The 113,069-nt window shown below is 40.1% G+C and overlaps 1 protein-coding gene across 3 annotated transcripts; it reads left to right on the forward strand.

The window, feature by feature from the left end:
• Positions 1-49,573: 49,573 nt before the first annotated feature.
• On the forward strand, positions 49,574-105,219 carry PALS2 (protein associated with LIN7 2, MAGUK p55 family member). 3 transcript variants are annotated; one of them, XM_074574866.1, is made up of 13 exons: positions 49,628-49,678; positions 49,737-49,815; positions 82,609-82,727; positions 87,174-87,326; positions 93,000-93,152; positions 93,676-93,903; positions 95,097-95,228; positions 96,562-96,661; positions 97,215-97,283; positions 98,325-98,486; positions 101,091-101,293; positions 101,699-101,827; positions 104,153-105,219. In XM_074574866.1, the coding sequence occupies exons 3-13, from the start codon at positions 82,611-82,613 to the stop codon at positions 104,327-104,329; spliced, it is 1,623 nt and encodes a 540-aa protein (XP_074430967.1). In that variant the 5' UTR covers positions 49,628-49,678; positions 49,737-49,815; positions 82,609-82,610; the 3' UTR covers positions 104,330-105,219. The 3 variants fall into 3 exon arrangements, with proteins under 3 accessions (XP_074430965.1, XP_074430966.1, XP_074430967.1); XM_074574864.1 differs by having other exon boundaries at positions 49,574-49,815; XM_074574865.1 differs by having other exon boundaries at positions 49,587-49,815; positions 82,606-82,727.
• Positions 105,220-113,069: the final 7,850 nt, after the last annotated feature.

Below are 113,069 nucleotides of genomic sequence, written 5' to 3' on the forward strand. Positions count from 1 at the left end.
TTGGAAGGGACCTTAAAGATCATCTAATTCCAACCCCCCTGTCACGGGCAGGGACACCTCCCACTAGACCAGACTGCTCAAGTCCTTCTTATGTTGGGGGCTCCAGAGCGGTACTCCAGGTGGGGTCTCACCAGAGCGGAGTAGAGGGGCAGAATCAACTCCCTCGACCTGCTGGCCACGCTTCTTTTGATGCAGCCCAGAATATGGTTGGCTTTCTGGGCTGCTAGCGCCCATTGCTGGCTCATATTTAGCTTCTCATCAACCAACACTCCAAGTCCTTCTCCTCAAGGCTGCTCTCAAGCCATTCTCTGCCCAGCCTGTATTTGTGCTTGGGATTGCCCCAACCCACATGCAGAACATTGCCCTTGGCCTTGTTGAACTTCATGAGGTTCACATGGGCCCACCTCTCCAGCCTGTCCAGGTCCTTCTGGATGGCATCCCTTCCCTCCAGCATGTCAATTGCGCCACACAGCTTGGTGTCATTGGCCAACTTGCTGAGGGTGCGCTTAGTCCCACTGTCCATGTCTCCAACAAGGATGTTACTAGATACAAAAGCCATGCCAATAAAAAGCTGTCTATCATGCTTTAGTCCACACACAAACACACAGATCCAGGCTAAGAGAGCTCAATGAATAAAAAAAAAATGAAATAAACCTTCTTTCCCCCTCCCCATTGCTCCTTCAGACCAGTCAGTAATTCCCTCCTTGCTAATGGGTTGTCCCTCATGCTCCAGGACTTCCTGAGAGACAAAACTCTCCACTCCTGGGAAGGAGCCTATTTTTGCTTGAGATTTAAGGAGCTGGGTCTCATTCCCACAAATGTTTTCTAGCACCTGGGCAATGATTTGTTACTGAGAAGACAAGGCTGCCCCTTGGGACCCTGAAGAATCCATACAATGCAGTGCAGCTGCATTTGGAGGTTTCTTTTCTTTGCACGCACAAATCTTACCGTGAGCTTTGTATGTGTAAGAAAAGCAAGATCCAAGCTATGCAGGGAGCATCTATTGTTAAGCATCAGGACCTTCCTGTCTCTTTCACTGAGATATGCAATATTTCTCTTCCTTTCAACTGCTACCCATTGAAAATATGTTTTTTCTCCCTCCTGTGTATAGATTCAGAAAGAACAAAAAAAAAATAGTAATCATAAACAGGTGATCAAACACAGTATTCAGCATCTACCTGAACACCCGAGTGTATCAAATCTACCACCTCACTTCTGTCAAAATTTCATGTAGAATAAAAACTGAACAGACTGCTCTCGAAAGATCATACTCTAAGGCATGACATCTCTTTGCTTCCCTTGTGCCTGCATCCCCTTCTGCAACATGACAGGAGGTTTGACATAAATGAGGGGGTGGCTTGGCATCTAATTCCTTGACATTCTTATTTCACCTGGGCAGCAAGAGCCTTTCTGTAACACCTTTAGAGATATGACTATCTTCTGTCCCATGAGGCTGGTTCTCTCTCCCTGGGAGAGAAGACTGTGCAGGGTAATGGACTATTTTGTTAGAATTTTGTTTTGTGACTATTTGACCATTTTTAGGGACACAAAATATATATCCTTTTGGAGCAGCCAATCCTGTCCCAGGATGCTTTGTTATACTCCCAAGGAAACCACTGAGACCCAGGACCATGAAAGAAATGAGGCAGTTACCTCCTCACTGGATTCAGCTTTCTCCGTGACTAAACACCCAAACCTTGAAACACCTTAGCTTCTCCTCTGTCAAATAGGGGAAATATCTCTACATGTTGTGAGCATAGATTTATTAAAAGATTGTGAAACACTTGGGTCAAATGGTGTAGGATGGGTCACAGAAACAAAACACAAATCTTATTAAAAAGAGGGGCAGTGGAGGGAGGGAGGGAAAAAAAAATGAGCAGAGGAAGGGGAATGGAAGGCCACGTCTAGTTTTAGAAAGAGAAAAAAGACGGAGCAAATAAAAGCCTGGGAAGAGCAAAAGCCTCAGGGACAAAGTAATATGTTTTTATGTAAAACTGCATGTGCAGAACATCATAATGAAAAATACAGCAGCACTGTCAGGGGACCTGGCTGCTTGGGAAGCAGAGGCTGAGCAGCCTGGCAGGGAGGAAATAGCCCCAGTGTCCTGCTTTCATTAGTCAAAGGCATGTTTCGGTTTTACCTGGGTTTAGTACCACATAAGCAGACTTTCACATGGCTTGATGCATTTAAATGTGTGATTAATAATACGTACAAGTTTGCTGCTCTGTGGCTGTGGTCCAGCTTTGCTGTACCCATGATGACACGTTCATAGCTCCTGGCCCGGAATCCCATATAAGAACACTGCACCTTCTGGCTTCCCCTTGCTGCAGCAGCTCCTCCCAAGGAAGGAATGACACAGCTCACCTCCCCCTTGCCTACATTCCACTGAAATTTTCCCCTTAGTTGTGTTTAGCTATATGCAAATTCACCTGACTATAGATATTGATGTATCTATCTATCTATAACAATCTCTCATGGTTCCTGGTTACATTTATTTCTTCTAGATTATATTCTCTGTTTTATTCTGCTGTTGAAATTGGTCTTTTGATTGGCTGTGTATTGTATTACATGTGTGCACTGACTTTTGGAAAAAAAAATCAATAACAATTAACTCAAATGGGGAGATGTCAGCATGCTCCAGTCTGTACCAGCTAGCCCAAACAAAGCTGCCAGCCCTGCCCTCAGCCTGCAGTGTTAGAACTTGAGTAAACGAGATATTTAACTTTTACATTTTCCCTGAGATATTTGATAGGGAAAGGATATCAAATATCCAAAGGTATTCAACAGGGGCCCATTCCAGCCAGTTGTGGTTCTTCTGCATATTACGGAAAATGCAAACATTGGGTGCTTTTTGGATTTGCAGCGGAATTTAGTGTTCATGCAAGGGCTGAACAGGTGGAGCAGCATCAAGCCATTCCCTGTGAGGAATGCGTAACGCTTGCTCCTTTCCTGGGCACTGCTTCTTGGCTGAGTCGCAACGTGCGCGCTCTCCTTGTTGGCACCCCTTCGGCAGAGACTACATATAAATTTTGAGTGCTTGGGGCACTTAGCATTTAGATTGAAATAGGAGAAAGCAACTTACCTTTGCCTACTATTGTCACATGGTAAAATTACACTGACCTTGACTGCATCTTTTGTTTGCCTGGAGCGCTTTGAATTCAGGGGGACTTTGGCTGCCTGATGAACACAGGATAATCATCATCATGGTCAAAATTAAACACCTGAATGAAGGCAGGGGGAACATCTCACCTGTAACTGGATTCCGCAAATCAGGCTCTCAAACCAATCTCACTATCTTTTCTCCCCGCCTTTCAGATAAGATGATCTCAGATAAAAAAATCCTCTTCCCGGTCATGGGCTGCTTTTCACACAGCACCCAGAAGGACTTTTTCGCTGCAGGTGCAAAACTTAATGCAGATCTTTTCCTGATATAAAAGCAAAATAAGCCAACATATCCAATGATGTATGGAAATCTGTTTCGTAGAAACCAATTTACAGATAAGAATTTCATTTCCTGTAGTCAGGAACTGCTCAATAGGAAGTGGGGGTGAAAGAAATTGAAAGAATTAAAATAATTGCATTTAGCTATTTTCTTCCTCTCCAGATACCCCATTATCTAATCTCTTGCATTTCTAATAAGCAGTGATCAAGCACCCAGTTTGCCCATGGCTGATATTCTATGGAAGAATTTCAACCAACAGACAATATAACAAATCTTCTATAATAAAGTCTTTTAAAATGTGAATCGATATGCGTGGCCATAAAACACATTCTGTTTTTGCAGAAGGAAGTGATGGAAAATGTGTGTTTCACATCGGAATTAACCCCCTGACAGATGGGCTTTTGCAGGCAAAACCCAACCCACCCAAGTTTTCAGCCAAAGGCTTTTGCCTGAAAGCTGACATTTCTGAGTTGCCCTTCTGGTAGGAGGAACATAAAAGCCTGAAGTACCCAGGAGCTTCTTCAAGGAAGAAAAGCAAGAGCAAAACCTGGCAGACATCGCAGCAAATAGAACCGTGAATGGCAGGATCCCTCCTGGTGCCTGTCTCGGTTTGGCAGAAGGGGTGTAAAAGCCTGAAATAGGTGGGAGCTTCACCGAGGGAAAAAGCAAGAGCAACACTTGGAAGGTACCGCCGTGTAATTGATTTTTCAGGGAAAGAGAAAAATGCGCACACTTTTCCCTCTGAAGGAGCAATTTTCTTCTTAGCATTTTCGAACTATGAATGCACTTTTAGGGAAGGGGAATGAAAGGAATATTAAACCTAAAGACTGATTTAAGAAAGACACAACTTCCAGAAGGAAGATTTTGGCATGACAATATTTATAACATGCTTTTAAACGTGAAGATGATTAATGAGAAGTTCTTACTTCTCACTTTATGAAGAGAAGTAAATGAGGCATATTGTGAAAAAAACCTCAGGAACTTATGCTTGTAGTCAGGGCAACCTACAACCCATTAAACATGCATGAGCTAAAAATCATAGCTTTCCCCCATCATTTGAAGGAAAGGAGCAATTTGTTTCTGAAAAACTGACCAGAGAATACACCTGATATATGACTTAATTTTATTTTAACTTATAATCTTAACTTTTCAACCAAATAAGAAGATAAAGAGAAAAGAATATTTTGTGGGCTTGGTATGCTCAGAGTTTAATGAAATATTTAACATTTCCATTAAGGGCATATCTTTTTTCACAAAAAGAATATATTTATTTCAGTTTAAAAAAAATAATTCATTGCTATTAAAATACAGTCCCTTTAACATCACCACCACTGCCAGCAGCATCCATAGTCTTGGCAAAGGTGAGAGCAAAAGAAATCTCTATCCAGAGGACTATCTTCAACCCTAAGAGCAAGAAGAACCCTTCTCCTCCCTCTGCCAGGTTTCTAGGAGGAGGTAAGGCAAAAAGCCACCTCTGATGCCTTGGGCACGGAGGGACAGGAAGCTGCTATGGCCTCACAGAAGTTAATTCTGTTGTCACAAAGCCTCTTACTCAGCCCACTTGATTACTAATGTGAGAAGAGAAGGCTGCAACAGAAGAGAGCTCAAGGATACTTAGCTCAGGAGTTGGCTGCCACAGTGGTTATTATTTAGCCTTTTGCAGGATGATTGCAGTTGATCACCTGCCCACAAATGTGAGGGAACGTAAATCTGGAATTTGTGAATTCATCTGTTGTGTTTTGACAGGAGAGAGGCTTTTGGCAGCCAGGTAGTGGAAATAAGCTCTCTCTCTCCAGGGCTCAGAGCCATGTTGCAACTGCTGGAGTGTATTTATGCCCTCTCATCCACTCTCTTCGGAGAGGCTGTAGTTCAACCAGCTGCAGGGCTCTAAATCGGAAGTATTGTTTTAGCAAGAGGGAAAAGTCCTTCAGCCTGAGAGATGGAGCTGCCAAATAACCGTTTCCGAAAAGTTTGCTATCTGGTTTTGGACATAGGCTCTTTTCAGGTACTTTAGGAGGATGTAGATACAAAACCTCAATAACTGATGTTAGATCAGGTCTAATCCTTAATGTCATCGGTTTTGTTTCATGTGTGAGAAGATTTCATCCTTTTGGAGAAAAAAAACAACCATAAAAAACAAAGTACTTTTCAGTTTAATGAAATCTATGATTACTGAGCTACAATCTTAGTACTGCAGAGTGGTATCACTGATGAGGGAACACCAAAAGCTCACCAAGCTTTGGTCAATTATATAAGTACCCCGAGCATGGCTGCTAATCTGAACCACTTCATAACTAGTTTTAACCACTTGAGACTGAAAATGAAGCTCAGGATTTCATATGAACAGGCGTTCCCGTGTGAGTTCCAATACTTTTTGCTTCCAGGAAGAATGGAAATCCCAGAGGAACTAGTCTTGTGCATTTCAGTATCTCTTTCTATTGAAAAACGAATAATATATTTTTCTTTTTTTTTTTAAATGAAACAGTTTGGCTCGATTTAAGTTTAAGTTTTAAATAAATCTTTGCAGGGTGTGGAGCTCTGATGTCCTCAGGACTTGTTACGATAAGATATAAGATAGTGCTAATAAAGAACTTCAAGTACTCAAGCTGCACTCTATAAGACCAAAGAGAAACAAAGTAGAAAGGTGGAGTAGATTCAAAAGGCTGAGCCTGGGACTGGTCTGAGCTGGCCTTAAAAAAGCAATGATGCATTGATCTAGAGATAATTTCTAACTGTAGACTTGGAGTAGTCGGTCTGGGCCCCACAAAGGGGCTTACGCCTGTACACAAACATTTTCTATTGCTGTTTTAAACCTTCTGATGGGATGAGCACCCCATGGACTGGGCTGTGACTAGCGGGCTGGCTTTCAAGGCTTAATGCTTGCCAGCAGCCTCTGGGTGAGGCCGGTACAGCTTGCTGCACAGTAAGGAAAGCTTTTTATACTTGACAACAGTATGTTATTTCTGGGTTTTATTACATGTTTATCCTCCACGCTCAGCAACCTTTGGGTGGACTCGTCATGTCCCCGGGTAAGAAGGACCACCCTGCACTCCTAGGCAGGCTGTTAGCTGCTGGAAGAAGAGAGGGACCCCCAAGCCACCATCTACCTGGGGGAGGAGGCCAGCACATTGCAGCATGGGGCAGGGGACTGTGGAAGGGAAAGACGGAGGAGGTACATAGTCAGGGATGGACATGCGGTTGTGTGAGCTTGTGTGTGTGGTGCAGGGTATTCTCCTCCTGGTGTGGGATACCTCACAGTAAAGCCCAGCCTAGGATGGGGCTAAACACTCTGTGTGTGTGCGTAGCTGATAGCATAAAAGCACACAAATGACCGCACCCAGCCAAACCAAAGGCTGAGCTCGCCCGGCACCCCCTCTCCAACAGCGGCTGTAAGGGGATGCCTAGTGAAGAATAAGGGTAGGATGAGCATATATGGCATTTCCCCCAGATGTACCCAAAATGGTACTTGCCCAGTCCCAAGCTGTTCTCTATCAGGAACTTCTGAGATAGATGTGGTTTCTCTGTATTCACTAACTTCCAAAGGTTTTCCCATCTGTGAGCTTCTCCCATGTCCCCTGAATTCACTGTGGCTCCTTGTAACTTTGTATTAACCCTTCCTCCCCCTTCCCAAGCCTTTGTGTTAGAGAAGACAGCAAGTGGCTGATTTTTGAGCATCCTCACCATCTCACCATCTTCATGCTGTAGACTTCTTTCATTAAGTTGTTTCTCTTCCAGGCTGGAGGGCCCTGTCCTGGTAAAGTCATTGGCTGTACTGAAGCTTTCTGTTGCTGATCAGATATCGAAGCTGATCATACTTGTTGCTTTCCTCTGGATTTTCTCTGATTTTACTGCACCCTTTCTGACATGAGAAGTCCTGAAACCGCACAGACTTTTCACAATATGGGTCAGTCATGAGTTGACACACTGGCATAATGTTCTTCCCTCTTCCATTCTTTTTTCCTATCCAACTAAGCCCTAATATTTTATTTGGGTTTTTTGACCACTACTGAGTGCTGAGTCGGCATATTCATGGGAGCTATCAAATAGGCCCCAAGATCTTGCTCCTGAGTGCTAACGGTCAGCTCACATCATGTCATTTCAGTTATGAAAGGATAATTGTTTTCCTCCGCTACGTATCACTTTATATTTATCTGCACTGCATCTCCTTTACCATTTTATTGTCTAGTCATTAAGTCTCATAAAGTACTGCTAAAGTACTACTCATAAAGCCAGTCCTTGTCCTTAACAGCATAAATATTTTGCTGTTGCCAACAAACTTTCTCTCCTCTCTGTTCACCCTCTTTTCCAGGTTGCTTATGAATACCCTGACAGCAAGTGTTGCTCTATGCAGCCCTGCAGAATTTCTCTGGTCCCCTCCTCTGTTTCCTGTCTTTTAAAAATCTTTTTATCATGCAATGGCTTTCCTTCTCATGAAGTAACTCCTTCATTCCCTTAAAAGCCTGTAGTGGGGACTCAAGGGGCAAATTTGCTGAAAGCCTTTGGAGATCCAAGTAGACTATATCAGCTCAATTGCTCTTATCTATATGTTCGTTGATCTCATCAAACAACTCCAGTACGTAAAATTGGCAAAGGTCAGGGTGACTCTTCCCAAGTAAATCAAATTTATTGAAGTGTCAATGAATTTTGTTCTTCGTTACATTTTCTACTAATTTGCCTAGTGCAGATTTCAGACTTTCAGGTCTGCTCTTTCTCACATCTCCCCTGGAACCTTTCTAAAAAAGTTGGCCTGGTGTTTGATATTTGATAAGCACTCTGGATATCAAGGGAGTTTTAAGCACAGAGTTATAATCTGCTATTAGTCATTTAGTGATTTCGTCCTTCAGGTTTATTGAAACTCCTGGGTGATATCATCTGGTTTTTGGCAACCAGCTGCTGTTCATTTTGTTACAGTGTTCCCAGACCCAATTCCTGGGCATGGCTATTTCAGACAGACTTGCTGATGAGGGCCACCTCATCCCAGAAAGGTTTCTGACATGGGAATCTACTCACCTACAGTGAACAAAATGGTGTAAAGGATTCATTTAGTTTCTCTAATAGCTTTATTTTCTCTGAGTGCTTCCTTAGAACTCTGGTAATCAAGGGATTCGGCAGATTATTCTGGCAGGCTTCCTGCTCCTGATGTGCAGGAAAAAAGATTTATAGCTAGTTTTGATTCCTTTTGCTAGAAACTCATCAAACTCCTTTTTGGCTGTCTAATTGTTTTTGTTCATGTGATCTTCCAGAGTGTCTGTTACTTTCTAACTTATTCACTTGGGTCCAACTTTAGCTGTTTGAAGGATTTGCAGTTACTTGTCTAATAACCTCCCTTATCTTGCTGTCTTGCAAAGCTACCATGTACTGCCCATTTTCAAGCGTACTCGATGAATAATGTGCACTGGCCTTGTGCTTTCAGCACAGTGTCCTTTAGCAGACTCCTTGCCTGCAGGAAAGAATTAATTTTCTTTGTTGTCCCATTTTGCTTCTTTTAAACAAAATTCCTCATTTATATGTTTCTCCTCCAAGCCAATTCCAGAATTGCCTGTTTTCCAATCAATATCCCTAACCAGTTCCTCCATGAAATAATTATCGACTGTTTCACATTACATCCTTGTGCAATATCTGGCCAGTTTGCATGGAAATAATTGAAGCCTGACATTTGATATTGCCTTTCCTGCCTCTCTGGCGTCTTGGAATTCCCCCATATAGTCCAGCCGGTGTCGACATCCTGGCCGCAGAGTCAGTATCACACACAACGTTCTCCTCGTGCTATAGCGATGACACTACAGTCTTCCTATCTAGGCCTGGAATTTCAGTCCAGACAGATTTTATGTTTCATACTGATGTGGTTAATTTGTTAATTTTATTGATTCTAGCACGGCCTACTATAAGCTTGCTGAATATTTGGTATTACAGTGTCTCACTTGCTGTCCTCTTTCCAGTGTGTTTCTGATGTCTGTTATGCTGATGCCTTCCCTTGGACTACGCGTGCCTGTTCCTTTATCTTAAATCTTAGCCAGGCATTAAATGTTCTGCCTTTCTGCCTCTCTTTCCCTGGTAGCGCGTGGGTACCAGGAGCATTTCAGAAGCAGCTACTGTAGGAATCCTGGTTGTCAGCACCTCAGAGCCTCAGCTTTGCCTCTACCACCTTGCATCACCTCTCTCCCACTCTCCCCTCTCCTTGCCTTGCCTTGCCTACAGTATTGCTATCCACATGGACCACAACCATCTGGTCTTCTGCAGCACTCCCTAGGAGCTGATCAAGGCACCTCATAAAGTCCTCTCCCTTTCTGATGGTTGCTCTCTCCACATGGAGACTGTGGCTGCCTAAATAGGCTTTCTTGTCCGAATGATCCCACTGACCTTAGTTTCCTTCCCTGGCTTTGTCCAAGCATCAAGTGTACCTCCCATGACTGCAGGTGCTACAAGAGGGCACCCATTCACACCAGCATCACAAAAGCTGCAGAAATACCAGTGGAGCCAAGTGCATCCCAATTTGGGAACTTAGATGCACCTGGGGCGTTTTCAGGAGCCTGCAGGTACTTCAGTGTGAATCTCTGTCAGTGGAGCACCCCTCCGTAATGACACAGCTGGGTAGCTCTGGCCCCTGAGGGGCTATTCAGGTGGATAAAATTAAATGTGTGCACAGGAATTTACAAGATTTGGATCTGGGCGTGTAAATTTAAGGCAGGGCCTCGCCTCCCTCTCTTCTGTTAATTAAGCAGAATGATTCCAGCAGCTCAAATAAACATGTGGGATTTTAATAAAATGCACAGTTACAGAGCTGATTATTGGGATGCTAGCAAATGCCATGTAAAGCTTTGAAAACATTTCTCTGATTCAGTATTTTTCCCTCATTCAATTTTCCCTGGCAGAGGGACAGGATGTCTGAGCAGGCTGATCATTACGGAAACATTAGCAAGGCCGACTGAATGCTTTATGTAAATTTTCATACGCAAACTCTGTGTAGACTGGTGGAGGAGAGATGTAAGGAAATAGTAGGCAGTTCTGTAAACAACTTGTGCTTTATCTTATGTGGAGCTGCTCATTCTGGTAACATCTAAAATCAGTTTTAAACACGCGCTACAAGGAGAATTGTTGATCCTGAAAGCTGCCGTAATTTGTGTTCATTTAATTAGCTCAGTGTTGATGTTGCTGTCCTGTGTACGCTGCTGACCAAGCCGCATAATCTCCTCCGCAGTTGTGCCGGAGCACTACTAAGTCCTGTGATGAGATTCTGCAGAAAGCATTAACCTTCTTTGTCTGACCCTGACCCTTTTATTTGCGCTCCCCCCGGGCTTTCATTCATCTCCTCTGCCAGTTCAATTAAGAAAGAAGAAAAAAAGTGTACTTTCACTGGCCAGTCTGCTAGCATGTATGTGTCTGACGTGAGATATCTTATAAAGAAATGCTTGTAAATGCAGTGAGAGCTCAAATACTATGGGGTACATTTTAAAGACAGCATTCAGAGGTTTAGCAGCCTGATTCCCACTGACATTAATGGCAGGCGTGAGGCTAAATCATAGTGCATTGCTTTCAAAACTGACCCCAGAAGACATTTCCTGATGGGAAGGGGCACAGCCTAAGAAATAAAAGTTTACGAAACTGGAGAGCTGAAATAATTGGATAAAAACTAGGAGGCATAGGTGCAAAACTGAACAAGTTATGATTCAGATAAGCTTGCGTCTAAGCAATAAATCCCTAAGACAAGCGGAGAAAAGTGAGAGTTTAATCACAGTGGCAACATTTATGTATTTTCACTCAGCGGAAAACGTTATAGGCTTGACCTCATTTTTATTTACCAGATCTAAAGATGTTGATGTCCTGTGACAGCGAACACTGATTGACAGGCTGCAAAGACGAGAAGCTGCAAGGCACCCAACTTCCCAGCAGGTGGCTTGGACAAAGCAAACCAGGCTTGGGCTTTTGGGAAAAAGGACTTAAAATAGCTACAAAAAAGTATCAGAGAGTTCATTCATGGCTTATTGATGCAACAGATCTCAGTTAGATTTCAGGGACTGAGGCGTAAAGCAAAAGATCCTTCCCAACCCTGAGCACCGCATCAATATTGCATGACCGTTCAGTCCAAAGCATTGCGCTTTTTTCTGTCTTTTCTGATTTTGAGTCAGCAGTGTGATGCCAGATTACAGAGCTGAGCATGTAGTCTGCAGAACTGGGAAGACGAATTTGGCCTCCGCTTGGGGATTGGTGAGAGGGAATGGATCCTGCAGCGAGAGCAGGCAGAGGAGGGGGGATTTTGTGGCATGCAGCTCAGCGAAACGAAAGGCATTAGCACGTACCCGCTGCGGGGGATCGCATGAGCTGACACCGGGACAGCAGCTAAAGTCGCGGGTTCTTTGAGGCCGACAGTAATGTTTTCAAACATTGTTGTAAATTAGCAGCTCAAGTTTCTCAAGCTCCTTAAGTTTTGCTCCCGAGTCGCTTGGAAGGTTTTTAAAATAGTCCACCTCGGGTTTAGGGTGGCAGAGCCTGATGGAAGAGAGAGACAGTAGAAGCAGGCAGGAGACTGGGGTTTTAAAACAAAGAAACACAAAGTCTTTCCTTCCCTCTATTCATCCCACACAGTTTTCTGAAATATTAGGTTGTTTTGATAATTTGCAATTTGCAGCAAGCCACAAGAAGGGTTTGCCAGCATAAAGTAAGCAAAATCCTAGGACTCGAAGTATGAGCAAGTCACCATAAAAGTGATAAAGAGCCAAGGAGAGAAAATCAGTTTTTGGAAAAGGGACAAAAGAATAATGAAGACCAGACTTAGACTGCTAACATTAGTGACACTGGCTTACACAGAAAATGTATCATCAACTGTATAAAATAGGAAGCCAACGAGAAGTATGCAGTGAAGGATGCACAGAGGATTACTCGAAACAGTAGAGTTTTTCTCTTCCAGTCAGAATAACAAATGCGACACTTCAGCAATCCTGCGCAAGAGCAACGCCTCCTATCAGCTCTGCACCGAAAGCAAGGCTGCGCGTCCCCCTGCAAAGTGGGGGAAATGCCTGCTGACCATAAAACAAAGAGGTGTTGCAGCCTTGAGTGGTATGAGCAGGGAAATGAAGTTGTTTGATGTGCTTCCTTTTCAGCAAGAGCCCATGCTGCTTTTTCCTTCTCCAGTTATGTTCTTAGGTGGGAACGGGCGCAGGATTTATCCGTCGTTTCACCTGATGCAATAACTGAGCTTTAGGGACAACGTTGCTCACACTTAAAGAAGAACATTTCTCATCAACAGTGGGAATGTTTAGTAGAATATAAAAATATCCTTTTAAGCTGTGGCCATAGAGGCATGATCATTATAATTATGGGTAATGCAACGACTGTGGATCCTGCTCTATGTTTAGCAGTCAGAACCGGGGCATTAATGTTTTAGACAAAGATAGGATCTGACTTCTCTTCCCACAGTGGCTCCTCATTCCTCTCAACTGAGCAACCACGACATCCATATTCATATACTATTTTTTTCTCCAAAACATTGCCCTTGGTCGTGCTTATTTCCGTGTGAGAATTGCTTCCAGTCTCCTAACAGCCCCACAAAATTTCCTACCCTAATTACAAGCGTGCTGTGGAAAGCAGCTCTGCCACAGCCAGTATAAACAGGGTCAAGGCAGAGCTGAGGAGCAAAAGAGACATACCTAGGCAAAAGGGAGACCTTTCTGGTCATAAACTGTTTTTGGAGGCTCTGCTGAATCCAAGAGCAGTGTCTGATTTGACCTCTTATGTTAATAGCCCTAGCATTTCCAGCCTTTTTCTGACACTGCTCTCTGGTACATCTGCTGTAAGTGGTTATCTATTTAAATGAGCATTTTTTACTTGGAGTGGATTTGGTTTAGTTCTTGTTAAAAAAAAAAAGGAGCTCTTTCAAAACAACAAGAAAAAACTCAGGAAAAAAACCTCTGTGTGGCAGAAGTCCCAAAATTCATCTCTGAAAACACACAGAGCTGCACTCTTTTGAAAGTGCCAGTTCTGTGAAATCCTTGGCAGTCCCTGCAGGGCACTGAGTGCCCTCAGTTCTCAGGATAGTGCTTGCAATTTAAAGCTGCTCAGGAGGCTGCGGGATCAAGCTACTAGCTGCTAAAAAATATCCCCCACTTCTTGCCCATGCACATACCCGACATGCCGATGCTGCAGTCGCTAAAGAATTACAGGCTCTCTCAGAAGGCATGATCTTCTATCTTCGGGATTAAATCTAGTGCTCAGCCTTATTTTCCAAACAGACAGCTAAAACACCTCCATAATAAAACAGATTAGCAGAGAAAATATGGAGTTGCTAAAATAAGTGACAATGTAAGGCAAAAATAAAGCAACGCAGAGCTCACTGGTGATTTTTCTGCTTCTAGCTTCTACAGTGACACCAACTGAGAAATTGCATCTGGTGATGACATCTGTGTATGTTCAGTGGTTATTTATTCCGCTAAAGAAAAATTAGCCATATACTCATTCTGAAAACACTTCCTCATGGAGCATGAAGAAGTTGCTTTGCTTTCTAGGGATGAAGAACTCAATTTTTCAGGGGTTGAGCAACCTCCTTCCTCGATGAGCGTACCTGATGCCAGCTGAGGATGCTTAGCACATCACAGAAATACATTTCACTTCCGAGGAGTGAAATCCTTGCTCTTTTGAAGTTAATGTCAGTTTTGCCATCAATCTGGGTAGGATTTCATCTTAGGTCTGTAAAACAGATCTGTCTGCTGTCTACATACAAATTCTTTGACACTCTGCTGGCCTTGGCCACTGTTGTGGTGCACATAAAACCATAGGTCACCTTTTGGAGCTTACCATATTTTATAATGACAACAAGGAACCTTTTTTGTTTTCCCTAGGAGCTTCTAGAAAATATAAACCTCTAAAAAGCCTAAGCCCATCTTCCATTCACAACCTGCTTTGAAGTGTGGAAAAACGAGGAGGGGAATATTTGCCGTGATTTAGACATCTGCCAGCCTGCTCTGATGTGCCTTTCAGAGGGATTGACCTAGTAGTAGATGGGAACATATTAATCTGAATATGTATAAACATAAACAATGCTCAGAAGCCACTGCCCAGTTTCATATCCTGCCCTCCCTCCTCCACATATTGAATTAGTGCATTCTTAATGGCATCTCTGTTTATTTAATAAATCTAAATTTCAATTAGAGACCACTAACAATTAGTCATACAGACTAGATATGACAGATGGGCCTCATCCATGCTTGATTACACTAAAAAATGTTATGTGAGTCTATTTTTAAAATACTATCATTCTAATACCCTTGCTGCATGCAAATAGCTGAGAAGTCCATAATGTATTAGTGAGAAATTCGGCTTTCTGATAATATTGCAACAGAATATGGGGTTTATATTTTGAAAGAGCTCATTATTGTTTCCTATTATCTTGGGCTCATCACTAAGAATTATGGCAGTGTTTTTATAAAGAAATGTAACACAGAGTGATAATTTGGTTATTCTTACATGGTCTTGATTTAAAACATTGAACCAGCAAAATTATCCAAGATGGACAAAAACTTGCATGGATCAAGGCAAGGACATACCTGAATCATGTAAGGGGTTTTATATTTGTCCTTGACTCCCTTGGATTTCTAGTATTTTAAAATTCATCCATGGACAGACAGCCAGTTTTAAAATATTTCTGGTGAGGAAAACGAAGGATTCCCCCTCCCTCCCAGCATGAAACTAGTATGTTGTATGTGTTCTTCCTTTCTTTATGTTCATGTAAACTCATGTAAACTAAATAAATGGAGGATCTTGTGTTCCATCAAAAAGACTTTAACTAAGTTTTATATATTAAGTACATAAATATTAATATATTTTATATATATTTTATAGTCTATTTTATAGACTCCCATCTAGTCCAGCAGAGTAGTGGAAAATGACCACAAAAAGGCTACAGAGAGTAGTGTGTTTGAATGGCATCAGCCTTCTAGTTTCTCTTCTCCTGTCCTTCCAACTCTATTCACGAATGTTCCTTCTTCTAGCTGGCTAGCAAAACTGAATTATAATGCCATGCTACATGGAGTGATTCTGACAGAAAGCAATCTTTCTCTAAAAAAAGCAGCACTTTTTATAAGAGATTTATCTCCTTTTCTTGACGCAATTTCAGGGGAAAAAATCCTGTATTAAAGAAGACAAAAAGGTTAGGAGAATATCCTTTTGAGGAACACCATTGAGAAAATCAGGAAAGGGTGTATCAGACAACACAAAACTACCCCAGAGAAGCACTGACCTTGAAAGATTTAAGCTAAAATCAGAAAAATTAAGAAGAAAGGGCCATTTTAATCTAAGATGTAAAAATAACCTAATTCAATTGCACTCTGTGTTTCATATTTATAGCACAAACCTTTGTCCTTTTCATTTGTTTGTATCAGTGGCACTAAACCTTTAGTATCTGGAGAGCCAGTTTGTCATCTGACAGAGTCTCTGATGGCTATGAAAGATAAAATATATACAGAATACAAATATCAGACCAGAACGTTAGTCTCACAATATATATAGCACTTCTGCAATTCCAGCGTAACAGAAAGGGCCATAAAGCACCTTAACTGGTCTCCTGAGGTGCCTTTCCATCCCAGCAGGACCCCGAGTGACAGCTCTCGCCGCTGAGCAGCCGGGCGAGGAGGAGGCAGCACTATGTAAATGCTACTACAGGCCAGTGACCCCTTGCTGTAGCAGCAGCCCCTTAGGTTTGGCCATAACTGAGGTTGTTCCTGAGGCTAATATCTTTATGGTATCCCTGGAGAACACCAGAAGAAAGGAATAAAGAGGCGGCGGAAAGTCCCTCTCTCTTTTCTCTCTCTTGTGTCTGGTACTGTGCCGAGCGCAGCTTAGCTACAGCGGCAGTAACAGGCTACTATCTGTAACCCTGTTCAGAAAAAATCATGGTTGGTAATTCTGTTAAATCACTTTGTCCCTGAGTAAAGCAAACATGAGAGCAGATTTTTGTATTCTTATTTTTACAGTTTGCTTACTTGGCTGACAAAATAAATAAAGTTTATATGCCTGTCTGTCCATCTGAGTCAATGTGGGTTTTCATGTTTAAGCTGGCTGCGTTCCCTGGAGTAAATGCCATGTTGCCATTAATCACTATGTGATGATGTGCACTAAAAACAGTGTCTGTGTATGTGGCAAGAGAAGAGCTGCATACTGCTCTGGAATCACATGCCGAATTCATGAGTCTGCATGGCTTGCAGAAACCTCTTTTTCAGGAGGGAAAAAAAATGCAGCACATGAAGGGAGCTCCAGGGGTGTTTCCAGGGCAATGTCTAACCCATGATTTGCTCAACATCCCTTGGAAGTTCTTCATTCTGCGTCAGCGGAAGAATTTGTGCTGTTACGTTACTGATTGCAAATTTTAACTAGTTCAAACTAGAGCTCCATGGGCGAAGGTTAACCCCTTGTAACTGCTGAGGCAGCTCCGGGATGATCTGGGGTTAACACACTCCGATTAACTGGAGGTCCAGCACTGTACTGAGCTACTGGTAAATAGCTGTCGGCTTGTTCACAGGGCAGAAAACATCCATCTCTCTGCAAAGGGGAGAAAACATTCAGCTAAGGGGTCGGCTGCCTGTGGTTCCTCGACACCTCTTGGCTTGCTGGGGTTCTGGGAAGGGCTCCTTTTTCTGTTCTGAAATGCTATATTCCCCATCCAACCTCGAGAAATGCCTGTCCACCTGCAATCTCGTTGATGACAGACACCGTAGGACCGGCTGCTCTTGCCTGGGAGGAGGCCCTTGAGCCTGGGAAGCCTGTGAGGTTGGGTTGCCAGGAGGGACCTAGGGTTAGGGAGTGCTGCAGAGGTGATCCGAGGAAATCCCAGGGGCTCCACACCATGGGGGTGTCTCTCACGTCTTGGTGCAGAGTTTGGAGCAATTTTGCATTATTCTAGATGTAAAAGTTCCTGTTACCAGTCTCCACTGGAGAGATATGTGCATGTTAAATTATCAAATCTAAGAAAAAATGAATTGCACCTAAAAAGTAAGATGATAAAATGATTGAGGAGGAAATCATTGTTATGCTATTGAGTGGTGCTAAATTGGTTATAACAGATAAAACACCTTCTTCTGCTTGCAATTATAAGGGAGAGAAAGCAGTGCTATATATATGTTTGAAGTCTGAAAAGGTGATGAAACTCAAAGTTTATTTTTTATCCTATCCAAACACACCAGCATAAAAGACGAAGCAGAATTCCTGCTGCATTTTGCTGCAGACCATTGTTATTCCTGTGGGCAAAATATGGGAGATACATGATATTTGTACTAGTTTAAACTATGGACTTTCTCTCAGACTGTACCCTATGGGGCTGCAAGATGGATCTTTTAAGGGATTCCCCTTTCACACTTCTCTTCCGTCTTTCTAGTCTTCCTCACAGCATGACCCCGTGGGGAGCACACAGTCCAACTCAGATACTTTTTTCCATGGCAGCTCTGCAGAAGCAAAGAGGAGGCCCTGGGAGAGTTAATTCTGTGTCAAGCAGCTTTAGCTGTAGCTCTGATTTTCAGTCGGAAATCCCTGGGGTCGGCTGAGGACAGCGCTATAGACAGGAGTTGGTCTCCTGATCTGTCCCTCCTGCCTCACTGATTACCCCAGGCCCACTGAAATACCTCGGGGCATCTTATTTCGTATCCAGCTGATGGAGGGACAGTGCTATGGAAGAATTATGGTCCCTGCTGTTGCCCCAGATTATGTCAGGTTTTCATCCCTCCCACTGAAAGTCAGAGGGAACAGTTCGATACTGAGGCTTGTAGTACTGTACTTCAGCAAAAGAAGTCCAAGTATTTTTTTCCTCCACTTATTTTTTCTAGTATTTCTTTGGTTTTTTCACCTTTATTAATACATTGACAAGTGAGCCAACCGGAACAAAAGCTTTCTCTGTATGAAGCTTTATATCTGATACTATTTGAACAATGATGTCCCCCCTTCCTCATGAAGCTGCATGGCTGCATTAAAGTTTCTGCTAAGAAGGCAGCAGCTTGGATTTCCCACCGCGACTCTCTCTTCTGTTAACATAAGCACTTCTAAAGAACGATGCCAGCCAAAAAAACCAACCCCAGAACAACCTTTGCCGCAGAAGCAGCCAGGAATATAGACATTTCTCTTCAGTCCACTCTAGGGAAGCAGCAGGGCTTTCTGAGCCCTTCCTCTGACCCAGCCTCCAAGAGTTTTGCCACTTCAAGAGCCTGTAGCTCTTGAAGCTCTCGCTAGCTGATGACAAAAGACATTTCATGGTCACCTGATAACCTTGTTTATATATGTACATTACTTTTAGAAGTGATTGACAGTTCAAGCTCAACTCAGCGTTTCTAACAGCAGCCTCCTATGATTACTCTAACGACCTTGATAAACCTCAGGCTTTTCTTACATCCTGGGAACTGACAACAATCTAAATACACGAATATTAACCTCAGGTCACTGAGGCTTAAGTTTTTGCAATGCGCAAGTCTTGCATTAATACAACACCAATTTTATTGGTAAATAACAGCAAAACATAATCTGATTCTGTTTGATTGTAGTTACTGTCCTTCTGGTTGAATATGGAACTGAAATGACAAAAAGTGAACTTCCACAGTACCAAAAAATACAGTCCCTAACACAAATTTTACTCATGTAAAATGAGGTGCCCCTGTCTCCTAAAAACATGGTGTCTTGTGTGTGGTAGGAATTTTTCTACAGGAATAGATTATTTTTGTGAGGAAAAATGGCCATGTTCTCTGCTGGCTTAACTCCAGTGGAGTCACATCGTCAGGGAACTGCTAACATTTTTCCTCTGTAAGTCTTTTATCTCCCCATCCCACAGAAGTGCAATTTCAATCAGTTGTTCCTTCTGTTGTGCCAAGGATGGGCAATGGTTTCAGACCTGTGGTGGCGATGAGGTAGAATTCATGAGGTCTTTGAAACAGGATTTACATGCTATCTAGTTTTCCTCCTACCTGTTTACCCAGAAACATTTTCTATCTCTCAGGACAGGAATACAAAAGGAATTGAAATAATCATTGCAGTTCTGCTTTAAAAATCAAATGAATTGGGGAATTGCTACTTTTCATTTCCTCTAGGGTATCTTGTGTAGGACTGGAAGCTTTTAACGTGATATTTCAGAGAGATCTTATTTCTTTCTATACTAAAGTCTGTTTCTGAATAATCTCAGCAATGTCCAATTCTATGGAAAAGATTTGTGATCTGCATTGGCGACACGAACAGAGCTTTGTAGTGTTCATTTCTTGTTTTCTGCTGGAAACGGACAATTAAGTTGCCCTGACAATACACAAGTGCTTCTTTTCAGAAGCAGAAAATCGTAATCTTCCCAGGAATTACTCAGTTTACCTTTCATCAGATGAGAAGGATTTTCACTTTCATTCTCTATTTTAAAATTCACATAGGATTCATCCTGCAAATGTCAGGTGCCTGATAACAAAAGCACATATTTACTCTGAAGCCAGAAGCAGCTGATATTTTACATGAGACTTGGAATCACGAGAAAACTGTGATTCCTCTTTGACTGAGCTGTAAGTCAACTGGTTAGTAGTGTTTACATTTGTAAATGATTTGATATTTTGATCCTGGCTGTGTGTACATGAGAAGTACCACTGGCGATGTTCAGAGATAGTGTGCCATGTTTTTCAGATTTCTTTCTTCTGGGTGATGAGAAAAGCGTGGCTGAATGTGCCCTTTTGAATAGCACTTTTAGCTGGGTGCCTTACCCCATTGACATCATATCCTACTAGCAGATGATCGGGGCACTAGCTAATGTACTCATTTAATTTGGCAAATGAAAAAAATCCTGAACAAATAGTTAAAGCAAACATTGTCAAAAGCAGGCTCTGACCTTAGGGTATGGTACAGATGAGTGCAAGTTTGGTAATGTGGGTGTCTGCCTGGAGACACTGCTTTTGAGCCACTAGAGCACAGGCAGCTGCCTTCTCCCCACCAACTTCCTACCGTCTCCATAGGCGCAGCTTGAATTGGACGATCCCTTTTGTGTGACTCTTGGAAAGTAAATACTAGCGAGAGCTGAATCAAGACCACAAACTCATCCGGACTTGTTCAGCTGTGGTTGCAGGTCCCAGACTCTCAGTCTCATGCTGAAAATACACATATGCACACACACGCATGCACTCTCTCTCTCACACACACACTTTCTTATTAATGGAAACTAGGAGAAAATATTCTATATGATTTTATATTCAATTGCACGTAAGCTGCCATTCAGCAACTGGCTGGCTCATTGCCTTTGTTTCAAAGTCCTTGCTTGCGCTCTGCTGCTGCTGCTATTAGAGTATTGTCAACAAACTCAATTAAAACTTCAGATATGACGTACTTACACTTTCATTTCCTCATTAAAATACTTTCCTCGATAGGAATCTGAAGTTAAAGGAAATTTCAAAGAGATTTATGGACTTCTTAAGGTTTTTTTTTAACAACTCAAACTAATAACTTGTGTATGAATTTCCATTTCTCTTTAGGTAATTGCAATTGCTTGAATAAAAAATAATAAATAGAGCATAAATCCACGGCCACTAGAATGAATTTCATTAGCATACCTAATCTTTACTGGAAATTTTTTTTCTTTAACATTAAATGATCAAAATTCTCTTGCTTGCTAGAGTTAGGTCCATGTTCTTTGAGGTGCTGATCACCTTTTTTTGAAGTGCTGAGGGCTCTGACGTTCAGAAATTATTCAGCAGTAGAAGCACACCGCCCACAATACAGTTAAGTCTCTTAGTTAAAAAAAAATGCTTTTAAATTAAATGAAGAGCCACCCTCAACTTTCTATTTAGAATTTGACTTGGAACTTTTAATGGTTTTGCACATTGCTGTGAATGTAGCCAAATGAGTCTATTAATAAATTTAATTCTATTTATGATTCTTGTACTTCTAAACTGTAAATTAATTTTTTTATATCTTTGTATGTTTTCCAGTATAGGATTATTTCTTTAAACCCTCTGAACTATCACACCAGGGAACTGGACCAGTTCTACCAGCTACACGGCATGTAATATCAGCCTGATTCAACTGAGAAGCAGTCCAGATCAGAGAACGATGTTTAGCAGCAAGCTGCATGGTTCCTTTCTCCAGCATGCAGTGAATCGACATGTTTCTAGGCGTGCATAGAGAGAGGCATCTTTTAAACATTGTAATCTGGTCTCAAGAGTATTAAGGAGTGTGATTCTATTTCAATATTTCTGTGATTAAGGAAAAATATGCATCTGAAATTTTGATAGAGAGCTCCTGGGTGCCTTTTGCTCTGCAAACTTAAATCATTGCATAAGAGCCCAGATCCGTGAGCAGTTCTGTTTCACTCAAGTCCTGCACAGTGATTTTAATGGCCTTCATACAGATCATCAAATCTCTTCACAAAGACTCATCTGCTCAGGAACCAAATGGTGGTACAGATATTTGCGTGTTATGCCCTCACTAACAGAATCATTTTAAATTTAGTCTTTGTAATGGTTAAATGGTTAAACTTAGTGTTTGCGTTGGGATTATCTGGCAAAAGCCAATGATGTCCACAGATGGCAAATAAGTGTAAATATCCATGCTCAGTGTGTATGAAAAACGTGGGAATGCTGCAGCAGTCAAATCAGAAGTAGATAAACCCCAGCTATATCGCTGGTGAATCATGACTCCACTGAAGTCAGCAGCAAAACTCCCATTGATCTCAGCAGAGATAGCACTTCACCGACCCTGCTGTAATGGCAAATTCATGTAGCACAGGGATCAAGCATTTGAAAATAACACAGAGCGTCGGGGCCATCTCCTGAAACAGGCTGATTAAAATCAGGGAGATCAGAATATTCTCTGCCTCTTAAATCAGTCTGATTTTAATCAGCTGCTTTTGGGAGTTGCTCCGAGGATTATTTTTTTTTGTACGTGCGTAAGTGCTTTGCAGACTTAGGTCCCCTGTACCAAAGACTGTAAAACACATTGAGTTTTATGAAGAGATGGAAGAAACAAACACATAATACTCCTCCTCCGTTGACTTTGGGAGAAGGAGAAATCACAATTTATTGAAAAAAGCCAAAGCACGCTTAATATCCCCTTAGCAGTTCAGATGAAAAATGTGACCCTGGCAGCACTGGATGTTTTTCAGCTTTATTTTACTGCTTATTCCAGTGTAAGAATTAAAGCTAATGTAAGTCCCTAAACTCAAGCAGCATAAACATGTAATTTAAATAGAACAGTCTATATTAATAAGACTCCTTTGAACCAACAAAATAGGTAGGCCAGGTAGCTCATTTTTAGAAGTTAAGCCAGCCACATCCCCCTTACTATAGAGTAGGCATGAATCTCTCAAAGGGCAGTGGTACAGCAAAAATAAACAAACAAACAAATAAATAAATACTTGGAAAGGAAAGAGCCTGAGCATCCAAAATAAAAAAGACTGCTGGTGTTCTCTATAGGAGCGTTTTCACTCTTATCCTTGCTACATAACCAACCTGAAAGTCTTCAGCTAGCAAACAGTCAGAGCTTTAGAGGGACTTTGATGGCTTAGAGGATTGCTTTTGGGATACAGAAGCTTTCATCTCTACGTCATTGCTTCTGGCTCTCGTCCAAAGTGGGTAGTGATCAAAAGCTGCTGTATGATGAGCGCTTCAATACTCCGCATGAAAGAGGCGGGGGGTCTTCCGCCTTCCTACCTGCGCCTCCAGCCGTCGTCTGAAATCCCTGTCAGCCTCCGCTCGTGAAACAGTCTCAGGGTCCCCAGTGCCTGTCCCCAACACCCCTCCACTAAGGATTTGTGCATCCCCGCAGAAGAGAGATGCACCCACGGGGTTTGCCGCAATGGGGGTGCCAGAAGAAAGTGTGTACCACTGCACTGCATTGCTCCCAACCACAAATATGATACTCTTAACTTTTTTTTTTTTCCCTTGTGTCATAAAAGCAATTCGAAAGAGCAGACCTACCTGCCAGGTTCTTCAAGCTACATGGAAACAAGGCTTACCTTGGGAAAGAGAATGCAAACGTGGGAAAGACCGGGCTGGGCTGGAGGAGGAAATTGAGTTCCTCTGACCAAAAGAGGTGTAAAACTCTCAGTGTGGTCATCCAGAAAACTTATTGCTGGAAACCATGAAATTGCTGCTATATCAACAGACATCAGAGACACAAATACATGGTTTCAAATGGAGCTACTATTTTAAGTACGAGAAAGTCTTGGAGGAAAAATAAAGCCATGATGTGGGTTGCCTCTGCTTTATAGACCAGATTTTGAGAAAACTTCATTTTACAACAAACAGAGCCTTATGCATAAGAAAGAGGAGGTGGTTACAGTCACATATCTGCAAAACTGTAAATCATCATTGTTTACATGGGTTAAAAAATGGTTCTCAGAATTATGATCTTATGAAATGATAGAAATGTTTGGTATTAATTACCTCATGAAAGAGCTGGAATTTGTGCTAATAAATACTATCTGCCAGGTATGAATGCATTTGTTACAGGCTGTCACCCACTAATGTGGACGAACAAGAAGTGGAGGAGAGAAATCACCGGAATTACTGCCACTAAACAGGTACAAGAATCCCATGCAGGCCAATGATTTTTAAGTTTCATACGGAATTCATATGACTAATGAAACTGATGTATAGGGAGAAGACAGTTCCTTCTCGACCAGAAAAGTATGTCAGGACACACCGCCTCTGAGGATTAAGAGTCACAGGAAAACAGAGCAGGAGTTAACTGTAAGTTGGTGGAAGGGAGGGAAGTTTAGCTAGCAGGCAGTCATGTGCAAAATAGCAACTTTAAGGTGGCAGCTGCTTTTCTCTCCCAGTTGTAAAACGCAGTGTTGTGGGATGGGTTTGCATCAACATGGAGCCAAAATCAGAACATCCTCGGGGGCTGGGCAGCTGCACAAACCCAGCTCCTTCATTTATATCCCTGCTCCTGGTGGATGTGGCTCAGAGCCTCAGCGATGAGCTTGCAGTGTGCACCTACCTTGCAAGACTGTATCATCCACTACATTTTATCTGTCAAATAGGGCATTTTTCTTCTCTTCCCATGACATTTTAGCTCTGCTGGAAAGGGCAGAGTGGTGGCAAGAACTTGGCTCTTCACCTTTGCAAGCTGGTGTGCGCACATAATCACTTGACTCGAGGAGCTGAGACTTTGGGAAAAGCACCAAATGTTTATATGCCCTGAGATAAAATTGTGAGATTTGGCAGCGCTGCTGCTTGGAGTGCCAGGAGTTGGTGGGGAGGGCACACCTAGGTTTCTATTGACGCAGATTAGTGTATTTAAGATGACAAGTCTGATACAACCCCAAATTTGAACTTCTTACCCGAAACACCCTCAAATCCCTTGTCACGCTATGCCGAGGAAAGGGTGGCATGGAGCTGCTGTGCCGGCTCCCAGCGGAGTTCCCCTGGGAGACAGTTTTGTGGCAGAGCCAACATACACAGGGCAAGGTACAGGGGTGAAATTGGCCTTGTGGACTTTTTTATTCGATCTGATATCCTCCTCATGGGATGAAAAAATGAATTGCTTTTCAGGCACCAGTGTCTTTTGGTGCTAAAGTTAATAATTCTCTTATGAAAAGAGCAGATGGAAGCAGCTGACTGTCAGCAAATGGCACAGTCACGGGTGGGAACTTGTCGCAGGGCTGCAGAGTGGCTTTGGGAAGTGGATCTGCTCAGGATAAGGCTTTCGGCTGCAGGCCCTGGCCAGGGGGGCTTGGGACAGGGAACAGCTTAGCATCAAAGAGCTCCGGTCTGAGTGGAGCTGGATAACTCTTGAATTATAAATGCATTAAAAATACCAAGCATTTTTTGGAGTCGTATTTCAGAATTTTTTAATCTATCAACAGAGTAAAAGAGGCGAAGAAAGATTTTGCAAGGTGCAGGGTAAAACAGAGCAGAGAGTAATAAAATACTACTTGTAAACGAGCCTAGTTGGAATGAGAGGCTCTTTATGACAGCTTGCCAAGGCTGTAGTGTTTTGCAAAACTGTGTGATAAACTCCAAATAGCTTCTCTGCAAATCTCTGGAGGCAGAACTGAGCTAAGGCTGGCTGCTGTTGCTGCCACGGCTTTCAATGAATGAGCTCAAAATGGACCCTCTAGTGACAGCTCTGTCAAAGAATAACAATCAGATGCTCTCAAAGACAACAACTTCGACATATATATTTTTTAAGTATAAACGAACCTTAATGTGCTGGCTTCAAACGAATCCAAAAGCTCAAAGTTTTTAAGATGCATGGTTGGACTATGAACAAAATAAAAGCAAACACAGATAGTACTGCATTTTTTCCCCTATTTAGTTTGCAATGCACGATTCTCGCTAGAATTGAGATGAGAACAGAATACAAAAATAGGTGGTGTTGGTGGGGGGAACGACTGGTTAAAGGTAGCTCTGCCATCACTTTCAGAAGGGAAATGTCAGGGGAGTCACCATCACCCAACGGTTCAGGTGAACTGACTGCAAGAGGGAGGGCCCAAACGATTTTGCAAACTCACAGCTTCGAAAAGCAGCACAAAAGCCACTTTTTGGGGGAGACACTTCAGACTGCAAAAATCAATCACGTAGAAATGGGCTTAATCAGAACCAAATTATTACCTCATGATATTATTGGTTTCTCCACAAACACCTGATTTCATACCACCAATAAATTTTGCATTTGGAGATTGCGTTGCGTCTTCTCTCCTGAGCAGAATAAACTAGGAATGTCTGCCTCTGAAAAGCACTAGAAGCTTTTCAGCAGTGGTGTGTGGTGCAGCTTAGGTGAGTCTTCTCACTTACAATTATGTTGACTGAAATAATGGTTGTATCGTGAGTAACAGTCAGTTTTAGCTGTGTGACTGTCAGGAGGACTCCCCTAGCACTGAAGCACCTGGAGCTCTTTCACAGCTACTGTGGAAGAGTTAACATTTCTGTAGTGGAAGCAAGGTGTCCTTTTTGGATTCTGCTCAGGTGTAGCTGCTTGTGCAGTCTGATGGAGCTACTGCTATTGCCAGAGGAAAATTAAAACAAATCTGGCTTGGCTAATAAAAGGCTATGAGTATTAATGGCTTTTTCTCCAATTGCCAGGAAGTTTCAGTCTCTGATGTGATGAAGACAGAGTATGTACAGACTGGTGTTGTCATGCTATTTTTAAATGTTGGTATGCTAGAGATTGTAGTCCTTTGCCCTGGTCTTTTGGCAAGCAAATCTGCAGGGCGTGTAAGAGTCACAATAAGAATGTGATTGTTATTTTCAAGAGAGGAAAGGACAATTCTTAGGCATTAAGGCTATTAGTTTGCACAGTTATAAAAACACCACTTTATGGACCCGGGTCTCAGAAGTGCTGAACATTCACAGCTCAGTAAAATCAATAGCCCCTACTCAAGATTATTTAAATCTAAAACATACCAACATTCAGTGCAATTTAATACCAGTTACCTATTAGTTTTTAACGATTGTATATATTTTGACAAAACTGCTAAGATATGTTGTTACAAATGGGAAATTCTTAACTATGCCACACAGTGGAAAATAATCCACCCATACAAGGAAAATTATATTAACACATGGCACTAAGAGCAAACATATTTACAAACTAAAGCTGAGCAACAAACACATATACCAGATGTTACTGAGATATAGATAGGCTGCACTGCTCAGCTGAAGTAGCTGAAGTTCCACAGAGGGATTTTTTTAGAGCATCTGTTTCATGATGGATATCCTTGTTCTTGAGCAAGTTGTTATGGAGGTCAGAACACGGCTGTTTCGAAGTTGTCTTTGAGATTCAGTGGTAAGCAAAATTTAACAACATCAGATAATTTTTCCCCTTTTTCTTCCACGTTTGTTGGTAAGAAAGGATCTTCAGCCGTACTGATAATAACTTCTTATGAATGGAAATTTTGGAAGGGACTTCACACTGTCAAATAACCCTATTCATCATGAGGTGGGATTATCTGTGAAGTGACAGAAGAAGGTCCTCCTTCCCCATTGTTCAGTTCAGGGCTAACTAGCTGTTTCCCTTGCCTAATCCTCCTTATCTTTTCAGCAAGACCCATGTTTCACAGCGGTTGAGGTAACCAGAAGCTGCACCCACACCATCATGTTCATTTGGTGCTATGGCTGCACGTCCCCAACCACATTCCCTGCTTGTCTATAGCTGTCCGCAATTTTGTTTCATCCTCTGCCTCTGGCTTGGATCCTGGTTTCCTGGTAGAAAAATCCAAGCACAGACACAAGCCCAGGGTTTGCCCTCACAGTCCATATGGATCCATCAAGCTCAAGCCACTTGGCTCTGGAGCAGTACAGCCAATTGCAGGGGTATTTGCGTTGTCTGTATCAGATAACTTCTACCACAAATCCTCCTTGCCCAGCGTTCCTTCTTGTGAGCTGTTTCTGAGACGACCTCAATATTTCTTGTTGATGTTTGCTTCAATTCCTTGATAGCCAAAATGAAAAATACCAGTTTTTATAAAAAAAAGCCCAGTCCAACCTCAGAAAGCGAGTCCCCAGACAATTCCTGCGGCATGTAAGGTGGTTTTCCTGAGACATGAAGTGTTACTTCAGGCCAGCATAAATGTCTAGCATGTCCTCAGCAGCTGGGAGCTGCGCTGACCTGTCCCTTGACATTGTACACCGCACCTCAGTGGATGTGTAAGACTCCAGTTTTTGTACTTAAGCAGGAAACAGCTAAAATTGTAAATTTCTATGATTGTCTTCTGCATGAGCTGGCAATGAGTCAGCAGCAGTTTGTCTAGATCAGCAATACATCCAGAGCCATTTTTTTTGTGCTCTTGCATCACGTTTTTGCCTTGCATCAAATGTTGCCTGGTTGTGTTCAAAGGTCCCATCAAAAGGGGTAGTGGTATTGCTCACAGAAAAGACCTGGTATCTTACTTATGAGGGAAAAGTTTCTTGTTAGGATGAGGGAAGCCACAACTTTTTCCACTGCTTCCTTTGCATATCAATGAAATTCAGTAATTTTGCAGAATTCTCCTGGCATGAATCAAGCTCCACACCAGTAAGATAGGCATCTTGGCATTCCCGTACTTAAAATGGCAGTCCTGGGGATACCCCTTCCTTGCTGAGCAGAGATTGCCAGGAAAAAGCCACTGCCCTCTGATCGCCGGGAGGCAGAGCATGGAGACGAGGAAGGCAGAAGGTGCAGAAAGTGCTGTGGAGCTGATATCCATTAACTAGTGGAGTTACGACAACCCCCGAGTGTGGCTACAAAAAATTGGATTAAAAAGAGGATCACTTGTAAAAACTGGTACAAGGCTGATGTTGGGGGACACTGGGACACGGTAACTGAGAACAAGGCTGTCAAGGAAGTCAGTTGGCAGCTTTCACTTCTGACCCTCCTGCACAAATCCAGAGGTGTATAGGGATGGCTTGCCAGCCAGGTGAAAAAAGCTGTCAGTACTAAAAGTACACTATTATTTCTGCTGTAGCTTATCATACAATGTGTCTCCAGGGATTCAGCAGATACCAAAACAGAAATGCACCAGAAGAGCAGAGGTTTATCTCTGAGGTGGATCTCAGCGTTGGTAATTTGCCATCCTTGAGCCGCAGAGGTTTTAGGATGAAGAAATGAGGCCACTGATATGGTTAGGAAGCCCTGACAAAGATGGGTTGTTTCTTACCCAATGCCTAGGGTCAGTGTCCCCCAGCCTTAGTGGGGAGAGCCGCTCGGTGGGGAGTGACAGCCATGGTGCTTGGAGCAGTGAGCATTAGGGCTGAAATTCTCCATGCCAATTGGCTTCGCACAGTTGTGTCCGTACTGCTGTGCCTCACGTGCAGAGCTTGCTTCAGGCCCACATCAAACATGTCCACCCAGCAGCTCAAGCTCTGCAGCTTCCCGTGCCCCTTTGGACTACCACAAGGGTGTGTGAGGGCATTTGTCACTTGATTTATCTGCGCCATACACTTCTTGTCAGCCTCCGATACACTCAAATGAGGAGTCTTCCACATTGTATTTACTCTGCAAACATGTTGCATGCTACTGGTTGCCACTGCTGCTGACATGATGTGTGATACCAGGTCTTCTCCCTGCCTAATGGTGCCACCAGCAACTTTTAGAGTCCTACAAGGAAAGGGGAGACTGTGGTATGGTGTAGCTGTATACGTCAGTGTTAAAGGGCACTGCACGAATACGTTGTAGTCTCTATGCTCTCAAGCATTGCTTTTTTCCAGACGTCTCAACCTTGCTCCTGCTGCTCCTACTTCCTCTTTCAGAGTCAACCATTCCCCTGCCACTGTATCCCATGAGTTCTCCTTAAGCAGCTGTCCTCCCTTCCACGCTCCCCTGCCCAGTACAATATATACTGGCCTTTAAAATCCTTCTTGTGTCCTGTCCTAAACCTTAAAATAACATTTCCCTGCCATGAAGAGCTACAGCAGTCTGGCAGTTTCCTCCTCCCTATGTCTCCACCCCCAGCCAGGCTTGTCTTCCCACTCTGAGATAGCCCCATAATGCATGTGCAACCTCCCTGGTGTAGACCCTGCGTCCAGACATCCTCAGGATGCCTAGCAGAAGTACAATGGAGGCAGATCACAGATACCCCAGCTGGTGGCTGGGACAGATAATAAAAGAACTTTCCAGAAACTAGAGAGCATTCAGCTTCAACAGGCTGAATATATTTATTCCCTCAGGAACATTGTAAAATATGACTAGTCTTGGCTTGCACTAAGAACACAAATAATTAGGAAATCTAGACCCCCTAGGTACTTTACATGCCAGCACAGAAAGTGGCAGCAGCAAGTTGTGACCAATGCAGGCTAACTAACCTCTCTCAGGAGTCCAGAGAACACAATGCATCACTGTGTACTTGGAAACAATATAGATCAGCCCTTTTAACCCAGGCATCCAGGAAACACATTTAACTTTTTGGCCTAGTTTAGGACAATGTATATTCTGTTTTATAGCAGAACAACTCAATTAATAGAATGTAAGTAAGATCTCTTCCTTTCCTTCCCCAACACATCCATATTTTCCTTGAGGTTTCTTATCTTCAAGCAGATGTCATTCTGGAGTGAACTTCAGGTGTCCTTGTCCTTCTGAGCAAAGCAAGAAATGTCTGGCTGTCGCATTTATATCTCCAGAAGTTCACTTTACAATTCAAACATCAAAACAAAAACCCTCACTATACTACGGCAATACTGTCAGTAAGACTAGGAGGACCTATAGCCCTTTCAAGCTGTACCCACCCCAGAAGTGCTTCCCATATCCCCATCCATGCTTCTCGACACACTGCCTGACTGAAGGAAAGCTGGGCAAAAGCAGATGGGGGTTGCTTTTGTGCCTCTGCACTTGCTGCTTTAACTCCTCTGGGAGGCAGCTGAGACAGGAGAGCATCCAGCAGGTAAGTGCACGAGAGAGACATGGGAATACGGTTGTCAGACTGTGGCTACAGGTGCTCCTGGGAGGCTTCCCACCCAGGTGCTAATCCGCTGTCTCCGTTCCTCTGAGGTATGATGAGCTCAAAACTCACAGCTGTATTCTTAACGCTGGTTTCTGCCTGAGAAAGTAAGTTGTAATTCTGTGGAAGTATCGGTGGTAAATCTGCCCCATTACTTCCATTTACTCTTTTGCCCTGGTGCTTCTCAGTCGGTACGGCTCAGAAACGCTGCCTCCCCAGAGCACTGCCAGCAGAAGTGGAGAGACGGACTGTGAGCACGAGCACCAAGTCTGGCAAAGAGCACACTGTGTAACAGATGACTCTGGGTTCTTTTACTTTGATGATCATAATAATACGTTTTATTTATATAGCACCTATTTGCATGGCAATAAGAGCAATATGTGTGCTTCAGTGAAATGAGAGATGACAGCAAACAGATTAAAAACTACGATTCATCTTGAAATGAGGGAAAACAATCAAATGAATCACAGAGCCAAGCAATAGCAAATCATTATTCTTAAAACAGCATAATAGCAAAACAAATGAAAAATACACTGTGTAACACTTTTTCCTTGTCTGACGGTAAATACTGAGTGACACTGCCAAGCTTATGCAGAAAGAGAGCCCAGTTCACCATTTAAGTTTCATGGAAACCCTCAAAAAAGAAATTATTTAAGTGGGACTTCAATTGTGCATTAGCTACGTGCTAAGCCCCAGTATACACATGGGTTTGGACCCTTGCAAAAAGTACTATCTCCTAATCCTTGCATTATTCATCATGTCACAAGGCTGACAAAATGTGTTTTCCCAAACTTTAAGCTCCTTCAAATTTAGTGGATTTACAATTGGACAATAATGGAGCAGAGCCTATTAATATTCAAACTCCATTTTCTCATATGGAATTCATTGGCTTCCTCAGCCCTAATTAGTTTTCCTGAGGCTGTCAGTCGCAGGCAATGTCAATACTCTAGTCATCTCTTCTGCCTTCTCCTCCCATCTCCTCACCCATATTCATTATTTTTATTATTCCTATCCTCCCCATTCCAGAGTGTCAAGCCTTCTCCACGTTCAAGTTTCTTCTAATGACCCATCTTCCTGTAAGGCACCAAAAACAGTGATACAACAGTCTATATACAAATGAAAGAATCTTAACTTCAGGACATGAAAGAATCTGTTTTTTTTTCCAGTGGGAAAGTTATGCACCTGGTGCCCCATTAGATGCTGGCTGGCTTGCAGGACCAGAGTAGTCTCTAGTTTAGTGAGAGAAACTCTTCCTTCATTCAAATTCCTAATAATTTGACTTCAGTTGCCCTGTGAAACTCTCTTCATAGGAAAGCTAGGCTTTTCCCTTGTGTTCTGGTTTCAGCTGAGCTAGAGTTAATTTTCTTTCTAGTGGTTGTTGTGTTTTCAGATTTGGTGTGAAAGGAATGTCAATAATGCATATTGCTTTAGTTGTTGCTAAGTGATGTTTATACTAGGAAAGGACTTTTTTCAGCTTTCCATAGAAGAGGAGAAGGAGCATAGACAGAACAATAGAATGGCTAATGGAATAATCCATACCATAGATGTCATGCTTGGTACATAAATGGGGGGTTGGCCAGGGCGGGGGGGCGAATCCATGATCTCTGCTCGGGTTAGGCTGGGCAACTAATTCACCAGCTGGTGAGAGCAACTTGTGTCTTGTATATATTATTATTATTATTTTATATTATTATCCTTTTCCATTATTGTTCTATTAAACTGTCTTTATCTCAGCCCACAAGTTGTTTTTCCCTTTTCTCTCCTTTTCTCCCTCTTCTCCCTACCCTTTCTTGGAGGGGAACCGGCAGTGAGCAAAAGGCTGCATGGTCCTATTTGCTGGCTGGGGTTAAACCATGACACCTAGAATGTGCATCTTCAGACTTGAATGTTTCTGTTTATTATGGTTTTGTATTGACAAAGCTCTTCCCTACTTATGCTACATAAATATTTCAAATAAACAGTGGAATATATGGAATAGGTGTCCTCCTGGCAGGTGACAGGATCTGCCCCATATTAAAGAGTAGCAGCAAGAGTGGCACTTCTGTCAACTTAGAAAAGACACACTGTAATTCAGATTAGCAAGGCTGCCCTTTCCTGGGCTTGGAAATGTACACATCTGGATGTCATGAAAATGTATTAACACACAGCCATGTTTTTACCTTGTTAGCAGCTGGCCAGCTATACTTTAATCATGCTGCACTGAAGCTGATGGCAAAACTCTCTTTGACTTCATGTGTCAAAATGTTTAGTTCTGATTTTAATGTCCATTTTCCCATTCCTTAGAGAGAAAAAAAAATATCAGCATGAATCAGGATATTTTAGGAAAACAACGTAAGCGCCTTAAGCCCCTGGGTGCCCTCTGTTCTCTGTCACTCCACTACTGTTAAATTAGGTTCTGACATACAATCAATGGAAAAATGTGGGAGCCAATAAATAACGTGCATAATTAAACTGAGGCATTGAAATGCCTGTCTTTCCCGAACTTGGCCTAGAGAGTGGGAGGCCGTTCTCTGTGGTAAATACTTGAGCTCCTAAACTCGGTGTGGGGGCAGTGGGTTTCCTTGGAAAGGATTTGCAGCAGTGAACAGAGAGCATGCAGGCACCTGGGACTGATTGATTGGAAATGCTCTGGCCACACACGAGTCTTTCACACCACATGCTTACATCCCTTGCCCAGGTGTCTCTAGCTGCTTTTCGGGGACATGAGCAGCGCTCGGTATTTGACATTAAAATAAGAGAGGCACCAGGAAGACACCAGCTTGTTGAGAGGAAAGCTGAAAGAGCCCGACTGGAAAAGCTTACTGAAAACTGTTGTTGATCTAAGTTCTCAGACGGGTTGTGGGAAGACTTACACGTCCACTTTCAGCCAAGCTGAATTTAAGCCCAAGCCTGACTGAGGTCAGGGGTACAGTCCTAGAGCTGTCAGCTGGCACCTAGTCCCTCAGGGGCATAGAATGAGAGTTGCTGTACACGTCGTCTGCAGATGTTTGTATGGATCAGGGATCTGCAAACTGTCGAATGCAAATAAAAAACCTTTGCAGTGCTGCTGCGCAAACACGATTGCAGTGCTTTTCCCTGTCCAGCCCTATGAGCACTGAGCAGCTGCCATCTCATCTGAGAAAAACAGTGGTTTGGTGCAATCACATTTTTTCCAGTATTTTGCAAAGCCAGTAGAGCCTTTTCCTGACAACGTCCATCAGACCCCAGTTTGGGAAACATTGTCGAAGAATCCTGTAAGAAATACGACATGACTAAGTTGGAATCTTAGTTAAAGCATTTTGTTGTGTGATTTTTCAAGCATTTTCCAGCACAAAAGCAGTCACCATCTGCCTGCAAGCCCCTGCTGAGCCACAAAGTATTGTGCTTTGAGATGCTCTTCAGTAACAAGCTGCCATGATAAGCAAGGGTTAACGGTTTAAACGATCAATTTAAGCAAGACACAATTCAAGCTAACATAATGATCATGCCCAGGTCAAAACCATCATACGTAGTAGGGCTGAAGAAGCAAAAGGAAGAGTGTGGTGTATGAAGATATTTATAATTCTTCTAGTTGATTGACATTAATTAACTTGCCAACTGGACGAACTCACAATGAACCAACATCCTACAGAATTGTGATGTTCCACCCAAAGTGGGAATATACTTCGCTACTGAGCTGTCAAACACATATTTATAAGACACCACAATGCAGGAAAGTGGTTTTGCAGTGTGAAGCAGTGCAGATATGAGCAATACAGCTTGGCATGCAGTGTTGGTTTTTTACTCTTTTGGTTATTTTTATACAGGCCCCTTTTTGCCTTTCTATTTGTCTTTCAAAAAGTAGTAAGACACAGTAAAAAACACGTATTAGAAAAAAAGGTAAGGGACATCTTGGTATGTGTGTTAGTCATAGCAATACTATTTGGTGCTACCAAAATGTATAGAGGATCATCTACAAACACACTTGCTTTAATGGAACATCTGTCCTAATAGCCTATATTTTGATTCCTGAAAGAGAAGAGTCAATTGTATGTTATTAAGATTCAGATTATTTTGGAATGAGCAAGATAATTACAGGCCAATCCTGCCTTCAGTTTCCTATCATAACTTAAAAGGGCTGATTCTGATTTCCACGACACAAAGTAGTTCAAACAAAAAAAATCTGGAGTAAAATACCTTTTAAATAGGATTTTTTTTTTTACAGGAGCAGATGTATTTTGCATAAAACATTTCTGCTGGAAATAAATTTTCTAATCCCGAGAGATGAATGGAGTTTGAATCTCATACTGAAATTGATGAAAGCTGGTGGTGTTAGGCCACTAGCAGAACTAGAAGGGGGACGCAAGATGTAGAAGCTTTTAGCTGCTGTCCATTCCATAATCTACCTTGGACATTGCCTGTTTTCAACACTTTGTAACAGTCATTAAAAATTCAGAAGGATTAGATCCTTGTTTTGGCTGCCAAACTTATTGGTGAAATTTGATAAAAGACATTTGAAACCCAGTAAAAACTGTTTCAGGCTATTAATAAAAAAAAGGTAAGAGACAGATAATGTTCTTCATATGCCATGTTCTCCACGTCTCAAAAGCTGCTAAGTGATCTCCTCTCCTAGGGTAGCTTTCAGATCTCCAGAGTATAAATGAAGCATTCTCTTGTTGAGAACAGCGTACTATTTTCTCAATTAATAACATCTGTAAACACCCACATTTAATGACAATTGCAATTCATATTCAGCTTCAAAACAGAATTTGTGATTTTCACTGTGAGAACAATGACAAGAATGTGAGGACGATGAAAAATACAATCTATTTTGCCCATACATTTTTAATAAGTGACGCTTATATTACAATGCACTATTTTCAAGGCTTTTTCATCTGTGATGTTTAAGTGTGTAGGTACAAAATCCATCAAGATAATATGTTAATGTCTAACAGTTAGCACATCAAACTCTGTTCTGAATAAACAGAGAAGCTCTTTTACTAACTTGATTCCATTCTCTCCAACACTTCTTTATACTGTCATAGCTTATTTACTTCACTCTGGTTTTGAAGCACTAATGTAATCTTTTTTTAATGCACTACAACACCCAAAAGCATTGCCATATTTGTAAGTTATCACTGCATACCAGTTTGGGATCGTTTATTATTATGTGTTTATTAAGATCTGATAAGGTACTAGGCACAAATATAGACAACACTCTGCTGTAAAAGTTTATACGCTACAAGAGGAAAAAATGTACCTAGACAACTAGAATAGCAGGTAAATTCAGAACATTTCTAAATTAATCTGTTCTTGTTTAAGAGCTTTCCAGTATCTGCAGCAGTAGTGGCAACTCATTCTGAGCTCTTCTAACACTGCCTGAATTGTGACAGGAAGAGGAAATCTCAACGCATTGGGTTGAAGCTCCTGTCCTTGTTAGATATTCATAGAGAGGACACAGATACTTGAGAAGCTTCATGAGGTGTTAGTTGGCAATTTTCTTTAGCTCATCCTCTTCTGAGGAAAAGCCAAAAAGCTCATTGAGAAGGCCTTGCATGAATAAATCTTTGAGGCAGTAAAAGCTCTTGGTGAGAAATGCATCAGCTGTCTCAGCTGAGACAACTGCGTTGAGAACAGGTCTATTACCTATTTCCTATTGCCTTGGAAGAACCAGGATGCCTCAAGAGCAAAGCTCCACGGAAAGTCTGGAAAATTGTGCTGCAGAGAGCTTACCTATCCACCTCTCTATCCTTATGCATGGCTATCCATAGGTCATGGCTGAAGTATTTATGTACTGGTCTAGCAGGTTTGTTATGGGAGGCAGAGGTTGCAATGGTAGTCATCCACATGCCAACAAGTAGGCATTTGAAGTCCTTCAGATGACATAAAGCATGTAAGACATCTGCATAGAAATGACAGTGAAGATGAAGAGAGATCTAGAAGAGGCTGGCACCTTCTGGAGAGACAGCTGGACACCATGCAGGCTGCCTGCAGCGTCAAAAATGTCTTAGTTTAGGCAACAGATTCCTACCCAGTATGACTCACATCTTTCCATAAAGTTCTGTGTTATTGGGGAGAAATGCCACAATTTTCTGGTTCTCCCAACATGTATGGAACACAGTGTTCTCATCCATTTTTCAAGCTAAAAACAGTCAATATGTTCTCAGTGTAGCTTGTTTCACTCCATAATATATTGCAGTAAGACACAACATGCCATGTTTTAATGGTCTATTAAAATGCACCTCATGTGCTTCAAGAAGCTCAAGGTTGCATAACTTCAGACAACCAAGAACTGTACGAATTGTCAATTAATACATGCCTGATATTCCTATAATAATATGGTTCTCTACTATTTATCAATAAACATCCATTTTAATGAAATATATTTCAATGAATTCATATTCCTATTTAGGGAAAAATAGATTGTAATAAAAGGAGAGGGCTTCTAGTGCACTCTGATGATTTTTTAAAGCTGTCATTTTAATCTAGTACACTGGAAATGTAAGTGATAATCATAAATCATACCTGTTGGGCTAAGATTTCTGTTAAATAAAAATCAAACTCAAGTGTTTAGTTCAGATGATTGCGAATTTGCACATGGTGATTAATATACCACTAAAAGGTAGGGTTTTCTAAACACTCCTTTTCCCTTATGCAGAGGAAAAAAGGTCATGCTATGGAAAATAGATGTACAAAACCATATGTTCCCTTCTGTTTCTGTGAGTGGAAGAGAGCAGACAGACAGCTGCACTTCGCAGCAACAGGATGTATCCCCAGTAGGGACTGCCAACATTGGCTTTTGGTTCAACACAGAAACACTTCTCTAACCCTGCAAGGACTAATTTATGCCAGATCCCCTATGATGATTTGACATCCCTTTCTTTCTAAGGTAGGTCTTACTCCTGAGACTGTTGCTATGAAGGACACGGCTCCTGCGCAAAGGGCTGTGTTTGCTGTAAGAGGCAGAGGTAAGTCTTCACCATCAGGCTAAGAACGGGGAACCTCAGATATGAAACTTCTAAGTGCTTATTTCAAGTTTTTTAACAGCTGATACCTGCATTCAGTGTTTGGTGTTTTAAGCCTGATTTTGACATTTTTGAGGATCCCAATTTATTTCCAGCTTAAGGAACGATCCTATTAGCTGTCACGCAACCTCAACTGCTGGCCTTACCAGTAGTGGTGTGGGGTACACCTGGAAACTTGAGCTCTCATGAGCAATGGTGCTGGTGATTGGAGAGTGGATGCATCTCCCCCAGCAGCAGCAATGAACTGAAAGTCTAGTCCTGGAGCCTGCACCTGCTGCTTAGTGAACTGTATTCTGTCCTGTATTGGGACAAGAGAAGTTGTGTCTAGCTCAAAACAGACTCAAAATCAGTGCAGATAACCAGAAACAGTGCAGCTGTAGCGTCTGCAATGGTACCAGTGGGTACAGCATGCTTTTGAGATCGCATGATATGGAAGCAGCATATGGCTATGTATGCCTTTGCATCTATAGAGTGGTTGCACCTGGCCATGCTATTAGTCACTTTCGCCCCGCCTTTGAGCCATGTCTTGCATACTTCAGACACAGATAGGAATCTAGATAAGATATAAATTCAGAAACTTGATCCCTGGTTGTGATTAGAAGAAATAATATGGCCTTGTGACCTGGCCAAATTTTGTGCACCACTTTCATAAATCCAATCTACAGCTGAATACTTTTTTTACTTTTTAATTTTTTTTTTTCTGAAACAGCTGTGCACTGTTAAATATCAATGGCATCTCCTCTTTCCTTCTCCCTTCCCCCCTCCAGATTCCAGTATATGACTGGTAGACTAAATAGTATCTCCGCATAACATGCGTGTGAGTTTATAAAGTAATTTGGTCTTGGTCAGGCTGAAGTCCAATACATTACTAGGTTGTACATAGTTACCACTATTATCTAGATTTGCTTTGAGTAGTCTTATGCCTGGGAAACTACTGCTACCAACTTTCAATTTTGATTGAAGATGTATTAAATTATTTTTTTTCTTTAATGAGAAACAAAAAGACAGGTAGGAAGGAAGTGCTATTAAAAGTCACTGGCAGTCTGTTAAAAAAAAGAAAGAGGACTTTTACCCTTGTCTGACGGAACTAACTCAGCTATGGATTTCAGACATTGCTGCTTCTAAATATTGCTTTAAAAAAAGTCCTAAATTTCACACCATTTGATTTTTAGTAAAATCTTCAAGAAGTTGAAAGGAAGCCCTGTGGTTGGTACACAGTTTTTGAAACACATAAAATTGCACCAGAACACCTAGGAGAGGGTCTCCTAAAATCTGAAGTCAAAATGAAAAAGAGGACCCTGTATGTAATGTTGCTGAAAACTGTGAAACATAATTTACTATTTTTAGTAGTTTTATTCACAGGAGTGACTGGGGACCAACAAGAACTGGAGTTTTAGCAGATTAGGTACTGTTCAGACACAGAATGGAGATAATTCTTCCCTTACGGAGCTTAAATGTAAATAAATAAGTCTGAAAAACAATAAGGAAAAAGGTGTACAGTTGATAAATACCATAAAAAGGATAGCTCCTTTATATATTACAGCTTCTTTAAAATCATCCAATGCAATGTAAAATACTGGATAAACATAATTTCTATGCGGTTTATAAATTATCCTCTATAAATGACAGAAAACTAGGAATGTAAAGGACCTCAAAAGTCAAACTGTCCCTGTCCCTGTGTCAAGGCAGGATGAACCATACTTGTGATACTCTGAAGGTTCTCAAAAACTGATGATGATGGAAATTCTACCACAGTTCCTAGGTAATATGCAAAAATAGTATCTTGCATGAGAGAGTTTAACCAATAACCAGAAATTCAACCCTGCCAACAGCCTTTGTCCTGTGAGAAACATAAAGTAACTAGCCTGCCTGTACCTCCCCTTTGGCAGGTGCTGCCCCATGTTTAGTCAGCTTTGTTCCCGGTTGCCTCCTCTGCCAGAAATTTGTCTGAGGCAAAGGAAATGAGCGCTTTGTCGGTAGCTCCCACAGACAGATTTGTATTGTACAGCTCCATACATCTGTATTGTAACCATCCCCTTGCCCCAGAAGAACTTGCACAAAGAGGTTCAGGAGGCCCAATTTTCCCTGGCTTTCCAAAATGCACTCCACAGCAAAAGTGGTGTTTTGACTGGACATAAAACTCAGAACAAAAGAATACCATCATTCCTGCAAGCCAACTTTTCTCAAATGATAATCAAATTTGTGAAATAAATTAACTGCAGGAACAAAAAGTACAGTTTGGGGGTCTGTTTAGACCATGCAGTATAAGTAATTAGACTTTAAATGGAGAAGTTGAGTTACATATGCCTACAAGCAATTTTATTTTTTTAAAGCCTGGCTTGCTGTAGTGGCCATAATTGGATTTCTTTCAAATACTTTTGGGACAAACGGGCTCAAATCTTAAAATTACACATTACAGTCTTAAAAGCATTTGAAAATTAAAGAGGAAAAGGAACCAGAAGTTATGTAAGATCAATATTGGTAGAATAATTCCGTTACTACTCTTCCCATGATATCGTATTCATCTAAAATAAGAATTTGATCCCTAAATGTAGTTGTAAGTAAAATGAGTCCTTTCTAAAAAGTGAAATAGCTAATCAGCATTTGGTTTTCCCTTTATTCCCCTTTCCAATCCATGTACCTTTTAAAACCATCTCATATTTTGTCTTCACTATTTCTTTTTTATTTCCTCATTCAGGCAGAAAAGTGTCCTCTGATGCTGCCGTCATCTTCGCCACAGTGACTTGTGGGTTTCTTTAAATGAATTTGCCATGGCAGATAGCAGAGAACAGGCAGCAATGCTTGCTACTAACAATGGTTATCTTCTACTAGATTTTCAGTGGCAATGCAATTTTTTGCTGGCATCCCATTGAGCTGGAGACATGAATGGCAGTATATTTTGTCTTGGAAAGATTTGCAGCCAAAAAGTTCGGGAAGGAGCTGTCTTTTGTAGCCAGAGTCACAACAGCAGCTTAGGGAAAAGGGCCTTGCAATCTTAAGCTGCTAATACTGCTCATTTTGCTGTTGTAAGGGATGGTTCTTCCTGACCTTAGCTGACTATTAATTTTGCCTTGAAGCATGAGGACACAGAGTCTCTCTGGCAACACTTTTTGTAAGGTGGAGAACACTGTTAGGAAATGAGCTGAGCCTACTCATGTAGGCCGCTGAGCCATGGCTTTTCTGGTATGCTTAGGTTCACAAATTATTTGATTCCCTTGAGTTTATTTGAAGTTTTTAATTAAAATTCTCTGCATTGGTACTCTGATTTTATTGAACGTGACAAAGATTTCTTGGGACTTGATTTTTGTTTAAACTAGGATCCCTTTACAGCCATCACATAGTGTAAAAGAATTTTGAAGTGGGTGTAAGTGACATAATTTTAACAATGTAAAGGAAACCTTAGGGAAAATGAGAATGTCTGTATTTTATTTTTCTGGAATTTCATCTTTGTGTGTCTGGACTGAAGACAAGATGGTGAAATAAGGGAATTTCTGCATTTTCTCTCAAGAAATTATTTTCAGATATGAGTACCTTGTCAAGAGATCTGGTAAGTATTATTTTCAGAATTTTGCTGTGGTTTCTCTTTCATTCTGGGCATCTCCTCTGAGAAGGAGGCTGTGGAAAGGGAAAAAACTAAGAAAATTTCTGGTGGCCAAAAAAAGACTTCAAAACATGCAAGCCTTCCTCCTAAAGCTGTGCAGCCAAGAGTGCACGGTTGCTGAGGCCAAAAGGAGAGCAAACAAGGGAGTATGGAACTATAGCCAACTTATTATAGCACAGCTGGGTAGTTGTAGCTTGGATTATGATCCATACTCCCAGTATAATTTAAGATTTATCGTTATATTGGATAAACCATATATGTCAGAACTGTCACCTCTCCCTGTAGATATAGTTCCTTTTCCCCATGTTTTGTATAAAAATTGTGAACTCATTGAGTCACTGAATCGTTGAGTAAATCAGGTAGGAAGTGACCCCAGGATGTCTCTAGTCCAACTTCTTGGTCCAAGATAGGACAGCTATGAGAGCACACCATGTTGCTCAGGGCTTACCCAGATGGATCTTGAAAACCTCCCAGGATGGAGACTGTACAACTCTTGGCAACTGCTTCCACTGAAAAAGGTTTTCTTTAACTACAGCCTGAATTTACTCTTGATTCCATCCATGTCTTTTGTTTCTCATCCTTCAGTCAGGCACCACTGAGGAGCCTGGCTCCATCTTCCCAATAATCTCCTCGTAGGCACTGCCAGGTTGCTGTTGTGTCCCCCTCAAAGCCATCTCTGCTCCAGACTGAACAAGCCCAGTTCCCTCAGCCTCCTCTCACTGGCCAAGTGGTCCAGCCCTCAACCATCCTGGTGGTCCCCTGCTGAACTTGCTTCAATTTATTCAATGTCTGTCTTGTACTGTGGGTCCCAAAACTGGAGGTAGTATTTGAATGTGGTCTAACAAGCACCAAGTAACAGGGGGCAATAACATACTGACTTTCCTCCTATATTAATAGAGACTGGGTTGCTGTTGGTCTTCTTTGCTGACAGAGGACACCCCTGGCTCATGTTCAGCTCACTGTCTACCAGTACCTCTGGGCCTTTTCAGAACAGCTGCTGCCCAGCCAGGCAGACACGTTTCCCCCCAGCCCGGATCAGTGCAAGAGGTTAGTCATCTCTGGTTCAGGACTCAGCATTTGTCCTTGCTGAATTTCATGAGGTTTCTGTTGGCACGTTCCTCCAGCATGTCAAGGTCTTTTTGCATGGCAGCCCTCCCCACCAGCATGTTAACTGCACCCCCAACCTGGTCTCATCTGCAAATCCGTTGAGCAACCATCACTCTGTCACCTCCTCCAGGTCACTGTTAAGGACATTAAACAGGACAGTTTCCAGGACAGAGACCTCTGTGGTACTCCACTTGTTACTCTTGCTACTGGCGTCTGGGTAGAGCATGGTTCATTAATTGCTGCCCTCTGGGCCTGACCATCCAATCCATCTGGTTTTCCGCTCATGCAGACTGAAAAGTGGGAACCTGGGTGAAAAGACATTGTGAGAGTTAGTGTCAAAAACTTTGCTGTATTTATTAAGCTTTTTAAGCCTTGCTTAAATCTCGACATCCATGGCTCTCCCTTCATCCACACATCCAGTCATTTTACCATAGAAACACATTCAGCTTGGTAAGGCATAATTTACTCTTTGTAAATCCATGCTGACTTTTTCCAGTCACCTTCTTCACCAGTCACCTAGAAATGTGTTCCAAGAGGACTTGCTCCAGGATTTTCCCAGGAACCTAAGTGAGGCTGTCCCTCCTGTAGTTTACCAAATCATCCTGTTGGCCTTTTCTGAAAATGGGTGCAATATTTGCCTTTCTTCCATTGTCAAGGACCTCATTTGATCTCTGTAACCTTTCAAAGCTAGTAGAGAACAGCCTTGTAAGAACATCAGCCAGTCCTCTCAGCTCTCTCAGATGCAGCCCATCTGGTCCCATGGATTTATATGAGCTGAGTTCTTGCAAGTAATCCCTGTCATGATTTTCATCCGCTGATGGTACTTTTCTTCCTCCTTGCAGAGGCCCGTGAGACCTTATTGGTGAAGAATGAGGGAAAGAAGGCACTGAGTACCTAAAACATAGCTATGTCTGTTGTCACTAAATCATTTTCCCCATTCGATAACAGAGCCGCATTTTCATTGTGCAGCTCCGTGAATCTTTTGTGCCTAACTCTGTATTCAGGAGGATACTGTAGACAGTAGAATCTTTACTGAAGTTGTTACTGAGACCTGAGGAGTAAACAAAAATTTTATTTTTAATACAGCTTCGTTTAGCAGAACCTTCTATAGCCTATGGCCATGCAGTCTAGCAAAAGAAAGGGGCTGAATAAGGAAGATTAGCACTTTTGCACCTGTGAAGAAATCTTTAAATTATCTTTACGTAAGCTTCTCTCATGTTTTTAGATTTTCTTGACATTTAACCCAAATTTCAAGAAGGAGGTGAGGTGGGGTTTTGTTTTTTTTCCTGCTCTGAACAGTACGTGGGCTGAGAGTTGAGAATGCACATAGGTTGTGCACAGGGGAAAAGAATAGGTCACCTGAAAAGAATTAGTACAATTAAAATAAATATCTTTAAATTAGGGGTCAAGGAAATGCCTACTCTTTATATTTGAGGTATAGCTCATAGAAACAGAGTTCTTTTCATAATATAGGTTTTCAAAGGATGTTGTTCTGCTATTGCGCTTCCTCCGCCTCGTAAGAAAAAAACCCACCAACTTGTAAGGAGTATCACATTCACATACAGACCATAAATTTTGCAGAAAAAATAGTTAAATATTTTCATTTGCAGCTAATATCATTTCTCTGATGCACACACTGATGGAAAATAAAATTCAAGTATACACACAGAACACCTACAACAATATGTTCAGGCAATTAAAGAAAATGAACAGTACTTCCAAAACTAAATATTCCAAATACATGCCATTTCAGCTCCTAGCTAAGAGCTGATCATCATTTGGGACTACGTCTTCCTGTCTAAACCACTACGGAGAAGCAAATTCTGTAACGTAACTGACCTAACCAGAGGGCAATGTGCACTTGCAACCTGCAACAGCTTAATCAATACCATTCCTGTGTTCAGTCAGTGACAGCTATTTTTGAACTGGGCTACCAGTTACAGGTGTAAGAGTTTTTGATGGATTTCTCACAGTAATGCACTTAGGTGATCATGTTCAGGGGATTTTTTTTTTATTTTTTTATTTTTAACAGACCCAAGTATTGAAATTCTAAAACTCTGACAGTGAAGAGGAGCAGAAGTGGCATAAGAAAATAACGCTCTTTTCTCTGTCTCTGTAGTCTCTGTATCCTGACTACAGAGGCTAAGTACAGCCTCTGTTCTCTGGCAATGGTAAAAGCTTGTTGCTTTAGAAGGCTGTACCTCTGCTCCCCAATAATAACCTTGCTAATTGTATAGTGTTGTATATAGTGGAAAGATTTTTCCTGACCCCGCAGGGAACTAGTGCTGTGAAGCATGAGATTTGATTAGCCTTATTATCTTAGCTTGCCCAGTTACCAATGTTGTAAGCTGCCATGAAATTATCCACCCCTTTTAAAAATAAAGCCATACTATTTGTCTTGATTATCTTCTCCTGTGGAGTTGAATTCCACACGCAAACAGACCTCAGTGATGAAAATAGCACAGGAATTAGACGTATAGCCTTTTAACTCTGTATGTACTGTCTCCTTTTATTCTTTCATGTTGCCTTTCCATGTAAATCAACATTCTCCTAATTATTGTGGTTTTGATCGCATGCCCCGCCCCCCCCCAAAAGAAAGTTGTTTTTATTTTGCCTTCAATATTTGTAATCATCATGTGATCTTTTAATGAGTTCCTCTGGGATAGTTTGGAAAATCATGCATTTTCTTATAGATTTTGCTGTCTTTGCTGGATCTTTTTGAAAATCTTGAATGACTTTTTGTGTAGAGACATGAAATCACATTGTATACCATTTCTTTGGCACAAAGAACTTCCATAAATATCTCACTGTTTTGATGACGATGATCTTGTATGCCAGTGGATCTTTTATATGTATGCCAGTGGATATATAAACAAATAATCTTCTTAAAATTCCCAAATAGTGATAAACACAGCAAAGAAGCTGATGCTTTATTGTCTGTAATTTTTCAGGTGATGAAGAGAGCATATTTTAGGGGTTATCAAATAAAGAAGGCATCTAGAATTCCAGCTGTCTGAAGACTGATCACAACAACTGATTATCCGAGTTAGACTTTGGTAAACTAAAGTACACAGAACACTGGACTTGCGGAGTATGCCAACTTAAAACGTCATTAAAAAAATGTACTGTCTCAAAGTCCTTTACACTAAGTGCTCAACATCAGTTCCGCACAACAATTAAATATAAAAAGGGGAATTTACTTGAAGAAGAAGCTCTTCTGGGTGTACATCTGTTCATTTTGTCATTAAAATAGTCATCGGAACAGTAACAAAGAATTCAGAATTCAGACCCAGAATTCTGCAGAGTATAAGACAAAGAAAAATTTGGCATAGTCGACACCAGCCAGCAGATCATTCCTCCAGTAATAAGCAAATGTGGCAGTGCTGGTGGTGATTAGAGGTTTTGTTTCCCAGTTGTATACCCAAAACTGTAAGGGGACTGAAAACCACATCATCCCCCTTCCCACATTTTGCACACTGGAGCGTCTGCTCATCTACCCCTCTATATCAGGGCAGGAGCCCTAGCAAAAGACCCTGGAGAAAGACCTCTACCATGTTGTAGCACCAGCAGAGAACTATCACAACATTAGAAGCCTAGTCTCTGTGGTTCTACAGAGAGGAGAATCAGACTTCATAGGAAAAGAAACCTTTCGCTTGGGTGAGATCTGTATCATCAAAGGCAGAGTTCAAAGCTTTATAAAGTCATAAACTCCCGTTCAAGTGAATACTAATCAATCTGCCCAAAAGTGTGAGGGCTGGGTCTGACCCACCATACAGTCTTTATGCTCCCTGAATCCTGTGGCTAGACAGAGACTGAGATAATCCCTGGCATAAAGCAACTTGGCTTTGGCACTATTCTAATTTATGGCTGGCTGACCATGATCACTAGCCAGAAATTGCTGGGGCATAAGTCAGCCCTGGCTAGGTCCCCATCTTCTCTGCCCTAAACTGGGAACAGGGTGAGGCTTGGCTGAAGTGCAGTAATTGCCTGTTAAATGGATAAGGGAGATTTACAGTCGTTTTGCGCTGCAGGAATGATGCAAAGCTATCAGATTGAACTGCACCATCAGGGTCCTAATGACCATCCTTGGACAGGGGATTTTCGTTACGAACGGCATGTGAATGTAAGTGGTAAAAAGCCAAAAGGATAGGATAATTCTTGCCAGAGGGTAAACATCAATTTCTAAATTCTTCTCTAAAACAATACATCTCTGTTTTCTCCTTAACCCTAACAGGTCAGATGGATTAAGTAGTGGGCAAGAAATGGTGTGCGAACATTTGGGACACATTCCCTAAAGGGCTTTAATAGCCAAATGGCAGCTGCAGAGGCCAGCATGGAAGACATTCAAAAGGCTGTGGAGCAGTCAAAGTACTTTGTGTTTAGATATTTCTGCCACAGCCAAAAACGGGCTCTCATGTTTCACAGGTTTGGATTCAGGCTTTGAGTTGAACCGTAACAAGGAGCCTCTAAGTTTTGCAGTGAAGGGATTTTCTTTCGTTGGCCACAAAGGTAAAGTCAGGATATCATGAAAGATGCCAACATAAATTGCTGCAACCCTTTCTCCTTAATAGAATAATGCTCAGCCTCCTCAAACGCAGGGACTGTAAGAGAAGAAGTCAACAAGATGTTGAGTTGTGAAATACAGGACGAGATGACAGTTACACATTTTGTGGCTCTGGTTCAAAAGGTTTTCCATTAGAACATCACAAAAAATAAATGAGGGGCAAAGGACAGAAGGATCTGGAGTTATTTTTTGGGGTGTGAGGATTTTCTACGCCTGTCAGTTTTTCCATTGTAGCCGCAAGTGTTCGAACACCGAAAGGGTGGTTCGTCATTACTTAGCTTAGAATCCCTCATGATGCGTTAAGTTTCCTTTCAGTTTAATAAGGAAAATATAATTGCTTGTGAAGAAAATTACCAAAAATATGTTTAATTTGGACTTTTTTACTGAGAAAACACAGGAGAGTTGTAAGCTCTTTGGACCCAGGGACGCATAATTCCATGTGCTTGTGAAGCTCTCGGCACAGTTACTCTTTTCTGAGCAGAGCCTTTGGTAGCTACCGCAATTTGAAGAGTAAGTAAAAATAATTCCTAAAGGAATTTTACATGCTGGTTTCCTAAAATGAGGATAGCAAGATCTTATTTACTTGATGCATCTTTATTGGTCAATCTGAGACAAGTTTTTCACCTGCTGGCTGCTGTTCCACAATTTCGTTAATTATGCCCTTCATATATATGCCGCTTCTTTTGATACCTTTGGTTGCATAAAAATCAGTTTATTCTTTCCGTAGGAAAGCACAATCTGAATCTGCTAAAATGAAAATCGATACCTACTGGATTTTCTGTTCAAACCCTACCCCCACATAGTTCTGGCTTTCCTTCTCCCCAATGGCTCCCAAAGCAAAAGCCAGTGTGAATTGCAGCCAGCTTATTATTAAGGGTTACCATATGTCACAGCAGGCTATCATGTATTCTTAAAACAGCATAATTAAGTAGATTACAGTTGAACTGTAGACTTAGATTTAAAATTTTTTGGAAATCCGGTAAGGGAAGGAAAAAGCGAATGGAAACAAGCTCAGGAATGAAGCATTGCTTTGGGTACGAACATTTTCTTTTCTGGGGCAAATTTTACCCTGAGATACTCCAGCTTCAGTGAGTGCAAGACTGACTTAATGTTTGCAACTCAAATGTCATTAAATCCAAGAGTATCGAGAGGTGAGAGTCTCCGCAAAATCAACCAGAAGCAAACAGCGAAAGCTTGTCTATTATCACTGTTCAAAACAAATGAAATGTTTAAACAGTGATCAGGAAAATCAGTTTTTCAGTGTTGCTTCCATCTCAGTGGTCTAGAAGGTTATTAGTATTAGGGGAAATTCCCCCCTCCCCTGCTTTCCCGTTTGAAATATTTGACTTATCCTTTGCCAGTGCTTCTCACGCTTGGTGACTGAACAGGCAGCGCCAAATGAAACGCTGGCTTGTCCCTCCTGACTTGGACCAAGGAGAGTCGAAACCTGCCCTGGCAAACACGGACACCAATTCCAGCCAGGGAATGCATGTGCCCCACGCTCCAGACTACGGGGACACGCACAAGTTCATGTTCTTTCACACGCATACGTACACTCTCGCAGACACTACTGCTCCGCATCACAAACACACTCGCCCTCACACACACTGGCTTTTTTTAGGCAAACACACACGTGCCCTTTCACACCAACTCACTGACACACCTGTACGCTCTCCCTTCACATGTGGCCACACACAGGCACTCTCTCACCCCCACACAAATCCTGACATGCACAGTCACAGTCACAGATATATGCTCTCTCACACACACTCCCACAGACGTATGCCCTTGTTCGCTCTCACACATGCTCCCTCACACTCACGGCCTCCCTCACAATCAACGTCTCACACTGACAACCTCCCTCACCCTCACTTACACACTCACAGCCTCCCTCACACACTCAGTCTCTCACCCTCACAGCCTCCCTCATACTCATCCTCTCTCACATGCACAGCCTCACTCACACTCAGCTTCCATCACACTCACAGCCTTCCTCACACTCAGCCTCTCACATGCACAGCCTCACTTGCACACATAGCTTCCGCCACACTCTCCCTCACACTCAGCCTCCCTCACGCTCACAGCCTCTCTTACACTCAGCCTCTCACACTCAGCCTCCCTCACAAGCTCAGCCTCTTTCACACTCACAGCCTCTCACACTCAGCCTGTGTCCCACTTACAGCTGCCCTCACACTCAGCCTCTCCCACATGCATGGCCTCCCTCACATTCAGCCTCTCTTGCACTCACAACCTCCCTCACACTCAGCCTCCCTCACACTCACAGCTTCCCTCACATGCATGGCCTCCCTCAAACTCTCCCTCACACTCAGCCCCTCTCACACTCACAGCTCCCTCTCACACTCAGCCCCCTCACACACCGCGGGGGCGGGTCCCGCCGGGCGGCCAGACAGGGGGACAGGCGGCGGAGGCGCGCGCCCCCTCAGGCGCCCAGCCGTTTGCTCCGGGAGGCGGGGGAGGTGCTCGCGCGCCACCGCGGCGGAGGCCGCCCGCCCGCCCTCGCTCGCGCGCGCGCGCGCTGGTGGGGCGGAGAGGGGGGAGGCAGGGGGCGGGAGCGCGTGCTACAGCCACGCCGGCGGCGCGCGTCCGAGGCGGGCGCAGAGCGGCAGGAACGGCAGCGGTGGAGCCGGTGGGGGAAGCAGCGGCGGCATCTCTGGCTCGCGCTCTGCCTCCGCCAGCTCGCGCGCACGAGTTCGTAGATGGGGCTGAGCGGCGCCCGCTGAGGAGGGGACGGGGAGCGGGAGCCGGTGCCAGCCGGTGAGTTGCGGCACCGGCGAGGAGGTCGCGTGTGCACGGGGGGTGGGGGGCAGGGAGGGTTCGTCCGCTTGCTTCTGCCTCCCTTCAAGCCGGCGGGGGAAATGGTGGTGGGAGGCGGGGTCCTCCAGCGATGCCGGCCAAGCCCCTTGCCCCGGGGCCGGGCGGCGGGAGCTGAGACGCCCCGTGTGCGTGTGGCGTGAGGGGGGACGAGCCGCCCGCAGGTACCGGTGCCGGGCGGGCCTGCAGGGGAGCGAACATGGCAGCGCCGGAGTCGGGGAAGAGGGATTTTTTTTTTTGCCCCCAGAGCGAGGATTAACCCTCCTCCTCCCGCCTCCGGATACGTCCCCGGGAGACTTGCTCTTCATCTGCCGCTCCGGATTATCTACCCGCCCACCCTCCTTCCCCCACCCCCTTCCCGGTATTTTCTCTCCTCCTGGAGATTATCAGATTTCCCGCCCCTCCCTCGCCGGGATCCTCCGCCTCCCCCCTCCTCCGAGGGGATTATCTCCCCCCTTCTCTGCCGGATTATCCCCCCGGTTCCCTGTCCCTGTCTCTCCTTCCCCAGTTATGCCCCTCCGCAGCCTCGCCTCCCAGGGATTATCTGCTCTCCCTTTGGGGTGATTCCTTCTCTCTTGATCTCTGCCCCGGCTTTTCCCTGCTTATTTTCCTCCCGAGGAAGTCATCCCTCCCCTTCCGTCTGCCTCTGACTGGGGAAAGAGGAGAAAATGTGGTTGTAATCGGGTGGGCAGGAGTTTTCCAGTAGTGCTGTCATCTCCTTAGTGTCTGTACTAGTACTACAGGCAAGTGGATGTAGGTGGTAGGAGAGGCTACCAAGGATGTGGAAAGCTTGTGGCAGAGTTCAGCCCGTGGCGTTCTGCTCCGTATGCAGGAGAACGTATGCACCCTTTCTGTGATGCTACGGCTGTTGGTGGAGATGCTGGTGAAAGGGAGCCTGTCTGGATCAGTGCTTTATAAAGACATGCACATGCATGGCTGGGTGGTGGATATTGCATGTTAACCAGAAACTGCACTGAAAAGAAAAGCCAACAGCCTCCTAGTTTCTTTTGGGAAGGTACAATGTACAGTAGTAACATTATATTATAAAGTGGGAAGGTGCAGGGATGACATTGCTGCTGTCCAGGGGTCAAAGCTGACTTGAAAGCCAAGACAGAAGCTATCCAAGGCAGTTGGCTTACGCTCTTCCTCTGTGATGACGAAGGAGGCAGGTATCTTTTGCTGAGGCTCTGTTGCTTATGTGGTTCGTTACCGTCAACACACTGGCAGAGGAAAAACCAGTTTGTTCCTAAAGAGGAGAGATAAGATTTATCCCATGTGTTTGACTCTTGTGTTGGTTAGACCATTCTCTCTTGATCATATGGCACACTGGAGGAGAGCTGCAGATCTTCTGACAATCTTGCGGCACAAGGCCCAGGATTATATCCATTAAACTTCCCTGACTTGGCTTTGAGAGGAGGAGGGGCTGTGAGAAATTGTAGAGAGGCTGGGCAGCTATAAATAGATGTCGGACTAGAGGAGGCTTTGAACAAATTTTAGCATGCTGCTTCTGAACAGATAGTGTCTCTTAAACTGGTTGAGTTGACGCTAGCATCATAATGTTTCCTCTTATTTCTGCTGAGGTGGTTGGCTTTTAATACTTCGACATGTGACTGGACCATGCAACATCTGTCACAAAATCCTTCTTGAAAATGCCATAGAGAAAATTCTCATTTAAATAAAGTGCTGATAATTGTCTAGCCTAGTTTGAGCTCATTTTAATATGATTTTTAAACGACTCTTCAGAGAAATCTATGATTTCCTCTTCCCTCCCTTGAAATGTTTGGAATTTATGATCTTGCTCTCCTTATTTTGTTTTTGAAGTAATGCACTATATAGATTACCTGAGACCCATATTGCTGTGAAAAATCTGCAGGACTGAGACATGGTGTCATAATGCTGGTACCATTGTTAGTTTTTTATTTCTTCATCTTTTCTAGGTGCGTTTTAATTACTCTCTTTGTTGTTGGGTTTTGGGGGTGGTGGTGTTTTTTTGTTTTTTTATTTTTTTATGGAACCTTCAGCATCTAACTAAAAGTGTGTATATTCAGCTTCTTTGAATTCTGTGTGCTTGCATTTGTTTCAGATCCTATGGATCACTGCTGTTTCAGCCTGTCTTGTCAAGAACTACTTAATATGGAAATTATTGACAAATGTACTGTATGGGCTATGTGGAATGGTGTCTGTTCTGCTGCTATATTAGTGGGCTAACTACACACAAGAAGTCTCTAAAATGATTGAAAAGCTGTTGCAACATATGTGCAATTGGGCCTTTCTTGAACTACCTCTTGTTGCTTTTTTTTTTCTTTAAACAAATAATGGAAGCTATTAACTTAAATCATGGCTTAATCACATATGTTTGTTTTTTTTTTTTTTAAATAAGAAAGGAAGTAGTGAAAACACGTCTGGCTAATATGAAGGAGCCTTAATGAAGGCTAATAGAGAGGATGCATGTCTGCAAGAACCCTAATTTTTAGGACGCTTCTTATTTAAAGCATAAAAATTTAATCTGGTCTTTTTTTCTGAATTACTGTGTATGCAAACCTCAGGGAGGTAGAAAGAAACCAAAATCCAGGCAATGTAACTTACTACTTTTGGCATTTTTGGTTGACGTTTAACCACAGTAAAAGCAGGAGAACCGATAATGTAGCAAATAATTTGGCAGGCTTTATTTTGAGCTATTAAGGATGTGATCGGAGCATTGTCCTCAAACACTCGGATTCTTAGTCAGAATCAAGCTCCAGCTTGCTATTAGGTCCGTGTGTTGGGTATTTCTACGTGCAGAAACAAAGGTCAGTGATCTGGATAAAACTTTCTTTTGCCTGTCATTATGGTAATATAGTCTTTAGCATGAGTCTCTTTGTACAGTGACTCAGTCCCTGAATCATCTGTTTTTCCAAATGTATTTATTTGTAGAAATTACTTACAGTTTGAATGCAGTTTTAGAAAAAGTTTAGTGTCCTGTTTTAAAACAATGCTTTCTGCTATAGTTATAAGTGATTTAAAGTTCTGACTTGATGAGACTGTCCCAGTCTCTTGCTCCTCTGTGCGGGAGAGGCTGATCTGTAGATCAGTGAATCTTTTCTTATGCTGTAGAAAAGGGTGAGGAATTTCTTTTTACTTAAGGATCAGGTATGCACTTGGGATTGTGATAGTGTTTGTGGTAGTACTTCAGGTGTTGCAGTCACCATCCAGATGTGGAATGAATTATCCTGTTGTAAGATTTGAAAGGATTAAAAAAGTCACACAAGTTTAAATAAAATGCCCTGTTCTGTTCTGTGTTTAAGGTAAAAATGGATAAAAATTGACTCATCCAGGTTTGAGGGAACTGACTGAGGTAGTGGTTACGCTACTAGATGAGGAAAGGGTACCACAGGATGGACAGATGTTTCTCAACACTGCATATACCTGAACTTGGTTTTTCCTGCTTATTCTTTTTCTCCCGCTCTTTTTTTTTTTTTTTTCTGTTTTGTTTGTTTGAGCTGGCCTTAAATGAGATGTTCGTGTTTGTTCTTTTGAGGAAAAGAGAGCCAATTGAGGAGCTGAGGCGTAGGGAGAAACTCCACTTAACTCTTCTTAACAAGCCAAGCAAGTTACCCTACCAGTAGGAAGTGCACAGTCTATGTTATGTAAATTCAGTGCTGAGGCAAACTAGAATGGGTATGGCCTTGCACATATGGTAAAAAATTAACTTTTTAAAAGCATCCTGCAACTGGAGTGGTACAGACACTATTGGAGTTATTTGTATGGAAATGTGAAGCAGAATATGATGGCAGGGTTAAGAGCAAGTCTGAGAGAGGGAAAGTGGTTTTACTGTCCATGTCCACCACAATAGAAGAAGCTCACAAAGAGTTGTGGGGAAAAGTGAGTTTAGTTCAGGCTGACAGGTGAGAGGCAGGCTGAAATACAGATGTGCTGGTCACAGATACTATTAGAGGAATGTGATGTTTTGTTTTCATTGACAGGGAGGTGTCAATTTGACTTTTTATCACAGGATAAATAGTTGATGATGTTTCAGAGCTTAAAACTGATCTAAGATTTTATTTAAGCATGTGTTAGGCAGTGCCAAATAGCTGGACTAATAGGTGTTATTGGATAGCGCAGTATGGTTGTGACTAAAGTCTTTCTAATATAAGTTCAACAAAATGTCAGAATAACAGTTCAGGTTTTGGGGGAAGGAGTTAAGATCATTTTTAAGTTAAGGTGTTACCCGATTCCGTGGTCATTAAAGCCATCTGCAATTGGATCTCAGATTATACTACAGCAAAACTGTTGTCTTTTGCAGTGGGATAAACAAAGAATTGTTATGTTAGTGTGCTATCCTGTGGCTTAAAAATTGCTTTTTTCAAGAATAAAGCAAGCCTGAATTATTTAGTTATAGCTGATGTCATTCTTACAAGAATAATGGAGACAAAAAAGAGAAAAATAGAGGTTAAAAGTGTTTTTTTCATATAAAAACATTTACATTCCTATTTTGGGTTAATTAGAGTCTTTAAAATGATGGTAATTTCACAACCTGTATTAAGTAATAAAAATGAAAATTTGAAACTCTACTTTTCTCTCTTGTTTAATTATTTTCAAGGTCTCTTTGGCTTAAAAAAAAAGGTGTTGCATATTGAGAATGCTTCATATTAGCAACCATTCTGTGAGTTTTACACATTAGTTATTTAAAGCACTTGTTTTAATGTTAGTGTCCAGGTCTCATGAAAGCATGGTGGAAAGATAATGAAATTAGATAACACTTCAGATTTACTGGCAACACATGTTACGTAAGAAATTACTTGGATATGTTATTTTAAGAGTATTGACTAGTTTTGGATTCTAACAAGTAACTGTTTGAGAGTAAGAACCTTGTGAAATCCCTGCTGACTGCGGGGGATGTCAGTGGTTTCTGCAAACTTTATTTTTGAGGGAGGAGGAAACCAATTCTCGGCATCTCACACAAAAACATTGCTCTTACAGCTTTTGCTTACCCAAATCTCAAAGGATCAAATTACTGTTTCAGTTAGATTCACTTTTCCAGTAGGTGGAGACACAACTGTTAATTTCAAATACACTTAAGCCTTTACTTTTCGATTCTGAACATTTTGTCAAGATACAGTTGAAATAATGAAAATTACGAGATAAGAAAAGTAATTTAAATTTTTATTTTAAGATAGTTCATTTAAGCCTCTTTTGCTGAGGTAGTGTTGGCATTCAAATATTATTTCTGCAGTAAGAGTGGCTACTCAAATAGTTTGTTTTTAGTTTTCTAATAAAAGCCTTATCTTCATCCACTGGTCAAATGTGCATTAATGAAAAGTTAAAGTGATATCTTTTTATATATGTAAACACAGGATGGAGGAAAGTAGATTGAAGGTAAATAGACTGAGGGTAAAAAGACAGGCTAAAGCTTTTTTCTTAAGGCTAATGCAATGTAGGGGAGCACTCAAGTAAATCTGTAAGGGAATGAAAGAAAAATATAACAGCCATTCGGATTGTGTTACTGCATTCCTTGATAAGTTTTTTTAAAAAATATTTGATTCCATGTTCGTTCATTAGTTATCAATGTTACGTTCAGAGATATGTATGCAGCTATCGTGAGAGGTTTTGTATGTAAAACATGTCAACAACTTTTTATGTGACATTGGTTTATTTTTTTAACAAGTCAGTGGGCCAATTGGTAAGTCAGCCTTTGCATATCTTATTAAAATTCCACCCCATGCCTTTCCTGATCCACTGTTGAAGTTTACAGAAGTCTTTTTGGCAAGATGAAACTGCTTATACAGCAGAAGTTCTGAAACTGGGAAGGCAAACTGCAGTCTAGTGAATGAAATGAGCGAAAAGTTGATTTTGCCTTTCCAAGCAATTCTGGCTTACTGTATTGTGAACTATTGTGCTGTAGCAAAGCACAGTGATGCTGGACGGAAATTGCTTGAATGATACTAAGTTTACTGTAGTTATACTGCTTCTTACAGCTTCACTTGCATTTTTGGGGTCACTAGAAGTGCAGGAGAAGGAGGTGTAATTAACAATTGAAAGTTCAGTTCATGCATTTATTGGTGAAGAACATGTGGGCCGGGGGAGATTGTTAAGTGAAATTTAATGTTTATGGAGCGTTTGACTGTAAGGTAGTCATCTGAACGCAAATCATGCAGATATTCAGCCACTTTTGCCAGATCTACCGGTACAGTTTTGCTGCTTACACTAGATTTGGTAAGTGGTAGCAAAATGGGATGGGCAGTGTTTAATTTGGTCATTTCTGATCAGTGAAGGTCTTTTCTATAAATTTAATCTATGTAGTATTTGAGCAACTTCCAGAAGCATGTTGTTTGATGTAATTGGCATTTGTCATATGTGATCTTCCCGCTGAGGACAAACTCTTTGTTTACATTGCTGTGTGTGATAATTAAAGCAGTGTTTGAGTGAAGCTTATTTATGAGGTGAAACACTAGTGATATTTGGGCTGGCTCTATGATTTTTGTTACATTCTTTTGCAGCTTTCTCCAGGGTGGCCCACTTGCTGCATAGATAAAATTTAACCTTGGCATGAACCTGTGGTGTGAGAGTTGTCCATCGTTGTCTCTGTGATAATCTCATAGGTGTCTTGGATCAAGAGTGATAAAACGGACACACTACATTTGAGTCACTGTTCTTTGGAAAGCAAGACAAACTGGTAACTAGCGTTACTGGGTTTTAAGCACTACTCTGGAACATTGGCTGGTCACATACAGGTAATGACTGCTTGAGTTGCTCTGGTTGATGGTTGAGAACCCTCATCCTTCTGCTGCTGCCTGCAGGGATCAGGTCAGTTTCATGTTCCCGTTGCTAGAAGGGAGAAACGTTTGGGCAGTTTGGAGGATAAGCAATAAATACACGAAAAGAAATGTTAGGAAAGGCATAGGAGAGCACTGAAGAGTTGGCGATTGAATTGTCTCTTAAGTTTGAAACATAATTAGGTATGAAAAAAATCCATCTGTCTGTCTGTGTGTCGCCCTGTCCCCCCTGGCTCCCAAGATGCAGGTTTTAGGTATCAAGACGTAGTTAGAAATTTTGCTATTGGGATGGGAGAGTAACTGAATGTGTACACTGGCGAGAAGAGTAAGAAGTTTTGTGTGTTGTTCAAAGGTGTAGAAAAGTGTTTTTTATTTTATTATTTTCAAGTTCCGAGTGTCAAGTACGAAAGTGTGAAGCAGAGCCCCTCCTGTTTCTCAAAAGAAACGTAGCTCGAACACTCCCTCTCGTGGTGATACTGTGACATCGAAGTGGGGGAAGTGCTCGGGGAAGTCGGAGTTACTGCTCTGCATGAGTGACAGGAGCCCACTATTTTTGTATGGGTGCCTGCTTGCTTAGCTGCATACAGTGATAAACAAGCCAGTGCTACTCAACAAGTAAGTAGCCAAATACACTTAAAAAAATAATCCACTGTACCCAAAACTTGATACATCTAGAAATCTTGGTCTAGTAATTGGATCAAAAAGCAAATCTCCCATCCAGTAGTCTATTGCTTGGGGAAGTCACTGCAGTCTGTTTGCTGGGGCTTTTTGTGCTGTCGCCCGGAAGCATGAAAGTTTACTGCTGAATGGAATTTATTAGCTATGAATTGAAGTGTACACATTTAAGTGTAAAATCTTGTCAAGTAGCTCTACAAACAGCACAGACTAACTAAACAGCAGCAGAATGAAACGTGTAGTTCTTACCAAGTTTACCATACAGTTCTCAGTCTTAGGTCAGATTCCATGCTTTTACAGTTCAGGACAGCTGTAAGCAGGAACAGTAAAACTGTTAAACAGGAGTCTTCGTAAGGAAGTACTTCCATTGGTACTAATGAACAGGAAATGGGAAAGAGAAAGGCGAACTGTTCAGCAGCTGGATTCCTAATAAGGTGGAAGGTCTCAAGATATATTGTCGTAAGTAATGTGAAATTTCCAAGAGAAGTGAATGCTTCATACCTGATTCCAAGCTTCTGGTATTGTTTCACTTTATTTCTTTTTAGCTGTTCAAAACTTGAGCTTCTGGCTCCTAGTGAAGTCCTTTATTTTAGATAAGATTTAAGGTTAGGCCTTGTTTGACCACACATCTTGTTTTTTTCCATAAAGCCACCAAAACTATTTTGAGACAGTTTTGTATCAGTGAGACTGTCAGAATGGTCCAGTTGATATTAACTGGAGATGTTGAATTAAAACAGTTTATGTGGACTACTAAGTAAGTTAGAGCTCATAAGTATATAGTGTTTTATTTTTTTTTAAAGGACTCTCATTTGTAAGGTACTGGCAAAAACCTATACAGAGAAACTTTCAGTAAAACCAGTAGGAATTTTTTCGTTAGAATTATAAGGATTAGTCTAAACACAAATTTGTCAGGAGGTGCTTTTGCAAGAAGTTCAAAAACACTCTGCTGCTTAGCTTAGAATGTATGGACACTATATGGAAAAGTGGAACTATATGACCATTCATGCTCGACATCTGGTATTCTTACTGGTTACACATATCTGTTTAGCATCACCAAAAAAGACGGTTACACAGAATGTGTACTTTTGTACACAAAATTATTTCCTCAGTATTCATGCCATTATGAAGCTTTTACACATTTCAAATGAAAAAAAAAAATTAAAAAAATCCCTTGGGCCTCCACACCCCAGGCAAAAGTGATTTTACTTTACAAATAAAATTACAGTACTTCCAGAGGTAATCTCTCTGGACAGCCATAGACTAGTTTGAATTAGATTACTCTGTTTTTTCCTCCAGGGAGAGTTAATACATTGAGTTTTATTTTTCTGTAATTACTTCAAAATTCAGATCACTTTTAATGCTTACTGTTCTTCCTTATTACTAGACTGGGATAGCTAAGAATACTTGCATTTTAAAGGTTGACATTAACTTTTTTTTACCCGTAACTTTATTTTCTCCAGGTAGATATCTGCTCTACTCCTGGAGCTTACGTTGTATCCACTTAGTCTCAGTTGCAAAGTTTCTTAATTTGTAAATACTGGAAATATTTACTTAATAAGCAGAGAGTAAGCACACTAAATCTTTCAGTTGTGACATTTAAGTAAGTCTAGCTAGAGCAGTGTTTTTGTTAAATCTGTATTTCCAGAGTTCTGGGTTTGCAAACCTTTCAAGCAGTTTGGCGGTAAGCTGCATGAATAAAACAAGTTAGTACATTTTACCTCTATTGCAAAATCTTGGGACAAAAAGCCAGTCAGTGTGATATAAACAGAGGAGCAGAGTTAGTCTTGGGAAATACTACAGTGAAGAAAATGTTTTTCCCACTTTTCTTCATGAACTTCAGCAGGAAGGGCAATTCTCTGAACCATGGTGGGACACAATTCCAAAATGCAAATGCTTTTATATAATGGTCTGTTCCTATTTGGAATTTACATACTTTAAGAAGTAGCTATGCACTTAAGCATTAGATCAAAGAAATCTGCAGAGATGAGTTTGTAAGTGAACCTCATTGTTTGAGAATATAATGCTGTTTTGAAATAGGCAGAAGGAAATCTTTGGTGTTTTGAGGTCTCAGGACATGACTTCCTGTTTGTGTTGAATACAAGACTAGCCAGGATATGTGTAGAGGCAATTAATTTTAATTCTGTAGTTGTCATCTGGTATGACAGTGCAGGAGCGTTACATACGTTAATGGGTAAAACTTGTTACTTTCATTGTCAGTGAAGTCCTGCAGCCTAGCTACATAACGCTTGAGTCCATTAAAAACCTGAAAGTATTTGTGTACTCTTTAATATGGTATTTTCAAACAGTAAGAACTATGATTGTGTCAGGCCAAAGGTCCATCTAATTCCATATCCTTTTTCCAACATGCAGTGCAACTTCTGAAACCATTCAGAATCTATCAGGAGCTCCTATTACCACTATCTCTGAGCAGATTTTCAAGACAGAAGGCATGGATGCCTCTTCATGAGGAGCTGCGTCCAGAAAATTTAGTGTCTGGATAGCCTTAAATTCAGCTTTCAGAAAGGGATAAAGAAGCATATCATGGTCCCCAAGTGCCTAGACATCATTAGCCACAAACTGGTGAAGAATTTCATTGTGCTAATCTGCAACAGTGGCAGAATCCAAAATTTAATGTGTTGTTCACGACTAAAATAACATCTTATGTAATTGCCCTGGGCCTGCACATTAACAACTTCCAAAAAGATCTAATTGCTTTGCAGAGGGGATTGAAAACTAAGACAGCAGAACAACTGATAATGCTAAAGGCATAAGACTGAAGATCTCCAGAAAGTCTTTCCCCTTGTTGACAACAAAAATGACATATTTGCCACCTTTTATCTTTCTCTGCTTTTCTACAAGTCACTAGGGAGCCAGTATAAACACATCTAAAATAACAGGCACAGGTAAGCATCTGTGGGTATGGCTACCTGTAGGAAAGATTCCTACTCCCTAATATTGCACTGAAGAAAGACCTTGCATCAGGACCTTTCTCCTGTTTGATGTGATCTTGCTCTGTGTTGAGATATTACCTGTTTGAACTGAACAGGGTTGTTATCCATTAACAGCTCTTAATAAAAAATATTTTTTGTTTGTGTGCGTGGCTATACATACACAGATATATGTATACATAAATAAAAAGAAGGCATTTTTAATGAAGTATAGTATTTTATATATATGCGTTAAGAGTGCATCTGCATATATACGTACACATATGTATATCTGTCTTTTAAAAAACAGAACACTTGTCCGTAAACAAAAAGCCCAGCATCCATAAGCTGTCTAGGAAAGTATAAAACAAAAGTAAGCATACATGGTATTTTCCACAGGTAATCTCCCAGAATCCAACTAATGTTTATCTTGAAGGCTTTTTGAACCAAATGAGGTTTGTGCGTTATGTAATTTGTATTGTGTGCTTTTACTATTCAAGATGCTTCCATTTCAAAACTAGTCTCAAATTCTTCATGGACTAGTATTCATATAGAAATTGCTACTGTGCACTGGAGATCTGTTCGATTAAACATGAGAAACTCATCCTTGGACTGAATGACTCTTTAATTTCTTTAAATAATTGACATGGATTTTCTCTGGAGTGCTTGGTAACTGAGATGTGATATGTGTATCATTGTAGACTACTGTGAAGATTGAACTGGTAGCAGTTCTTGCTTTGTAATAGAGCAGATTAATGATTACCCACATGTGTAGTTTAGTAAGCATGTCAGACTGACCAGGATATCCACGGAATGTTCTTTGGTTGGCCATTGCTCCACCCTGCCTAATGATGGGTCCAGATGGAACAGCAGAAATAGATGTTCAGTCTCCAAGCACTGGAGCCTGTATGCCTGTTTACATAGTTACCTGCTCTCCAGAAATCTGACTGCTGCTGTGTGACGTGTTCCTTCTGATCCCATCTCTTACACAGGCACCCTGTGTAAGGTTGACCTAGCCTTGGCCAAGATCTTGGTGTGGCTTTAAAAGTTCTTCTGCCCTCAGTGTGGGGTTTTAATAAACACAGAAAGATACATTGTGATGGGCGTTCTTTTAAACGCCCATCTTTTAAAAGAAAACATTCTTTTAATAGTTTGAATTTGGGATTGGTTAGTTCCCTTTGAACTTACATGTCCGTGCTGATAACAGGTGGTCATCTGAAGCTGAAGGAAAGACTTCTAGATTAGCAATAGAAATACTCTTTCAAGTCAGACTCACAGTATGGTATTCTGTGCTTGGAAACAGATCTTCAGCTGATCTGTGGAAATGCATAGATAATAAGGAAACAGTGATCTGTTTTAGATTGCTGTGATTAAAAAACATTCTTCCCGAAGTCCCTCTTCACATTGTCCTATATCTATACTCATAATTGGGAACAAATTGTAGCAACTGGCTCATCTTTCACTCACTTCAGTCATTCTACAGGTAGCTAGCAGTTTGTTATATTCAGTATCACTTGGAAAACACTTCCAAAATTATGGTACTACCCAAAGACTTTTAAGCTTCTTGGTTCAGTCCTCTGATGCAAGTAAGAAGGACGGAGTCAGGACTTCTACACCATCTTGTGTTAATGGTGAACAGGAGATGTATTTTGGTCAGTGAAATCAGCTTGATAGGAGATCTCAGAATCCAAGAAGCGACTGCGATACAGAATAGAGGCATAGTGCTATAGAAATAGTTTCTGCTACCTGTTGGGAATGTGATGACGAGGACCCAGAGAGATATAAAGAGCTCTTTCGCCTTTGCCCTTCAGTGTTTCATCTTTTCACACTTGTTGGTAAAAGTCAAGGTTCTTGTGATTGATCCCTTCATCAGTCAGTTGAAGAGGTGATAAAGAAGCAGTGTCCCAATATAGTTTTCTAAAAGTGTTTACAAAAGATATTTTTTCAAGGTGACTTTCTTATTACCTTTGAACAACAAGTGTAGTCACTGGAAAACCCCTAGTTTGAAATAAGTGGAATGTAAAAGTTCTCAGGTTTGATATAAGTTGGGAAGTGTATAAAAGTAAAAGCAGTTCTGTTACCAAGAACTTGATCTAGGCTTGTTGCGGTGCTCTTTCTTCTTGGGATAAGAGATTTTGGTGCTGGTGGGTAAAACGAGTAAGTGGAGCTCAGAAAAAAATGACCAATTTTTCTTATCCCAAATTGCACCAGGAGGGCAGGTCTTCCTCTGTTGGTACTTCTTGCTGAGAGAAGTGACAATGGCATATCTAACTTCCATTCTCAAAACCAGCTATAGTTTGATCTTCTGATGTCTTGAAGGTGAGACTTGTCTAGACTTGTCTTTTCTCTTGCTGAAGGAATAGATCCTTTGGAAGAAAGTTGAGATAAAGTGCAGCACTCATATCCTTCTTGTACAGAAACAGGAGAAAAAAGAGGAGTAAAATTTACCAGCTGTACATTGAATATTGTCTGTTCATGTGATGCCCAAAAATACTCTTGTGCATCTGAAGATGTTGAATGCATCATAAATCTCAGCTAATATTAGCTAGAATTACTATACTTAGTTATTTGTGACCAAAATTAGAATCCTGTTAAAGCTTTTATTATGTAGTTTTTGGAGTTCATTGGCAGGTCTGACTGAGTTAACAAGATGAAGAATGGCAAAAGAAGTGAAGAGTCATCAGGACTCTAGATCCTGGCCATCTTTTAAAATAGAATTTAAACATGTTAGATCTCTGAATGTCTATAGCACAGATAACTTCTAATCAAACTACTCATCCTTTTAATGCAGCTAAGAAGCTGTTTTGGTTTTAGTCTCTGTTTTTTAAGCATTTGGGTATACTTAGGAAACGGGAGTAGTACTTTCTTGGGTGAACAGAAACAAGCAGTGAATGGAAGGATACTGGAAAAAATCTTGAGTATATATGGGTATGAATAATCTTTTTTAACAAAATGGTTTAATCAAGAGTTATACTATGTGGTATTTCACAGTTTGTACTTAAGGAAATATATGCAAATACCTCTTGTCAGCCTCTTTTGAGGGGATCTGAACATATAAACCTCAGAATGAGTCTTTCATTCAAGTAGGTCACTTCCTTCCTTTTTGCTCTTTTTCTCTGGTCTAATTCCCAAAAAACAACTTTAACAGATGCCTTAACTTTGAAGTCACTGGGACTACTTACCTGCTTGCAGCATACTTAAATCATTTCAGTAATATTTTAGCAAATCCTGCTTCTCTGTAATATTGTCTAAAGAACTTTTAGGCAGTAGGCTGAAAAAGGAGCACCATGAGTAAGTAGCAAGTTGAACCTGCTCAGCTTTGTGAATCTCCCTCTCTTTCCCATCAAGGAAGGGGTAGTAAGCATAATGTCATCGTTCAGGTAGAAGTGCCGGGCTATATACGTGAAGACAGGTGGAGCAGGTGGCAGTCCTGTGTAAACACTATCCCTTCCAGCATGGTGAAGGCACTATCTTTTAGTATGCAAAAATGACAGGCCAGGTGTAGTTCCTGGGCCATCAGCTGGAAGATGCTGTAAGCCATCTTACAGTTTTTCTTTTTCCTTCTCAGCTCCTTCTTTTGCTGTGTCTAGTTTTTCTAACTTTATCATAATGTGTTGCCTGCTTTCCAGACTTTTTTTTGCCTTTTATTCAATAGATTGCCAAATAGTTCACTGTTCAACAGGTGTTCAGGGCTTTTGGGCCTCAAACAAAACTTTACTCTTGTTCTTTCTTTGTTGGAGAGATGACCAGCTTTTCTGTCTATGGTAGGATTTAAATTTTGGCTAAGTATTTTAAAAAATGATGTTGGAGTGTATGTGCATGTGTGTATGCATGTTATGATGGCTGGTGTAATGTGGAAATGTACAAAACGGATGACTGCAAAGAAACCATGAGAGATAATCTGACACTGACGTCTTGAATTTTTGCATCTCAGTGGTGATTAAACTCATTAAAATATATTTTCCACTTCTCCCCAAAATATAATCCAACAAAAACCTTCAAAGGATTAAAATCATCTAGTTCTTCTATTAGAGGGATCTTTGTAGAAGGTTTCAGAAGTTCTGTGTTTGTAAGTTTGTTTGGGGTGCTCTTATTGTAGTATGTGTCTTTTACAGAATCTATTTCCCTTCCTCAAAAATTGTAGAACACTGTGTGTTGTATTGGCTTCAGTGTTAGCACTGTAGACTCAAGTAAAAATTTTTAGGGAAAGCAAGACTGTCTCAGATGCAATTGTAGTGATATTTCCATGCTTCAGATTTACAGTAGAGTCTTGCAGCTCTGCTGAACTAACAAATTTATGCTGCACTGTGCACTTCTTCTCAGTCATCTTATACAGAAAAACATGTATCCACCTGTTCTTAGAAAGCCCCATAACTGAAGAGCAAGACTGTCAGAATTACTTTACTGATTTATTTATTTTATTAAGTCTTGCACTTAAGATAGTCTTCCTGGTACTTTAAATCAAGAGAGAACTGACATATGCTCTCATAGAACATTGTATGAATGTTCCTTTCTCACAAAAAGATACTTGTTTAGGTTCAGGTATCTGTCTAGAACAAGAACTGTGCCGAGTGATGGAAGAACTGGGAAAACTGACAGACAGTGCTTTATATGTAAGTCTTTGGTGAGAATCCTTTAGGGGAAGAGTTCTACAGTTTCCTGCTGTTACTCAGTACTGTCTTCAGAATGGATGAAAATGTTTTTCAGTTTGTATTTAAGTTTGGACTCTTCTTCCACGTGTTATACTACTGAATATAGGCCATTGACTACTCTTGGCTTTAAGATCAAATAAGTTTCTTGAGATTCTCATTTGACATTTGTCATACACAGCAATAGTATGAGGATGACTGAACTCTGTTGTTTGTCTTGAGGCAGTCAGTGGATTTGGTAATGCTTAATTTAATTTGGACTCATGACTTGTAAGGACAGAGAAGACTGACACTTCATGAGTCTGAAGAGGTGTAAAATCCATTGGTACAAAACTCAGTTTATTGCTGATAGTGAAAATCCAGATTGCTGTTTCTGAATCATAGTTCACATGTCCCATCTTAAGTTTGGATATATGTATGTCCACTTGCTTCCTACCCTTCTTTCCCTTCTTGTAGTTATGTATGTATAATAGAGGTCAAGAGGAGTTACGTGGACCCAGAGTATGGGTTTACAGGTGTTGTCAGAGCAAGAAAAGTATAACAGGCACATGAGACCAGGAAATTACAAGGCTTATTGGTGTACTCTGCTTAAACTTGCTCAATATGCTAACAATTAATTTATTAAGGACAGGAAAAATCACAGTTTTGAGCACATGTGAAATTTACGGAACTGCATTGTGAATTTCAAGTACTTAGAATCTATATAAAAATATTATCATTAAACTATTTAATTCTCTACTCTTTAAGCCATAATTTAACCCTCTGTTGAGCCAATGTGATGCATGCTTGATTGTATTTTTTTCCTTCATAGCCCTTGATGTTCATTGTTCTGGACAAGGGGGATGGTAATTGGTTTGAGAAAGGAATTTTTAAAATTTTTAAATACAGAGACGGCTTTTTTGAACTACTGGCAAGATCTCATTCAAACCAGTCTCTCTGGTATTAAAAAGCAAGTGTTGATTCCTTCCGTGTGAAAGTTGGCTTGTCTGGGTCTGAAAACTTATGCTGAGAAGTGATGTGGTGTTTAAATCCTGACACTGTTTAGAAAAACAGAAAGTCTGCCAGCATTTCTGCAATTGGGAAAGCTTCTTTCATATTTGAACTGCTTCAGTCATTGAACACAAATTCCTGCTTCTGTGATTTGCTACCATGGCAAGTTTCTGTAGGGGAATACTTGGTGCCATCAGTAAGCTTCATTTATGGAAATGATATTATATTAATGAAAATAAAAAGACACCTTTCCAAGCAGTGTGCTATTATTATTGCTAAGGTCTTTTCCAAACTGAGTATCCCAAAGGAAGTTTCAATATGAAGATCTGATGCTTCTGATGGATCTCTATGTGCAGATTAATGCTACTAGGTAGACCAGTAATCCAGTGAGTGCTTGCCTGGCTATGAGCAGGCTGCTGAGCTTGTACCTTTGTTAGTGTGCAGTTGGATCTGTCCAAGGACAGGTGTTTTGGCAGTCTCCCTGCATGTGGTTTACTTTATATCTGTTTCCTCAAGCTATTTCCCTCTCCCAACTAGACCAAAAAGCAAGCTAAAGTCCAGCATGCTACCTTGCTGGCATGTAGGATGCTTGTAGCTGAGCTATCAGGATCTGTTGATTTAGGGAAGTGCAAGCTTGGGCTGCTTAAAAAATCTCAGCAGCTCTTTGAGGAGAGACAGCCAACTGATTCTGTCCTGACTGTAAGACTTGCTCTTGCACCACATGACAAGTGGAATGTGTGCAGGTATGCTGAGGGCCATGTCTCCAGAAACAATGTAGCGGAAACTGAAAGAAATATAGCTGATCATTTGGAAAAACAACTAAACAGTCTGATTTCCTTTTTATCAAAAGGAACTTAGATTTTCTGAAAATGTATTTTTAGACTGGTTTTTTTCAAACCTTTCAAAATTATGAGGAAGAATGTGGCCATTTGACTTCAGTGCTGAGTTTGCATGAGCCAATGACTATCTATTTGATTCCTATTACCTTATGTGTGCTGTATGACCTGTCTGGTGAGATAGTACTTGTTTTCTCTGTTGCCAGTAGTTCTGAATGTTGTGAATGTTTTTTAACCTTGTAATACCCAGAAAATGTTGGGTATCTTAACAATATGGAAAAAGACATCATTGCCCTTTTAAATTCACTTGGGAGCTTGAAGGTAGCTTCGTGTTAAATTATTCTGCAATCTTAAAGCTAGTTGTGTCTAAAGAACCAATTTATCCATAGGAGGGTACATTGCTCTCCTTTTATGTATCTCTCAGGCCCAATACTCTTCTGGTAAAGAGGACTTTAATGGGGAGTATAATAAGCAGAAACTACTATGGATGGGACTGACTGCTCTGAGAACACATTTAGTGTGATGAGACAGTCCTCTTTACTGCCATGGTGAAGATGGTCGGCAAAGCAATTACTTTTTCCAGGTCAGGACCCAGACTTTGTAAAACCTTCTTGTGGAAAAGCTGAAACATGGAATTATTTACCTATTACAGTGGAATTCCAAGGCTGGGGATAGAGAACAATCATGGCCCCTAACATGCCATTTGTGATTGTACATGGGAGGACTTTAATAGGCTATTTTGCGGGTCCTCTCCACTTCTTTTCTGTTGGTGGCATTATCTTCCAAGTAATTCCGATTACCGATAGGCAAGTAACTGGGCCTAGAAACTTGTGCAAATCTGAGAGGTTCCATTGCCAAAACCCATGAGGTTCTTGGCTCAATCAGCTACTATTTGTACTAACATCTTCCTCTCTTCTTCCATCTCTTTCTCTGAGACCCCTATGCAGTGGGGAAAAGAATAGAACAAAGGACTTGGGTCGAACCCAAGAGAGTCTGTGGCTGTTATTGTTTCACCATAAACGGGGGCGAAGAGAGTTAGCATATGAGGGTATGTATGAATTGCTTTTAAGAACCAGCAATTGGAGTTTGGAGTCTAGGAAAAAAGAGATCTTAACATTTCTTTAATTTTTTCCCCTCTTTACTTTGTCATGTTTCAGATGTACTCAAAAAGCCAAGTTCCATCATGGCCTCATTTTTTCAAGAAAACATGTTATAAAAGAGATAATGAAATACAAGTAAAAGTTGTAGTTTTAAGCATTTCTACTTTCAGCTATTAGAGCCATTTACCTATCTCAGAAAATGATAAAAAGCCCTGATAGACTGTATTCTTTGATTAAATTTTGCAGTGGTGTGAACTGTCTAAGAAGAAAAGTTGAGCTATCTTTGCATTTTCCAGAATTTCTTTTGAAAAAAGGAAAATAATTGAGCTGAAGACATGCAGAACTTGGCTTGTGGAACAATAATAGAGGGAGTGATTTGTGTAATATGAGTGACTGGAAGTATGTACCTGAATAGTTATTGCTATCAAAGAAGAGAAATAAACTGAAGCGAGATGACTGCCTTCCACTACAGCAGCTATTAGGCTCTGCGTGCTTTTGTGTCATCTGATGCAGGCTTGGTACAATACTAGCGTATTATATCTGGGCATGTAACATGTTTCTAATTCCCACTTAATCTTTAGTTCTGGTAGTAAGCTGTACTTCATTTAAGCACATTTGTTGGATGTTGGGCATGAAGCTGTCAATAGTTGTTGGAAGCAAGATTTTTGTTTATACATAAAGCTGATCATTATATTTCTGAGCATGAAATAAAAGCCCTGTCTTTTACTGCAGCCCTTTTACTACTCTGAAGTTTCAAATGTGTCCTAGAGCTTCTGTAATCTAGAATCCCACTTTCCAAAGGAAGAGTTGAATATGAAGATGTTTAAAACTTGTTTAATTAGAAAACCTGTAACTATTTGATGGCAAGTTATTCACTGTAAGCCTTTACTTAAAAGTTTTGCTTCAGTTGGGGTACAGGACTGAAAATTCGGACGTTTTTAGGCAAAATTTAATGAAACCAAACTTGGTATTCTGAGGAAATAGAGTAGAAAATTTCAAACTTGCCACTATGCATCACAGGTACAAGTGCAAAATACTGTTTTGAAGTTTGCATTTTCAAAAAAATACTGTTTTTGAAGTTTGAAACTACCCTTTGCAGTTTCTGTGTCTGTGTCCACCTTACAAAACACAGAACATTGTCATTCAGTGTTCATAGCAGTAAGTTGGAAACTGACTTGGAAGTGAAGGTGGTGAATATTCAAAGTGGTAATTTTCTTCCAAAGGTGTAGTTCTTAATGCAAACTGTCCCAAGACCACTAGAAATAACTTTTACCCCTGTTACTGTGCCCAGATATTCTTAAACTGAAATTAAATTTCCCACTTTTAACTAAGAATTTGTGATCCTAAATACATCCTGATGGCATATTGTGGGGAAGTAGTCTGGGAGGTGAAACGCAAGACTTAAGTGCAGTGTTACTTACTCCACAGAATTTTTCAGTTCCCTTCATAATCTGGGTGTTGAGGTGATGTTTTTGTTCCTTTTCCAGGATTCTTGAACATACCCTTTAAAGGACTAAAGGAAGGTAACTATTGAGGATAATGAACAAGTAATTTTGTCAATCTTGACAGCGTTAAATTGAAAGAAAAGTTTAGATTAGAATCTCCTACCAGTGTCTGAGATGCATTTGGGGCATTCATGTAGGTCAAGTAAGCGTTCAACATGCCATCATGTTTTGCCATCTCTGTATTAAAATACGAAGGTTTTATGTGGCATTTTTCACCATTTAAAAACATCAGCAATGTTGTTCTGCAAAGAAATTTGGAAAAAGCATTTTCTATCCACTGCATCACTATTAACATTCCAAGTGTGTTTTGGTAAATTTTCTTTGTAGATAAGGCTTTACCTTGTGTCCTCAGAGTAAACAAGAACTGCGTCATATGACAAGGGTAGTTAAGAAAACCTTATTTTTTTTATTTTTTTTTCTATTGTAAATCACCCTGAACTCTAACACTGTTAATTTAGCAACTTGCTTTTACAGCTTCCTAATAAGTTTGTTTGGGCAGAGATGGGGAGTGCTTGCATAAGAGGGATTAGTTTAGTAGAAGTGGGAGCATTAGAGTTTAGGAATGAACTTCAGATGTAACTTCTGGAAAATGTACTAGGTGATCATGTAAAACTGAAAACTGAGGTCCTGGGCCAAAGACAATTTCACTTAAATTTTATAATTTTTGTAGTTTCACTCCTGTCTTAAATTTTTCACTTGTAAGTTGTGGTGCAGAGGAAGACTTTCAGTGAAATTAAGTAGACTCTGAAAACTTCCCAGTGGAAGTTTTGCATGGTGGGTCCTTTTCCTTCTAGAAAAATGGGGTAGAATCACTTTAATTTTTTATTAAATAATGTGTTGAGATAGTCTAAATCTTTTCTAAAGTGCTTTAATTTATTTTGCGCTCTAAAAAGCTGTCTTGCATTTGTCTTCTGCATGTGAATTGAGCTTGTGTGGCATCTGTAATAGAACCTCAAATAAAAGTATTTTTATGTCTGCATTGATGCAGATCTAATTTAAATACTCTGATGTTTTAGGTTGGAAGTGATAATGAAACAAATACTTCACGATAACCGAAATCTGCAACAGGGCGTGCATGAAATGCTAATATATGGGTGTGATGTATTGAAAGGGCATAGATTTAGTTTTTGGAGTGGGTGCATCATAATGGGGCAATCGGAATTTGAAATTGCCATGTTTGGATGCTTTCATTTAAAAAAGCATTCTGCTGTTGTTATGAATAAATCTGAGAACGTGCTAGTACGGCTTTACTTCACTTGATATCAAAACCCTTCATCATAAAATTCTTAATTGTTATAATTCCTCAGTGTCTCCTACACTTAAAGCTGTGGAAGGAGGTAGTGTTAAAAGCAGCAGTAGTATCTGGATGAAAGGTGGGTTTTGGTGAAATTCATTTTCTAAGCATTTTCACTGAAGCAAAAGAGGATCAAAACAAAAGTGCCAAAACCTGATTGGAAGCCTAGAGCAATAGCAGCAGGACAAAATATACATGTAATGTTTTGCACTTAAGGAAGAGGACACTTTGTTCAGCTCCAAATTTCATGTTTGGAGAAGGCAGAATGATCTTTTATATTCTGTTGTGACAGACCAGTAGATTGAGCTGACAGTATGATGTAACTGTGAGAAAGTCAAAACAGATCTCATGATCTGTGTCAGTAGAAAGGGAAGTATTAATGATGTTGTGCAAGGCACTTATGAACCTCTTGTCTGATATACTTTGCACAATTCCGACTGTTAATACTGGAAAAAAAGGTATTTCAAGCAGACTTGAAGAGGTACACAGGAATTACACCAAGCTTTCTTCTTTCCCAATCATCTTTATTATTTCGGAGAGGAGAAATTGCCCTCTTTATTTTGGAAGAATGAAAACTGAGGCATTGTTTGCTAGCTGTAAATAATTTGGGTTAAAAACAGAGAGCAAAAGAATTGTTTCAGGTAAGTTTCTTATTAACCAAGCTTAAGGAAACGCACAGGTATCTGAAGTGTGGATTTTTTTGATGATTTGCTACTGGTATACTGTTGAGTGATCAGATGCTTTCAAATGGAAGGATGCAAGCAGCCCTGAGATACAAACTCCAGTAGGACCAACAAGATCTCTAGTGATAGAATTCATCATGGGTTTCTGGAGGTGCATGGTGGTTTTATTTTGCTGTGCAGTAGAGTATCCAATTTTGTGTATTAAAAGTACCTTGTCGTGTTTGCAGACCTATCCAAACCACATTACAAAATAGCTCTGTAAGTATTGGTCTGAGCCATGACATTTACACTGACAGTAGAGTACTTTACAGTCATTGTGAATTTTAGCTTGCTGCTTTGAAAATATGCCTGCACAGTGTGCCTAGATGAAAATGTGAATGGTTAAAGAAACATGTTCATAACAGAAGCTGAACCTTCCATTTTGTTGCTGCTGGGGTGCCTGTTCTTAGAAGTAGACCCTTTGGAAGGGTGTTGACTACTTTTTTTTTCAGGTCTAAACTTAGTACTTGTATGAAGAAGGCATCTGATTTAGTAAGATTTCTTTATTGATTTCCAATTGGCCTTAAAATAAAGTTATCAATGGGATAAAATTGTATAGATGGTTCTGCATGTCTTCACCACAACTTTTCCACCAATAAAAGTGGTACAATAACCTGAATTATTTTTTTGTTACGTATAACTTGCTCCTGGGTATATAACTGCTGTCTTTACTTAAGTTGTTAGTATTTTGTCAGTCAGTTACGCTGTCTTCAGACTCTGTGACCGCTCAACAGGTAAACAGTTTTGAGTCCTGTGACAGAAATACAGAGAAACAAAGCTTTGATTCATTTGGAAGGATGTGCATTAGAGCTGAAAAATTAAAGATACAGAGAAAGGCATACTTCAAAAGCTGTGCTTACTTTGTTGCACCTGTTATGCTGGAATTTTGGACTTCATAAATACTGGCATTAATTGCCTGTGTGACTGCAGAGAATTTAAGTTTCTTCATCCAGCTGTTCCTTGCAAAATACCAGGGAAGATGATTGATGTGATCCAGTAAGTTCAGCCTATTATATAAGTTGAGTGGAGTGCAGGATACGTCCTGAAACTTGTTGAATTTGTACTGAAACTTTTGGTACAAAGTAGTATCTTAGACTGCATATCCACTGAATGTGTTTTGCCTTCTTTTAGAAATCGGTTTGAAAATATCCTCTAGTACCTGAATTACTAAAGTAGCTGAAGAACTAAGGGAGTACAGTCTTTGTTAGCCAAAATTGAAATTTCTCCTGAGGCATATGCTAGTATTCATTTAAAATACAGTAGTCTTTGTGTGACATCAATGCATACTTTCCTAATACCTGTAGCTGAAAAGAACGAGCACTACCGAAAAAAAAAAATTTAATTCAGCCTTTTTAAAAAGCTTTTAGTTGACTTGCTTTTACACACTCCAGTTAGTGCTGTATGGTAGTTGAAGCTTTGACGTTAAATTCCTTCCATATTTTATTTCAAATGTAACTGCTGCTTGTAATTTGAGGCACAATACTGCTTTTAATTTCTCTTGGAACACTTACGTTTTTTCCTACAATGGAAGCTTTTACATATACGGCCCTACTTGTCTGGGCTATAGGTATAAGCTTTCAAAAGTATAGAAGATCTCCTTTTCCTTCCACTGACCTCCACTGCCTCTAACAGACTGAGATTTCTGGATTACTTTAACACTTGTTAAAATGTCTTCAATGTCTGGAATATTTGGTCTTAATATTTGTGCAACTTGGCAGGTGCAGAGATATGCTTATGTTTTGAAGTTTTTTTCAAACATCTCCTCAAAGATTATTTCTTCCAAATGGCAACGTATGAACATTTGTAATAGCAAGAGGAAAAGTTGTGGTTTCCTTTAATATGTGCCTTATCATAACTGTATAACACACAATTTAGAGAGGAAATGGACCTGGTTTCAAAATTTGATTCCTTAGTACTACCTTTTAGGAAGACTAATGCAAATAGTCTGCTATAGCAATACTTTCATATATTTAGGGCAATGTGTAAGGTTTTCAGAAACTGTGGAAGTAAATTTATTTATTTATTTCTTGGCAACTGGCAGTTGTGATGTTCAGTTGTTCAGCAAAGATTTACTGTAGTTATTAAGTTTCTGATGAATAGTATTTAGAAGCTGTAAAACAGCATATTAGCAATGTAGTATCAATTAAGTAAGTAATTATTTGGAGTCATAGGTCTTCTTTTTTTCTTTTTTTTCATGGTGTGAAAATTCTTACATTTAGCTCAAAATGACCGCTGGTAGCATAGCTTTTTCAATGTTGCCTGAGTCGCCCTGGGGAAGTGCAAGCATCCATAACTGAGCTCATGGTGTTTATGGGTTTAAACTGGAGCCTTTTATGTTACAGAAAGAGTGGAGATTTCTGTCTTTCAGTATAGGATCAATATGAGTTTTCGGTAGTTGTTTAAAGGTAGTATTTACATGGTGTGAAAGGGTATATAGCAATGTTCAACAGTAGTAGTAGAAGTGAATAAAGCTTTCCATCTGAATGAAGGATGCCAGGACGTAATTACAGAATCACATAATCATTGAGGTTGGAAGGGGCTTCTTCAGATCATCTGGCCCAAGCCCCCTGCTCAAACAGGATCAACTGGAGCAGGTTGTCCAGGACTGTGTCCATTGGGTTTTAAATATCTGCAGGGATAGAGACTCTACAACTGTGGGCAACCTGTTCCAGTGAGGATGAGAGACAGATGACATAAATGTAATCAAGAGAAATACAGGCCGTAGGTAAGGAATAATGAAGATGCTTCATCGTTAGGAAGTAGTGGAAGTGTTTGCCAAGAGAAGTTATGTACTCTCTCCATCCTGGGAGGTTTTCAAGACTTTGCTGAGCAACGTGGTGTGCTCTCATAGCTGTCCCTTCTTAAAGCATGAGGTTGGATTAGAGACCTTGTGGGGACCCTTCCCACTTAAGGTAACCTTTCATAACTTGATCCAATTATTTTCCTGAATGTACCCCTCGGAGCAAAATGTTTACTTTTTAGTAATCATTTGTTTTAACCAATTACTCTCAAACAGTTATATATGCTGTAATTCAGTAAGAAATGCTACTTTTTTTAGTGGAGCATGAAAACTCTTTAAGCAGAAAAATGGGAAAGTGAATTCTCTTTTTAAATAATTGCATCTCCTGAGCCTTTCAGAAGGCGTCTTAAGCCCTGCTGCCTCTTTCAGTGTGGCACAAATATCATAATGAAGATGCAAATTCATTAGGTGCCTCAGACTACAACAGAGGAATCGCCATGCAGGTTTCTGCTGTCCTACCATTTGTTTGCTGCAGAGAACTTTCAGCTGTGGGGTTAGACCTGTACAATTTAAACCATTATAGGAGAAGCTTCTCTCTGTCAGAAAAGACATATTCAGCATATTTGTGCGTGTGCATGTGTATGCTTCCTCAGTTAATCGTCATCTGTGCCTGAAGCTTGCAGCAGTCTTTCTCTAATTAAAAATCATCAGAAAACTTGGTAATATTTAGCACCTGTATAGGCTTATCTTCAAAGCTTCGAGCTTAGTTAGTGAGCATCAAGTTAAGTTAATTGCCTTTATACTTTACAATTGAGATCTTTTTCTTTACAATCCTTTAAGAAAGAGAAGTCTAACACAATTTTCTCAGTACTGGATTTTAGTATATCTCTTATCAGTATCTTATTCTTGGTCATGATATATAAATTTAAATAAGACTTAAGCTTTTAATTCAGCTGGGTTTGGAGATGTGATGTTTTGTTCCCTTTTTATCTTTGCCGAAATAATTTTAAAATAGTGCTTTTCTTTCCAAAAGATGCAGCTGTGAGGTCCATCTGTTCATCAGAAAATTTTTGCTTCATCTTTTTTTAGACAAACTTCACAGCCTGAAAGAAGCATGGCTGCAGCGTTTGGGCTGGGGAAGAGTTGTTCGTTCTTCCCCATAGCTTTTGTGACCTTGAGAGCCATGAAAAATGGGCATGTAAGATGTAGTTGAGCTAGGTTTGATAAGGGTAGGGACTGCTCGAGCTTCTATTTATAGTTATGCTAAAATAGCTCAATCTTGGCTTGCCAGGAGACTTGGAGAAAATGATGTAAAAAAAATCAGTAAACATTTCTAAGCTTTTATTTTGTTTCTTTTCAACCTGCAAAAATTCACTGAGTAGAATTTGAATATCCAGAGGAGCATTCATTCTTATCGACTAGACTTTTCCTTCTTCCTTTATTTCCTTCGCTTCCATATATACTATTCATTTCTCTGATTCTGCAGTCAGTAAAGTATGCATGCTGCAGACAACAGCTTCCTTCATTAATCAGTGTTACAGTCTTTCTAGAGGAGATGCATTGTATTTACTGAATGAGGAAGGGGTCCTGTTTAGAAAATGTGCCTACATGATGTTACAGTGGACTGCCACCCAGAAATGTTTGAGTTAAGGTGGCTATCGGTAGCGCTATAGCTGCATTGTCCCAAAACTCCCTGCTTGGCAGTTATTTGTCAAATAGCCTGGATAAAACCTCACAGTGATGTAGATGCAAAGTCTGCTGGTGCTTGAGAGCCCGAATATTATTGTACCCTACTACAATAAGCAACGTAGGAATACCTTATGTGGGATTATGTCACTGTTTTGTAGTTTAGCATAGAGGAGCAGAGGGACTAAACTGCAATTGTACATCACTTTCACAGTGCTTCTCTGGAGGTATTCCTAAATGTGATCTCTGCTGTGTCAACACTAACATAATGTTGTATGTGCTTACTGCATAATGCTTTCCTAGAGACTTTTATCTTAAAACCTGGTTTCTGAAACTTACTCTAACAGTAGTAACAGAGGGCTTTGTCAGTGTTTTGTGCATTCTTGGTCAATAGTCTGTTAGTGAATGAACTTGTTTGCACTAGCTCAGAATGCTAACTTGTTCATAGGTACTCCTTTTCTCACACCTAGGCTGGCAAAAATGTTATCATTTGTAACTGGGGAGAAAAGTGGCCGATGCGAAATAACTTGTTTTTTTTTTTTTTTGCCTGCAGTAAATCCGTTTTTTTTTAAGAACATGAATACAAATGGAAAAAATTTAAATAGCTGTCATTGGTTAAGGGCTGTATGAGTTACAAATTAATCTTCTTTTGTCGATGCATATTCGGTGTCTTGTGAAACTTTTCTATTGGATATATCCCTCTTGGAAAGATTTTAAATCACACAAGACATTGTTTCCAAAGTTTATGGAAGGAGAAGAGTTTAATCTAATTTTCTAGACTTTGTGTGAAGCACCAGCCTCACCACTAGTCCTTGAGATATTTATTATACCTTCCTATCCGGATGAGTAGGTCATGTGGAAATAAATATGCATTTATTTATTTAAATACATTATACATAATTTTCTGTTAATTCCTATTAGTTTTTAAGCCTAGAGACTATTAAAATTAAATTGAGCTAAAAAACTCAGTGCAAGGTATTCACTCTGGAAAGCTTTGATTTTCCCCAGTGAGTGACACGTTTGTCTTCTGTCTGCAAATCTGGAAAATTTATTTAAATGTATGCTTCCTCTTTCCTTTACATAGAATTAATGTAGACAAGAATTAGGCACTGAAAGAAAGAGTAAAATCAGATTTAATAGAAGAGTCACAATTGAGAGCTTGGTGAAAACCTGTCTTTTTCTTATAAATACATGAAGAGAAGAGTTATCATAGTATCTTTTACTTCTATTTGATCTGAATTTACTATGGTAAGGTACGATATGTAGATTAAACCTTTGAAGCATCCTTTGGTTGTCTGAAGAGCTATATGTGAATTAGAAGGAGTTAATTCTGGTTAATAAATGTTGTATTCATAAGTAGGATTTCTGTATTCTCATGCCTCAGGATGCACTGTGTTTGCTATAGAGATCAATTAACATCTCTTTCTCTTTTTGATATGGGATTCAAATGACAAACTAGTTTCTCTGAGTATGGGCTCATACACATGGTAGGATTAAATTGTTCAGTGTATGTACACAGCAGACCAGTATGCTCCTGCTGAGTCTAGCTTGAGGCTTTACGCTTTACATGGTTATGAAGATGTTCTTTGAAAATTGACTGTGGAAATTAATTCTATGTATGTTCCCTGTCACCAAAGCCAGGGGCTGAAGTGGAGGGTGTCCCATTGTAATCTGATTTTTTGTTTTCAGAGTCCCAGCTCAAACTTGGCTCCGTTGTCACTTTTTCCTAATAATCCCATTACTTCAACGCTTTGCCTCAACTGAGAGCCTGTTTCTGTGGCTCAGTTCCTCCTGTTCTGTCTGGAGGCTGTTGTTAATAGGTGTTTCTTGTAATGTGTGTGGTCCTAGATGGTTTTGTTAACCATTGTAGTCAACCACGTCTATCTCATGCTGTCCTCACAAAAGCAAATCCTTTTGTGTTGCAATGAGAATGTAAAATTTTACCCAAATGGGTCTCTCCGTGCGGAAGCAAGCCTCTCTTCAGAGAGAGAAAGAGGTACATGTTAGAGCTTTCAACGTTAGTATGTTATTACCAGTTTCCTCTCAAAGATGGGACAAGAGACGCAAGAGAGACCCAATTAATTTTCCACTGAAGGAAAAGTACGCATGTGCCTTTTATTGGAGACCAAAGTATCCAACAATAAGGAGCGCTCCTGACAAGCCTGGTTTATACACTGCTTGCAAGGCTGTGTGGTTGGACACTGTAGTCCTTAGTTCTTGTGTGCTTGACTTATATGTAAGTTCTACAGGTTTGGGGTTTTTTGGTCGTTTTTTTTTTTTTTTCTTCTCCCAGTGAGTAACCTCTATCAACATTTCAAGGGCATGTTTGCCAGAGAAGAGATGGGAGGCTCAAAAGGCAATTTTGATGGGGTATTTAGATTTGGTAGTCTCTGAACTCCTTAGTTCCATCTGTTTCTCGCTTGATAGGACCTGATCTTCTAAGTAAAACTTTCCTATGTGAGTACTTACATCTCCAGTTTTCATTCCTGCTGCTCAAAGATAAGATACTTTTCTAAAAGAGCTAAGGTGGCTTTGCCCCAGGAAAAAAAAAAAAAAAAAGGGAAATTGTTTTAAAGACTGCTACTTGAAATTCCATGAGTATCTACATTATTCTGAAAGATCATTATAATTAAGCCTGGAAACAACATATCTCCTGCTGTTTGTATTTTAATAAGACTTTTTTTCCCTAGAAATGAATAAACAAAAGCCTGTTGAATAGATCCGTAAAAAGAGGGTCTATAATACAATTACCAAAGTGTTGTCCTTCCCCTCCCCCCCCAGTTGTCTTTGGATAAATCAAATTGTTTGAAAGTACACATATGAATACCTAAGGTGTATGTAGGTCAATATGTTGCATAGACTTTCAAAGCTATTTTCACATGTGAGCAAATATTAGCATTTCACATGAAATGTTTGAAGCTGGCCCATGACTTGCATAATAAATGTGAAACACTGAAATTAAGGTGCTTAGTCTAGTCTGTCACAAAAAGTACCCATGTATTGTTGTCTATTCTTTTTAAGTAAACCAGCTGACATAATTCCTGTTGGAAGGTGCTCATGATTGCTTTTTGAGAAATAACATTTGGTCATGTTCTGAATTTTTTTTCCAGGTGAATGTAAAGCAGTGAAACATAGAGAAGCATACAAACGTTGCTCTAGTTTCTAGTTACCATGTACTAAGTAATAGGTGCAAAGACTTTGCTGCAGCTTCCTAAAGCTTTCTCTAGTGCAATTTTTTTTTTTTACTTAACTTTATAGCTGGTTAAAATAAAGGAGTACTTAACAGTATTTTTTTTTATTCAACTACTTAGAAAGATCTTCCCCTTAAGATGGGGAACGAGCTACACTGAGGCAATAGAGACCCACATTGTGTTCAAACTTAAACAAGCTAGGGTGTGTAAAGGTGCCTTATCCCAACTTACATATGCCTGCCTTTTTGTTTTTCTTCCTAATATTGAGGCAATGCTATTCATAGCTAAGAAGACTCTTGCCATGACGGCTGTGCCATGAGAGAAGGCAACCATCAGATGCACAGCAGCAATAGGTAGCTATTTCTGAAAACAGATGGTTTTGATCACCTGAGATGCAAGTCTGCCTTTGTGAATGTTTTGAATTCTGCATGTTGATAAAGGTGTTTGCTTGCTTTCCAAGAATGATAAAATATACTTAAGCAGTTTTGATGCTAGGATTTGTGAAACCTTTATTAAATAAGACATTCATTTGAAAATACCCTGTCTAGCTGCACGAAGCTTGAAAGTCATTCTTGTGAAGCTTAATGTTGCTTTCAACAGTTTTTCCTTGATAATAAAGTTTTTATGTAGAGATTTCATTTTTTTTAATTTGATCATTCTAAGATAGGCAGAATTCTGAAAGGCTTATGTAAGAAACAGCTTATTAACATGGTGGTATATAAGGAATGTCTTTATTATGCATGCCTCGGTCAGCATCAAGTGCTGGAATTGCAACTGGTAGTTGATGCATGCATTGACTCGAAGGAAGCTTTATATTTGCACTAAGATTATTTATAAGAACAAAGGCACTAACCTAAAGTCCCTTAAAACAGTTTACATAGCCCTTAGAAATGTAAAAATGTAAAGAAAGCTTATTACTTTGCAGCATTTATGCAGCACCCAGTACACTACGTAAATTGGCTAGAAACATACGTCTACTTCTGCAAATACTGACTGCATTAAGAGTGGTGAATCTATAACTGGGATTTGAGAAAACGTGAAACAAGGCAGTTGCATCTGCAGCTGAAATAGTCAAGATATAGGACATACCTAGTTTGAGGAAGACGTGGACTATTTACACGTTGATTTGGTGACTTTATGTAATGTGTGATTGCTAACAGCACTTTGTCTATTATAAAGTAGAAATAATATTGCTTCACAATCTGCAAGCATAAAGTAAGTGTCATTTTCCCTCCTACTCATGGTTTCACAGAAGACTTACTTTTTGAAAGCGAGAAGTATGGTTGAAACATATTTTTTAAAAATGTAGTCTTTTGACATACACTGCTGTAGTTAAAATGTGGCACACAAGATGATTTGATTGTTGAAAAGTTGGTTCCACTTGACAGAAAGAATGGCCAGAAATTTTTTTATTGGGATGGAATTTTCTAGGGAGAATTGAAATTAGAAAGTAGGTGTTGAGAAATGCTGTTTGTTCTGTTACTGTGTAGTGTTTCATAATAGCTTTCATTATAAACCAACGAGGAAGGTTAAGGGTAAATTCCTGTGTGGGAGAAGGGGCATATAGGCTTTCTAATTGTCTTGATATATAGGCTGCTCTGCAACATGGGGAGTATTGCAGTACACAGTGGTTGTTCTAATGCTTTTTAGCTTGTTGGGGATCTCAACAGAAGATTTTTATTTATTTTTTTTTTTTAGTATATCTGTGTATGTGTCTGTCTGAACATGCACACACATAACCTGGCAGGAGTTTAAAAGAATACAGTTAAAAACAAGAACGATGTACTACTAAGATAATACTGCAAGATAAGAATATTTAGTCATATGTTGAAAAACAGGGAAAGAACAACCATTTACTTCGTGAAGAACATCATAACTGTCTCCAGTGGTGCCCCCTTTTGTGCTCAGCCTAAACTGGCACATGTTCATCTCTGCAAGCCTGGGGCTAGCTGATGTGATCCCAGCTAAGGGTTGCTGCGCACGTGCCCTAATGCACAGGAAATCTGTAATATGTGACCATGCTGAACCTGTTGTCTGACATAAAAGATCTGTTCTGCTCAACTTAAACGTGAGGGCTGAAGCACATGGTTATAAAATAAATTCTCATCACTCACCTCAATGACTTCATGGGACAAGGCAGCAGGGGTGGTAGGATTTTCTGACTTTTTCTTGGGCAGCATTGATCATTCTCACCCAAGTTGCTGCAGTTCTCTCTGTGAGTCTGTAGATAGCCAGGAAAATCTTCACTGAGGGTACTGGGCAGGCACGATAGGTTTTGCATTGTAGGATATACTTCCCATTGCAGTGTGATGTGGTGCCAGGTTGTTGTTAGCATCTGCACTGTCTACACTTAGTGCTGGAGGGCAGTAAGTCAGAACTGGTTGTAAAGGATGGCTGGGGATGGACATAAGTGTCCCCAAGGTAAAAGTTGCCTTGGAAGCAAATTTTTGGTTAAAAAAAATTGTTGGGAACTATGTGTTTATTTTAAAAACAGTGACATTTGCCTATACAAGCGCTGTAAAATTTATAATTGGTTGGTGTATAGAACCATAGAATCATAGAATATGTTGGGTTGGAAGGGACCTTTAAAGGTCATCTTGTCCATCCCCCCTACAGTGAACAGAGACATCTTTAGCTAGATCAGATTGCCTAGAGCCTCATCAAGCCTGGCCTTGAATGTCTCCAGGGATGGCGCCTCCACCACCTCTCTGGGCAACCTGTTCCAGTGTCTCACCACCCTCATTGTAAAGAACTTCTTCCTAATGTCTAATCTAAACCTACCCTGCTCTAGTTTAAAACCATTGCCCCTCGTCCTATCGCTACATGCCCCTGCAAACAGCCCCTCCCCAGCTTTCCTGTAGGCCCCCTTCAGGTACTGGAAGGCCACTATGAGGTCTCTCCAGAGCCTTCTCTTCTCCGGGCTGAAAAACCCCAACTCTCTCAGCCTGTCATTGTAGGAGAGGTGCTCCAGCCCTCGGATCCAGAACTGGACACAGTATCCCAGGTGGGGTCTCACGAGAGCAGAGTAGAGGGGGAGAATCACTTCTCTGGATCTGCTGGCCACGGTTCTTTTGATGCAGCCCAGGATGCGATTGGCCTTCTGGGCTGCAAGCACACATTGTTGGCTCATGTCCAGCTTTTCATACACGATCACCCCCAAGTCCTTTTCCGCAGGGCTGCTCTCTATCACACCATCCCCCAGCCTGTATCGATATTGAGGATTGTGTAGGACCTTGCACTTGGCCTAGTTGGTCTTCATAAGGTCTGCTCGGTCCCACCTCTCTAGCTTGTCCAGGTCCCTCTGGATGACATCCCATCCCTCTGGCATGTCGACTGCACCACTCAGCTTGGTGTCATCTGCAAACTTGCTGAGGGTGCACTTCATCCCACTGTATATATCATTGCTGAAGGCATTGAACAGCACTGGTCCTGGTATGGATCCCTGAGGAACACCACTTGTCACCCCTCTCGATCTGGATAGATCCTTTACGTCCATCTTTCAAGCAAACAAAAAAAAGTTATTTTTGCATTCTGTCCACTTGCTCTCAGTAGATGTAGTTGGCTTCTTAACATCTCTAAAGTTAATATTGTTGTGTTTCGCAGAACATTTGCTATTTATGCAAGCCTATTTTGGTCAGTAATTAATTTTTGTTTTTGTTTTGTCAGCAGTCATGCAGCAGGTTCTGGATAACCTTACTGATCTGCCGACATCAACAGGCGCTGAAGAAATAGACCTGATTTTTCTTAAAGGAATTATGGAAAACCCTATTGTAAGATCACTTGCTAAGGTATTTAAACTTGCTGCTCTGAGTAGAATCTGGAAGTATTTTCACTTTTAAAATATTGGGTGAACATTGAGTATGGATTGAGTTATTAACAATGGCTTTTATGGACGGTACGTCTTATTAAAAGACTTGAAGGAGTTCTTGAAAGTGAAAATTTGATATAATGTAATTTCTGTGCATGCTGATTTATTGTTCTATGGAAGATTCTAGAGGAAGAAGAAAAATTTAGAGACTCCAGAAATAATGTGATAACTTTATTTATAAAGAAAATGTCAAAATACTTGCAATTAGAAGCAGTTGGTTTTAACATAGTCTCGTGACCACTGTTGTGTGCAAAACCCATATGCCTGCTGACTTTCAGCATTTTTGCCAAAGATGAAAAGTGAGAGTAATAACCTTCTTTCTCCCATGGCATAAACAAGTTTTGGTTTTGTCTCTGGCTCAAAACCATGTTCTGATCAGCCCAGTGAAATATTCTCTCCATGCCCTTTTCTGGATCTCAGAGTAATGCTAGGTGACCATTGGTTGTCACCTCTCTGAGACAAGCACTATCCTTAGTTTTGGTCTTGCATTATGAAAATCTGTTATTAATAGATGGTAGCAATCAATTATAAATATGTAATGTGATACTTACAAAAAATCTCTGGACTCCATAACTAAAATGTAGCTGATCTTGTCGCTAGGAGATGCAGTCAATATTGCACAGCGCTTATATTCTTTCTTAATTTTATTTCATAAAAATAATCTCCTTTCATGAGGAAAAAACAGTTAGTTTAAATGTAGCTGTCTCTTTAATATGAATAGACATCTGAAAGCAGTGCCCTCTGGGCAAGCATGAAATACTCTGTAAAGCTAAAGGATTGTTGTGCAGGGATTTTGCTCAGTATAAAGATCTGGAGAGGAAAACTTCTCATAAGAATTCATATAAGAATTTACTTCTGTTGAGCTGTTCAAAAAAATTGCTTGTAAGTGGAAGACATTGCATAGTAATAAACTTAAAAATAATGGATGTGTCTCATCTGCTAGTGAGATGACTGCAGAGGGAAAGATTTGTATACTAAATTTACTGGAGTAAGTAAAAGCGTTTTCTTACTTAGAGTTGTTTCCAACTTCTGTATCTGCTGCATATGTCACCTTTAATTTAATATTTATCATGAAGTAAATGTTCATTGCAAAGCATTTTTTTTCCTATCAGGAATTTTTGCGTTAATGGCCAATTACAATTGTGTGGAGTTTAATGACTAGCAGATGTAAAAACGTGCTTGTAATGGAAACAGACTCTTAACTATTAACTTCCTTTATCTAGAATGTGAAAGGTTTTAATTGTGTTCATATGCCATGACCTCACTCATATTTTCTTTTGTAATTATTTCGGAATTAAACCCAAAAACTCAGTCCTAACCAGCAGAGCTAAATAAGGACAAGATCAAAACAACAACACATTTCAGGAAGTATGTGTAGTACATGTGCATCCATTTGTCTCTTAAAAATACATAAAACTGTTTTTTCTGTTAGAATAGATAGTTTTAACAGAATAGGCAGTTCTCAGGACCCTGAGATGGTCAGATTATTTAAGGAGATTCGTTTCAGACCAGGCCAGAAATGTAAAAGCTTTTTCATTTTCCTTTATTAGTCAATTATTAAGACTAATCATTATGTAAAGTATCCCAAAAAGGACAAAAAGAAACTTAGGGAAGCATGCCATGAGCCATACAAGCTTATTTTTTCTTTTCAGTCAATGCAATAAGCATAGTAGTTAGTTTGTAATATTTTGCAATACAAAGTTCGGCTAATCATTTAAAATTGTGTTAAGTTCATTTGACGCTTTTTCTGTCTAGAATAAAGGCATCAAAGTAGAAATTACAGATTTTTTTTTTTCAGATAGGGTTCTTCTACTGTACCTTTCCATTCTTTAGTGGGTGGTAGGGGAAAGGGGAAGTACTGTAATCACTGTAAAATGCATTTTCCTTCATTTACTGATGTTTATGCTCAATCCTAACTAGCCTTTAGAATTGTTATGCTTTTTTGAAAACAGTTGTTGAATTTGGAACATGCATGAATTTTACTCAGTTTTGCTACTGAACTGTCTTATCAAAATTTTCTTCTGGATTGTTAACTATTCTTTTGAACCTCAAAACTTTATCTTCTTTTCTACAGTCACAATATTGCTTTTAGTATTGTAGCACAGCATACAGCATACCAACTGAATGCCTAACCCAGACCAAGGAAGCATCTTGAGAGTAATCTATAAACGTTGAGACCAGTGTTTAGGATGTCAGACTGTTGAAGGCAGAAGCCTTATTATTTGAACATATGGCAAGTGTAATAAATATTGAGTGAATCAGAAGACTTAATTCAGTATCACTCTTTCTGAAATGATGAACTGAAATGAAAAAAAAAAAATAATTGCAATATCTAAGTTAGGTATTCCTTTTTTTTTTTAAATTATTCATACCACTCCATATCCTGCAACTCCTCAACATATTACAGTATCAGAGGTTGTTGACTGATAAACTTCCAGTTTCCCAGTATATACATGGCCTGGATTTTTGGGTGAAGGGTGAGGATATTTGTATTTAGATTATACTCTCTGTTAGTGGTAGTATTTTAAAGAAAATAAGTGAGAAAGAAGGTAACCTGTAGTCTCTAATCTTACACAGGTTTTGCAGTTGGAGTATGTTTAAAATTCAATAGATCTGTGTTTTCACTTGCTGTAAAAGTAAACTTTAAAAGAAGGATGTTGTTTATTGTATGTAGTGTGTATATAATAGCATTCCCTTATTAAGTAGAATGTGTGTAGGTGCCAAGCTTCTTATGACTTTGTAATCATGGTCATTTGGTTTGTGTGTGTTGGTGTCTGGGAATGCTTGAAATGTCTTTCTCTATGTTAAGTTAGCCTTTTCAGCGTTTGATCATCAGTCCTGCAGAAATACCATTTTATACATATGAAGTAGAAGTTAATACTTAGATGATTTCAGGAAACGAAGTTTTCTGGCTTTAGCAAAATTTTATTACAATATCTGCTTTAAAGCGCTAATAAGAAAGTAGATATGTGTGCATACCTTCAAATTATATATATGAGAAGTATATATACACAACTCACAAATATATCTGTTATTTGTTGTGTTTTTACATGACAAAGTGATTGTTCTTTTTTGAATTTCTTGTTGCTATGCTGTTGTAAATAACTCTTAATTGAGTGCTTTGAGAATCTTAGTTATTTTTGGCCTCCTGTTATTGTCTAATTTTATGATACAGCACTACCTGTAATAAATAAGTGAAGCATTCAGATTAATGAGATGTTTCTCTTGCAGCTCAAAGCTCCTACCTTTCAATGAATTTAAGTATCCACAGTGTTTAGGAAAGGATTACGTCTGCAGCAGTAGCTCTAGAAAGAGATAAAAAGTTATCACAGAATCACAGAATGGTTGAGGTTGGAAGGGATCTCTGGAGGGCATGCAACCCCCTGCCCAAGCAGGGTCACCTGGAGGTGGTTGCCTAGGACTGTGTCCAGATGGCTGTTGAATATCTCCAAGGAGGGAGACTCCAACCTCTCTGGGCAAACTGGGCCAGTGCTCAAGTCACCCTCGCAGTGGAAAAAAGGGTTTTATTATGTTTAGACAGAGACTCCTGTGTTTCAGTTTGAGCCCATTGCCTCCGGCCCTGTCACCAGGAAGCACTGAAAAGAGCCTGGCTCCGTCCTTTTTCGGGTATTTATACCCACTGATGAGATCCCACCCTGAGCCTTCTCTTCTTGAGGCTGAGCAGTCCCAACTCAGCCTTTCCTCAAATGTGAGGTGCTCCAGTCCCTTCATGATCTTCGTGGCACTTCACTGGACTCTCTCCAGTATGTCCAAAATTGTACACAGTACTCCAGGTGTGGCCTCAGCAGTGCCAAGTAGAGCTCGACCTTCTGGCAATGCTCTTCTTAATGCAGCTCAGGATACTGTTAGCCACTTTTTCTGCAGACTTTTCTTTAACATTTCCGTCACTTATGCAGACTTTCCTTTAGAAATTGCTGTTTTGAAGGTGTTTGAATGGGAGGAGCCTGGGGTAAATGCTTCTCTTGCAGATTTTATTTTTTTTTTGAGCAGATCCCATAGTTCCTTTTTTGTCCTTCTAGAAGGTGCACTTGTACTGGGTTCTGAAGCAGAAAAGGTCTGAGGCACTATATCATTGAGAGAGGACTATTTGGTGTATACAGCATAGAGGTTATAGGAAATAAGGACATACAACCATCTCTGAAAGGTGCTGCTTATAAAGTTTGCTGGGTCATGTAGTTAAGCAAAATCCTTCATCAGTTACAAAGATAAAATATACAGATTGTACTATATGTCATTTTTCTGGCTCTCCTGCTAAAGGTTGCACCAAGAAATTATTTTAAAGGTTTATAAATTGGAACTAATTGAAACTTATTTACAGTATAGTCTCATATATTTAAACTTACAGGCTCATGAGCGACTGGAAGATTCTAAACTTGAGGCTGTCAGTGACAACAACCTGGAGTTGGTGAATGAAATTCTTGAAGACATCAGTCCCTTAGTAAATAAAGATGAGAATATTGCAGAATTGGTTGGAATACTCAAGGAGCCTCATTTTCAGGTGCCATCTTTTTACTGTATATTACCAACTTAACTGGATCAGTGTCTGCATATGGATCTAATAATAATAATGAAATAAATCCTGAACAGCAGCAAACTTTAATATGTAGGATTTTACTCCAAATGAAAGGTAAAGCAGAAGCCAAGTGGGGTTAAGAATGAGCATGATTTTATTCTTTGATATCACCTCAGGAATATCTTAACTCATTGTATTAAAATCCATTGGAGTTTCTGTTATAAATCTTGGACAAACATTTACTTCCTATATGTCTGGAGTTTCCATAACAATTCCCTGAAGGCTTCATCCTTAGCATTTCTGGGTGGTCTCTATCGGTACCTGATACTGACCAGTCTGCACTTGGTGACATGAATTGTGAAAACTAATAATGCTATATTCCTGGCCCTATTTTTTCTGTCTTTTAACCAATATTTTCATCTACTTGAGAACCTTACTGCTTATCCTATAGTAGCTTTGTTTCTTTAAAAGACTTTGATAAAGGCCTTTTGGAAATTGATCTATATTATCAACTGTAACTGCCTTGCTGCCATGCTTGGTTACTCTTTCATGACTTCCCTTTAATAAAGTGTGTTGATGTTTTCCCGTGATCTGTTTTGGCTAATCATTCTGGTTTTTATGGAAACTCTTCTAACTTGTTTAGTATCAACATCAGACTTACTGGTTTGCAGTTTGTTGACTCTTCCTTGGAACCCATTTTAAAAATTCATGTGATGATTATTGCATGCTATGAACAAGATTGTGTGCTGCTGCTTTCACTATACTGTTGAGTGAGTCATGGGTATTTAAGAGAAGTAAGCCATTTCTAGAGCTCCCTACTTCATTTGCTGCAAAACCTGGATGGTACAGAAAGAATTAGGTGTGAAAGGAAGAGAAAAAAAAATCTGAAACAGCTTTAAGTTGTTGGGGTTTTTTTTTTATTTTATTTTTAAGTGCCTGTTGTGAGTCTCATTTGCAGAAACAATGACCAGTTTTGGCTGCTGCATACAGGCAAAAAGCAGCTAGCTACTTACTTTTTCAAAGTAGATCTGATGTGATTCAGTTTGGAAGCCTAAAATTTGTAGGTTTTGGCCCTTAATTTTGTGCTTCCATTCTCCAGCTGGAGGCAGGCAACAAAGACAACTGAGGCCAGAGTAGTATAGTTTTGATTAAGTGTTTTTATTTAACTGATATTGTAGTTATGACCTCTCTAGAAGAGCTGCTAGGAAAATTTGCATGCCAAAATATGCATACAATATTCTTTCTAACACTTGAGGAGGCTCTCTCTCTCTCTGAAAAGGAAACAGAAAATTAGCTAAATACACGGGAGACAAGTGCTATCTTTCTGCCTCATTTGGTGTGAGGAGGCATGTTCCAAACTCTGCAAGAAGGGACCAGGAAGGAAGGAAGGAAGGAAGGAAGGAAGGAAGGAAAAATACAATGTCATTTGTAATTATAGAAAATGTAATTTGCATCTTTCTCCAGTTCAGTAAACATGTAAACAAGCCACTTTGACTTGACGCTTTTAAAGTTTCATGGACACTATTATGTAACTGTTTTAGAGGCAGATTCTGTGTTTTACAAATGAATGGTGCCGCTTTATCACGGCATCATCTTACACTTGTAACCTGCCTCGGAGTACAAGTATCAAATGTGGTATACAAGTCATCAGTGCTATAGCTTATTTGAATTTATCATTTAGTGCCAAAAATACTGAATTAGAGAACTTAATTTCTTTTGCACATTTTTATAGAAGAACAGTGGGGAGGGACTGGCTTCTGGACTACAGGTGCATGTATGGTTATACATTACATTTGACTGTCTGTTCCCTCCTTTTTCTCATTTCTCCGTTCATTCCTATATTTTTCTTCCCTTCTACTTTTTACCCTTTTTAGTTTTAACAGAACTTTTAAGGGGTCAACGTGTGGAAGATACTAAGTTCTTCTGAGTTTCACAGTACTGGCTAGCCATCAGGCCAGTTGGTATCAAAGAGCCATCTGGCACATATAGTGCATAGAAAAGGCTATAGGAAGTCTTACCAGACAGTAACTGGAGAGCAGAAGAGAGGAATGGGAAGAGACGTTGCCTTCAGGGAAGAGGGAGGAGTTGAAAGTATCACACAGTTGGAGGGGTTAAACATGCAGAAGAATCACTTGTGCTGCTTATGGAAGAACTTGTTACTTTCACCTTTCCAAGAATTATGCAAGCCATTCATCCCAAATATTACATTCTGCTGGCAATAAAATACTTAATCTGAAAAGCAGCCAATATTTTCTTCTAATAGTTAGCTTTATAACGGCTAATCATACCTTTAAAATGTTTCATTTAGAAAGTGATCTTAAGTTCTCTCCTAGATGGATCTTAATTTATAGGGTTATTTTTCCCACATGTTCATGCCTCCTTAATAGCCCCTCTGATTTCTCTAAGATCTTAAATGATTTCCTGCCTTTTCCAGAACGGCCTTTAAAAATGTATTCTTTTCACATGTACATTAGGGGCCTGTATTCCATTTATTAAGCTCTAATATTTAGACGGTGTTATCAGAGAAGACTAGCACATATTTAGTGCATAAAAAAGGAACAGAAATATTTTAAGTACTTTTGAGGCCTGAAATGTTAGGAAATGAGTCCTGAATTCAAGACCATAGATTGTTCTGCTCTTAGGTATTCCCCCCAACTCCTGCCCCCAAGTGGTAGTTTAATTGTTCCATTGGATCACAGTTGGAGAAAGTTACCATATAGGGCAGGCAATGCTTAATAACATATACAGATTGTGCTGAGAATTTTTTTTTGGAAAAACAAACTTTGACTTTCAACTTGGCTTCAGCACTGTAGCGGGCCTTGGATGTTTCATGTTTCTTTGTTTACTGCATTTTCAATTACTGTCAAATAAGAATAGCCACAGAAAACTACTGTAAAGAAGTCAATATATTCTAAATTTATGGATTACTTTATGACAGTATTTTGCACAAAGGGGCCGTACTGTCTGCCACAGGACCGTATGTCCATTGTGTGGGATATCTCTTGTGATATGCAGAGAGTTCTTCTAAATGGCTTATTCCAGAAACCTTGTTGTTTTTTCCATGATATCCTCTCTACAGTTACCCAGTCCTGGATAGTCAGCTGATCCTGTTTACATGCTTTATGGAGGAAACTTTGAACCATTTTATGGTTGTTGATTATTCAGTCCATGTTGTTTTGCAGACTTTGGCAGTGGTTTTATAAGTGTTCTAGCACCAGTATGGGAAAGGAGAGATTGGAGAGGAGCTCTGGAGTTGCAGGAGCACAAGATACTACGTTTTCTGAAACCATAAACAAGTAAAGTTCATGCAAATGTATTTCTCAGATCACTCAACCGTATTACTGAAATAAGAAAGTAACTGAGCGACATAAAATGTTGGAGAGTAGTCTGGCAGTGGATACAGACACATGGCCTCTGTTGCCAGGTGGCTTTGTCTAAGGGTTCTTCAGGACCATATATACTGTGACCTGGCTGGCTGGAAACAGTCTTGTAAAACTGGTATAGATTCCTGAGTTTCAGAACCGAGAGTTCGATATGGGAAGGTAGTAAATTAACTATGGCTTCTTTTAGGAAACCAATAACTACTTTTCTTAAAGAAACCTTTTATAATTGTGGGCAGAAATGTTGATAGTCCTTGATAATCCTTCTGTGACTCAGCCGTTATGTAAATAGCCAGTAGAAGATTTTGTGATGGTTAAGTAGTAGTTGAAAGAATTCATGCTTATCCATAAAACTGAGTGAATAAATAGTCAGAATGCGGAATGAGATCAGATTTAAGAAATGAAGAATCTTACAGAGCGTGTTAATATGAAAAGGATGACACATACTCTTAGATTAGTAGTCTTTTTTTGACTGTGGATCAGATTATAATTCATAAATTACATGACTATTAAGGGCAGGGAGCTCTACAAGCATGGTTATGTGTAAGGCTCCATGAGAAATCTAGTGGTTTGTGGCCAGAAAGTTTGGGAACAATTTGTTCTAGCATGTGACCAAAAGAGAAAACTGGAAGTATCATGCTGGTGTATCTGCTTGGTTTTGTCAGTGGTAATGAGTTAAAATGTGTAATTGATGCTAGTTGTTTTCATTTTGGAAATGTAGAAAGATCCAAAGATGTTGCTTGCAAACATTGGCAGAGAGAGAGATCTGTTCTCCTGGTTTCTGAATTGGATGTGTCTTGGATAATGAAGAATTAGAAATTGCAACCATCTGACAGCTGCTTGATTTTAATAAATGATTGGTTTTCCTATTTAATTTGATTTGGTTTATGTCCACAGTATCAGAGCAGCCACAATAAGCAGCTGTCTTTACAGTCTTAATGGCAGGGGCAGCATCGGTGAATTAGTACCTCCTTCTAACCTCAATTTGAAGTCTCAGCAGGGCCATTGTGTAATGGGCAGATTAAAATGACTGTTCAGGTTTGTGACACTTTGAGGGCTTGCGTGTTGAGCTTAGCACTAAACTAATAAGGTTGCATAACTTTTAGGTCAGAGGTGGCTTACAGAAGGATGGAGCAGACTGCATTGCAAATTTTTCAGATTTGTTTAAATGTTTTCAGTTCACTTGCTCTGCTTTCTAGTAGTTTACTGTCTTCCTCTGGCATGTGCATGTCGCTATCAGTGATGGTCCCTATGGTGTCTTCTCTTTTTAGCTACTTATTTGACACCAGTCAGTGATCTGACTTAAGACCGTATCTCATCAGGTCACTGTTTGAAACAAAGCTATGTTGTTTGAGGCCTAGAAGGCATCTCCTCTATTTGCTTCTTTTCCTCTTTCTGTATCTGTCAGTGAGACTCTCTGTGCTATAGGATCCTTTGTCTTGAACTACCGCATATGGTGGCTATAGGATGCCACTTTTCCTCTTTAAGACAGAAAGTCTCCACTGTCTAGAACTTCACAAGTTTGATCTTGTTTTACCTGTATGTATTGTCTTATAAATCTTTTCTTTAAATCTTAAAGTATTTTTATGAGAAAATCAAGTCTAAATTTCATTGCCTTGCAAAGATGTTTATACTTATTTGGATCTCCTCCTTTTGCTTTGTATTTATGTATGTGGACTGGTGAAAACACCATTAACTGTAAGGTCCGAGCTCTTGTCTTCCAGAAAGTTAATTCTGTCAACTTAGATTCATTTGGTCATAGAATTCTGCCTTGGCTTTATGCAAGCAGAAAGCACTCATTTTGCAGATTGCTGGAAATCCTTGCATACCTGTAATTATCCAAATTACCGTGGAGGAAAATTTTGTTACATTAAACACAAGTATCTAATAATGAGTTATCTTCATATTTTTTGCAGTGGGTTGTTTGTTTACTTTAATCATTTGCTCAGATACTGTCTCAGTAGGTGAAAGGCAATATTAGGTACTCTTTTTTCCATCTTCTTCCCTGCATGATCACACATTCCTTACGCATTCATTACGTTTTTCCTATACTTCTGTGAGAAGTATTTGTATTTACAAAAGAGAGCGTATTTGCCAGGACAGTAGGCTTATCAGTCCATGTGAGTACTTGAATGTCAGTTTTTGCTCCATTCTATGTGAAGTTAAGAGTTTTATGATCTGATCCCAAAAGGGCAGATTCAGTGGTTATTCAGCACTAAATCCTTTTGCAAATTGTTATTTCATCATTTTAAAAAAGGCTTTTTCTGTTCCTTTGCAGTCACTCTTGGAAGCACATGATATTGTGGCTTCAAAATGTTACGATTCTCCTCCTTCTAGCCCAGAAGTCAATAATTCTTCAGTGAACAACCAGATTGTTCCAGTAGATGCTATTCGTATCCTTGGAATTCACAAAAGAGCAGGAGAACCACTGGTAAGTAATTGAAGATGAGTAAGTCTTTAATTTAAAAGTGCAAGTGAAAACATTTGCGCGTGCCTGATTTCTATGTTTTAATTATTTCCGTAATGTTGTGTCATTTAGTGGGTGATAGGATCAGTATGGAGAGGTTGAAATAAGAAGATACTTGTATATTGTCCATCCTGTTCTCTTTAAAAAAATTATGGGATAGTGAATAAGCAGTCATTAGGCTGAATGACTTGCTAGCATAACTGACTAACACAACATCTGTTTGGTCCTGATAGAAAATGACAGTATTGCATGCAGTCGAGAACAATACAGTCATTGTTCACTCGCATGAAAACTTTGTCTGAAAGTACTTTTGTGTCACCTGGTGATTATCTGTGAATTAAGGACTCTTACGCTGTAGTAACTATTACTGTCTGTTTTCATTGGGGTGGATAGAATATCCCAGAGCTGTATATCTTTGCCTGAGATAATGGTAAAATGAAATTGAAATTCAAACAATGGTAAACTGGGTGTCACGTACCTCTTTCAGGGTGTTACGTTTAGAGTTGAGAACAATGATCTGGTAATAGCACGAATTCTTCATGGCGGAATGATAGATCGACAAGGTCTTCTGCACGTAGGTGACATTATTAAAGAGGTGAATGGCCATGAGGTTGGAAACAATCCAAAGGAATTGCAGGAACTGCTGAAAAATATTAGTGGCAGTGTCACTCTGAAGATTCTCCCCAGCTACAGAGATACTGTTATTCCTCAACAGGTCAGTAGCACGTTTCTAACAATTCTATCAAAAGTGCTTCTGCTTGGTACTTTATTGCATAAGATTATTTTAAGATTTTGGATTAGACATGTTTTGATTATTTTGTGTATTTAATGCTAGCAGGATGGATAAAATGTAGATACCTGTGTTCACCTTTAACTACATTTTGGAAATGGGTTTATTCAGAAGATTAATACCGTGCCTAGTATGCCTGCTTAAAAAATTCTAATTAGTATCTAAGATTGATAAGCATTTGTTTACTACATATAAAGCCAGTTTGTTTGACATCCTGGGACCTCTGATGACCTAGTCACAATCACAGTAAACTGCAGTGAACTGCATGTGTTGGTACCATGATCAGTGTCCAAGTAATCTGTTTCATAGAATTCAGAAACACATTGAATTCGACAGATGAGCTTGAACTCGCTGACTTAAGGAGGAACTTGCATGGTGGCTATTGCTTATCCTTTTGTTGTTGCTGCAGGCAGTTGGTTTCTCCACTGCAGAAGTAACTTGTTGCTCTAAATCAGTACATTTGAAACATCTTACAAGACAGTCCTTCAGGTAGTGGGTCTCAATGCCCGTGACTATAATAGACTATGCTTACATTGAGGACATGCTGAGGGAATGGGCTCTATTTGAGGCAGGTGGGCTGCTTCCTTTGCTCCCCAGCCTGGTAGAGAAAAAGTCAAAGATGTTTCCAGTCTGCTGGTGCAACTTACTGGTTCTTCCCCTGCATCAAAATTGAGTTCCAAGCAGTCGCATATCCTGTTTGTTTCAAAACACTGAGTTCATGGTGAAATCAATTCTTAAGATTCCACAAGCCTTGAATACAGTGTTCTCATTCTGAGATTTTTTTATATTTTTAAGTAATTTAAAGTCAGAATACAAATTGAGTTGTATATACCAAAATGCAAAAATGAGTGTTTTGTAATACATTGTCCAAATAGAACAGTTGTTTTTTTATTTTTATCATGAAGCTCCTTGAGCCAAGGTTTGCACTGCTGATTATTCTATTCTCTCAGCTGGTATATGCCAGTTTTTCCCATAGATTGTGTTTTACTCGCCAAATGCAACTTCGATCGTGTCAAACCTTTTATGCTGTAGGTAAAGACATTACTTCAGTTTGACAGATAAATTAGTAAGAACGTATTTTATAATGTTTAAGCTTTGTACATTTTTACATATTTCAGGTTTTTGTGAAGTGTCATTTTGATTACAATCCATATAATGACAACCTCATCCCATGCAAAGAAGCAGGTCTGAAATTTTCTAAAGGAGAAATTCTTCAGATTGTAAACCGGGAAGATCCAAATTGGTGGCAGGTCGGTAAAAAGATTAAAAAAATAAAATATAAACCTGAAAAGTTTCACTAGTTGCCTTAATAATAAACTCTTTAAATTATGTTCTACTTCCATGTAACAGTAGATGTGAAAAAAAATATTTACACTGCAATATATTACACTGTTAATTTCTAGATATTAACGGTTGAAATACTAGAGAAAATTGAATGGTATAAATTGTATATGTAACACTCATTTTGCTATTACTGCTATTTATTTGTCTTTCTTCTTACATCATAAGCCTAGACATTCTAAAATCAGTTTAAGTGGACAATTCCTAGCAGAAAGTCTTAGGTTGACTGTGAATTGTGGTAAGCCTTCCCTGGCAGTGGCTGTGGAAGAAGTGGACCCTGTCCTGAGCGCTCAGAGTTGAGGAGAGAGAGGGGAGTTAACCCTGTGGATTTGAAGAGGGGTGAGAATAGGTATTTGGAGAAGCTGTATCTTTTTATTTCCACAGTGGTGGTCAATGTCTGTGAGCTGTAACATGCATGTTCATAATCCAAGTGTTTGGCACTATTTCAAGTATGAACAGTTCACCCTGCTTTAAGGTCATATTCAGTCCTTCAGTAGAAATGTAATCCAGTCTTACCCTATCTTTATTTTTTGTAAGACTTTATACATGCAATTAAGCATTACCAGTGCCTTTGAAAGTGGGACAAGTGGTCCTGTAAGAAACGTTTCTCAACTGAGACAGATACTCAAAATTGCAAGTGGCAGTGGCAATCTAGGCAAAGAGTTTAGCACTATTAATTTCCCTTTCTACCCTTAAATTGCTCACCCTTTTGCTAGATAACAAGGAATAGTGAGCCAGTTGTTACTTGAGGGCAATATATATATGACTTCTTTAAAAGCAACAAAAATACTTGAATATACATCAACAACCGTTGCTGAATTCTGTTGCTTGTCAGTGACAGTAATAACAGAAAGAGACTAAAAAGTGTGAGGGAAGACAGAAAATTTATTACTGCTGAGTTAATTAGTTTCAGGAGTTAGACACTCCAAAACTCTGGAGTAGTTTGACATTTAGCTTGCATTCTGTCTTCTGTGTTGCTTTTCAAATTCTCCAGTTGTAACCTGTGGGAGTCCAGGAGAAATCAATCTTAAACACTCGATCGGTGGCAAAAATGAAATGAGTTAAACCAATATAGTGTGTTGCAAGTATTGCTATGCAGATCATGCCACTGAGAAAAAAAGTAAAATGCATCAATACTTACCATTGAGAAACTCTGGCAGTGTGAAAGTCACTCAACACCACCTTGATGAGAAAAATGCTTCTGATAAGTAACCTGTGATTTTCTGCACCCACCCCCCCCAGGCTAGTCATGTCAAAGAAGGAGGAAGTGCGGGGCTTATTCCTAGCCAGTTCTTGGAAGAGAAGAGAAAGGCCTTTGTTAGGAGGGACTGGGACAACTCAGGTGAGATTTAATGAATTTCAGGCATAGATTCTTCTCTGCCTCCATTTGTTTTGCTTTTCCTGCCCTCATAGATACTAGAAAACTAATGTGTGAGAATACACAAAATATTGCGAAACACTGATTATTATATTTTGGCTTTGACTGAAGGACAAAGGCTAAAGTCTATGCTTAGTCTTCGCAGATACCTGAATCAGTTTTGCCACCTGCTGATGAAAAGCTATATGAGGTGGGAAAGGCATAAGAATTAGCTCTCTTTCTTTTAAATTATATTTTTATAGTATTCACTGAAAGTTAATAAATTAAACATGTTTGATGGATTTTTCTGCTGCTTTTTACAAAGCTTTCTAGGAAAATTAACTTTTTCTCTGTGTTTGATTCTTACCATACCATTTGATGTGTATGAAAATAGATGTGATCTTCTGCCATAGAGTATATAAAATTCTAAATAGTCCTTGTAGATTTAATAAGGTTAAATTGAATATGTTCATGTAAATAAGCCTTGGAAAAATATATTTAACAAAAATTATGAGTTTGTCTCAATTTTTATTTCTAGGGCCTTTCTGCGGAACGATAAGCAGCAAAAAAAAGAAAAAAATGATGTATCTCACTACAAGAAATGCAGGTATCTCTTAATATTACATATGAATCAAAGTTCTCTAGGCTTCTAAACTTGCAGAGTCTAGTGTTTCCAGAGCTGAAAGACTTGCAGTAAAATATATGATTATAAATTTGATAGGTCAGGTGGTTTTTATGGTTTAAAAGCAATAGTGGCCAGTGGAGATATGGTGGTGCTGAGTCCATCTTTTGGTAGGTGGAAGTCAGAAGAACTGTGAGTTAAAAGAGAAGAAAAAAAAAGTGAAAGCTTTATTGCCAGCAGGCTGAAGGATGTGATCCTTCCCCTCTACTCAGCACTGGTGAGGCCACACCTGAAGTGTACTGGGCTCCTCCACAGTGCAAGAGATACATGGACACGTGAAGATGATGAAGGGACTGGAACATCCCTCCTGTGAGCAAAGGCGGAGAGAGCTGGGACTGCTCAGTCCGGAGAAGAGAAGGCTTTGGGGGGGTTCTCATCAACGGATATAAATACCTGAAGGGAGGGTGCAAAGAACCAGGCACTTTTCAGAGGAGCCCAGTGAAGGGAGCAGAGGCAACAAGCAACAATACAGGAGATTCGCTCTGAGCATCAAGAAACACTTTTTCCACCATCAGGGTGACTTGAGCACTGGCCCAGTTTGCCCAGAGAGGTTGTCGAGTCTTCCTTCTTGGAGATATTCCACAGCCATCTGGACACGGTCCTGGGCAACCATCTCCAGTTAGCCCTCCTTGAGCAGGAGGGTTGGACCAGGTGACTTGCAGAGGTCCCTTCCAACCTCAACCATTCTGTGAAAGCTCACTAATTGTTAATGACAGTTTTCTCATTCTGATTCAATCTCAAATTTTCTCCTTTGAAGTAAAGGTAATAATCTGACCTTATGCTGTCCATGAAAGGGTTTATTCCCATACCAATTTAAAGCAAGAAAGCTTTTATCAGACTTGATGCCCTTTGAGTACTATTTATATTCACATGTGGTGTGTTGATATATAGCAGGACTGCTTAAATATTTTTTCTTAAAGTACTGACTGTGTATTAACTATTCTTTTTGTACATTTGTCAATATAGAATTTGATCGTCATGAAATCCAGATCTATGAGGAAGTAGCAAAAATGCCTCCTTTTCAGAGGAAGACACTGGTCTTAATTGGGGCCCAAGGAGTGGGGCGAAGGAGTTTGAAGAACAGGTTTATAGTACTGAATCCTACCAGATTTGGAACAACAGTGCCATGTAAGTTTTGTCACCATTCCTATTGTAATATCCTGCTGTGAGTCTCTGATTATCTGGAAAATACCTGATATTTATCCCAGTGATTCAGGGTAGGAGTAATTTTGTCACAGTATAAAAGTTGTATAGAGTGGGAAAAGAAAAAGGTTCTTCGTCTTCTCAGACAACTGAACTAACATATGATGACAGTGAAAATATTTGCAACTAGCAATTAAATGTTACTGATGCTGCAGAAGAGCTATTTTTGCATGTGCAGTGTTTCAGTCTGCTATGTTTCTTCAGTGAAAGTCAGCATCAGTTACTGAGGGGATTCTAGAAGTTTCCTTGTAGTCTTCTGTAATGAATAGCCAGTGGAGTTTCTCAGGTCTGCTGTTTAGTTTTCCATCTGTAGAAGCACCCTAGGTATTATAAATTGTTACTTCAGTATTAGAAATGTAGGGAAAAGCAACAAACTTCCAGTAAAACTGAAGTGTTTGTGATCTCCACGATTTGTGTGATAGTCTGATGTTTTAATACATCTAGCCTCAAGCCCAGGATCTTTTTCTCCCTGTCAAGTTCAGAAAAAACCTCCTCCCTCACTGAAGTTTTGTTTTCTTGCCTTCCTTCCACATAGTTACTTTGCTCATTCACAAGATCTTTATTTTTTTTAACTCCCCCCAGTATGACTGCTGACCAGAGAAATCTCCCCTAGCTACTTACTATTCTCCTCCTGCAACCTGCTTTTCACAGTTTCAAAACCAGTCTGTGCCTTTCTGTTTTCAGTGGGCAAGGAGTAGATCTGATAATAGGGGAGGAGGGACAGGTCTTAAAGATAAATTGTGCAACATGAGAAAACCGGTTTCTGTAATTTGTTGAATCTCTAACGCCAAAACCAGCCAGGGCTCTAAGAATTGGTATGTGTGACTGATAACAAGGTTGACTTCTCAGGGCTACTTTTTAAAGAAATCCTCCCCTGTGTGAATCTCATTATTTTATATTGGCAAAACAGTAAGAAACTTTTTATTACTTCTAAAATTCTTTATTCCCTTTTTAAAAAGCCCTCAGAATTACTGGTTTCTCTAAAATGCTATATAGATGCTTAAATATATATAAGTAATGCAACGCAGTGATAAAATGCTTTCGCTTGGAGCTCTTGAACACCCTTCAAAGGCATAAAAATTAACTTTTCCAACCTATCAATCTGACAATCTACTCATGTGCATGCAGTACATAGTTATTGTATATAGAATATCCTCTCTACTTTAGATATAGATTTTAAGTAGGATAATCAGTAATCTTAGTTGGGCTCGGTTTCTCTGATCAGAAGAAAATTCTCATGGTTATTCACAAACGAATATGTGGGGGGAGGGTTGGTTTTTTGTTTTTGTTTTTTAAATGGCTGAATCGGATCCATTTTGCTATGGGGAGAAGCACGTCCTTGGTGTTGAGCTCTAATCTATCAGATGGTGCTGTGTTCTTTTTCTTCAGCATGGATAGCCGAACTCATCTTCTTGCTGTAAACTGTTAAAGCTCATTCTCCAGAATTTATTTCAAACTGATAAGATTTATTTGTATTGTATTAACAATTATAGTTTTCATCTCTCTATAGAATCTTGGCTAAAACTAGATGTTCTAGTAATAACGCTTATTGCTAATGGCTTCAGAAGATCATTTCTCCTGGAACGTGCATTTTCTGTAATGCTGAAGTTGATAGGAATTACTGGAAGGGGGAGAATGCTTTCCAGTTGTGTTACCAAGTTGCACCAAGTGGTGATACGGCACTAAGTGGTGATACAAGTATTAACAAAGGGATCCATTCACTCTTACGTTTAAGATATTCTAGAGTTCAAATCTAATTAAATGCAAGTAGTGGGCAGATAATATGACAATAGGACAGCAAAGTGGGTAATAAGCTGATTTTTTTTGTTATTAAATTTTATTTATTTTCACTTTCTTGCTTAAATAATGTCTGTACCGCACAGTCTAGCCAATACCCAAAATAGCTGCTAATGTTTTACTTAATTATTTGCTTTAATCTCTCTGCGGTGAATTTACCTTGCTTTAAAAAGGGTAAGTTGTCCTGGAAGGCAGCATTAGCTGCACTCCACTAAAATTGTGCTACGGTGGCCGGGCTTCTGATATTTAAGCTGATTTTCTTTAGAGCTAGCTCAGGTAATTCTACCCCGAATAACAGGGCAAAGTGTGTGCTAAGGTCTGGGAGATGGGTTGGAGCAGATTTTGATGTGTGCTCAGTCATTTTCGGAAGTACGTTTGGCATTTGAGAGTTAAATTTCCATTTGATTTCCAAGTCACTTAAATAACTATTTTATTAAGTGAATAATCAAAAAAAAGATATGAAAGAGCATTGTATATGGTGTGAAGGAGTAATAGAAAGGAAATAAGCAAATGGGTGGGTAAGCAACAGGAAAGAATAAAAATAAAGGGAACAGGAGGGGTTCAGTTTGGAAACTTGCACTACAGCAATTGATTAATCTGTATATGGAGCAATTATAGTTGTATATTAATGTGTATTATACTCTCCCTAACTTCATAGGCAGCCCGGTGTCCTATTTGTATTCCAAATATAAAAAGAAAACATTCAGTTTATATTTTAAATTTTTTGTTTAGTTACTTCACGAAAGCCAAGGGATGATGAAAAGGATGGGCAAGCGTACAGATTTGTGTCACGAGCTGAAATGGAGATGGATATCAAAGCTGGCAGATATTTAGAGCATGGAGAATATGAAGGAAATCTTTATGGCACCAAAATTGATTCCATCCTTGAAGTTGTTCAGACAGGAAGGACCTGCATCTTGGACGTGAATCCACAGGTATATCATTTATAATGTTACACTACAAGGTAGGAATGTAACGTTGCAGAGATCTGCCTTTACATTTGAAGGCTTCTTATCTGGTTTCGAGATTACAGTATCAACTGGGTTCTTGCATTTGTGGCACTGAGTTGGAATGAGTTAGAAAGATGGAATTAAAAACAACTTAGATTCTGCATGGAAGAGGAGTCTTGCAGAGGAGTAAATAATCTTTTTAGCCAAGGAAAGAATGATGTTGAGCATTTCAAAAGGCAGCATAGGAGTTTCTAAAATAGAAATAAAAATCTTCGCTTATGTGTTTCTGCCCATTGTAACAGACTAGTTTTGCAGTGCCCCTTGAGTAATGGGGACACGTGGTGAGTCACTCTCAAACTATGTGTTTTTTTTCTTTTTCTTTGCTCCTAGGCCCTGAAAATATTGAGGACTTCAGAATTCATGCCCTATGTAGTGTTTATTGCTGCGCCAGAGTTGGAGACTTTGCGTGCTATGCACAAGGCTGTGGTAGATGCTGGAATTACAACCAAACTTCTCACTGTAAGCAGATTATTTCATGTTTAGTTTGCTTTGAACAGGATGTTCTTAGATGTATTTTTTTTTTACTTTCATTTTAGATGGAATTTGTTCTGAAATTCATGTCTCTAAGAAAAGTTAGGCAATGCTTTTGCTGATTACTTAGTAGAAGTTAATCAAATACTATATATAAGGCAGATTGCTTCTTTCTTAAAAATAGACCTCTTACAGAGAAGTGTTGATTACAAAAATTACTTCTAATGTGTTCTTTGGGAAGTGTCACCTTTGATTATTTGCATAGATATTTGATGGTGGGAATTGTTCTTTTATGTAAATGTCTTTCCTTCACTTTCCCTATCTCTCCCCCTCAAAATGTTTTCTTCAGGTTTGTCTTATATAGGTGTGCTTTAAAAATGGAATCTCTAATCCTTAGGAAAGATATTGCAGCCTGAGTGAAAAAAGACAAAACCCAAACAAACAAAAAAACCCCAACACACAAAAACCCCCACAGAACGCAATTAAGCCTTGTTTCCACAAGCATGTGCTGCAGTGAGAGTGGCTGGGAGCTGCCAGAAGAAGTGTTGAATAGCTTCTCTGCCCCTTACGTTCCTTGGATTTGTCATGTAAAACGAAGTGGCACATTTTATTCATTAGATCTTCTCTCCTTTTCTGAGACACAGTGTGTAGCAGAGCGAAATGAGACATGCTTCCTGCAGCGCAGCAAATTATAAATTTTCTGTATGGGCATGACCCTTCCCAGCTGCAGGACCAAAGCAAAAAAAGCCAGACGGAGCAGTTAAGACACCCATCCTCTGTGTTCAGCAGCACAACTGCCCCATCTGAGAAAAGCCCTGGTTTGCTGAAACTCACAAGAGTGCTACAGCTTAGATAGTAGCAGTACCTTGTATAATGCTGATAAGGCATTCAAAGCAATAAAATGGGGGTGGGTTAATTTCCACTAAATGAATATGGGATTTTTAGTCTTTTTTGTTTTTCTTTTCTTTTCAAAACCTGTGAGATCCCATTCTCTTAACCACATGAGAGAACGTCATGTGGTCCAGAATCTAGTCATGGATTCTGGCTATTAGAGATTCTGGTATCTCTGTGGGTGCTTGGCTTTTCCTCCTCCCTGCCCCAAATGAACCTTGAATTTTGTGATGCATATACAAGAAGGCAAGATTAAAACTGTCCAGACAACTATAACAGTAAATTCCTGTATTTCCTAATAATCTGTTCCCTAAGGGACTTCCTTGCCTTTGTTTTCCTTGTCCTTATGAATAATAAAGAGGATAGTTAGTTTTTAAAATATGCATTTCTTTATCTTTATGGATTCTAAATCATATCTGTACACATGCATAGAAAGAGTGTGATTTCCTGTTTCATATTCCTGTACTTCCTGAACAAATGAAAAGCCAATGTAGTTTAAAGTATTACGTTCTGGCTCTTGTGGTGCTACATTTGCGTGTCTCCTTCATTTACTGTGAAGGAAAGGCTGTTCGCAGACTTACTTTTTCATTTTGGCTTTTGTATTGACAACTGTATCAGGACTTGAAAATATTAAAATAAATATGGTCAAGGGGACAAATCTCATAACCGGTTACAAAAAATTGCTTTTGTGCAAAAGTGGAGAGGCATTTTCTAAGAATGTAGGATTAACGAAACATAAAAAAACTGCTCAGTGGCAGCACTTCATGAAGGCTTCATAATGTAGGAACATAAATTTCCTGCATATTTTGCAGCTCATGTCAGAACTGAAATAATGCAGCGGTAGTTTACAAATAGGGAGCTGATGTCAGGTGAGCAAGGCTGAAATGTAGCCTCTGAAAGCAATAGGGTATTCTAGAGCTTTGTTCTGCTAGAAATGTGTCTTTCATTGTCTTTCATTTCGTACTAATTTAAATTCTTGGGGTTTTGGGTGCTTTCCATGGAAATAAAAAAGGGCATCAATGTATTTACGTAACTGATTGACTCAGTCGTTCCTAAAGAATTCATTTTATTCTGATGGGATCGTCAGTTGCACGTACAAAATGATGAACTGCCCGTTGTTCAGATCAACCCAAGTTCATGTGCTTCTATTGACTTTCTTGAAAACTGCAAGATTTGCAAACATTTGGTGGCCATATTTAATATTATTGGCCCAGCACGTAACATTTTCAGCCCTTTCAATGCATTTTAGCTTATGGTTTTTGTGGATTTACCATAAGAAATAAAAAAAAACTTTCATTATTTTTAAGATATATTCAGTATATAGCTTTAAATAGTTGCAGTGCGTGACGAAGAGATGCTTCTATATTGGTAAGGATTTGACAAGTCTTTTGTTCTCAGTAATCTTTAACATCTCTTCAACAGGACACCGATTTGAAAAAAACCGTGGATGAAAGTGCTCGGATCCAGAGAGCCTACAACCACTACTTTGATCTGACCATTGTAAATGACAACCTGGACAAAGCCTTCGAGAAGCTCCAGACTGCCATCGAGAGACTGCGGCTGGAGCCACAGTGGGTCCCAATTAGCTGGGTATATTGAGATTTCTCAAGAGGAGCTTAAGTAACAAATAAAATCAGCTGCAGCAAATATGCTAATGTGACGTTGTGTAGATACCAACGATAACCTACGGCACCTGTGCATTTTTACTCTGTGTATATTCAACAGTACACTGTTCTGAATTTTTATAAAAAAGTTGAAGGGAAAGTGTACTTAAATATGTAATTTATTTTAATTTTTCTAACTTTTTACAGATAACCTTTCTATTCATATCACATGAAGGAAATGCGTTTAAGCATTTTTATATGTTTTGATTTAGTACCTTTGCCTTTTTCATCTAAGAAACTTTCAGTCATTCACTTCAACATTTACGTCTTGGTCTTACATTTTCACTGTGATTAAAAAAAGGATACTTGAAACAATTTTTGTAAAACTTGTTAACGTCAGTGTTTAACTGGTCAAAAGTCTTATTAGTCTTATTAGGAAGGAACACTAATTTCTTTTGGGGTTTTTTTCTTCCTTAAAAAAATAATAATTTCATGGGAGCAGAATTTTCAATCTTAAAAGCAGCAGCCAACACCCAGCTCCATTGCTCCGGCTTCTTTCGGCTTAATGTTGGTGCATTCTTGATGTTTCACAAATTCTTGACGTCGCTTGATTTAGACGACTGCTGTGTAGGTTCCTCTTGAAACAACGTAAAGCAATCCCTTGCAAGCTGCTTATTAGGCTGTTCTTGGGAGCCAACCAGTTCACCCAGTACAGGTGAAGTACTGACGTGCAAGGTTAGAATTACCTTGTACGCAAGGTAATTCAGTGCGATTTGAATAACGGTCAAGTAGCCTGAGAGAGAACCTGGTAACACGGAGCCTTGTAGAGTGACGCTTAATGTTTAGGAGTATTTATTCACACCTGCAAAAACACATTGCTTTAGGAAAAAAAAAAAAGAAAAAAATGGGGGCGGGCATTTTCTTTTCTTAGGACATTGTTTGATATTTGTGTAGTGATCTGTGGCTTAATTTCCTGTGAAATCTAGCTGGGTTCTATATTATCTTTTTGGATATTTGTGTGTGATCAACTGCTGTATTCTTATGAGTGTGATGTAATGTAATTTCTGTGCTTTTTGTTCTTAATTGTTTTTAATTGCATTTTTTGTTAGATAGCTTATGAATTGGAAGCTTCCTGCTAAAAAGCAGTGTTGTTTATACGTTTTTGTTTTATGACATATTTCCTTTTGTTTAGTGACAATTCTCCCCTTAGTAGGCTCATTGATATAATTTGTATTAGGTTGAAGTTCATCGATCAAAACTTACGCTGATGTAAATTTCTGCTTAACGAGAACAAAAGGAAAATATAGCTCGTCGCTAAGACTAGCTCTTTTTGTGACAATATTTGATATTACAATGTCAGCTGTTGTACATAGGAACATTCGTCATCACTTACCAGGTTAGGTGTCTAAACCAAAGTCATCTATTTGTTTAATTCCTCTTCCATCTGGTGACCGGCACCCGGCTTCCAAATTCTTTTTCACCACCAAGGTGTGACATGGAATGCTATCAAAAGGCAGCTTCCTCAGAACTATTTCTGAAGGAAGAGAGGCTTAGGCACTGTAAAACAGTATTGCTTTGGGGGCTCTTAAAGACTTACATGTGCACAAGGAAAAGAAAAATGGAGTTGATGCAGTATAGGGAAAAGTGTAAGTCTCAGACAAACCTGTACGCTACAGGTGATTTTAAAAATCCTATAAAGTTAGTTGTTGTGGGGGGAAGGGGGCAGGGAGGGCTTGAGATCCCAGTGTACGTGGAAAACATTAGTCGAAACTGTGTATAGCACAGGTAATCTTTGTGGCTCTTAATACTGAGATTTCAGTCTTGTAGAGGGAGTCTGAAATTCTCCACGGAAAATTTGTACCACTACTGTGTTTTATTGTTATACTTTTCAGGATGCGTTTTCTCTGGTTTTGTTTTAAGTTCAGCAGAGCTTTTAAATGTGGCACCAGCGTGAGACTTTCGTTTTCCTTTCCCAGGAGCCACGTTCTGTGATCCTATCGCTCAGAGGCGGCTCTGAGAAAAGGATGGAGTGTTGTATGTAGCAGCAATGATAGCGGAGCTGTTGCTTGACCATTTTAATGATTTGCTGTTGGCGCTATATGCCGAACGTGACTAAACTGTGTTTGTGTACTGTGTAATAGGAGACCTACACGTGCTGTAAGATGTGCTGTCCGGACAGATACGATGCCTTTCCATTAAGAGTTAGAAAATACTCTATTTGTGATGCCAAAAGTGGGCTGCGCTCACTCTTCCCTAATGACTGGAATGAGAAGATTCTTCAGTTTCCACACCGTAGTACTTTATATTGCACATATCACTTATTTTCATCTTTTTTTTTTTCCTATAAATTTCCTTAAACAAATGAAACACATGAAAACTGGGCACCAAGGTTTAGTCGGGAAAACCTCTCTACTCCTTCTGTTTCCATCCCAGAGAGGATACTGGCAAAAGAGCCCCCCTAGTTACCAATCTCCAAATCGCCGTGTGTTTGCTAAAGCTTCAGCTTTCCCTGCAGGTTCACAGGGAGGGTTTTTAAATGAAGCGGTTTGCAGGGTGGAGCCTCGTGGCTGACCGTGTGCTGGGGTCAGTGTAGGTGGGAGTGAGAAGTGCAGTTCTGACGCAGTAAGAGAAGATGGCTTGCTTAGGTGGTACGCAGATTTGTATCAACATGTCTGCGGGTTTTAATAGGATGTCCGCATTCAGGTTCTAAGGGAAAAAAACCCCGCAAAACAAAACCAGACACCACAGTCCTTGCATCTGTTTATTAAACCTTGAAAATTGAGAGTTCAGAGTGGCAGGTATTGATGATGGGGGAGAGGGGTTGTTTTGTTTTTGTGGTGGTGGGGTTTGTTTTGTTTTGTTTTTCAGCAAAATCCAGTTTTCATCAGATATTCTGCTTAGCTTGTCACTAACTGGTAGGATGACTAAAGTGAGAATGACTTTTTTTTTTAAAAAGAGCATTATTTGAGGTTCTTAGAATGACAGAGCCATTTCAGTGTACACACAGGGGTGACTGATAGTCTCTACCTGTCCGGCTGTGCTCCATCAGATGTTCGGTAGAGACCTGTACATTATGCAATTAGGGGAGAAAGACACTATGGGCGGCTAGTTTTGAGTGAGTGAAAATATTTCCGATAACAGCTGTCGGAAGTAGTTTGGAGGAGTTAAAATAAGTAGGATTTTGTGTTTCTCATTCTGTACTAAACATTCATTTTCCAGATACTAACAGGAAAACTTTTTACATTGACTGTTAATGATAACAATAGGTGTGTCTGAGCGAGGTGAAGATGCTGCTAAATGTTTAAGATATGTGGTATGTATCACAAGATAAATATGTAAGTAGTTTAGAAAAGTAAATTATCAAATAGTTGTCTGTGTATATGTATGTATGTGGATGGTAAAACAAAAAATGCTCACGTCTGCTAGCTCATGACTAAGCTACCATGACTTAATCCAGAAATGTACCTGCATGTGAGACTTTAGAACTGGTACACTTCTCTACCTGGTTTATTGTGTTTACTAATGTATATTTTTCTAAATATACAGATATTTCAATCTAAAAATTCTATATTTATCTGTAATTTCTATCTGTTTTGGAGAGTGCATGAGGTGCTGTAAAATTCTGTACATATAGAGACTTATAGAAGAAACACTGTAGTTGCCCTGTGAATGAAAAGTTATACATAGAAGTACGGTCGGTATGCCAAGAGCCACAAGTTATTTCCTTAAATGCACCAAAAAATTCCCTTAAGTGTGCACCAGTCTCAACTTTAATGTAAATACTTTGGTGCGTGTGTACCCAAGTGATTACCTTGCCGTCTCTAGATGTTACACTAGCAGGTCTGCTTTAGGTTCTACATCGTGTGACGACATGCACTCAATTAAAGTTTAGTGGGATAATTATAATGGGGTATGTCATCTTGCACAGATTTATAAAGGTCTTTAAAAATGTTCTGCAAATATAAAATGAAGGTAAAATTGGAGGAGAATCAAAGACCGACGCAAGTGAGGGAAATGGAATTTATAACCGATGCAGTATCCTTAGCTTGTGCTGTGTTCTGCGGCCGGGGCAGCTCTGTGTCCTTGGCCTTACAAAGCCTTGTGGAGCGTGTTGGCAGATCAGCTCATCGCTTCTGAATTTGTGTTTATATAAACTGTCACATCTTGGATGTGACACTTGGATGGGACACTTTTTTCCCAGTCCTCTGTATAGTTCTAACTCATTGCATCTTCTAAAATCGTACCTAAATGACTTGCTGTACGAATTGCCTGCAGCTCAGTGTTCAGGAAGTCGTCTGGGTTTGGTTTGGTTTTGAAGAAGGTGACTTAGATAAGAAACAGGAAACTTTTTTCCTCTTTGAAATAGAAAATTCCTGGCTAGGTCCCCTTCAGAGCCAAGCTTGCCTCTGCTGTGCTTATGGAGCAGGGAGGAATGATCAAGTAGAGCAGCGCTCCAGAAATCGGGTGATGTGGGTTATTACCTGTATTTACGGGAGCTCTTACTGTAAACATAAACAAATTCAAACTTCCTTTTCCTATTCCTTGGCTTCCCACCCGGGCGTTCTTGATCTTGCTTCTTCATTCAGACTGAACTTGAGGCAGATGCTGTTCCTCAGTACAGCCATAGTGCCTACTGCAGTAGATTCCCCGTCACGCGTTGTGCCTATAGGTACAGCTTTAAGACCAACTACCGGTGGAGGTCTGGTGCATCTGTCGTGCGAACATCTATATGGACTGTTTGCTTCATGCAGGGTTTCTTGCCTCACCCAAATTCTGAAGAGCTAAAGTACCGTATTGTTCTTGCCAAACTTCATGATACTACTTTTGCAAAAGTGGTGAGAAATCAATTTATCCTCGTCTAGGTAGTGGTTACTGGATACAAAGACTTGTAGTCTGCTAGGCCTCTTGCCTTAAACTCATGCCCTCCAGCCGTCAGTCCCTACACAAAACCTCTCCTGGGCCGCTAAAAGGATTGCTGTAGCTAAAGGTACTTTCATTTGTGTTCTCTGGTGGACTGTCATTACTGAACGTGGTGAAGTCCTGGCCCAATTTTATTATTTCTTTTTTTTTTGCTGAATTTCTCTTTTTTGGTTTTCATGTATTTTTAACAAGGTTACCGATGGGCATTGTCTGGGATTCTCAACTGCTGTAACTTACTGTTTTCAGTCCCAAGACAGACACTAAAAAGAGTGAAAACACTTGTACAATAACCAGTTGTCAGAGGCAGCTTTGGCTTCCAAACATATTAAAAGCACACTCGTGTGTGCTCACACACGCAGAAAAATAAACCTTAGGGCTAAGTACCGCAAGTAATTCAGATGGAATCTGCTAATTTACCTGCATTCTCCATGGTGGGAGAATTTTAAGATGTTACACTTTAATCTCCTGAACACTCGGTGAAGGCTGTTACGCAGTTTTACCTCCAAATAGATTTATTTTTTTCAGCAGGGTCTCAACAATATTTGTATTTTGTAGAATAAATTACACTTGAAGTAAATGTGAATGTTGTTCTCGATACTTTTAACCCTTTCCCATGCTAGCTGGGTATGGAGTTCCTTTTGCTGCCAAGGCAGTGGTTGGATGCGCAATACTTACTGGCCAACCCGCTGGGCTACTGTAGTCAGAATAATCCTGGAAACACTTTCTCCCATTTATCCTTTTCCTTTTAATGTCACTAGCTCCATGGTAATGCTTGTCCATGCAAGTTTAGCTGTCCTCGTGGCTGATCCGCTCCGTAAGTAGCCAAGAGTTACGTACAACACAGTAAAACCTCTTCCAAAAACCCAAGTAACTTCTCTGTTCTTTGACCTCTTACATGATACAAACCGTAGAGCAAAATGAGTGAGGCTGCTTTGTGCAGCTCTGGGGGCGGCAGCAACATTGTTGCCTGCAAAGAAAAATATTTGACTGATTTTTTTGTTGGTTTAGGTCTTGTACACAATTATATACGGAGATAACAGTTGAAATGCGTTTTAACCCCGTTGAAAATGCACGTTGAGCATTGCATCCTCACCCCCACGCCCTCATCATACATGGCCTGTGTGTAGCATTTGTGTTCTGTGCTGTAAAAAGGGGGACTGCGCTTCCTTAGGTTTTAAAATACAGAAAAATTTGCTGCTCTCCCACACTGGGGTAAGAACTGTACAAATCTTGGTAAAGTGTTTGGATTTCTGTGTGTATTAGAAGCCTGTCACCGTGCCGTTCCTTACCTTGCTTCTCCTCAAAACTGTTTTTGCCTATGGGAAGCTCTTGTGTTTTGTTGTTTGTTTTTTTTTTTTTTTCTTCTACAGTGTATTAAATTAAACTGGATTAGTATTTGTAAAACTTCAAAAACTGCTCTCCTGTAAAAAAAAAAATACTCTCTCTTTAGCTGAAAAAAAAAAAAAAAAATCTTAACTGTTAGGTAAACTTTCTAGTATAAACCTGAAGATTATTTAGTACCTAATTGTTGTTTGAATACAGTACTGTAGAGCAGGCCTAGGAGACGGGACTTGTTAGCATTCTGACTTCATACTGATAAAGTCAGCTAATACATAGGACATTTTTAAATTGTGACTTGTTTTCTAAAACCCCCATTGTCTTTTTCACAGCTAATATTTTCACAACGAACACAGCCGAACATAAAAAACGTTAATGTACAAATTGTGAAATTCTGTTAATTCCCAACAAAATATTTTTGTATATAATAAAGATTTAATATTGAAAAACGTAATTAGCTTTTTCCTGATTTTTTTTTTGGGGGGGTCATACTCTGAATTTTAGCCAAATAAGCTACTAAGAAGCAATCTGCGCACATCTGCCTTTTATCTGTACCTAATCCTTTGCTGCTGAAAGATGGCTCCGCATTACCCCAGTAAGTATTTCCTGCTGGTACTCCAGTGTGTTAGGAACGAATATCGCACTGACCAACTCGTCTGCACAGCCTGGGCTTTGCTCACTGTCTTTTTGCCCACTGGAAGTCCAGTGGGCTTCCCAGGCACCTGGGCACTGCTGGCACAGCCTGCCTGTGCCTCGTTGAGTGCTCAAAGTTCAGGAAAACAACTTTTCAGTTGATCTTGATCGGCTTGGCCTTGGTCTTGAATGTGCCCAATCCCCCATTCAGTGTATAGAGCTCCTGGGGCCTCTTCAACCATCCCATAAATGTCACTGCGGAGCTTGGGCTCCTTATTTTCTGAGCGCTGCAGCATCAAGGGAGCCATTCTCCTGGGCCCAGGCAGTAATTACCTGCTGTGCAAAAGCCCAGGGGACTCAGGACTGCAGCTTGTCAGAGGCAAGCGCTGGTGACTGACAGCAAGGCTGCGCCTGCTGGCCCCTGGAGACACGAGGCTGCTGCCATCCCCTTCCCTGGTCCTGGTCTGGTTCTGAATCGCAAAGGTGTGGTTTCTCCCACCTTCCTCCTGGGGAATGCAGAAGTATGGCAAAGGGAGTAACATTTTTGGGAAGAAACTTATGCGTGAAATAAATAAAACCTTTTATGAGACAAGCTCCAACTGTCTCTGAAGAACCCTCCAAGCCCTTTTACCACCTCCGTTTTCTAGGGAAGACCCCATTTGACCTTGAAAAAGAATGTTCTGTATGAGGGCAGCCTGTCACAAGAAGTCACTGCTTTATCTAAGATGTAGCGGATGCACACCCAGCTCTTCTAAAGTGGATTCTGAATTAATTGGGATTGGTGCAGCTTCGGCTGGGTCCCTGAAGAGGCCATCCTCATTCAGCTTAGGGAAGGGCAGGACAAGAGGTACTTGGAGAGACACGTATTGCTCCTGCTGTTCCCTGGGATCTTCATATCCCCAGTCACAGCTATTTTTAATACTAATGTGCATAAAGATCCTGCTTTCAAGAGTGTGGAAGAAGGAACTGGAGGGAAAGTGATGAACATCATATAAACTGCCTTAGTGGGTTTTTTTCTCCCCCCGCTGTAACTGCTCGCTCAGTTCTAAAAATGCCACCCTGGGCTACCTGTGGGTCTAGAGGTGCTTCTATAGAATGTATTTCTATAGAATACCAGGAGTTTGTTGGTTTTTTTTCCACTCTTTAAACAAATCCTCTCTCCTGCATATGTGACAGAGCATGTACACCCTGAGAGCAGCTGTGCAATACAGTGCACATAAGGCTTACACCAAAACTCCGTAAGGAAGATCAGAGCACACGGACAGCAGCACTCCGTGGATGCCCACACAGCCACTTCCCATCGGCGTGCACCACTTTTCAAGGCCAAGGGAATGACTGGAATCCCCCAAAAAAGAACAATGGAAATCACATGCATGAGGTTATAAGTTATTCTATTGTTTTGACATAACATTTAATAGAACGTTTTGATAAATTAGTTAGTTACAGAGGCAACTAAGTGTAAGTGTAGTGATTGGCAAATGATTCCCATTTACAAACAGGCATCACTCCCAGAAGCAGAGTAACAAGCTTCCCTCCTCCTAAAGGACATTTCCATGTACACCAGTGCAAGGTTCAGGCAACACCATCAGCTTTGTTTAACAGAGGAGACGCAGAAGCACCATCAGCTCAGTGTGCAAGGCTCTCCTGCGCTCTCAAGGTACCACGGGGCTTTTCCGCAAAGCCCACTTCCGCAGGGAAAGCTTAACTGTCACGAGGTTTTGAAGACCTCATAGACAACCTGCTCAAGACCATGAGGGAACAGAGCAGAAAACTGAACCCAGGACTCCTGCCCACTAGTGAAGGCGGTTAGTGATCACCCCCTTGACAGACATCCCCCCCCAGGT

This window comes from Larus michahellis, chromosome 2 (assembly GCF_964199755.1).
Source record: "Larus michahellis chromosome 2, bLarMic1.1, whole genome shotgun sequence".
Lineage (NCBI taxonomy): Eukaryota > Metazoa > Chordata > Aves > Charadriiformes > Laridae > Larus > Larus michahellis.

Bases quoted from the DNA above. Each gene is read 5' to 3' on its own strand.
- PALS2 (XM_074574864.1), top strand. From the start codon at position 82,611: ATGCAGCAGGTTCTGGATAACCTTACTGATCTGCCGACATCAACAGGC. The intron at 82,728-87,173 runs GTATTTAAACTT...TTAAACTTACAG, and splicing joins TTGTAAGATCACTTGCTAAG to GCTCATGAGCGACTGGAAGA. The intron at 93,904-95,096 runs GTCAGTAGCACG...TACATATTTCAG, and splicing joins ATACTGTTATTCCTCAACAG to GTTTTTGTGAAGTGTCATTT.